The following is a 121,896-nucleotide window of genomic DNA, read 5'->3' as shown; positions in this document are numbered from 1 at the left end:
GGATGATTCATAACACCCTGCATTAACTTTGTCAGTTATAATCCATCACGAGGTAATAGTCTTAAATAAATCTCATAGTAATTGAGATGAATCCCTCATTTCAATGACAAGTCTGGTTTTTAAGACCCAATTATCACTTTGAGTTCCCTGGCCCAGCGGATGCGAGGGGTTCGGGCTCGGGGAGGAGGAGAGGGGGAAGCAAAGTTGGCTGTTTCAGCAGGGAGGAGAGGATGGAGAGATGGACTCGGTCCAAAACGGGATGGATATCTTCCTGGGCTGTACTGCATCAGAGGGCAGGTAGATTTATGACAACGCACACAATCTTAATTTGTGCTCAGCCCGATAATGCATCTCAAGGCCAGAATACTTCTGCTCAGTGTTTCTTAACTGGATGTTTCTTTAATTATATGTCAGAGGCCATAAAACTCAGGAGGAGATTTTCCCACAAAGCACTGTTTTATGTCTCGGTCATCACTGTAAATTACAAGCAACAAGAAAAGATACTTATGGAAGGAAAAATGCAAAAAGAAAAGTGGGTTTATTTCCATACACTCTTTTTTTTTTTTTCACCCTGTTGGTACACCGATCATTTCCCAGCCTTATCAACGTGACACCGCTGTTGCTCCCGAAGAGCAAACGTCAGGGCGCTGACCACGGAAGAGATTGTTCACGGTAGCGAGCACGTGTGAAAACATGAGGCCTCCATTCATGACACAAAGGAAAGAAAAACAAACCTGTACAAATACTGAATAAATGAATAATACAAGAGTAGTTGTAAACATATACATATTCACAAATCCATAATCGCATCATACGTTCCCCCCCCCCAAATTTAGTCCAGCAATATGAGCCATTTCCACACTTTAGATGGCATGTGCACACTTACGGTATGGTTATCGGTCATGACGGTTATTACTCTTTATAATAATCATAGGAGAAATCACAGAAAAACAGAGTTTCGATGACCTCTACATGAAAATACAGGATGGCTATACACAAAAGCTCCTCCAACTCTGCAGCCCTTGGCGCACCACAAGGTGGCTTTTAGAATCCCTCTATTGTTATATTGCCTTTTTTTTTTTTTTTTTTAATATGCCGGCACTTAATCTTTGGTGAAAAATAATTCATGTTCGATTACACAAGAGAGCAGCGGCTACTCTCGTTTTGTTTTTTTTGTTTCGGCGTATATTTCCTGCTAAATTCAACCGTATCGCTGTTCTTCTAGTGTTCCGACAAGTGATTAAACATTTAAATTACTTAAAAGCAAGGATTAAAAAAAAGGCTTCCTACCCCACACTTCATCCTTGCACCCCTTTATTCTTCAGTCTGCGGGTGAGCATTTCCTCACCCCCGGCTTGGCACGCACACATACACACACACACACAAACAAAGTAAATTAGGCAGGTCAGTGCATCATTTGCTTTCACTACTCTCTTTTTTTTTTCCGTCAAGTCTTTTTCTCTCAAGCCGTTTTTTTCTCTGTGGCGTCGAGTCCAGGGATACAGGGACAGAGAAGCCTTCGCCCTCCTCAACTCAGCTCGAACCCGGCGGAGGACTCGATGGCGTACAACAGCTTGTTCCTCATCAGGTGCTGGTCGCAGAACTCCGGGAGCTTCAGCAGGTTCATGCAGGTGCTTGCAGTGGGCAGGCGCTCCAGGTCGTTGCCGCCGTTGTGAATGCAGAAGGCCGGGTAAAGCTCCTGTGTGAAAAAAACGTACGCCGTTAATAAAGCACCTGACAAATTGGCTGGCGTCACGGAGAAATTGGAACATTTCGAAGTGTTTAAAGGCAGACAAATAATGAGACATGAATCAACTCGTGTCACTGATGATCGCAATGTCCAAAGCAATCCAGATTAGGCAATAAATGTCAAACTCCACAAGGGGATAAATGTTAAAAGAGAGACATTAAGCGTTAAGCTAATACAGTGGAAGTATAAATTTAGGAAATCAGGTTAGTGCTTGAAAGGTGCTGAATGGGAAACTGGCCCACAGTTTGACCCTTGGATGAGACAGTAAAGGAATGGTCATTTCATGTTGTCTATCTGGCATTTTTTTAAATCAAGCCTCCTCACCTCATCTGCAGACCGTGACACCGACCGTTTCCATCACGAGCCGAGCTGAGGAATAAGCTCCTCCACCCCGATTTCATCCCGCTATTTCAAGTTGGCGTATGCGGTTCAGCGGCCATACTCGCCCGATTAAATGGCTCTTCGGGGGCTTAGCCGTAATGACCCCATTTTTCTGACAATTACCGTATTAAACTATCGTTGCTTATTGAGAAAGCGTCATTACTACGGCTATCATTTTGGAAAAAAAGAGAGTTTCCATCATATTTTTTAAATGGCTTCTCCTGACAGAGCTATTTCTCCTCTAATGAATCCTGGGCCGTTTCACGACAGCTAATTAAGGCTTAGCTGGCTCAGGCTGAGGGCCGGGTCAGGGGCCGCTCCCCCCACGAATTACCGCCCTTTCCGGCTCGGAGAAGAGACGAGGATGGGTGGGGGAGACGTCCACGCACTGGCCAAAGTCAAATTGATTAAATGGGAAGGGAAAGGCGACTCTCAAACCCCGAAAGGAGGCGGTGCAAAGAATTTTAAGGGCAGTTTTGTTCCCTCACTCTCCCGCAGAACTGCAATTAGGTTTTCTTAACTAATGACAGTCATAAAGAGTACTAAAACCAATCATATGATGATTACAGCTTCTGGTTAGACGAAGTAAGACACATAAAAAACTCCTTAATGACCCCAACACTTTCTACTTTTCTCCCCCCTCCTAACCTAAAAGTGTCCCACAAATCATGTCAGTCAGTAAGTGAAACAGCTTCCAATTAGGAAATCATATCAGAAATAGAAGCCATAATGATTCAGCACCGCTAAAACAATGTATAGCAACACGAAGATATAGTTCCCCTGTATATTTAACAGGAAATAGGCCGCTTTCTGCCGTGTCACACAGAAGGCAAAAGTTCAAAAGTTCAACCGGCTACAGAGTTCTGAATGGTAATATTTGTCCAGCCAGGATCTCAGACCAAGCCCACACATAAGGGGCTGCAGAAGGAGTTCTTCAACAGAGGAAGGTCATGAACCATAAAACAACAGTGGACGTGGAGATAAGGCCTCACCACGCTGGCTCGCTCTTATCGCCGTCTAATTTGAAAATGATCATTTTGAGGGCTGTTATCAGCCTCTGTATTTTCATTACAAGCCCATTAAAAGGGAACACTCCCTTCTGGGGAGCTTGGAAATACTGGAGGATGCAGGTAGCATGCAGACTGTAGATTTAGTATCGGGAAAAGAAAAGTTCAAGTCTAGTAAACCCTCACCTTGAAGCCCAGCAGTGGAGGTCTGGAGCAGCTGGTGACAAACCGCAGCAGCTTGCGCTTTTCCTCGTCTGTGAAGCCCTCGACCACCTCCCAGAAGGTCTGGATGACTGGGTGAGTGGCCGAGTACCCGCCTGAAGGAGATGACAATGGAGAAAATTATATTTAATACACAACACACGTTCTATGCTGCGGTACTAAACTGCTGGAGTACCCTTATAAGCGTCCATAAGAAGTTGAAATACTATTTTTAACATCAGCTCCTACCTGAGTAGTTTGTAAAATTTTTCAGGTCATCGAGACAAATTGGCACATGAGCCCCAGATATCAGCACCTAAAAAGTTTAAAAGCGTACATTTTATGATTCTGCGTTATGGTTTTGTGACAGGTTGATGGACAGCTTTGTGCGGCATACCTGGATCTCCTGCTGGTCAAACATGCGCAGCCACTCCAGGTTGACCACATTGGCCAGGCCCTGTCTGAAGGCCAGGCAGTGAGGCCTGATCTGCTTGTTGAGTCTGTAGTCGGCCACCAAATGGATGTAGGCTATCCGGTTTGCTGTGGTCACAGGAATGTCTTTGCCTCCCAGCTTCAGCTCAACCACCTGGGTCAAAAAAGGCACAATGCATTCAAAGGTTCCTCACAGTTTCCTCCCAGTATTTCTCAGTGTTAATTCCTGTTAGGTAGCCAAAGAGAACACTCAAATATGCAATATGCAGATGATATCGATCAATATGCAGATCAATATGCATACCACCAGGTCTGCCTTTGGGTGACAGATGACCGACAAACAAAGAAGGTACTTAAAATGTGCCAGGTTTTGTTTAATGCAATCACAGAAAAGGTAATTAAAATGTTTTCCAACAGCACTCTGATTAAAGGTATAGCTCAATGTGAGCGTGTGGTTAAGTGCATTTCAGTGTTTCTAAATATAGCACATCCAATGAACATCTGGTCCAATACAATTTGGCCTCAAGTTCTCTTTTCATTAGCTATAGAGCAGTTAGCACTTGATAGGATGTGCTCATCTCTGTTCATAATGCCGGGTGCATGACGACATCATGGCAGCTACAGGAGGACACAATATTCTGTTCATTTTTTTTTATTCCAATGCAATTTTACTGCCCTATATGTGATCATGCGGTTTAAGAGCTTAATTACTTCTATAACTGTGAGTGAGGAAACATTTTTTTTCAAAGCAGCATGACTTTGAAAAGACTAAATTGTTGCCTGCTGTCAGACCAATGCCAGTTAATTCCCAAAGTGAATAATTTCTCTATTGATGGGTTTTATGTGCTTTTAAATATTGCTTATGCCTTACTCTGATATCATATTAAGATCAAAATGTTGCCTATTTCTGTCCATTAAAGCTCTGGGAATTCTGATCCAGTATGAGGAGAATCAAGACCACAACTATATACTTCTGTATATTTCTGCAGGGTCTGTCCCAGACACTAAACATGACGTTTGTTTAACAACAGTACAAGCTAGTCAAAGTTTACTATAGACATTAATCAGCACCTCACTGACGCAGTCTTAACAAAAACTCATTGATAAGCCTCACGAAGGTATTCAGTGCAGCGATATTGAATTAGATTGCGTTATAAAGTAAGCCTCTTATTTTGTCCATCCCCTGAATGCAGCTTACAGCATGTTGTCCACTGACAGGTAATCATTTTCTGCCTTTTTTTTCTTCTCCCCACACTGGATTCTGATTATGTGCTAATGTAAGAGAATTACTGCCCTTATCTTGCTTGCTTTGGCTATCTCACGAGGGCAAATGCAGGGCAGACTGCTCCCGGGTGTGTGCCTAATCTTTCACAAATTGTTTTCCCTATCGTGTTTGCGATGCCCTATTTGCGACCAGGAGGGCTACATTGTAACTCCACCATTTCAGGTGTTGTTTGAGAAGAGCTAATAAGACGTGTTAAGGCCCTGAGCAAACAGGGGCTCCGGGTAGAGTGCAGGTCTGGGCCCAGGTGACTCAGAGTGCTGATGGCGGCTCGTCCCTGCAGCCTTGGGCTCTCGGAGGGGACGTGCTTAAGAGCAGCTAGTTGCTTCTGTCAGGCGTGTTCTGAGATCGTTTCAAGGGGGAAAGGCAGGTGGAATGGTCAACAGAGCCGCTGTGTTCCCTGCACTGCAGCAGAGCTTAGAGCGACAGTGGCGACGTGCTTTATCTCTCTCAGAGCTGAAAAGTGGTACATCATGAGGGAAATGAATTATTAACGCAACAAAGAGGAACCAAACAGGAGGAAGGAAAGACGGTTGAATGAGAGGTATTGACCGGGGTAGAAATAGAGAAGGGGGGGGTGGAAGAACACGTGAATCATTTATCAGACTCCATCCCACCCTGTCCCCAACCCCAATCACCTGAGCCTCCCCCAGGTCGTTGTTGACCACGGTGAAATTGAGGCCCAGCTCCTCCACGTCACCCTCGTAGCTCTTGAGGAAGAGAAGATTGCGGTACATCTCTGGGTCCAACGACGCCAGGTGGTGGATGTCCACCTCTGCACTGGTTCCCAAAAGTTTGGACAGGAAGAAACTTGCAAAGGGCAGCTCCACCAGCATGTTCTCATACAGCGCCTGTAGAAAAAACAAAATGTGGATGTTAGCTGGAGGACAACTGCAGGACGGGTAAACACTTCATTCTTGTAAATTCCCCCACAAACATCAGTCAATCAGTACAAATGAGAAAATGTTCAGAGCATTAAATGGAGCGATTGTTTATGGCTTGGGTGTCACTGAATAAAACATGATGATTAGATAACCGAGATAACTAAATTAACTGCAGCCTTCGTCAAGTGGCAAGCATTACATTGCTAAGTACATATTCAAAAATCTGATTACAACATACATTAAACAAAATTAATTTGCCTACTACTTTTATATCAAAGAATCAGGTGATAAGATAAAGTAAATCTGGTCACATCAGAGTGACTGAGAGCAAAACACGGAACACAATCTGGCTAAAACACACAGGCTTCTGTTTCACCCGCCTCAAACTTTATAAATGCCAATTCTCACCTTGACCTCAAATGCCATTAAGAACCACAGCCGGGCAGGTGACTCATAAAACCCAAAGCTAATGTACTGGAATAGTCCGAAAAAGAGCCCGTTGGAGGCATTAAAATATACAGGTCTTTATAAATGATAGCGCTAAAAACCCTGACCGCATCAGCTAAATGGATTATAAATCTAGAGGATTTCCATAATGCATGCATCTTAAACACACACGCACGCATAAATCACCAGCTATTTTCTAAACACAGGTTAATTGCACAACTTCAAACATTGTCTATTTTTTATGCAAAATAATCCACTTAGTATTTCTCCCGTGGCCGGTGCTCGTTTCAGACCATATGTGCAGCGTGGCCCCTTGAAACCTATCAATAACACTTATGCCGGGAAGAGGCAGCAATAAGTATATGGAAAAAAACCTGTAGCCTTATTTTTTCAATGCCACTTACTTTATTTATGAGTGTTTATTGCCAGAAATTGTGCCAAAATGACTTGGGCTGGAAAGAATTAATTATTATGGCCCGGGCCTTTTAATATAAGTGAGTGCAGTGGCAACGCAATTAAAGCAGATCGCGGCACCATCAGGTGGAATAAATGCCAACAACATTGCAGGTGCATTCTGTTAGCTGCCAAATAAATTGCTTAATTTACAACATTAAGAATCAATAAAATTATAATGCCTTTGAAACGCATCTCTATTAATAAGGGGTGCCAACCTCACACACCTCTAGAGGAAACTATCATCCGATGGAGATCAGGGAGAGGAGACTGTGCACAAGTCTGGTGGGTAAGGCGGGGAGGAGGAGGAGGAGGAGGAGGATGAAACTTTCCTCACCCTCACAGTTTACCGAGTGGAGAGGCCACTGCTGATGAGGTTGGAGGTTTTGCACTAATGAGAGACGAATGAGGCACAAAGAGAACCTCGTGCGGGTCATATTACATAATGAGAAATGCCATTTTGACAAAGACCATGTCAGCAAACACTCCCCATCAAGATTAAATTAACTCTTCGGTCCAAAGTCCGGATGGATAGGACCACAAAAGCAAGGAAACCTGTTTTCACGTTTCACCATTTGTGGCTTAAATCTTTCAGCTTGTCAGCAGGGTGGACAAGTGAGGAAGAAGGATGACGACCGGCCTCTATTCTGATGTCCAATCCCATTTCACTGAGTACCCTAGACAAGCCACTCCTGCCTGTAATACATCACCTCCACAACAATGGCACGCCTCGGACATTAATTAACAATATTAATCTCCCGTGTCCTTTGAGCCGCAATGTGCACTGTGCACGCTGCAGCAGGGGGTGATGCAATACCAATCTATATAAACGGTTGCCTTTTATCCGGGCAATAACGGCACTAAACAAATATCAATACGCCGCTCAAATGGCCACTCAAACGTCCATTTTTATGGAGAAAGAGGAACTTAAGGTAGGGTTAATTGAAAGTCAAATTCAAATTAATTTCCCCTCACCTAATTGCCTGAACCATTAGCTATCGAGAGCACAATATGGAGGGAGTGGGGGCGGAGAGCCTCATGCGGCTGATTGACCGTTTCTCACTCAAGAATACACAGAAGAAGAATTCTTCTTAGAAGAGGAGCAGGGGGGAGAGGAGGAGGAGGAGGAGTTACAACGCTCTGATAAGTGGACCGGACCATTTCAGACCGAGCAAGAGAGAAGAGACCTGGATGTTCCTGACTGTAAAACAGATCAAAATGCTATTACCACATGCTTTGAACGCTTATTTATGTCCTGTCTGTGAGGGCTCGCTGATTTAGTGCCGGCCAAATGCAATCACTACACAAACAAGAGGTAGGAATCATCGGCTAATGGAAGCCCTAATTGAGAGGCGACCGCTTGTCATGAGGTAATTCTTCTCCGGGTTGAGATGATAGCCCCCCCCTCACAGGGAAGGCATCTTGATAAACAATCACTACCACATGCATTAAGGATGATTTAGAAACATTAGGCTCGAAAAAATAGTGCCATCAGAGGAAGGAAGTGACAGAAAAACAATAACGTCAACAGATTATGCACAGGGCTAATTAACAAAACCAAAGCTTGCATGAGTGCCAGGTTAAAGTTCCAACCCCAGGAAACAAATGAAGGCAATATCTCTAAACATTGTCAGTTTCTAGAACAAACACCAAAACAACCTCTAAATTTATACATGTAGCGAGTGCAAGCTTGACACTGGCTGCTATTGATCTTAACTGACGTATTGACCATCAAATCAAGGCAGTCTGTGACTAAATCTTCCAATATCCTTAATGCTTTTACCAACAGCTTCCTTGTTTTGGGGATTTTAAGGTTTTTAAAAAGGGGACATGGGAATATTTTGGAGGCTCACCTTTCCGAGTATCCTTCCGAGGAAGTAGTAATGCCTCGTAAATGATTCTCCAATCAGCATCTCTGCAGCGGGGTTGGAATACAGCAGGCTCTCGTTGGTCGTCTTAAAGAAGCCCTGGTTGGGATTGAAGCCCGATTTGAGGAGCTCATTGAGGAACTCCCGAAAGATGCCGCCGCCGTCGATGCCAGCCTCGTCCAGACCGTGAGCGTTCAGCAGATGGACTCGAATCCTTTTCTTCAGGTCCGGTTCTGACATACGACGGTACAAAACGAAACAAGAGAATAAATCATTCTCCAACGGAGTTAATGGTCACAATAAACCATGCAACACCTCAGTGATTTTCATTCTTTACATTCATAGTACAGCAATTCCCTGCAGGAGAATCGAGTCAAACAATTGAGCCTGACGGTGTCTTTAACTTCTAATAGTTGATGATTATCTTCCAAGTCTGTAATGGTTCATCTTCAAATCTTACAGGCAACAATTAACACAATAAATCAGATCCACTCAACGCCTTAAAGGTACCCACTAAAATGTGTTTCTGACATTGATATATTTCTGAGAAGGCATAAACAACATGTTTTCAAATGGAAAAAACATCCATTCTTGGCATTGTCAAAATGAAAAGTAATCAAAACACAAGAAATCGGCTCTATTTGCAATTTCACAGGTGTTTTAATGTAGCAACAGGAGTCTGTATTTTTTACTAAAGTACGTTTTAACAGCATTTTCTTTTTATTTAACCAAGACATCGGCTTGAGATTGAGAATCTATCTTGCAAATGAGACTTGGCTCAGACAGCAGCTCATAAACAGTTCAAAAAACCAACAATTAAAACATACAATAAAACAGAGTTAAATCACATGACGTATTCTGAACAGATAAAATGGAAAAAGCTTGTGTAAAGGTGAGAGAACCAGTGAGACTGCAGCTTGCAAGAAACAAAATGCAAAGTCATGCAAACAACTTTGCTACTACATCGTCTATAAAACCTTTAAACTCTTAGCCTTTTTCAGCCATTTTGACACTTTCTAGTAGGTATTTGTATAAAACAGGTCCAATAGAATGACTTCTAACTTTCATGTTGCATTTTCAAAATCAGTCAGTTGGTGAGTAATTTGGTGGAACATTTTCCCAGCTTGTGTACCAGATCTATATTATTTTAAATCATATGCAAATGTGTATTTTTTACTTTGATATCCGTGTATTTTTTTATATACACTGCTGTATGCTATCCAGCTGGCTGATATCATACAGTAAAACTAAAAAAAATAATAATTCTATATTACCAGCAAGAAAACTTTCCAAGTAGTTACCTGATTATTTCTGTAAATACACAAACTGGATCAGAAATGCCACTCCAATACCATTTGAAATCTAGTGGATCACGTTGTTTTTCACAACAAACATTTTGCAAGGAAGCACTTTCTTGACCTGCAGAATATTCAAATCACATTCCGTAAAAGAGGTCATCTTTCAGAATAATTGATGTACAGTGATAAATCAAAGGCAGCCATAACTTATAGACACATAAATGATATAGATCATGTCTTCAGCCCAGGTCTCCTACTACTCTTTTTAATCAGATTGCCCCCACCGAAGTGCCCTTTCAAATTCAAACACAAAAGGGGTGACTTAAAATAATTGATTCTGCTTTTATGTGGTCCATTATAATAATCGGAACCACAATTATGCTTTGCCGAAATTCAATACTCTACACAAGGAGAGATCTAACCTTCATCTTTAATGCCAACGGGAACCTTGATCTTCAATGTTAAGATTTTATAGAGCATAAGAAGAGTTTCAGTAACAATGTAAACATCCGCTACACCATGAGTCCTCTCCTCTGGTACTTGTCATCTTGAAAACAAATAATGCATGTGTAAATTCGCTGTGATGCAAGCCATACCGTTTTCTGGAGAGAGTTTATCGTAGGCATCTTCGTAGATGTAGTTGCGCCTGATGGTGACACTTATGCCATCAGGGAATGGCCCGTCCCCCTGCACATCCCGTTTATCAGCATAGATTAACCTCTGGAAGATCTACAAGACAGATGTTAGCCCGGTGACAGGGTCAGCAACAAATCCTCTCAGCTGTAAAAATGTTTAATTCTGAGTATGGATGCTGCTATTTATCATTCATACTTAGCCTTAATCAGTTTTATTTTGGCATTTTATGACATTTCGGGTGGTTTAGAGCGAAAAGAGACAAACTTATAGTCATTATGCACTTATACTGTACTTTGCTTCGCTATTTTATTGTATAATGAGTGATGAGGACAAGAATTGGACTGAAACGAAGGACGGCAACAAAATTTGCAATCACATCCAATAAGTGATAGATAGACTGTAGCCTATGCCAACATATAAAATAAAGGAGCCAGCTTTGATAAGACCTGAACTGTGTAGTTTCTATGCAATACCAAGATTTGTTCTACTCTAGCACCGTTCCAATTTCCAAAATAGGATCTTTTTCAGGATGTACAGAATGTCGATATCAACACAATTCTTCAGAGAGACCTGTAATACTCAGTCAAAATACATCAAACACAACAATTTTTTTGCATTACCTTGACTCGCTCCTCGAAGGGAACCACAAAAGGGAGCTCTGTGAGGATGGCCAGATGTCTCTCTTCAGACACAGACAGCTGCGGAGGCTCTAAACCAACTTCAGAAAGGCAGACATATTTGTGTTTACTACCTAAATATGATCATCCAAGATACAGCTTAAATATAGCAAAGATTAAATCTTGAAAATCTTTGTTTCCAACGTGTAGACATGATGGTTCTATCATTAAAAAAATGTTGTTTCAATAGGAAAACAACATGTTTCTTTCGGCTTTCGGAGGCTTTCTTCATAATTAAGTGCTATTGACACCGATTCTTTTGTCTTGACGTCCAAAGGGTTCAAAGGTCAAGGTCAACTACAAGTGGACAGGGATTAACAGCCTTGCTTTATCTGGAGGATATTTACCAACATCAGGTGTCCCCTGTGTGTTACACTCCTCTAACAGTATCATTACCTCCCTCGCTGCTAAGCTCTGTAAGTAAGACTGAGTCCACCGTTTACAGGCCGGCCATTAAAGACATTTCCATCCTACACCCTTTTAATTAACTCTGAGCTGCCCATCCACCTGCCGGGCTTCATCCATTAAGCTGATGTTTGTTTTGTATTAAACTCTGGGTTTAGCCCGTTAAACCCACAAAAGAAATCGCCACAATAGCTAAACCGCTCTTCACCCTCCTCACTTTGCGTCTACTGCAGCTCAATTATTCTGCTCAATTAGTCAATCTGATCTGCATTTTCCTATCAGGTTTCCATCTTTGAGGAGAAATATGGCCTCGGAGTGGTCAATACGTTGCTCATTCATCAGCCACGGCCCTGTCCATTTAAGGAAATGAGAAAAGGCAGGACAAACACGTGGACCAGATGTGGCTGAGTTCATCAGGTACTTTCACACTAATTGAATTTATCCCATACAGCCTCTGAGTGGGATTAGGCAGATCATACACACATTGTTATCAGCTTGTTTTCACACCATACTTCACAGAAACCGGGGATGAAGCCCTGCCTGCGTCAGTGTATTTTCCCCTGAGTGTCTAATTGAGTCAATGAGGAGAAAATGTGGCGATACATCTTTGTTGAAACGGGGAAGGCTAATTACTTTTCTGAGCTTTTTTTTCCGAAGTGCTGTGAAAGAAATCTTTACATGATGAGCTTTCAGCTAATAAAGTACATGATCAGTTGTTTAGGGAGACTCATTTTCTAGTCCTACAGCGAAGGCAGGCTCAATTTGAACCCTAACTGCTTCCTTTCATCTACTTTTGATAGAACCTAGGAAGACTCCCAGCTAATATGGGAAATAATATCAATGCACAGCTCCATAGAATAAGACAAATTAAACAGAGAAGGTGACCTTGGAAAGCAATTACAATGATTTCCTGGACTATGTATCAAGTTGACACATGCATTACTGTATATGATCCAAAGATTTCATCCATCGCCAATGGAGTAGCTCTATACTATAGATCCGTGTAGCATTTTGGATAACATATTATTTTATTTACTTTGCTTTGTTTTATTTTAATAGTAAAGTTTATTCAATTGTATTGTTATTTTATTAATAACTTATTTTATAGTATTTAATTTATTTTATTAATTTGATGCTGTTTTATAACTATTACTGTTATCATAGCTTTTAATCATATTTTGTTGAATTTTTATAATTTTATTGTGTCACATGCATTAGTCTCAAACTGACAAACACTTGTACTATACGCTAAAGTTTGATTGATTGATTGATAGATTGATTGATTGATTGAACAGTCAAGATGTTGCAGTTTGTTCACAAATACTCTAAGACATGGATAATAGCCCTTTACTTGTAGGGCAGTATAAACGTAAAAATGTTTTTTTAATGCTTTAATGACATATTTGTGTTAATTCTTTTGCATACTTTTTTCGTATGAAATACTTTTGGGTTACTCCAACATTTTCATAAGTAAAATATATTTTTTTCAGGCATCACTTTTAAGACCAATGTGGGTTTGAAACAACAAAAAAGGATGAAAAGATTAAACTACCATCAAGCGTTGACTGAAGTGGCCCGATGCGGCCCATCCTACGAGTTCTCCACACGTGTCTCGCAGAGGGGACGTACAGCTGGGTGACCTGGAGCAGAAAAGTCAGGTAATAAAAAAAGATTAAATTCCTGCCAAAGCTCTGAATCCATAAAAAAACAGCAGCTTTCTTTTAAATAAGCCCTAAAAACTTCTCTTGTCGGGTGGTGCTTAAGCCCCTTTGCTTACTTGTATTGTGATATTATTTATTCTTCTTGCTTATCTAGTTTGCTCTGCTCTGGATTTAATCTCTGTGAACTACTTTTAAAGGTGCTTCATACATTGTAAAGTATTATTACTTATTACTACTTCATTATTCATTAGTCACCACCTTGTCCTATGTTTTAAAATAATGATTAAACTGGAGAGCCAATCAACCACTCATACAAAGAGGTGTGTGGACGTCTGTCCTGTCTCGCAATAAGATTTTATCCTGACTTTGGATTTCATCTGATTGTTAAGGGGGGAAAAAACATAATTCTTTGACTATTCACTGACCTTAACCACTGCAATCAAATCATATCAGGAGGCTTTGTGAATGCAGCTCCAGATTATCAGGCGTTGTATTCACATTTCATTTCACAATAAGGCTAAAATCGGACATAATATCACATCCAAAGAAAATGAACACAAAATCTAATCCGCTAAAATGAATGCCAAGTACCTTGTCGGCACGGATGTTGACCTCCTCGGAGAGCCAGTGACCTCCTGGACAGAAAGGTCGTCTAATGTCGCGAGCTTTCACCATCTTCACCAAGTTAGTGATGACCTGCGTAGTAGATCAAACACAGACAGGCACACACACACACACATGCATGCATCACATTAACATCTCTAACGCGGGCAATTATATCCCCACAGACTTCACTTCATTGTAAGAGGAGAAGATTCCAAGTCCTTTTCAGAGTAGTGAAAACAGCACTGAGTTTTTGCTGTTCAACATGATGAGGTGCCTTCGCTTAGAGAAGAGGGGAAAAAAAGCAATTTGAGAATTCAGCCATTAGTGCACCATTTATAGGGAGTATAAAAGAAAAACGACCTGTGCCGTCCCTCAATGTCCAGCCCTGTTAATTACTGGCGAGGTCTGCTGCTGACATCAGCCATCGGACGGAGAATGCAAAAGACCAGGCAGCAACAGTTCACAGCACTGGAAGCATGGCTCTAGATAGCCTGAAGAAGGCTCAGGGTTGCAATATATGATATCTCACTTTGGAGTGATGGTGTGACTTTGTAACAGAGCCACTTCATGTGGGCTAAACCGATCATCTGTTGTCAGAAGTTTTATCTAATATTCACTTTAGTCCAGGATTGTAATCGAAGACCGTAAAGTAGCATTTTTACCAAATAAACGTTTAGGTTTAAGCTTCCGTTGACTAGACATCACAGGCTCTGCTGTTGCTATGGCTAGTCGCCGTCATCCGCTATATAACCTCATGCATGAAGATGCGATAAGGGAGCTGATATGTCTGCCATACAGTCAGTCACAGCCAGTTCATTTCCATATAATACCCAGGCTAGATTATTTCAATCGAAATGTTCTTTTCTAAAGCACGTCATTTTCATAGGGCGACAATCAATCCCGGGCCTATCGCTGCGAGGCAATGTCCGCAATAATGGCAAGTGCAAAACGCTGTAAAAGGCGCGTGGCGATGGGTTTGGAGCCGGCCTACCCCCTGACTCTAGGAATGAATAAGCATTCCTTAATTAGCCCATCGGGTTAAGTGCAAGCCTTAATGGGCCTTTCCCAAACTCCAGCGTGACATCGTTCTCCAAACATGGCCAAGAAGAAAGTTCCATTAGCAATATTAATACAAGCTTAGTTGATCATTTTCATTCAATTAACTTCTTTCAATTAAATAGATAGCTCGACAATGGAGGCGATAAAAGATGGGGAGGGACGGCTGATGACACGAACCAAACATTAGCGTGTTAGGGGTCAGCAGCGTTAAACCGACTGTAAATCCCACCGTTCAATTTGGAAAATGCATTCCCCCTGCTCCCCACTTCTTTAATGGGTCATTTTAACTGACAAGAGGCCTTCGAGCAGATCTTTTATGAAAATTCCCAACATGCTCTTCGTGTATTTGCCACCTTTCAGAGAATGCCAGTGTTCACTTCTAAATCCTTCTGTCAAAGACTTACAGCCAAGAACAAAGTCTCTTAATTACTGTTTCCCCTGATAGAGAGCGGTAGGAAGGAAAAGGGGTGAAATGAAAGGCAGCAGTGGAATGAGAAAAAGAGCCAAGGAGAATGAAGGTAATGCTGTTTTCTGCCTCATTACTTCTGTGTAAATAACAAATGGATGACCTCAATGGCAGCGCTTCATCTTGTCGTTGCCTGTTCATGCATACATGCTTGATTTCCACTAACACAGACAAGGCATTAGGTCACTATGCTTCAGTGCACAGAGAGGCTACATACTAATTATCCAAAATGTGTCACGAATCGTGATTTATGATTTTAGGTATCGACGGTAAAGAAGAGACAGCCGGATCACATTCAGTCTTCTTCAGAGCCTACTAGCAACAAATTAAGCGACTTATTCAGACAATCAGGGAAAATAAATAAATGTTATTAAAAAGTATTATATTGTAATTAATTCACAATCATAGTCAGACTAACTAACCCTAACCCTAACACAGCACCGGGTCGGATGGAGTTGTCTGGCATCTTTTAGCAACTGGTGCTGCTAGTGCTCGTCAAGTATAAGGAATCACTGCATTTTGATATGTTGGTTGTTCCAACATGCACCATTTCTGCTACTGGAGATAGAAACTGCAAATAACTTACATTGATAGTGCATAATGAGATATTAAAAAGTACCGGAATATTGACCCTGAATTTACACATTTCAATGTAAAAATGCTGAATTTGATGCACTTTGAGAGCAAAATTAAGGGGCTAGATCTATAAAGAATTTCCTGCTCTTGTAAACAATTTAAGGTCCGGTCGAGGAATGCTGTAACGCTCACAGTTGGAGCCACGAGTCACCTTCACCTTGAGCCTTTCCAAGCAGACCTAGAGCACTATCCTCTTCCTGTTGTACCCTAAATCGAAACCAAATTTTCGGCTTCCCAGTGGCAGGTAGAGCTGGGGTCATTTCAATATACATACCCGTACCTTTCTACAATCAACATTTACTTTATAAGTTAGTGCAAACAAACTTGTCTATTGGCACTTTAATGATTGGATTGGATTGGATTGAATAAAAAGAAATGGAGTGATTCCAGGTGTGATTACCAAACATAATAGCTTTATATATCTTGCCTTGAAGAGCTGGACCCAGCGTTTCTGCTCAGCCTGGATCCGCTGCTGAACTGCTGTGTTTGTCTTCACACCCACACTGCGGAAGGCAGCCATGTACTCCTCGCGGTGCTCTGTTTTGGTCTCGGGGTAGGCCAGTTTGATGATTCCCAAGCACGCGTCCCTCAGACAGCGAGACAGAGTCACCAGCTCTAACAGCGTGAAGGGCATCATGGAGGACTGTGTCTGACCTGTTCCGAGGGATAAACGTACTCAGTCTTTAACAGATATTGATTTTCACATTTACATGGTGGCAAGAACAACGTGTGACTGTTGCCAAAACCACCAAAAGAGGGAACTGGGAGATGATACGCGAGGGTGTATTGTATTTAGAAACTTTAAGATCCAGTTAAACGGATAAAAAAACGTTAACTACCTTCCAATTCATGACCGAAGAACTCGCTGTCATGCACGGAAATGAGGGAGTGGCTGAAGAGAGAGCTGAAGAGATAGAAGAGGGGAATGATGCGGTTGGAGTCCTCAAACGACATGGGAGACCCTCGCGAGATCAGCTGCAGCAGCGGCACCATGGAGCTGAGGAGGCAGACAGAAAAGTAGAGGCTAAGTATGACACACATGCTTTACATACACAAAATAATAATAAACAATAATGTGCTTTGAATCAGCTCACCCAGTGATCATTTTTGTTGTCATGGAAGTTATCAGGTGCCAGAGATGCCTCAGGAAACGTGCATTGAAAGCTAAACTGTACAGGAGTCTGTAGAGAACAAAGCAAAGAGACACATTACATGTAAAAAAAACATTTTATAAAAGTATGCAGCTATTTCAGATGACACAATCAGTGTGAAGACCATTAAAATGACTTTCCGTCAATCCGTCTGCTATGTTGAGATTGTTAAGTTTGCCCTATTAACCAAAGGACCCATAAGAGGAAAAAATAAATGACACCGTTAACCAACATTTCCCTCCTAGAATGTTCTTGGCCTTTCTCTCCCGTTTTATACCGTGTGAGGGCCCGAAAAGAGATTAAATGAGCCATTAAGCTTTATTTAGGCGAGGCACCTTCCATTAGTAAACTAGTTGCTGGCGAGGGTACCCAGCTCGGGTCATAAACAGCCCTCTCGCTTCCTGCTGGAGCCCCATTTAACTTAATGGCCAGGGGAACAAGACAATGGAGGATGGAGGAGGAGGGGAAGCCTGGCCCTCGCCGTGACCCCGCAGCGCCAGCATGCTTCCACACTCTCAGTGAATTACATGATAACACCGAGGAGGGCCCACATACCTCGCTATAGTCGCTCTGCTCTCAACGGACTGTGGCACCAAGGTGTGAAGCTGCTCTTTGTTCAAGTGTGTGTGTGTGTGTGTGTGTGTGTGTGTACTCCTAAATTGCATGGCTTTTCACACAGAGGGTAAGTACAGGTGACAATAATGTGGTAAGTAAGCTCGAAGGTAAAATAAAGTGCCCCTGCATATAATAGGCCCTTGTTTAAGAGTGACAGTGCCGACACCTATAAGGATGCTTGCATTTAACAGGCCAGCATCATGTATTCTCAGTGGAGGAGAGGAGCAAAGGTCAGTGGCAAAAAGGGCTAACACACAAAAAAAAAGAGAGAAAATGGGAATCCTATATTTGCTGAATATTCGCATCTCAATGTCAATGCTCAATTTCCCGTTCCACCATTCAATCTACCAAAACCCATTCAAAACTCCTAAATTGGAAATGAGCATTAGGAGCAGAGCGTCAGACGACGAGCCGCAACAGGGCTTGAAAAATGGTTTGTGCCGAGCACACACCATCTGTCACTACTACAAGGCTCAGGAGAGAAGCGAGGAGTAGTGCTGTGGGCTCATAACAAGTGATGCGGGTGTTTGATTGAAATGGGAAACAAAGCACTAAATGCCAGCTGACATGCTGATTTACGGCCTGAGAGAACCCAAACCCCCATTTCAATCATGGAATGAACCACTAATAAACAAAGTCAAGACATCAAACGGGGTTGTGTGTGCATGTGTGTGTGTGTGTGTGTGTGTGTGTGTGTGTGTGTGTGTGTGTGTGTGTGTGTGTGTGTGTGTGTGTGTGTGTGTGTGTGCGTGTGTGTGTGTGAAAAGCAGCTTGAATCACGCCCAGATCATTTCATTTTACAGTAATGAAAGAATCTCTGTTCAGCAGAAGAAGAAAAAAAGCTGTGGTTGAATCAGATTTCTAGACTAAACTAGTCATTTTCCACCTGAATGCAAATTTGTTTTGCCGACTCCTGCATCAAAATGATCAACGTCATTATCTCACGACAACACAAAAATCACAGCATCACGTTGGACCGGAGCTCATCTGCTCTCACTTTCATCAGAGCGAGCCCCGTTAGCGACACAGTGCTACATTGGGTTGAAACCCAAACTATCAAAGTGAAATTACACCAAATATCCAACACTAAACAATTAAAGGGAAATCACAGGACCCACTTGAACAAACCTGGGCAAGTACAATTAGCAAACCAATCAAAAATCCATTTTGGTCCTGAATCACCGTACAGCTTTTAAGTTGTCCTCTAAAAAAAATTAATTTCATGAGACATTTTACATATTTATTAAAAAGGCAGTGTGCCGGGCTGGCTGGACGACCGGCCAGCCTCTCTTTTTTTGCTGTAAGAGCAGTAAATCAAGGCAGGGATGCAATTTGCTCCCCTTAGCCTCTTGTAAAGCTATCCCGTCCACTCCCGCAGTGATTAATCTTTCTCAGTGAGCTAATTATTTTGTACAGATATCCAATAATGATGGAAGACGAAGGGCAGGATTTATGGTAAAAGCGAGGAGAAGGAGGAAGCCGTAAAAAACAAAATAAGGGGAATTGGGAATATACACTGAAATCCCTCTAAATTCTGTTCAACCATTTGTAAGCGATACTTCAAAATAACTAGTTGACCATTGGACTCCGATTGCATGTGTCCAGTTTTTTATTACCTAGGAAGCTAATTTATGTTTATCCTTTTACGCGTGATTTTGGATATGCTTGAGAATACGTTAGATTGCTTTGCTAGCATGATATCAACATGCATCTACATCCCCAGCAACACTTTTAAAACAACTGGCAGCAACTGGCTGCACTAATAATTAACTTGAGCAGGTTGACTATCCACGAAGCTCGGTCTGGATTACCTCTCATCAGTCAATGCTGCATCCACCCTCCCACCCTCCCACCCACCCACCACCACCACCACCTCTGACATCCTGGCCCTAATGTAATCAACCTGAGAAGGGGTAATTGCCCTCATCCAGAACTGACAGCTTCCGTGACATCCCCGCTTCCTTCGCCGGTTGTAAATGCCAGTGGGTGCGGACCGCTGATAACTGCCTGCCTCACTTCACCGTTATTTACATTACTGCTTACAGCGCGGAAACACATAAAGACACGGTTTTCCTCTCAATCAGGTGGGTGTGTAAACAAGCTCTGGTCTGGTCTCGACAAGACGTGTAAAATGTTATGATATGAAATAAAATTGAAAGAGGCTTTAAATTTGTTACCATGTAATCTTATTATTCAGAGACTCCTGCTTGGCTGTGAAGGTGCACCTTGGTTACAATTATGAAATTTAAAACACCAAATGTTTGTTATTGAAATTAGGGAAAGATGCCTACAAACTCAAATTATAATGTTGTAATTATAGTCTTGTTTGTGTATTAGTACCTGACTTTTGGCACCATGAGGCGATGCTGAACCATGAGTGTGTGACAGATGGATGCCATCATGGTGAAAACCTCCTCGCTGGCTGAATCCCTCCATACCAGGTTCAGCAGGGCGTTGGTCTGATGCTTCGTGTCCAGCTTGTGGACGCACTCCTCTGTGATCAGCTGCACGGAGATTCTGCTGTCATCCTGACGGAGAAGGAAAGAAGACTGGCTTGAAAATGTGACAATTTTCAATTGACCACCCAGAAATATTTTAAAACATTTAGAAACACACATAAAATTATTTTGGGGTACCTAATTTGTGCTTTAATGGTTATTATATTTACCCACATTGGTAATGGTAATCAAACCTATGTGCATAAGAATAGGAGAATTTTACTACCCATATAACAATACTAGCATAAACATGACATGCACCGGCACACCTGACAAACATTGTGGTATGTTATCCATTACGACTGCTAAACATAATTATTTTTTGTCAATATTGAGATCTCAATTATTTCACATGATTCTTGTTGACTTTGGAAATTTAACAATTGAAAGTTAATTGCATCTGGTGCACTTTGAGAGCAAAATGAAGAGGCTATGAAAGCTATGAAAGATCTATGAGGAAATTTCATAGATCTTTGTGCTCTTGTAAACTATTTTGTGTTCCAGTGAACAATTTAATCACAAACACATTTGTTGTATAGATGAAGTGTGATGAATGGTGATGCCCTGGCAAAAAAAAGTCACGCCCACTAAGGATGCTAAACGAGACGGGGTCAGTGTTTCAAGACGGGCCATGTTCCAAGTCGACGTACACCCAGTCGTCTAGCCCTATTATACATGCAGAGGATCTAACATACCTGCTTGGGTAGTGGATGCATGCCACCATCATCGTCGTCCTCTGAGTCGCTGGTAACCTCAGGTCTGCTGCTGCTCTCTGACACCGGCAACAGCGGCAGGAGCGTCTGCAGAGCCCGGAGGTATAGCAGGAGACCCTCCTCTGATAGCGAGCCTGCCGACACACACCCATCACCCATCACAATTACTGTTCATCACATCTTCATCTCTATAAATATGAACTGTGTGCACACATAAACTACCCACTTAAGCAATTCTCTCCTGCAGAGAGGACAAAGTAAAACAGCCATGGTGCCTGGCTCTGTGCTGCTGAGGAGGAGCCGATGGTGGCCTGGAGGGAGCTCAGGAAGGCCTCGAATGGGAACGAGAGACGAACGTCCGACAGAGCAGGAATAAAGAAGTGAAAGATCTGCTCGGTGAACGGTGCAGAAATGAACTCCTCGGTAAAGGCTGAAAATACAAACTGCCTGTAGGACGACAAACATGACATTGGACAGGTTAATTAAGTGGATGACAAGGGTGGTAAGATATGTAAAATAATGTTCATACATAAATTAGCTAAGAGGGTAGGTTGTTATGACATCACCCTGCTCTTTCTGCTGCGTGAGTGCTCTAATATTATGTCTCCAAACAGAGCTGCTTTGTGTGGCCCAGTCACACACATCTGGTGGGCCAAGGCAGATAATTAGCTGTTAGAGTCGGTGTGTACACAAGTTTCTCTCACTCCCGCCTTGCTTTTCTTCAAAGAAGAAAAGAAGTCGCCTGTCGTTTGTTATTAAGAATGTCTGAAACTGAGGGCAAACAGCCTGATATTCTGCACTCGGGCGAGCCTGCGTGCCTTTTATGGCTTGTTGTAAATTGGTCTCCGAAGCAATTACTGCTTCACCGCTGACTAGAGGTGACAAAAACTGCTGCGGTTTGTCTGATCAGTTTAATGGATGATTTTTAAAAGGAGGACAAAGACTTTCCTGCTATCATGTTGTTTCCTTTTCTCTGTACTAAAAAAAGCAGCAATAGGGGACAACAGGATTGAATGGAAGTGTATCAGGAAATTCGTATCATCCTATTATGTGATACTCTATTAATTGTCAACAGTGGAAATTAGATTTCTCTGCCTCATCCAGAAGACAGCAGTGCAGTACTGATTAACCAAAAGATTATTGCTCGTGGACACTTCAGCAGATGGTGTATCATCAGTCAGTCGGTGCTGCTAGTTCTGGTCTGTTTAATTCAACAACAGCAACACTAACATTTGATTTGGTGGAGAACTAAGTAATGGTGACCAATGAATGAATACATTACGTACTCTACATTTGACATTTCTTATATTTCTTTTAAAACAAGTAATTATTCTGGCTGTTAAAATGAAATTGGCATGTTTATTTTGGTGTTTGCACACATCTGTAAATATCCTGATCTAAGAGTTACTTCAGTGTAGTGCTGTACCTTGCGCCTGTTGTGCAGGAGGAGTAGGTAAAGTGCAGAGGTTTGAGGATGTGCTCCAACAGTGTGCTTGCCATAGGGATAGAAGGAGCGTCACTGTACTCCAGACTAGAAGGGAGCCTGTGATTCACAAGAATATAGAGCGACCTGTAGTATCCTGAAAAGAAGAAAGAGAGAAATTCATAAAGGATGTTAAGTCACCAGTTCTATTGTATTAAACATCTACTGTGAAAAACTTAAACATAACATGCAGTAAATGTTCCTGTTTGCAGTAATAAGTGTGGAATTGTTGTACAAATTAGAGGAAGTCCGCTATTTCAGCTTTTCTCTGCGTTAAACCAAATGTAACTTGCTCTTAAAAACAGCATTAGATCAAATCAAGGAGAAGCACGGATAATCTGCAACATTATTTACATTGTATCTGTAAAGTTAGGGCTAGCCAGTTTGTGTGGTTAATTAGGCTTCAAGACATCTGACTACAGTTGACATAGTGCCGAAAATTAAACAAGACGCTTTGTGCCTACAAGAATAATTTCAGTACTCTTGAAATGAGTCATTGACCTGTGCGTAGGACTGTATATACTCAGGTGCCAGTCAGAGCAGGAACTGGCCGTGTGCAGATAAAAGCAGTCAAACACACTTCAGACAGATTGATATTGACACATTCACCATCTCTATACAACACAGAGTGTTTGACAATTAGGCCTTAAAAGGTTTGTTTGTGTCTGGAATATGTTCCCTGCCTGCAATACTGAATGTTTTAATCCTCCACAAAACTGACAGCAGACACAAAATCAATAAACTGTGCATATATCCTAAATCACAGCCAGGACAATAATGACAATGCTGATATTGTTTGACTTACCTGTCTGTACCATATAGTGCAAAATCTGCTCGAGTAATGAAGCTACATAGTTAGCATCTGGAATAACAGGAAGATAGGTTTTCTCTGAAGAAAATATTTCTAGCATCCGCATGGGAACAGTCACATTTAAACTGTCATCCCTGCAGTTCTGTAGGAGTCTGTGGAGACAAAAAGAGGTAAAAGTGAGATCAACTGCAGCTTTCTTTGGTGTCACATGGCACAAAAAATATGAATTAATTATTTGTTATCAAGTATTGTACCTGCAGCAGAAGCCTAAGATCCTCTTGATCTGAAACATACATGTCTGTCTCTGTGGGCCCACCAACAGCTTCACAAACTGACTGTTGTGCTTCACCAGGTTCTGGCACAACCATATCTTTGTGAACAAACAGACACAACTTGTAAGACGTACATTAGATCTCTGACTATGATAGAACTTGTGAAACGATCAATATACTTGTAATTGAAGAGCATCGACTATAAATCTCACCAATCGATGTGCATCCACACTCTGTCTGTAGAAAAATATGAGTTGTCTTGATAAGAGGCAGAGACTCAGACCATCCAAGACGTGGCGATTTCCCCCTCCCTGCGTCTGGCTGACGCACTCATCAAACCTGGCCCTCTGGATGGCATACTGGGAGATAAAGTTCAAAAGGTCACATACGGCAAATGCTTTGATTGCACAGACTAGTCCCACATATTTGGCAAATCCTTACGGTCAAGCAAACTGCGTTCGTGGTCAGCAAAACATATCAACAACACAGTAATTGTTTATCCTCGGATCAGGATTGTTGAGCATCCCGTGGCTAAGTCACCAAAAATGCAGCATCAACAAGACCATGAGACATGCAGTACCATTCATAAGCCACTCACATGAAGGTCCTAACACATTTGGAAGTTATCAAGTGGGCACAATCTCACAATAGTTATGCATAATTAGGCTCACAATATTCAGTGTTTAACAGCCAACCCCTTGTGTTAGTTACTTACACTAGTCAGTATCTACAGATTGTGTTTTTCCTTGCTCCTACATTTACTTTCTTTCAATTAATTTGCCTCTACAACAGGCAAACAACACCTAAACTGAAAATCTATCTTGCAGATTTACCTGTCGTTTCAAGTCCTGGTAGCCACGTATGTAGGACTGGATGATAATAGCATTCTTCAGCCGTTTCCTTTCATCCTATAAAAGAACACAACATCTTATTGTACAAGCAGCATCAATGGATTGTTCTATTAACCTAAAACAGACACAAGTATTATTAACAACTTGTCAACAACGCATTGTGCAGTTGCTGTTTTGTTACCTCTCTTTTTCTTCTCTCTTCTTGAGTGCGATGCAGTAGAGAAGCTTTCTCCTCCTGAAAAACAACACAGGAGACCATGAATACTAGTTAAACAAGATAATTTTTGACCATCGCAAACAACAGATACAGAGAGTGAAGAGATGAAGGCAGATTTGATAAACACAGCAGACATGCTGATTCATTTCACTCCACCATCCCTGCTAAAAGTAAAATGACACTCACCTTTTTACTCGCTCCCCCAAGCGATACCTTGGGTCTTGTCTTGAAATCTCCCTCAAAGCTAAACATTGTCAGATCTTTCCCATTGACAGAGGTTTACCACGAATTTCTGTGTGAGTAAAATGAGATAAAAGTCATTATCTAACACCTCACGTTAATGGTAATAATGGAAAACACTGAAACGAGTGACGAAAATGACCTGACAAGTTATTTGCCTCCAGTTTAAAAGCAATTACATTCGGCTAATCGATTCTTCAACCAAGTGACTGCGTTTGCTGTGTGTAATTAATACACGCGAATACAACGGTCATTAAGGTAAACACGGGCATACTTTATAAAAAACGACTAACGGTTCACTTTGGCTAGTTATTCGGCTGACAGCTCCTGTTTGGTTGCAACAATAGTTAGCTAGCCGGTTAAGTTAGCTAGCCGGTTAAGTTAGCTAGCTAATGACTCAGCAGCTGTCAGGAGCTAAACGCAGTTGTTTCCCCTATCTGACTCCAAGCAGCAACGGAGGCACCACATAGCAGAGCATTTATTGGTGATATGTCGCAGCATATGATTCATACATTTGTGAGAAGCATGATTTTGTTGACGTTAGCGCTGCGGCTAGCTAGCAGAGCAGCTAAGCACTGAAGAGAGGCTAACTTTACGGGGGGTGTATTCCCATCCGCATGTCCTTTTCTGACATCGGTCATATTACAGGACACTCGTCTGAGAATTAGAATCGTTTACCTTTGACTTTTGGATTAAGAGGTGAAACAGGCACAATAATTCTGAGAAGGCAGTTTAGGTTAATCCAAACGCCAAGTCTTCTTTTCCTCCTCTTTCTAGAAATCAACACAACACAGGGAACGAACAGCCGACTGTTTCCGGTTCCGGCGATTGCGGGCAGCTGATTGGACAAAATTCATGCCAATAACATCCGAGCGGCTTGAACCCGCCTCTCACCTAGATGCACTAAAATGACCAGTAGCCTCATTTTAGAGATAGAAGAGATGCTACACATTCAATTATTGGTTTAATAGGTTATTTTTTACTGCATTTGCACTTTATACACAATCACACAGATGCTTTTTGTGTTTTATGTAAAAAGGATTACACTTTTGCTCCTCAAAGCTTGTCGACAGAGAGAGACTTATTATTAGTGAGGCTGAAAGAAAATCTATTCTGGGGTGCAATCCATCATCTTTGAGTGGAGGTGGCCATTTCATTACCCGAGTGACACAATCAGTGTTTAATGACACAAGAAAATTGTTTCACAGGATCGTGTTACACTGAAAACCCATGAAAAAAAGAAACCAGAATTAAAGGAGGATAACAAAACAATCTCACCACTCTAGATGGAGTTCCCCCTCTTTCCATTCTTCTGAGGACTTTTCGTCCATGTTGGTTGACTAACATTTAAATACAATAGCTAGCATGGACAAATAATATTTTTAGTGTTCAGAAAAAAACCTCAACATGCTTCCATTCCATTGATGTGTGGAGAAAGTTGAATCCAAATCCCTGAACAAGAGTTTTGATTTCCCACATTTCATTGTTCATCTCATCTTTTGCGTATGCGCAATATAAGTAATATGTATTCCTGTTGAGTTACCATGGGGATATTTCTTCATTATAAGGGCAGATTTACCTTTTGAAATGCAGAAAATGAAACCAGACATATACAGCCCAAACAACAATGGCTTCCTAGGCAAAAAAACTAAACCCACATGTTAATTGCTTAGCAATGCTGATGAGGGTGATTCCAACTCTGGTTTACAGATTTTATGGTATTCTTATGGTTATTTCTAATGTGTGATAATATGTTCTTCTTGTCACAGTCCTTATTTACATGTGGTGCACCACAAGGCTCATTCCTTGGACCAATTACAGTCTACTTCATATAAATAGAGGGCATGACATGTCCTGCCAATGTCACACTGATCAGAGTTTTCTTCACCTAAAAAACAGTGTACTCATAACAAATACAGCCTCCCTCTTTAACATTGAGAACAGCGAGGAATAATCTATAGTATAGTATGATTCCTACAGCAAGGCTTAACTATAAACCTACAGTTAAATAAAGGAGGTATCAGTTGCATCTTTTTCAATTTTGTTTATCTTTCTGACCTTTTGACCCCTCGTGTGTCTGCACACATCTGGAGGTTTTGGTACGGTGGGGACGTTGTGTTTGTGCATATGGAAATTAACATTTTTATGATATAACAGCATCACTGATATGATAGAAATTGAATTCTTTAGTTTTTTAGTGATTTGTGTTTTGCTGCCTTTTTTATTTGCTCTATGCTTTGGCAGCATATATTACAGCTGAAGATTATAATAAATATGTAACATGGTAGGTGTACTGATTATTATTAACAGTAGAAAAGGTATTTCTGATTTCATGCAAAAGCCTGTGTTCAAAGATTTGATTCCAGCTTGGGAAAACATTGCTTAATCGTTATTTATCGTTTTCTTTTCAGATATACAATCTGCTGAATTCACGTGCAATAAAATGGAATCTAATGCAATTGTAAAAGAAGAAAGTCGATAATATTTCCATTTTGAAAAGAACACTTTCCAATGCAACACCACCACTACGAATCATACCTCTCTGACAAAGTCAACATAATGTGAAATCTGAAAACAATAAGCTTCACTTCATCACACTCATGCCCCAAGTGAAACCCACGTTTAACTAGTGTTTAACAGTTTGAGCACGTTGGTGCATTCGATTCTGTAGAATCAAAAATAAGCTTTATCAATAAAAATGCCTGGTCATGGTGAGATTTCTGTTACAATGGTACAAGCTGCAGCCAAAGAGTCAGAGATCCAAAAAAAAAAAAAAAATGGATATAAAGGTGAAGTCAACCAGGAGCTTCCACACCTAAAAGGAAAGTGCAAATTGAATTAAGTTTTAATAAATTGCCCATATTACTGCTATTTATTTATTTTTATTTACTCAATGTGTTTGGAGTTTTCATGAAAAGTAATATACTTAAAATTTGATTTAATACTGAGTTAGATTTTGTGGCCAAGTATAAGTATTTATGGGATACATTAGCAGGGGTATTAATACATATATTACATTATTATAGTTGTTGTTGTTTTTGCCCTCTTTTTGTCAACAAACTGATGGCAAATCATCAATCTTTTCATTGGCTAAACGGGTAAAAGGCTTTAAAAGCATGAGCATGAGGCAAATGGTTTCATCAATAAGATCTGATTGGGCCTCGGCTATATATTATACTGCATAGGCTCACATGTTGAAGCAGGTACTCTCCATTCAAAGTGTATTGATAACACGTCTCAGACAAATTAAGCAGCAATATTGGATTTCATAGAGAGTTCGAGATCCTTTTTTTTCTTCTTTTAGAAAAAAAAGTATGTCTCTTTTCTGTAATTATCTCATATTGACATTGATCTTAAGTCAGAAATTATGCAGCCCGTGGGATGTCAAATTGGGGGGCGAAAAATGATTATGAGGCACAAATGTTTTTTAAGCAGTTCCACACATTTCATAGAAGAGGCCATTTGTGTCACTTTCCCCCTGACATTAAAAGAGACAGTGCAGGTCCCTGTAAATTGCCTTTTCATAATGAACACATTTAACGAACGTAATTAATATATAAACTATCCCAATTTGTCACTTTGATTTGTATTTTAGTTAATTGTGAAAGTAATTACAGAGCAAATTAACAGCTTTCAGGAAAGACCGGGGTTTTAGGGTCCGGTTCCATCTTGGGTGCCTTATTAATTTTCTCTCCCTTAGATGTGATGAAAGGGAGCGATAAATCCTGGTGATCGGTGAAGGCCAATACTAAATGGCTCCATATTTCACCGCGGCTTTAATAGAAATATTCATGCGGGCCCCTTAATGAAATTAAACCGGCGGTGCAAGGGGACGGGGCGCGAGCGCGGGGCGCGCGGCAATCAAGAAGTCCGGCTGTTATAATAATCACACGAGGCTGATAAAAAACGCGTTTAAGTGATGAGAGAAGTGCAAAGAAAAAGACTTCCGTTGTGGCGACACGTTTCGGCGTCGGCGTCCAAAGGTGAAGATGTTTATGTGGCCCTTTAAAATATCATAATACTTTTAATATGCTGCCACGCACCCTCAGCCTCTCTCATGGCTCTCGGTTTGTCCAAATTATTATTCGTTTTATCTTTATAATAGAGACAAATCAAATAGAAATGGACAGAAATAAATAAATAAATATATATATTTATTTATTTATTTATATATATATATATTTCCATGGGCCTACATAAATTTAGATTTTTTTTAAAGTGGTAAAAACACAGTGAATTGACCCTCATGTCTCCCTTCTTCTCTTTCTATTTTTTTCCCTCTCCCTCCACGTTTTCAGGCAGGCCCACATCCCACCCACATCAATCTCCCAGTTATCATTCTGTAATTGGTCATGATCATCAAGGTCCACAATTAAATGGCGATCCTTTACTTGAAAACTACCCGGTGACTTGTTGATTTCCCCCGAGCAAATAAACGTCCCAGGAGCGCGGTTAGCTGATGAATTGACAAAAAACTAATCAGCTTTATTGGTAGACAGGTTAAGGGCAACTGGGTGTCAATAATTCTCATTTTGACCTCCTCTTCCATTAACTTTAAGTGGCTTATTAGACCGAAGTCACCCGGAGCCACGGGCCTATTATCTACATCTCTCTCCTCGCCACAATTCAGGGCTTTCTATTCATATTTCTTTCTCGTTGCTCCCAGATTGTGCCTGAATTTGACCAGTTTTGATAGGAAGCACATCAAAGTTGCATTTTTATTTAGTAAAAACAAAAAAATACCAATAATATTTCCAATATTGTTGCAGGGGCGGAAACGTCAGGCTTTTTTTTAGAGTAAATCGAATTTTAATGTAAGGTAAAAAATCCCAAAACAAAACTTGGATTGCTGATACCTCACGTTAGAAGCAGTGATGGTTCAACCTAATCAATTTGGTCGTGCAGCTCCATTATAACAGGCCAGCGTCTGCCACCCTCAGCATTGGAGAGCGACAGAAGGAGGGCTTTTACTTAAATTTCCCTGTTGGCCTCACATGGTGCGTCGCCTCAACATGTTCACTTCTGCTCATGCTTTCATTTATTTCAAACAGACGTTTTATTTATTGTCATTTAAATTCAATAAGTGGAGACGAGCCTAATAACCTGACAGGTCACCTTACACGTTAGAACAAAAATGTATTATTTTTTATAATAAATAAAAGATAAATACTCATCCAGCATGTTTCGGCCTGTACTGTAATTTCTTGTTTTATATTGGTTATTAATAACATTTTATTTTTTATTTTCAGGTTTCAGCTGAACTAATATTGTTCAACCATCTCAGGTGAGCCACGACAGCTGCAACAGTATAAATAGTAATATAAGGGAACATGATATGGACACATTGCATATTTTCATATCGAGAAAAATAAGATTGTAAAATTCATATTTTTATTTTATTTCTTCATTATATAACAGACACTGTGGAGTGCCTGTGGCTGATGTTTAATCAAATGTTACTACACCTGTTTCCTGTGACCTTGGTCAGATTGGTGATGTATACAGTAAGCCAGTCCCCCAAAAAATGTACAGCACAAACCGAATAAATCCTATAATCACCATGGAAACTCTCGCTCCATAAACCCCACTGTTACTGAATTATATACAGGCAAAAAATGTTACATCCAGTTATAATGGATACAAAAACTTGAGCTTTATTTCAAACGTTTGCGTCATTTTTGTTCCTGTAATAGCAATACCTATAAAAGCAGTGACGCCGCCAACGCCGTGCTCTACTGTGATTAGAGCGGAGAGGCGTTGTCGGGTCCGTCGTGACGTTTGGGCCGGCCCCCCCCTGCAGACGGCTGCACCAATCCCCTCCGCCTGACAGGGACTAAGTGTCGCGCGGAGCTCCTCTCTCACACTCCGGACCCCATCATAACTTTTGAGAGGTGGGAAAAAAAAACCGGCATCGGACTTCTCCCTTCGTAGCAGAGCGACAAGGACGCGCACCCGGGACCCGATGGAGAAATCTAAAAACTTTCGCATTGACGCGCTTTTAGCAGTCGATACACCCAAGGTGCAGACCTCCCCGCTGGCGCTTGTGACTTCCCTGTCCTCCTCCATCCAGACGTCTGGGGGCGTGGGAGCCGCGGAGCTCACCGGCGCCGACTCTTTACGCACCGAGACGCCGTCTCCGCCGAGGATTTCCAACTGCGGCTTGATTCCGAAGCCGGGTTTCCTGAACAGTCCGCACAGCATGGTTGGATTACATCCGCAGAGTACCGCAGGGATCCCCGCGCAGGCTCTCTACGGCCACCCCATGTACACCTACTCCGCGGCCGCCCTAGGCCAACACCCTGCCCTGTCCTACTCCTACCCGCACGGCTCCCATCACCACCACAGCGATCCCATCAAACTGACAGCCAGCACCTTCCAGCTGGACCACTGGCTCCGGGTCTCCACGGCCGGGATGATGCTGCCCAAAATGTCTGACTTCAACTGTAAGTAGCTCCACATTTTTTACTCCAAATAAATCATATGATAATAAAAATTACATGTTTGGTCATCAGGCTGATCTAAAAATGTGTGATGGTCTCCAAAAGTCTGCTTTATGCGTTATAATCCTGCTAATAAATATCCCTAGAGAATAAAACTGGTCTACATGATGCTGATCAAGACAGGGTTTGTTGCTGTGCTGAAGACTAGAATATAGAAGGCATGACGTTCGGTTTTTGGCATTAAAATAAAGACGTTTTTTTATATGAATGCACTATTTCGCTCATATATTATGATCGTCTGACTGAGAGGATGTCATGCAGTGATGTTTCTTCTAGGAGGAACTAAAATGGACAGATAATGGACAGTGGGAAACTAGCAGAGGAGTGTGAAACCCACAGTCGACATGCTATTTGCTCACCAGATAATGCCTTCTTGTTTCTGCTCGTTTTAACAGATTTGTTCAAAATAGAGTGGCAAATAACTTCTCTATGGAGATATTCATAAGTGAACGACCTTTATGTTGTATGACACCATCACAACAGAGTGCTGTCAATGTGATGCAACCGAGTTCACCTAAAAACACTGGAGTCTTTGGTTATTTTATTATCAGGCATAAGCAGACCGTTGGTTTTGCACGATCTTATTTTAGTTCTATTTTGATGCCAATGTTTAACGATAGAATGTGCATTTTTAAAAAGATGAATGGTGTTGATGTTTTGTTTTTTCCTCTTGCAGCTCAAGCTCAGTCTAACTTGCTTGGCAAGTGCAGAAGACCAAGAACTGCATTCACAAGTCAGCAGCTGCTGGAGCTGGAGCATCAATTCAAGCTGAATAAGTACCTGTCACGACCGAAACGCTTTGAAGTGGCTACGTCCCTCATGCTGACAGAAACTCAGGTAATAATTCTCATAACAATGACTTGACTATTATTATTATTACACTATTATAAGCTCCTGTTTGTCGGGTTACATTTTTTAAATGCACAAAAAGAAAATTAGTTTAATTTTCTGCAAAAAATGTAAGAAATTATCAAGAAATCTCACTCGTCTTGATCCCGATCCATTCTCAATTGTTAGACTTTGTTGTACCAATTTGCTGGTAATGCTCATAAGGTGATGTTTTATTTGCATTTGATTAAAAGGGATTTATATATATATATATATATTCTGTGTGGGTTAAATGTGACACAGCAGCAGAGGTCAATGTCAGGTGGACTGGTGACCTTTACGCAGTCTTTACGCATATTACGCACAGGTAGCCTCCCGCTTTAGACGTTTAAAGCACGTCAATCAAATGCTTTCCCTTCCCTTAGGTTAAAATCTGGTTCCAGAACAGACGCATGAAATGGAAGAGGAGCAAGAAGGCCAAAGAGCAGGCCGCCCAGGAGGCCGAGAAGCAGAAGAGCAACAAGGGCGGCCAGGAGAAATCGGACGGACTCGAACAGTCGGACTATAAGAGCAAGACAGACTCAAAAAACGGCAGAATACGAGACTTCAAAGACAGCGACGACGACGAAGGCGATAACTTCCTGTACAACTCGTCAGACTGCTCCTCTGACGACGAGAGGAATCACACCAGCGACATCAGTCCGCAGCCTTGAAGCCGAAGAAAGGGCGAAGGTTGCGGTCTCCATTTGTAACGACTGCGGGGGGGATTTTTTGCTATAAAATGCAGTTGCATGTAATCCAACCTCTAATCACCTCCATGGAATTAATGACTTTTTTTTTATTTTAAAGAAAAGTAAACATTTAGGTCAATAATAGACGATCTTGGTGTCATAGACAGGCAATAAAAGCGGGATATTTAAGTTTATAATAGCATCATTCAGCACTCTATATGTAAACTGTGACATGTTGCATGGTTTATATGCAAACGCTGTAAACTGGCTCAGGACTTTGCGATGTTTCCCCCCCGCTGTGATGGTTCGTTCGTCAGCAATAACCGTTCAATAATATCCTCCACAGTAAAATAGCCCGCTGTCATTTCTCTAATTTTGAACCTTATTTTTGTTCTTCGTGGTGTTCCGTAGTGTGTCATGTCACGCTGGAAAAAAAAAATGTTATGTTTATTTTTCTATACTGTATTTATAAAATGGTCATCCCAGTGCATGATAAATTATTGTTTGGCGTCTCTGAACAATGTGAAATAAAAATGTTTTTATATAAAAGATTTTTTGGTGTTTTGGTGCAAATTTTGTTAAAAAAGAAAAAAAAGAGGCGGATTGATTTATGATTTGCTCGCAGTGCGGACGCAGGCTCGTGTTTTTCTCCTTGCTCTGACAGCTCGGGTCATGGGAATCACTGTTAATAGCGCTGTCGGATCTGTGCAAACGTGCAGTGAGAGCAAACAGCGAGTCGGCGGACAGACGGAGGAAACATTTCACACCACACTAGCAATGGCTCGCATTAATAAACCTTTTAAATGGCTCGTTGAGCGACAACCTGGCCGCCCAGCCGCAATTATCACGCCTGGAATCACTTTAAACTTTTATTTAACCTGAAGAAATAAAAAAATATTTTTTTTTTACTTGATAAAAGCAATTTAAATGCTATTCTAGGAACTCATTATATTCAGTTTTGCACTAACTTAATGTGAGAATTAAAAGATTCTTCTTGATTTTAATTGAAATAGAAAGAAAAACAAATAATGCAACAATGAGGAATTATAAACATAACACATACTGTATGTAAAATGTGTTAAAATGAGAGCGGACTTCCTCAAATGCAAACAAAACGTCCCATCAGCCTATTTTTCCTACCCACACAAACACATTATTTATTCAGGGTGTGTTATTAACTAATATGTTGATATCTGATATGCTCTTCTTTCAGCCTCCTCTTTTATTTTAATATATTTTGGTTAACAATGTGACTGAGCTATGGGGCCGATATCATTATGGTTTACACTGTGCATCAGGTATTTCACAGAAAATACAGTCGACACAATGTATGCTTGTTGCCATTATTCCTGCAGTCGTTAGCGTTAAACTATAGCAGGGGTTGGACTGATTGTGTGCCATTTGGAACAGGATTACTCTGCGATCTGTTGGTTATCTTCAGCTGTTTGGTTTAGTCAGCTAAAGCAAAGTTCAGCTGAGGGTCAAACCCAAAGAGAGTACACCAGGTAAAGCTGATGGCAACCGGCTGGCTCAGGGCTGCAGACAATGGCCAGTGTATGGAGTGCACAGTGAGCCTATTGATCCCACTATCTCCACCTCTAAGTGACAAATTCTCAGGTTTTTCCTCCCAGCAGTCACCATCATTTCTCAATAAATACATAAACATACAAATAAAACAATAACACCACTGCTACTTAAGCCCAAAGTGTTTTTTTTGTCATCAAAAACCAAACGACTCTCCCTTTAGCGCGAGGCGACGGCGTGCTTCGTGGACTATAAGTGAAGGACATTTCCTCTGGTTGACCTTGGTGGCCCATTCCTGACCTCGGGCCACGCTCCAGCCTCAGATTGATACGGGTTCGCACCAACGGAGCTAATTAATAGGCGCAAGTATCAAATGTAACAGAATGACTCTGCTATGCTAACCACGCGGGCGGTTTACTGGTGTCAGCGAGCAAACAGAATAGGCTAGACTCGAGGCCCCGGGGTCACTTCATCAGGGTGTGCAAACACAGGAGGAACGGCCGTCCCTCTCCGTTCCCACTGCTCTCGTCTTTGTCACACTCCAGGCAAGCCGAGTGGAAATATCAACAGAACATCACAACATGCAAATATCCACTAATCATTGCATTTAAGGCGGAGAAAGACTTTATTATAATGAGCTTTATTTTGTGCGAGAGTGTAAATAGACTCAGTAAAGCCAAGAAGAATGGCTCAAGGTGCACAACTCTGCAACTTTTTCTGCACACGGCCTCCACAAGAACGTTAAGGTGGAAGAAATGAGAGCGGTGGTAAGAGAAAACTGTTTCTCTACTCTAAACGAGTCAAGGCGTTAAGACAGGATGTTTGATTTATTGTGGCTTTTATGACTGACTGCAAATATACAAGCGCCATTATGGATCGGGGAAATGAAAAATAGAATATATCCAAGACATTGCTATCAAATTGTCAGGAAACAAAAATCCGTGGATATTTATTGCAGAATAACAAAGCTGAACCAACACGCACTCTATTAAAAGAATATACATTGAATGAAGACCTGTGAGTCCCTAAAGTCATCTTCCAGATTGAAAAATCTCATAATAAGAATTATGTACAAGGACTCCCAAAAGAAAAGCCATTCATTAAATATCAAAACGTGTGTATTCTTCTTTGAAGAAAACTGAAAGTTTGGGTTTTTGTCTGTTAAGGAGACATTTCCTTCTTGCAAGTCTTCTTCCACAGTTCTGTTGGGTTTCTGTGTGTGTGATTGTGAGCGCGTACGTGTTTTACAGTTTGAGCTTGGTCTCTTTGGCCTCCATGGCTTTGGTGGCGACCTGGGCACGCTCGGACAGCGTCGCCGCTTGCTCCGCTGCTCCCTGTGACTGGGCGTTCTTCAGCAGGAAGTGACTGATGAAAAGCTTCAAGCCCTCGCGCAGCATTCCTAGCTTTGGAATTCCTGAGATCCTGGCAGATGGGGAAACAATGACAGACATTGATGTCAGACGTTCACGTGGCGCAAAGCGGTACAGAGGAGTGTTTTTACAAGATGTGGGCTGACAGAGGTTAACATTGATGAGCAGGTGGTCTCCACAACATTTTAACCAAACTGAACTGGATGGATTGCCATTAAGATTTGGACACATATTCATGGTTTCTAGAGGATGATCCCACTGACTTTTGTCATACATACACAATACAGTCTGATAATTTGGATTATAACTAAATACCTGCAAAACAAATGACATTCCCATCAGTCTCAGCTTACATGTTAAATTGTGTTTATTGCTAATTACAAAATGTGAGCATGCAAAGACACTGAATTAAGAGGGTGAACTTGGTTATAGATTATACTTTTTTACACTCAGCTGTGCCTCAGTAAAGCCTCAAAGAGTTGCTAGCAGGGCTGCAGACTGTTTTGTTTTCCAGTACGTCGTATTTGCGTGTTGATTTAAATGTTTACATCTCCAAACCTGTATGAAGTAAGTGTCTGCACATGAAGCTCACCTTCCAAATATGCTGGCTAGGTCCTCAGGCTCCACGTCTTTTAGCAGTTTGGTGAGCACCTGACGCAAGAAGCGCACCGTGGGCTTGTCAAGTTCCCCAAACTCTATTACCTACACAGAGGAAAACACAGAGGGGACTCTGAGGATTAGGGTTTTTAGATGATCATTTATCTAATTAACAACATCAAATATATACATGTGATATAGTGAACACCTTCAGTCACGTACTTTGAGTATGGAGAGTGAGAGGCACTTCTTCTGAAGGAAATGGGTAACCAGCTGAACCAGGTTGTTAAAGGTGCTGCTGGAAAGGTTGGACAGCTCCCTGAATTTGTCCCATAGGCTGAACTGGAACGTCATCTTGGGGGAATAAAGGACATTAAATGTAACGATTGTACAACAGCAACGAATGACACACTGACGATTCCCTAAAACAGCAGTGGAAAGGATCAAGAACAGAAACTGGCTTCTCTACACAGTTAATCCTCTCATCCAGATGCAGTTTACATGTGAAAAGCAAACATTCCCAGCAGCTCTGGTTCAAGCTCTTTGAGGAGGACAATGGTCATCAGTCTCTGATATGGACCCGCAGCCTACCTGGCAGCAGAGTAGGAAGTGTGGTCTCACCCCCCATTGTTTGCAGTCACGGTTTAGGTCGAATAATATCGGAGGTGAGAGGTGTGAGAGGCTCCCACACTGCCGAGGTGAACGACAGGCCACGCGACGCAGGTCACACACAGTTTAAAAAGGGACCGGGCGGCCACACACACGCAGCAGGAAACTCAACCGTAAATGGATGCAATTCTTCACTTTTTCTCGTGATACAGTAAAATAGCCTCTCTAACTTTAAAACTACAATCCTTGTTTGGAGTGCAGTATCATTTTCATCTAATCCGGAGAGTCCACATGATCTATTTTCAAATAAGGACCATGTAAAGATGGCTTTTATAACTATAAATGGTCCTGTTCAACAGCGCAATATGCAACGTTCCTATAAGCAATGAGAGATTTACCTCAATCAAGCAAAAATCCTGTGTGATAGTAAGGGAAATATATTTTTCTTTGCTTTATCTGGACAAAACAAGCAATTTAATATCATCAAATCAGAAATTGTATCAGGCATTTTTCAATAATTTTACATCTTTTATTAAGCAATTGCTTAACCAAGAAACATGTTCTTAGAATAAAATGTATATTTGCGAAGGTAAAGCTTACATTTTGCTACTCAACCTGGAAATTAGTAAAGAAGAAAGAATGAAATGGTACTTTTTCCTCACATACAATTTTCTTTTTCCCATTTACTGCTCTTAAGATAACAATTTCACATGTTTATGTATCAAAAAAATGCCTTTAAGAAAGGCTGTTAATTGTACATACTAATGTAATAATCTAAGTGTATTTAGATTTAAAACAGGGTTTTATTATCTGCAAATTTCTGTCTATGTGATTAGTGTTATTTTCTATTCCGAGTCATTAACGTGTGTGGGTTTACCAGCTGGAGTACCTGAAAGCGGCGATCGTGGGAGCAGAATTTCTCTCCCAGTACGGCGTAATAGGCATTGAAGTTTTTCTCCTGCAGGCAGCAGTCCATCAGTACATGAACAATCTCCCTCTCCTGTTTGTCCTTCAGGCCAATCCTTCACACGGAGCAAAAACATGGTTAAAACATCACCCTCACACCTGGGCTACTTTGACATGAAACATGGCTAAAATAAGTCGTATTTCCTTCCATCTATCTTCGGTCAACCAACTTAACATAGAGAAACACTGTAGAGGTGATTGATGACAAACCTGAGCAGTTTCTCGAATGCATCCAAGTAATCCTCGCTGGTCATCATCACACAGAAGATGTTCCTCCTGACGTCAGTGTTCATCCTCTGTTTCCGAGCCAGCTCTAACACTTTGGCACTAAACTGAAACGCATTTTAAAAATCACAACAGAAAAATGACAGATGGCCACATGTCATCAATGTGCTGACATAATAGACATGGGTATCATTTTTAATTTATTGATGTTTGAGCTGACATATTGCTAGACCTTTTTTAAGATTATGTGGAAAATACAAAAAAGGTTTTCTACACACTTCTCAAATTTTGAATGTTGAATTTTTGACACAAAAGACGGAGATTTGATGCCCAGACGGACCGATTTGTATTGAACAATAATGGAAATACTCTCCGTCACCGAAAGCATTAATATACTGCATATTGTAACGGCACCGACAAATGAAATGAGTGGCAAATAATTCACTATTACATTTATTTAGATGTTAAATCAATGTGGGAAAAATCTTATTTGAAGATAAAATAAAGATAAATTAATCTGAATACATAATAAATACCTGTCCTTCAGCAGAAGCCTGTTTTGAGGTGGTGTTTTCTTGTTCGATCATAGGCGCTCCGCTCCACGACGAGCCGACGATCCACCAGCGGCCCACTTGCTCTGCTGCCAGGAGATTGTCCAGAGAGACCCTCAGTTTCATGTCACTGCCTCCTGCACGCCGCTGGATCTGAGGAGCACATTTTCCCAGAATTAGCCATAAGTGCACTTAGGGGGGCAAATACCAGTTATACAATATGAAAGAAGGGCATCAAATAAGCAAGTCCTGAAGTAGAGAACTGTTTAAACAGCCACACTGAGTGGTCGTGAAGAAGGCATCAGGAACACTCTAGACTTTGAGTCCGTAAAAGTGGTACTCTGGGGCCACCTGGTGGTATAAGTGGGAGCTACATGAAAATAACATCCTGAAAGAACACAATAACCATGTTCAATACAATGAATAAAAGCTAGTTCCTATAAGCTACATGTTAAATATCTAAAAGTCACCCACCAGAGTCCTCTGCAACTTCCTCAGTTTCTCCAGAGGCTCGGGATCGTAGCCTGGGATCTTCCGCATATCGTTGTTCTTCAAAGCCAGCATGGTTTCCAGCATGAAACGCACCTGAGAACACACGTGCAGACAACCTTATGTTAAATAAGCTTCGTCGATACATAATTGAGAGGTCAAATACGCAATGCTGTAGTCGTCATCAGATCATTTAATGTGATTAAGAATGCCTAGAAAATTAAAAGGTAGGTAAAAGTAAAAGGTAATTCTGTTTCCCTCACCCTGGTCTGATCCTGAAACTTCGACCCCACGTCGTTGGCCTTGCGTTGGCCTTCAGAAATGAGCTCCTTGAGAGCCAGGGCGTCGTCTTTCCTCAGTGTGAAGCCGACATTCCTCAGCATTAGCAAAACTAGTTCAATGTCCTTCTCTGCGAAGGCGCCAACGAAACGTTTCAGGATGTCGAAGATGAGGGCAGAATGCACCACCTGGAAGTTATAGAGGTGACAGACAATGGCGACCAGGTTGTCGCATTCTTTGCTTTCACTTGGGTTCTTGTTCAGCTCGTCAAACTTTCGTACGACCGTCTCCAGAAAATTTGCTCCCACCTGGAAAAGTATCAGAAAGGAAATAGGTCAAAGTTTTGGTTTTCGGTTTATGTACGTTAAAAACTGTGGAGAAAGTTCATTAAAAAAAGTGTTATCTTGCAGTGAAGAAGCAGCTAATCCCCTTTAAAAAAAAAAAAGCATCTAATGAATAATCCAAGAGTTGATGTCAGTTCACGGGGCTGTGGGCTGATAAAACCAAAAGCCACCCTACTCCTGTTGGGTCATATCAGTAGATGAAACAGTGAACCGAATGGAAATGCCTCCAGAAAGTAAAACCTTTTTACTTAAGGTCCACCCAAGCAAGAATTAAAGGTGGTGCGTTTACCTCCAACCCAACAGTGTGATGGAGGATGCTGACGAGCAGGATGTGCTCCATCAGTAGTCTGTCGGGCATCAGGGCCGGGGTGACGCAGGCTGCCAGCAGCAACTCTGTCAGGGTGTCATTCATGTCCTTCCGGCTGCAGCTCATGTACAGCTCTTCTAGCTGACCACTGATGGACGCCATGTTGGGCTCACTGAGCCTAAAGAAATTACAACATGAATTAATTACCACCCTGGTATAATTATAACAGTGCAAACTCAGATGAGAACAGAAAAATCTGTGAGAAAATTGACAAGTAAAGTTTTAGTTTTCTAAAACTACATTGTTTGAATTGTGAATTCTGACAAAACCAACGATTTGAAGACGTCACGTCTCCATACTTTACCCATTTCTAACTGTAAATCAACTGTAGATATTACAGAGCAGTACCCAGCTCTGCCTCTGGGGGCAATGGCAACTTTTTCACACTCTAGGCAACTAATGCCAGATAATCTTTATGGTGAAGCTAGAATCTTATATAAATCAGGAAAAGCTGTTAAAGCAAAGCTACATAACTTTGGCTGAACAAAATGGCAAATAAGGTGTAAGTGTAGCATAAGTAGAGACATTTCTAAGCAGGCAAACTAACTTTACACAGAAATGTTGGTCTATTATATGCTAACATTTACAACTTTTAATTTGAAAGGAGGAGTAATGTGCTATTTCCTATGCTGTAAGGAAGTTACCTGTTCACCAGGCCTTTCACATTCCTCTTGAGTTTTTCGAGCTCGGCTTTGCGTTTATCATCTCCAGCGCCTCGCAGGTGGGGTGGCACGTACTTGCCTGCTGCAGAGTTGACCTGGACATTGGAAGACGTAACAATTAGATGCATTATGAAGCACATAAAAAGTAAATGATAAGAGAATAAACAAACATTTCTGAACTTACAGTTTCTGACTTTAGGTCTGATGTCTTTGTGACTTCTTCTTCCTCCGTTTCCCCTTCAGTTTTATCGTCCGATTCAGCTGCATCACTCTCATCCAGCTCAGCCTCCACTTCCTCCTCCTCCACCATTTCATCATCATCATCATCCACCTCATTTTCATCTCCATCATCATCTTCTTCATCATCACCATCCACCTCATTTTCATCTTCTTCATCATCACCATCCACCTCATTTTCCTCATCACCCTCATCAATTGAAGCCATATCTTCATCACTTGCCATCGCATCTACAGGTTCTTCATCCTCATCGGACAGCGGCGAGTCGTCCTCATCAAGCTTTTCAAAGTTATCCTTGGCCATGTCCATGTCATCGTCATCGTCATACATCCCGGCCGCCGCTGAGCCAGAGTCCAGCATGCCAAGGATGTAATCGAGTCCATCGGCCACAAAGGATTGAGGGAGAGTTTTCTTGTTTTTTCTCTTGTTTAATCCCAGGCATCGCTCTAATTTCTTTATTTCTCTGTCCTCGGCTTCATTCGCCTCCAGAAGTGCCTTTTTCCTCGATTCTTGAAGCTTGTTGTTTTTCTTGCCTTTCTTAGAAGATGATGGTGTTTTGGAGCCATCTTTTTTCTCTGTAGGAGCGCTTGTAGACTCTGATTTTGTCATTTCTTTCTTTGCTTTCTCCATTTTCTTCTTCTTCTGTTGGGGCTTCTCACCAGAGTTTCCACCATCATCGACGGGTAAACTGAGGGTCTTTTTCCCCTCATAATAACTTTTCATTTGGGCTTTTTTCATCTTTCGCTTTTCTTTGCGTAGCTCCTTTCTGCTTTTCTTTTTTACAAATCTCAAGACACGGTCATTGTCCTCTTCTTCTGTGCCACCCTGTCTTTTAATAAACTCACCCATTGCCTCGATGCACTTATGTAACACAACACCGCCCTTCTTCTTTTTGCTGTTTTGCTTAAATTTCCCCTTCATTTCAGCAAATTCCAACCGCCTGTTACCCCTCTTTCAAAATGCAGCTACAGCCGCTTAGCTAAGTGTAGCTAACAGAGCTAACGTTATGAGCTAACGAGGGATTAAAACAACCTACCTAAAGGTGAAAACTCGAGCTTATTTTAAACAAAATATACCTTAAACTGGACGTGTACCACCATGAGGAGAGTTGTTTATACGACCCAGAGCATGTGACGGTTTCCTTCCAGGGCACGCCGGAGAGCTGGCGCTTTATGATGACGTACTTTATTTTGGGGCGTTTTTTTTTTTTTTTCAGCACGGAGCGGTTTTTCCTCCGATGTAAACTGTCTCCTAACCAGACGGGGCAATAATTACAGAGGGAAGAAGGCGCCGGAGTTGTTGCTGTCGGGGGCAGTTGTGCGACCCAGTATGCAGTGAATCTGTAGCGCTTTTTTTTTTTGCATTTGCAATATGAAGAATGGAAGAAGACGATGTTACTATCAGAGAGCAGAATTTCCACAGCCAAGTTCGAGAGTACATTGTAAGTAACGTACAGCGGCTAGTCGAGGCTAGCAGGCTAACAACGTCCTCTACTTCACAGCGACGTCAACGGCTGCTAACGTTAGCTTCACCTGTCAGTTTGACACGGAAGGATTGACCGGAGGTTTATATTTTCTGATGCACCCAAAACACGTCTTATGTTACGTCCACGTATCTGGTTTACATAAATACATGATTAAACGTTTGAACGCGCTAATTAAAGTTAGCTTAGGTTAGCTACCATTAACTAGCGTTAGTTGATTACATGTTATAACTTAGCTAATGTATGTATTAGTGTTGCGCCAGACTTGTTTTTAATATGACTGTGCTTCACTAGGAAGATATTTACCTGGGACAAGGACAACATGTCCTGGTCCTTACTCCATTTTTTATTTTTAATGCCTTATTGATGATCTATTTTACAAAATAATAATAGTAATATTCATGGTATAATAGTTTCATACGTGTAAGGAAAGATGATATGTTGATGTTTTGATACAATACCATCAGAACCTCATGCAGGTTCAAGGATAACCCTGAAGAGGTTACCTCTTGTTATGATGATTTAGCTTGATACTTTTTAGTCAAATGAGATGAGACAGTTTGTAGTTTCATATAAAATGCAAGATAATTATTCCTTTTTTTTCCTGAAAAATCTTTCCCCACTGAACTTTACTGTTGGCGTCTTCGAAGCCCCTGTGCACTGGCCACCTGCAAATGCATGCAACCATAGATAACTACTAAACTATTGTTGTGCCTTAAAAATGCTATTGCTGATGATCTTACTTTCCTGTGACCCACACTTTTTTTAAGAGTGTCTCGATGTCTAGCTTTAATTTCAGGGGGAAAAAGGAGAAACTTCGTCTGCAGTAGGTATTCTGATTATTGCAGACAGACACTTTCAAACTATAGAAACTACCAAACGTTTCACTGGCAGACAAGCCCAACATCTTAGCATTAGCTTGCACATTTTGTCCTTAGCATCTCTCTACATATCCCATTTCAACAACTCCAGATGCCTTTTGCTTAATGCTGTAATGGCTCTGTATCATTTAACAGAGTTTATGTCTATAGTGAGTCAGCTCATGGATTGATTTCTGCCGGCTCAAAATGATATTTATTGTCGTGCATGCTTATTTTGCAGCCAAGGTTACTCTGGGTTAAGTTTCAAGTTGGTAAACATGACGCCAGGCACAGGATGGTACGCTCATATTAGACTTGAAGTGTGGGAAACAGGATCCTGGGGAAATATTGAAGAATGCACAGAAAACGATGTTACTGTGAGAAATCCAGTAAACAGATGTTGACATGTGACTCCTAGAGAAAGATTGAAGAATGCACAGAAAACCATGTTACTGTGAGAACTTGAGTTAACGCGTGTGAAGTGTGACTCGTTGACTCGTGGATTTGTCCGTAACAACGTTTTCCACTACGATCCCTAACCCAGGATGTAACACATATAACACAGATGTATTGTGTTGTAAAGTTGTTACTGTCCTTGACCTCCCTGAACACCTACTTATCTATTATTACCATTAGGAGATACCATGAAGTGTACTTCCAACAGGCCATCCTACACCATGTTACTCCATGTCCACAGCCACTTCCATGCTAAAGCACACACCGTTCATAAAATCAGCTAATGACATGCATGTTGACACATCAGATTACTGCTGAATTAGTCTAATAATTACTTTTACTACAATGCATTAAAGCATACTGATCACTTCCACATCTTAAAATGTGTTATTACTATCTCACACCTCCAGCTTGAGTTCATGTATCATAAAGGTGTGAAATACTGATCCTAATTTGGTTGGGGAAGGTTACAAACTTCTGCAAGAAGTTACTGCATGCTTCATTTCCCTCGTTGACTCTGCATTTGTTTAGGGAAAACAGAACGACTACTTCGCCAGCGGCAGTGGTGTTAACCGGGCGGTCTGCTTGTTACTGTTGCTTGTCGTTATCTATTCTCAAACTGTTGTATTGAGTCTGTTCCAGTTTATCAGTTCTGTGCACCTGGTTATGTTTTATCCTGGGGTTTTTCCCTTATGGACATGGTTCTACTTGAGCCACTGTCACCACAACATGTATAGCTTGTGTGTGTATATTTTCTATTTCGAAGGGAACAAAAAGAAAAACAGTTTTTCCTACAGAAGTCATACAACAGCAAACACCTCCCAGATCGTCTGAGGATGTTTGGCATTTCTTTTTCTGTCCGTTTTGTCTGAAATGCGCACAGTCTGCCTGCTGTGTGTCTGGCTGAGTCATCTCATAACCCCGGCTCGGCGTGATGAGTTTTTCCAATGTTGACAGGGTGCAAAGTGCTGAAGTGGTAGCTTCTAACATTAGTTACGTCTCGGTCACTGTCACAGTAGAAGGGGGGAATGTGGAATGCGATCCTTCTGTAAGACCATCCGGCTTGTTTTGAGGCTGTTCTTACCTAATAAATTCCATGCATTTGTAATTTCTGGACCACTTTGCACGTAGTGTTGGCCAAATTATTATCGTGTATGTTGGAAAACAATGATACAATACTCACTGTTGTTCTTTATTATAAAGTAAATGTTGAGCTGTTTATTAGTAGTTTTTAATTTGTGTAATAATAAGGTGGGCATTATTTAATTTTACACCAAATGTATAGTATGTATTCTGAACCGTCGGTTGCTGCCCTACACGTTACACACACGTTAGTAGAAAATACATTACACGTCACAGACTTCCATTCATATCAGCCAGTCGTTCATGGGAAAATACTGGTGCATTGATATTCTCACATAATCCACGACTGTAATCAGATTATTATCACATCATGCCTGGTTTGTACATGTAGAGCTGTATTGTATAACTCACTGTGGGTGCTTCTGAAATCTTGCAACCTTTAGTATATAGTTTCATATCCTGTATTATATTATTAGGATTTTAAAAAAATGTTCAGTGAAGCATAACAACAGCATGTCTGTATTACATACACTAGCATTAAGTAGAGTTTGAAATCTGTCGGGTGTGCTGTCGATAACTGCTTGCTAATGATTGTGAGTGCTGATTCATCTACAGCCCCAGTAAATCCTTGACTAAGATTCTTATGTTGTCATTTCAGATTTGCTTCCTCCTGTTTGCGGTCCTCTACATCGTGTCCTACTTCATCATAACCAGATACAAGAGGAAGAGTGGTAAGTGTGTAAATTTTGAATTCTCACTCCGTAGGAACGGAAATCGAGTTGATAGTTTTCAAGGATCTGACTGTAGCGCTTGCATGACAGAAATGCGTCAATAGTCAACCGTCTCGTCATCTCGTATTTGCTCACAGACAGAGCCCTTCATTGTGTTTTGACTGAAAGGAAGTCCATGCCAAGAAGGCTTAAGGTGTATGCATGAGACACCACACCCATGCCCGTAGAGTAATCTACCAGTCAGCTCTATAACAGTGGGAACTGTATCCGCCCCACATTGCTTTAAGGGTTGTGGCAAAGCGAATACAAGTCGTAACAATTGGGACAGGACAGGTTAGTGACGTGTTTTGATATCCAAACAATGAAGATGGATCTTTAACAGAAGTGTATGCTTTGTTCTCCTGTAACACCTGACACGTTTGAGCTACAGCAGGCAGAAACGCCTGGAGAAAGGAGAAAACAGCGATGAAAACAAGAAGGCCCAGGCAGGCATTAGAACCTGTATCCTATTTTCCCAGGACAAATTTAGTATGTTCAGGTCACCTGGGCTTCCCTCATTTTGAAAATAGACCACTTTGCACCAGAAATCCCTTCTGGAGTTTGTACAGTAGAAATCTAGGCTGCTCCTCTCCTGACACCGGTGGTTCGGTAGCCTCGGCTTTTCACCTACAGTACAAAAGAACTGTGAAGTATAAAGTGACTTTGCTTGCACTACTTTACTATCTACTGGCTTTTCATATCTTCATGATAATGAGATCATGCTCATTATTTCTTACATACGTTTTTCCTGTGATGTTTGTTTTGAAATTATAATAAGAGATGGTCAGATGTCTACTCTTTATAGAGATAGTCAACATTAAAGGTCCCTTAAGAGATGCCCGTCTCAAACACTTTTTTGTACTAATAACACAATGTATGTTGGTATCAGCTGATATGGATGGGAAGATATTTAACTCTGCCTCTACAGATACGTCTGTGTGTCCCAAATAAAAAATATATGTAGCTAATGCTGTGTTCTTCCAGGTACTGTTTAAAGAAAGATGTGATGTATAATTTATACAGCTCAAAAGGTCACACTCTAATGACCTTGTGACTGGTTTGGCTTCCTTTATAGATGACCACGAGGATGAAGATGCTGTTGTCAATAGAATATCGTGAGTAAAGCTGAGTTCATTCTTCTTTTAAGAACAACGTATTTTAGGCAACTAGCTTTCGAGAATAACTAGATAGTTATTTAGCAAATAAGGAATTAGTAATCTAAGTCATTCAATTAAAATACATTGAAATATTTTGAATGTAGTGTTACTAATTGGAGCTGATTAATAGATCAACAGAAAATTAATCTGCAGCAGTTTTTTTATAAAAGATTAAGCATTTAAATCATGCTTTCTAGCAACAATTGTGATGATTTCCTGCTTTTCTGTGTTTTATATCGCAGTGAGGTGAATGTCTTTGGGGTTTGAGTGAACATCACTGGCTTTAGGAAGTTATGACGGCCAGTTTTCATTTTCACACATAGACCAAACAATGTGTTGATTAATCTAGAAATGATCAGCAATTAATCAATAATGAAAATAACCATTAGTTGCAGCCCTATTACTGACCAACACTAACTCTGAATGTCTACAGGATCATGTCATTAGCTGGAACTGTTGGTGGTATCACATATCGGTTTAGAGTTGCAACACACTCAGAGGTGTCCGTTGTAGCCGCACACATCCTGCATGTTTAGGTCCAGCTCACCAAAATGGTACCTAAGGGTCGAGCTAAATAATGGAAAGCATTTCAGTTAATGAGGTCTTTTAGTGATATGGTAAAGGGGGGACTTTGTGCTGCCCGACGGAGGACCCCTGAGCAGATGGTCATTCCCCTGGGTCCAATACAGAGACCTACAGCTTCTGAATCTCTAGAAATGGATTGATGCAGAAACATAGTCCACGTCTTTTGTCCTAGGACTAGGACAGTGCTGGATTAAACTGTGAAATGGGCTAGAAAGATGATTGAAAGTATAGATTGACAATGAGCCCACTGGTAGTTATATCCATTGCTACTTAGTGGCCACTGTCACTAAATAAGTTAATTAAATGTGCTTTTGCTCGTTGATTTTTGTCACATTATAAACCGAGTGACTCTTTTATCATATAACCTGTAAAATCGAATCTAGAAATCCGTTATTAACTTGTGGTGATTCTGCATGTGTTAGTTTTTTATCTGTCCTAACACGTGCGTGTTTCTGTCTGTCTGTTGGTGTGTTTGATTTCATTTGCAGATTATACTTGTGCACCTTCACCCTGGCAGTGTCGGGTGGTGCCGTCTTCCTACTCCCTTTCTCAATCATCAGTAACGAGATCCTCCTCTCCTTCCCCAAAAACTATTACATTCAGTGGCTCAATGGCTCCCTCATCCACGGTCAGTAGAGCTCACATCACGTGTCTTTGTGTTTCATTAAACTAACTAGTTCTCCTGCTCATTTGTCGTTAGATTAACAAAAATAATGATCTTCTAACATATTCAGAATAACGTAAATCATAATTAACTATTTACAGATATGAATCAATGGATGTGTTTATTAACATTTGCTGTGCAAATCGCAGTGTAGTCACATAAATGTTTGAGAGTCATCTAAATGAGACAGCTATGTTCAGTGATGATACAACATGGTGGTGTCCAAAACTCTTCAGTTCACCTTATTTATTTAAAAAACAACAACATATCATAATCAATCCATGTTTGATAAGGTTTCACAAAATGTGTCTTAAGTTGTCGTCATTCATTCAAAGGTATGTTCCTTATACAGTATATATACGTATATATATATTTATCTTTAGTTTCAGTTTGTGCTACAACACTAAAGACATATTAGAGTGGAGTTACCTGAGAAAAGAAGAATTGAGGCATTGTTGCAATTTCAAGCTTCATTTTGACTTAAAACAAAAACTGGATTAAAAGAATATATTGACTGTGGCTATTAATAGACTGTGATATGAATAGTATGCTGTTTTGATTTTAACACTAGACTGACTGCAAGCTCTGATTACGGTAAAAGGTGGACGTACCAAATAATGAGGAATTTTTGCTTTCTAAAAATGCCAATACAATTCCTGATTATTATTTATTATTTGAAGTTTGTGTTAATCTTAAATGTGTATAAATGGGTAACCACAAGCAGCAGCTGTTGATAGATGTAGTAAGCATCCACCTTGATTTAAGTCGTTTCTGTTTCATGTGCCACATCTGATCACATGTCAGTGTTAACCACTATTTCTGTCAGTGAGGCTGTTGGGAGCTGCAACAGCCACCAGGGGGCATTAGAGTCCACAACTTAGACGTGACACAAAGACACTTGCCAAATAAAAACCTGTGTTGGCACTTTGCCTCACAACTACTACATAATAATATTCAATTTGTGGAAACAAATAATCAGTCAAACATTTAAAATAGGATTGACTACTGATTTATAATATATCATACTTGCTAAACTCTATGTCATATGTTTGGTTTCTGAAGGTCTGTGGAACCTGGTGTCACTGTTCTCCAACCTTTGCCTCTTCGTCCTGATGCCCTTTGCCTATTTCTTTTTGGAATCTGAGGGATTTGCGGGATCTAAAAAGGTAAATTGCCTCAATTGTTTGTTTTTTAATTAATATGCATCTTTGTCTTTTGTGTGTCCCGCAAGGTTACCGACTATAATCAAAAAAAAAACATTAGAAATGGGAAATGAGTTTGACACTTTGCAGCTCTTTCAAAGTCTGGAACAAAAATCCTGTGAAATAAATCAGACGTTTTTGTGAGGTTTTGTGATTTTATATGCTTTGCTAGCCATGCAAGGGGCTCTCTCTTAAACAGTCAAAGCCACAGCAGCAGCAGCAGCAGGTGCCTTGTCCTTGTCCTCTCCCTGACTCACGCCACTGTAACAGCCGCCACAGAAAGTTCATTAACCATGAAAGTCTGAATCTGGACTTCACCCAGCGCCACATCCTGACAAACCCTTCCAATAAGGCCATAGGCTGCAAACGCTTCAACACTGCTGCATCGGCCCCGGTGATTTAAAGCCTGATTCCTTGTCACCCCCTCCCCAGCCCCCTAAAATAAAACTTCAAAAGGACAGGCTAATAATCGAGTTGTAAGGCTCAGCGAACTTCCTCATTTAATTGATTACCCCCCCAAAAAAAAGAGGCTGGGGGCTCGTGTTCCAAAAGTCCATAAAGTCGCAGCAACATGACAGCACAATAGAGCCTCGCAAAATGGAGGGGGAAAGATTTACTTTTAATACACCTCTATCCTGTGTCACAGTTTGAAACCCCTCTGGTTTATGTCCCTCCTGGCAAAAGCACATAAAAATTAGTCTGTACTGTAGTGTATAGCCAGTTCTTTTCTCCCTCCACCCACTAATTTGTTTTTTCGGTTGGATTTCTTCAGTAGAGGGCAGGCCCCGATGTGTAGGAAGCAGGATGAGGGCCTCTTTCACGTTTTTGTTCTTTTTTCATTTCACCAAGACTGTTTCTTGCTACTGATGTTCCATAAATTTGCTTAGAGGAAGCACTGTTCAATGTTGAGCTGCACTTCCAGGTATATATTGTGTGTGAGTGTGTGTGCTGTGGAAGGAGGTGACACTCCTGTTTTACCGTAAAAGCTGCCTGCAGAGTCAATCATGCAGCCGACAGGAAAAAGGGAATGTAAAACACAGATCCGAGTTTTTATAATGTGATATTATCCCTTTCCCCAATAACAGCATTAGACCACATTGTCATAAGGTTTTATGTGCCGTTTTAACCTCCTGGGCTAATGTTATGGCACTGCGAGGTTCTTTTGACTGCGGAAATGAAGTGAATGATGAATTTCACTACTAACGTTGTAAGTCAGCCTTTTCATGTGGCTGTGTTTATTTTTGACGATGTACTAAAAGACGCCACCAGAATAAAGATGGAAATGTGGATGGTTTTTTTTTTGTTAACTGTTCAGCTCTTTAGAGGCTCTGTCACCTGAGAGATTAATAGTTTAACAAATTGTCCAAATTGTGGATGAATCAGAGCAACTTAGGGTTTTGATGTCAGATGTTATGATCCTGCTGTAAAATGTCTCCCGCTTTACTGCCGTGTTCTCAAATCTTTGCCGAAGAGCTGCATCACCGAGGCCACTAAAGGTTCAGGGGTTCCTTTGGTTCCGATGATGATTTTAGAAAGGTTAATAGCATGGTTTATTTGTGCAATTGCATGTTGCATATAAAGGAGTATTCCAAGTGGAGTGCTCTGTATTGTTTGGGAGCGATTTTGAGGCTTTAAAGCATTTCTGTCACTAATAGTTGTTGCTGCACCGCCAGTAGATGGCATTATAATGATGAGAGCCATCACTGTCGTCCTTATTGAGACAACCAGCTTGTTCTGACAAAGACTGGGAAGACATCAGCACCAGCCTTTGTTCAGACTTCTATTTATATCAAGGAACGTAAGTTGGCTTAATAACTATACATGGCGAGTACGATATCTTGAAGCTATATTTACTCAAAAACAATTAGATCAAGGTATAAAAAACAGATGACAATGACAACTTCCTGGTCTATTTGTAGTGTAGTGTTATTTTTTAGCACTAATGCTCAGATAATAATAAAAACATGTATTCAACTAACATTTTTTGTAACAAATATGCACAATTACCAGTTGGATTTAATATTTTAGGCTTTTTTTTTGCATCTAAATTGTGGAAAGTATGCTCTGCAGTGCATAGTCTTTTGGTCTTACCCACAGTATTGAAATGTGTTTGATCCTGAAACGAGTTGGAACGAGTCTGACCTCCTGACTGACCCAGCAAAGGGCCAACAGGTTTCATCTGGTAGTTAAAGAAACTCCTCATCAATCTCATCCTAAGCCCTAACCCGCCAATGATGAGAAGTGTGTTTATTGTGGAGGGGAGGGGAGGGGAGGGGGAGAGAAAACGTCTCGCCGAGCAAACCCGCGTGGTGTTACTAAGATACTCCTCTTTGTTGGAGCTCCACAATGGGGGCCTGGATATTTATTTCAAATCTCCTGCACATGCAGACATTTTTCCCAGGCCTTCTTTCGGGGCAGGGCCGGTCCGAGAATATAAAGTGGTGTTTACATACCTTCCTTTAAGGTCACAATGTCTCCCTAAAGCTGGCTGTTACAATGTTCGTTTCCATGGCAACATATTAGTTCGAGCTGGGAATTTCAAAAAGAACAAGCGAGTTGCTCAGGATTTTTTTCCCCCCCCTTTCCTCTCGTGACTCAGTTTTTCTAACCTAAGTGATCAGTTCTGAAACCCAACTGATTTTTGTTCCAGACTTTTAGCGGCTGATTTTAAAGCAAGATCATCCAAGTAGACTGAATTACTACAACTTATTCACATACATTTAAGAAGGGCAGAGTATTATGGTGTTATGGTGCATTTGGTCCTAAACTTTTGCTTCCAGAAAAAGGATACAGTCATTTATTCTTTGAAGACTTATCAGTCTGACACCTTTCGGTAATCAGAACAAGCTGTCGTCACTGTAGGATGTCAAATAAAACTTGGCCAACATCAGAAAGTACTGAGGCTGCTTCCTTCATTTAAATCCGCCTGTTTTCTGACTCATTGGTGAATCGGCCATGAAACCAGCGGGGAAATGGTTCACATCTAAAAAAAAGAAGAAGAAAAAAAAACACATTACTGAACTTTGACAACAATGTTGTTTTTCTGTTTCTGTTTTTTTGATTTGTTTGTTTTTTCCAAATCCCACTGCTCAGTTCGGACAATACGACGTGATGCCGATCACTTTCCATGCTCTCGTGTCGTCATTAAGAAGTCTTATTAAGCGTCTTTAGAAGTTCATTGTGCAGCTTTACAGGGGAGTGTCCCTCTCCTCTGCTTTCTGTCTTTGACACGGTCATTGCGCTGTGGCCGACTGGTTGAAGGATACACTAATAAGGTCCCTGGGCATCTGGCATGTCTTTAGCAAAGAGGGCAGTCGTTTTGCTGGGGGGCAAAAAAAAAAAAAAAAAGACCCTGCCCCCTCCCTCACTTATTATACTCTTGGCCCTTGTTCCACACGCCCCCTCATAGTGAGCAGAAGGATGGTCTGCGGGATGATCTCTGCCACCGCCTGCTGACCTGCTAAGGATTGATGGCGGCAACTCGGAAGCTCCTGCACCACCTAACCCTCGTCCTTTGTCTGTTCCCCCCCTCCTCCACCCCCAACACAACCCTGCACCTTCCCAAGTATCATCTCTCACTCTCTCTTCCACTTGTCCACCATTCCACTGTGACATTCAGCTTCCAGAGGTGAACTCTCTGCTAGATTCGTCGGTCGAAGCACTACATCAAAAGGCAGATTGTGCTTTCGTTTTTTTCGTTTCGGCGGCACAAGCTCGGCGAAACAGCTCATGAAGTGTTTCCAGGCCCTCTGCGGCTTTGTCTAATTGGGTAGATTTGGAGGTTAATTTACTTGGCTGGTCATGTGCGTCTGCCCGTTATGTGCACACGTGAATCCGTGCATGTTTTGTTTGGTGCTGCATATGAGGCGGTTACTTTTTTCTCTCCGGCCGCTACACGCATTTCTTGGAAGTCTCTCCAGTCTTGTTTGAGCATAGCTGCAGTTAAGCAGCCCCTCACTCGATGTCGGTGTGAGGATCAGGGGATGCTGAATATTTCAGAGCTGCTATATTTAGAGGTAGTTACACATTTAGAATGGCAAGAATAGAAACTTTCAGCGGGCGCTCTGGATGCCAAGGCACAGGTCTTTTTTCTTTTTTTCCTCCCTCCTTTCCCTCACCAATTGACAGTTTTATCTTTGATTAATGATGATAGCATAGTTGCATTTTCCTATTTTTATACCATAGTTTTTCAGAGCACACATTTGCCCTTGCTTTGCCATTTGATGAGGAACAAAAGGACTTAATCTTCCCCTCTCAAGAATAGGATAGACGTAACTTTCAGTGTGCAGCGTCATGCATGTGCACGGATCAATGAAACCAATCCGGGCTCACAGTTCAGTGTCCTCTTTCCTCTACGTAGTCAAATCACGTCCGTCACAGTGGATTGTTCTACCAGCGAGGCAGGAGCCAGGGATGATAGTAAGGGAGGTGACAAGCATTGCCTTTGCCCTAAATGATCTGAATGGGTAATGATTTGAGTCTTATAAATGATTGAGAGACCTATCTAAAGGGAATACACCTCCAGCATGGCATGGGCAGCTTGTTAAGGTGGACTGGTGCGCTTGAGCGGACGCGCGTCCTGCCTACGGCATCTGCTCGTCCTGATGCATCCTTAAGAGAGCGCGTGTGGGACGTGGCTGAAGTCCCTGAAAGCATTCCTCTCTCACCTCTCTTACCTCCGGGGAATGAGATGCGCTCAGACGTCGACTCCTCTCCTCCACCAGTCTCCCTCTGTTGTTCTCCCCCTATATCTCTCTCCATGTCTGTCTTTCTTTCTCCCTCTTGTGTTTTCCTCTCTGCCCAGTTGAGCCGAGCTGTGAGATGCTCGATAGCAGCATCCATCTAGTGAACTCAAGGGTGTGCTTATGTGTGCAAAAGAGCAGGAGAATTTAACTTCTATGTCCGATTTGTGGCTATAATTCTTAATGTATTGATCTGTGTTGAGTGGTGAATTTATTGTTGGTGTATAGCATAACAAAACATGCATATATAGGTCCCTTAAGATGTTATTATGGAGATGTATCTATTAATGATATACATTTCTTCATAATACGTTGCGACTGTTTTCTTTTTGGTGCTGACTAAAGATTCTATAAGACCACGTACCCCCTCTAACATTACCTGTCGAGTGGCTGCAGTGTCCACCTCGGCCACACTGGGGCACTCCAGACCCTGCCCACTTCCCTCCCTGTTGTGCTAGAAAATTCTATACTCACTCACAGGCTTTTTCCAGAATACCACGTAAGAGGAGGCGCAAGGCGAGTGATTGCTCGGTAATAGCTAAAGGATGCTATGGGGGGGGGATTTTCACCAATGACAGTGAATGGAGACCGAGAATAAACTTAACTCCCTACATCACTCCCACGTCTCAAGCATGAAGTGAATGGGTCAGTGATGATGAGTAGACATTTAATTTGCCAGATATGTCTGGGACACATGAATGCCCTTTGTGAGGAACGTGGTGGTAAAAGATAAGAGCTCAAGAGAGAGTTAGAAGGGACGATAATTTAGGTTGAAAAAGGAGAGAAACGGCGATTAAACAGTGACCTGAATTGTAATTGAATGCTAAAAGACAGGTGGTTTTTGGATAACAATTGTGACCTATGTTGGGGAAATTAAAAAAAAACGATGCTGTCTGATTTAATCTGCGGAATTGAAACCATTTCCATTCTATAAAGCGACTTGATTAACAGGGGGGACTTTCAAAGAGAGACCCCCTTCATGTACCTGTTGGCAAATGCTGAACAGCAGCAGCACGGCCATTATGTTAGCTGGTAACAAATTGCTCATATGTGGCCAATTTAAGCAGCGCTCCGAAAAAGCAGAGAGCCCTTGTTATCCCGGGCCTGGTAGCCTACCCCGACATGTGTATGAGAACGCCCATCTATCTCACAGTGCTAGACAGCTCGGCTCTCCAGCAGGGGGGGAAATGGAAACTGTGTGAACAGGTAGAGGAGGACTTTATTAACCACTCAGCAGTTTGTGACCCGGAAAACCCAAATTACCCCAAAACCCTCACGTCTGCGCGGCCCGGGACACGACCGCGGTGCTAAGGGAGCTCCTAATCGGCCCCAGATGGGAGGCCTGCTCTTGATCGCAGACAGTAGCTGACCCAGCCAGGCTTCATACTCCTCACGGCACCTCCCACCCCCTTACTCTTTTTTAATTTCACCTCCGCCACCACCAGCCCCCGTTAGACCCACTTTATAGACCGCAATATGTGTGTATAAAAGAGCCGTTTTACACAGGAATCTGTGGGAGCGTTTATTTCATGTTTGCGCGCGGTGAATGGAAGTGACGGTGTTTAATATGAGCGAGGCAGGATGGAGGGAGGAGGGAGATGTCTCGTAAAATGAATCTTGTTTTCTTATTATATGTGTTGTAGGCAATACCACCTCCCAGCTCAGTGCAATAAACATCAGTTTGATGAATGTGTTTTTTGATGTATGTTGATATCGGATCCTTGTTTATTGTGATTACAGATAAAATCGTATTAGCCATATCTAATTGGATTCTTTTTTTTCTTCCTCCCGTGCACTTTTTCTGTCAGGGCATTAGGGCGCGTATTCTAGAGACCTTTGTGATGCTCTTCCTGCTGGCTTTGCTCATCTTGGGCATCGTGTGGGTGGCGTCAGCGCTCATTGACAATGATGCAGCCAGTATGGAGTCGCTCTACGGTACGTCATTTGTAAGAAATAGCTCAACAATTTAGGCTTTTTTTCTCTTCTGGCAGAGTGAGAATTAATACCTCATGTCTTTGCATTAACTATGAAACTCAAGCCACAAGTTTATTATCTTAGCTTAGCATCAAGAGTGGAATTGGCAAATTATGTTTAATCCCTCCACACATCATAATGACTAAAAATGAATAAATTGCGGTCTTGTGTGCTGGGACTATTTCTTGTGTATTTCCCAAAATGTTCGTCCAGTCTTTCATTCTATATTCTGATTAAATTAATGTATTTTTCCATAGATCTTTGGGAATTTTACCTTCCATACCTTTACTCCTGTATATCTCTGATGGGAGGACTACTTTTACTAAGTAAGCAGTTTAATTTCTTCTTATCCACTCTAAATAAAATGCAATTGTTGGTTAAACAATCACACTGATCCTACTATTTTCTCATGTGTAGTGTGCACTCCTGTGGGATTGTCCACCATGTTCACCATCATGGGCCAGTTACTAGTGAAGCCAACAGTAAGTAATCAATATGTGTGGTTGTATTTGATCAATACAAATATAATACCGGCAGTTTTCTGTGAAAGACTTAAAGTGTTGAACTTGACGCTCCAACTTGAAGCTACTGTCCGTCTCCGTGGACCACTTACATGTGCGACAGAGGACTACAAATACATCACCAACTCATCCTCCCATCTGCCATCTCTCCAGTCCCACTTTGGGCCTAATTATAACCCATTTCATCTCTTCCTCCTCTGCTCCCTCCCTTCAGATCCTGGAGGACCTGGATGAGCAGATTTACTGCATCCATTTGCAGGAGGAAGCCCTTCAGAGGAGATTAAACGGTATGTCTGTGGGAGACGTGTTGGCACATTATAGGGGAGGGGAGGGGTTGACTGCCCTATTGGGTGTGATGGAGCGCGCCACACTGGAATCAATTAGCATTGAAAATTCAGCCACACACACACACAGAGGCAGACGTTCACAGACACTGACAAAAAAATCAACACACACATTGCAGCGGCCTTTCCCCGCCGCTGTCTTACGCTCATAACTTTCTGCTGAAGGGTAAAGCAGCCACATGGCAAGGACTATGTTTTATGTTCAGGAAGTTTTTAGGGATTAATTTAAGACTCTGCTGAAATGATCACCTCGTTTAGGCCGAGAATGGATGCCTTTGCAATAGCATGTCAATTACATATGTTGCAAGAATTTCCTGTGGACGTTACAGGAACGTTTTTGGTGAGACTCTGGTACAAAGGGAAAGTTTAAAGAGTTTAAGGATGGTGAAGATTATTTTTTTTAGCCTGCATTTCCTTTTCATGTCCAGCCCCCCTTGTGTTCCCAAATTCCTTGTTTGACGTTGAGTAATCTCAAAAAGCAGGAAGCATTTGGGCCAAGTTCCAAAACCTACTTTAATATTAACTCAAGCACGCAACCAAGTGTACAGATGCGAGTAAAATGAAGAGGATGAGCGTCCTTTCAAACCAGGGAGGTAAGGGAGATCGCTCCCCGATAGCGCATGTTTACGAACGCCACACCGGCCACCTCCATAGACTGCCACCAATGCGTATGGTTCCCTCGGGTTCGTTCCGCGCCGCCCCGCTTTGAACTAACTGATAGAATATTTGTAATGTGTTCCTTATCATCCCCAGCACTGTTTGATCTTTTACAAGTCTCTGTGGGGCAAAAAAAAAAAAACTGTGGTCAACATCTTTATGCGTGCACCGAGGCCAAGCCGCAAATACCGTCTGTATAAAAAAGGTGGGAATTCGAGGCGAAGAGGAATGTTGACGTGGACGTTTCCGTGCACATGCAGTACCGTTCACGCACACGCCCAAAGTTCGTGCTCACACATAGGGTGGAACTGACGGCTAAAGTGGTGTCCCTTTGATCTGCCGCGAGCGCCGAGTAGTCGGCAGTTCAGGAACAGTTCACGGGACACACTCCAGAGGCGAGCAATGTTGTCTTCTTGCTTCACCTGTGTCTGCTCTGCATCCAGCTCTTCCAACAGATTATCCCCTGACCCAGTTTGTGTTTGCAGATGTGGACTGTTGCTCCACGTCAGTTGATGAAGCGCTGTTTATTTGCGCGTCTAGGCCTTTGTTTTCCTACACACGCAATTGCCCATTTCTAATGATATTGTTGATATTGAAGTCCTGCAGATCAGAAGAAAGAAAGAATGTGTGTCTGTTTTTCTTGTCAAGGGCATGATGAACCTAATATGCATAATGCTAAGAGGCATGCTCCTAGAACGATCTGATAAACTGCTAGCAGTTTACTTACGAGAAATTATTTTCTATTTTTTTCCATTTTACTTAATGTTGCAATCTTTCTTTATTGCTTTGAAATGTATTGATAATGAAGTCGTGACTGAAAAGGAAATGCAAAGGGGCAGTTTATGTTTGAATCAATTTGTGTTAAAGTATTCAGGTTGGATATGCTAAAGTGCTTCTAATGCCTGCAAATTGTATCCCATCAAATACACATTGCGTTTGTGATTTTGCTTGTGTATTCACTTAGAAGGTATTTTAAAAGTGCAGTCTAGTAAGCGGAGTACATGGATATACTGCAGTACAGGCACTGTGACATGCACACTTGTATGCACTGCCCTCGCAAGACCCCGATCTGCTGATAGCAGAGCAACCGAGCGCCTGTCCAGATGCTATGCGGCACAATGACCTTGCTAGTGCCTCTGTTGTCTCAGCATGGTGTTTAGCATATGTGTGGATGACGTAATTTTTTGACTGTGGTGAAGGTTGGAGAGGATATGTTGAATTACTCCGGGCCTTCCTGGCTGCCAGAAGCCTCACTCAGCATCTCTGCCTCGCTGTAACTCAGTCTCATGCTTGATGCTGCCAGCAGAAGGTGAAGGATATATTTAACTCCAGTTTAGAGTGATGTCATTGGAGATACTGCAGTTAAAATTCTCACCCTTTTCCTCCGTAGCCCTGAAGTGTTGATATTGTTCTTTGTCTGAAGTTATATAGCTGTTTTGAGGGCTAATGAGAGCCTATTATTAATTTGATCAGTGATGTATCTGTTATGCATGACGTGTACGGCCATGTTTGGATATGCTCTGCACAAAGTTGATAGATTAGTTCCCTTACGACTGAGCAGATTTGGCTTCCCCAAGGCAGTGTTCGGTGCGTTTCTGGAGAAAAAGGCGCTGCTGAACTGTCCGTGACATTTCCTGTTGTGTTGTGACTGCATTCGCTCGGAGGGTTCAAACTTTCCCCTGCTTAGATCCCGGGGACAGGTATCTGCGAGGGCACAGACAAGACTGTTAACCCTCTCTCCCCGTCTATCTAAAAGTCTTTTGCCTACTCAAACCCATCCAGACAGGGCGTGTCATAATAACTGAAGGGGAAAAAAAAAAGGTTTGATCAAAGTGATTGGTCCTTCACTCCTGTAACAAAGATGAAAGTTGGTATTTTTATTGCACGCTAGTAACGGTGTAACAGTGAACTAATTGGTCTTGATCTGCCAATCACCCCAGGGGATGCAAATGGATACTCTTCCACTTTGGCTCCCAGGGGCCTCTGTTCTATTGCGTCAAGCTGGAAGGAAAACAGAGTAAAATAGATAAATTAGCCTTAAATGAGCCGGCCTTGTGGTTTTCCTGGAGAATCCCTTGCTGTCTTCTCCAGCCCACTCAACCAGTCGCGGCATGTGCTAGACAGCTCCTGACACAAGAGATTATTTTTACTTGTTTGAGATCGCATTGTTTTGTTCCGAGCACGGTTACTTGGTTTTGATAGGATTTCTTAATAAAGATAAGTCAAACGCCGAATACATTGAGAAGTTAATATCCTCTTAATCAGAACATTGTTTTCATTTTTTCTGACTTGTATTCGTTGTGTGAGAAATGCCTCAAAATATGGTTTTCCAACTGAATCAATAGTTTTTTTAATGGTCTGACATTATACTTAACATGCATCTGTTAAAACTTTAACAGTTGATTGACAAAAAATAATTGATCTTGATTCATTCTGTATTTGACAGGATCATCCTCTCACATTTACACCCGAGGAAGCTTTACTCACCAGCTCAACAAAGAACTGGACAATATTAGAAATCAGAGGAAGAAATTGGGTAAGTATTTGTACTGCGTGACAGCGGGACTGATATATTTTCTCTTAAGTCCTTGAATTGCCATGGAAATGTATGCCAAGAAGTTAGCTTTTTACATATTGCTGACAGGCAACCGCTTTCTCCCGTCTGCCTTAATTTCTTAATTTGGACTTGGACCAGAACTGCCTGATAATTTTCCATCCATTTTAGGATATTATAAATGAGGCCTGAGCCTTTTGGGGAGCAGGGTGGGGGGGGGGGGGGGGAGGAGAGCACAAAGGCACTTAGGATATTGGACAAGATGCAAACTTTATATTGTAGCAAGCCTTTTAGTGATGTCATTAATTTAGAAGGATGGTGCATATAAAGTGCACTTGGCAAACTTCTCGGGCAGGCAGGGTGGGTGCACTTTGAGAATAAGGAGGACTAACAAGGTTGGAAATAGAGAAAGAAAGTCAATATGGCAAGGACTAGAGGGCAGTCAGATACACATTGTAGGGTCCTGTGGATGTCCATAATAGAAGATGTAGTGCATGTGGTCTACAAGCTGTCAGCAGTGTCAGTGCAAACATAACTGATGAGCTGTTGAAATAAGAGGAAGATGGAAGATATGAACTTGCAATATTTCATCTGGCTTTGAAGAATGAGGCGCAGTGGTTGCCCACACACACACACACACACATTGTGACCAAAGTATAAATCACAGAATTAATTTTGTTGCATTTCTTTTTATCCGGGGTTTATTATTGTTTACACTAATTAAGGCAATGAATGTGGCTAATTAAAGAGGCAGAGCATGCTTTTTGAAGGTTATGAAGCATATATTACCTGCAGGCTGCGATGAGAAGTGAGTCACTGACGGTATGTTTTACCGAACTAGTGTACATACCCTGTAAATAACACCAGAAGGCTTGTGGTTATTCTTTAATGAACATTAATTAACCAGTGGTGAAAAGTGGTTTGTATCTCTGAATTTTGCAATTAAATGTTAAATTAGTTGGTTGTTCATATATTTCTTCGGACTAATAACCTCACATTTCTTTGGGCCCACACTCTCATCTCCCATCAGAGAGAAGAAAGAAAGCATCAGGTTGGGAGAAGAACTTGTTGTATCCCATAGTGATGCTGATCCTGCTCGCAGGAACGGTGAGTGCCGGGGCTGACCTATCATTAAGCCCAAACTGTTTACTCATGGCGTATACAGCTTGGCTGGTAGCCTCGAACCCCATCCTCTTAACACCACCACCGAGTCTGGGTGTGGAAACTCCTTTTATTTAATGGCTGTTTTAAGACGACGCTGAATAGTCACTTGCAACAACTGTGATTTCCAATAGATTACAGTGTGGGAATACTATTTATGCCGTCTGATGTTGTTAGATGGAGCAGAACGAGCGCGTGAGAGGCACGGCACGTGCATCAAACAACTCCTGCATTGTTCCGGTTTTGAGAAGCTTAATGTCGGAGCGTTTTACAATCACAAGATGGTTATTATGCATTACCATGCTTACGGATCAGCGTGGCCAACACTATTCAATTACATCATGACGCCGGATACTGTGTGGATTTGACCGATGTTTTCATAATTCTACTATGTGTAAACAAATCTTTATCCTCCTCTCTGTCCGCAGACAATCTCAGTTCTTATGGTGGCATTTAATATCCTCTACCTTCTCGTGGATGAGACTGCCATGCCCAAGGGATCCACGGTAAGCCTACTGTAACCTAACCTAAGTACATTTTTACTCCCCACACACACACACACACACACCCAGAATGTAAACTGCAGAAGAGCTTGCCTATCAGACCTGCCATGTTCCTGGCGGAGACATAAATCAAATTCCGGATATGCTCAGATGCTTGCTGGAAGAAAAGGCACGACCAGATGTTAATCAGGCTTGAACCTTGAGCTTCTGGTTTTTGTTTTGGGAGCTCATTGAAAGTCATTTCACAGCAGTGTGCAGATTCAATGAGCTGGCTACGTGTCTCAAGCCCACAGTGAATAAGCTGCTTTTCTTCCCTCCAGCAAAGGCAGACAGGGCCAGGTGAAGGGCTATTACTGTGAGGCAGACTAACCGAGTGTGGAATGGCTCTCAGAGATTCTCATCTCCGCCTAACATGCAATGTGTTTTAAGCTCTCCTTATCTCATCTCATCTGCAGTGACAGAGAGGCGTGTGCTCGTGTGTGTGTGTGTGTGTGTGTGTGTGCGTTTGCGGTTGCATTCTTGTCTGAGAGGAGGCAACATAATGTATCCTATTTCTCCCTCATTTCATTTTCGCGTCTCGCGGGCAACTTACAGAGCTGCCCTCGACATTCCAATTATTTTATTGAGCAGAGATGTTTTCTTTGGCATGACACGTCACAGAAAATCCCCCAAATTACACTTGTCATGAAGCTCGAAGCTGTCCTGCCTGACAGCGTGGCCCCCACTAAATGTTTTATGCATTTGTTGAGCTGGATGGATGCCACACCTCTGATGATCTCACAGCACTACAAGGGGTGGGAGGAAGTCTCGCCCTCCACAACAATCGATACTGATATGATATCCAGCCATCCGCCCCGTTAACCCTACCCTCCGGCTCTCAAACTCTCTGCCCCCGAGCACAGACATTCCCTTGCAAGTTACCCGCACACCGTCTGGTGGGAGATAAGGACAGGGGAGAGAAAGTGATGTAAAGAAGTAGAGAGAGCGTCTGATTTGAGGTCTGAAAGAGGTGCAAAGAGACTGTGGGAAAGTCAAATGAGGCCCCGATGCGTTGATTGTTGTGTGGGGGGGGGAGCACAATGGAAGTGCCCTGTCAATGTTTGTCTTCCCTTCCTACTAAGCATCCTGCCATAGTCCTTAGCATACTGAGCAGAGCCCAAATTGCCTTTACGGCGTAGAGGATAGAGGTGGAGGATGATGAGGAATTGGGAGAGAGGACGAGAACGAGCAGGGAGGAGAAGCAGGTGGATGATGATGAGGAGCAGAGATGCAGTAGAAGCGAGGAGGAGGAGGAGGAAGAGCTGTCAAAAGACACTGTGTTTTACTGCTTGATGAACAAGCACTAAGGGGGACCAATAAACTTGTTATTGCGGGCCCTCCTCTTTGGTTGCCACAACACTTGACACTATATTTTGTAAAATGGACAATTAGCTGCAACTGGATGGCAATTTTCTCCTAAGTAAAGTTGCCCTTCTCTAAACAGACATGTACATAATAGGACATCAGACTTCCTGTGAGAAGCAAAGACCTTTCAACTTTAGTGAATAAAAGTGGACATAATCTGAGAAATATCCGTTCTGGCCACCATAAACAATTTGAATTAATTAAAAAATCTATATATCTATAGCCATGATGCAGTTAGGTTAGCACCCAGCAGAACTACAGGGAAAGGTTAAGTTCCGTTTAAGTTGATATCTCAACATAATGACTTAATTATTTAAAACAAGTTCTAGGCTGGAACAAGAAACAGTTTGACAAGATGGTCTTCCAGTGAGAGTGAAAGTACCTCTGGGGCTACTGTTAAACCACTGTTTGGCAATTGAAGTCCATAAATCCACAGATAAAAAAATGGGATGAATGATGTTGACATTTTATGGCAAGATGAAGCGTAATTAAAATTTGCAAAAACTACTCTGGCCAGAGATGAAGAGATAGTACAACTTAGCCTCAATTACTGTGATGATTAAAGATAGAGCCACAATATGGGTGGAGTTGGCGCGGACACTATATCCAAATGTGCCTTTTCGGAGTCAGCCATCCAGGAGTAAGTGTATAAATGACTAAATCAATGTGCAGATAACAATATTACCAGCCTCAACATGTAGAGCAACAGGATTTTGACTATTATTGAACAGGGATTCAAGATTGAAAGTGATGGATAGACACACACACACACACAAAACAGCAGCAGACCATCATTTCCTCTCAAACACAGACGCACACAACCAAAGGCACTATCAACATGCCAGAGAGGTAGGCAGATGTGTTACCACCATAAAGTATCTAGAGCTATGTCTGACAAACATTAAAGGTATAGACCACCCATTTATTTCATTTGAAATGTATTTAAAAGAAAATTCATAAACTCTGAAAGTAAAAAAAGGAAAGTGTAATCTAGCTACATAGCTACTCACATTAATTAATGTCTTGATTAGTGTGTGACGCACACAAGCACAGACTTTAATGAGGATGCAAGGCACTGCAGTGATGGGAGTGAGGCAGGCAGACCAGACGTTCAATGTCAAGTTTCAGAAATGGTATTACTAGTTTCCTCCAGGCATGAATGTAGGAAATATATTGTCATAATTAATTACAGTTACAGGTAAGAAGGATATATACTGTTGTTTTGACCTTTTTTAGGGGGGTCAGACTGCCCAAATCCACCCATTATTCAAACCATGTGTGTTCAACGTAGCAGGTTATTCTTTATAAGAGAAAGCTTTCAATAAACTGTACTCACAAGTGGTGGGGTCAAATAATGGCAGTCTCTTGGTCAAAGCTGAAGCCCCGAGCTGAAAAACACAATGGAAAGTAAGGGTTAAAAGTGTCGATCACATGACCTAACAGATGCATTTGCTGTTGGCTGGTTCCTTCTTGTACATCCGGGCCATTTCAGAAGTCTGTACCTGAAGCTAAAGGCACGTCCATATATTATATTTACTTTTTATGGCCGCTTCTATCGCCCACTCATTAGATGATAGCCGGGGGAATTATCTGGTGTGCGAGTGGATAAGTGTTAGGAGGGGCATGGAGTGAGAAAGAGTTATGTCTGTATTAAAAGGGTAGAAAACGTAGGCAACCAAGATGTTTGATCAAACTTATCTTGTCTTATGTTTAATATTTTTAAATGGTAACATTACTTCAGGGACCCACCCGAGGTCAAATGGTCAGGACGTGAGACACTGACAACCTCAGGTATTGCGAGGTGTTGATCTCACGAGCAACAAATGCAACGCGTCTGCTGAAAGAGCGAAGAACGAATCTACCGGTCCCTCCGCCGAGCCCTCGCTCTCTTCGACACACACAAACACACTATCACCCTTCCTGCTACTGGAATGAAAAGAAGTGAGAGTTGAAAGGAAGGCGCGCCGTGAAAGCTAGCTGTCCTAAGAACGCGCATACGGGCATATTGCGAGAGCACACACACACAATCTTAATGCATGCCCACCCTCGCTCCATTAATAAATTACATCAGATGCTGTCTGCTAATTCCTTGTGTGTGTGTGTGAGAGAGAGAGGGAGAGGGAGAGAGAGAGAGCACTGCACCATGGCTCTGCAGTAAGCTCAGGGATGACAGTTGCATAAAAAGGCATGAAACAACCTGCCAGGCTTTCCTTTTTTCTCCAGGCTCTTTTTACAAAACAAATCAAGATAAGGACACTCAAGGTGGGTAAAAAAGAATCAAACTACAAACAGAATCAAGGACCAGGATCTACAATGCAACTGTAGTGCATTCTGTATATGAGCACCGTACAGTGATGTCATGCATTGGTATAGCATGGTGCTGTGTTTGAATGCATACGACACAGAGACAGCATAAAGGATCCACTAGTAGTATTGTAGGCTATTTAGTGATGGGGAATAAACTGAACACGTGATTAAATATATACTTATAATATCTCCATATGATTATCTATAAGATCTGATGCATCATTCAGTTTTAGGCCTTTATTTTTTGTTAATTTGTTTGTTGAATGTGAGCAATCTATGGTCAAGTCTGTGAAGATAATGTTTAATATTGTAGGTGCCCCAAAACACACTCATCCTTTGGAGAATCATCCGTGTTGCCAAGTTTGACAAAGAGCAAATATTTATCACCCGACTACACAGATGCTTGGTATGTGCAGCATATGTAGATGTGTGTCTTTTTCCTGCTCCGGATTCAAAAGGCCTTTAGGTGTTGAGGAAGGGGGGGTGGGGGGGAGCGGGAGGGGTGTGTTTGCCGAAGTATTTGTTTTGTTGTTTTTATGTTTTTGGCGTGCTTTCAGCCTGCGCGCTCTCCTTACCGTAAGCAATGTGCCGTTTTTGTTTGAACACCTGTTCACATATTGTATGATCGACAGTGATTTGAAAGGAGCCTCTTTCATCTCGTTCCATTCATCACTTAGCCAATTTGATTCTGTCTTCCTCAAGTGGGGAAATTCTTCATGCAGCGCATACTTTGCAGGATTTCTGTAATTGCATGTGTGCGCACAACTGCCTACGGTGCTGTCGTTTCCCATTTTTTTTTCTTCTGTTTTTGTTTGTGATGCGATTACACGAGACTTGTGTGTGAGGACATTAAATAACACCGTTTTTTTTCTTCCATCTTCCAGGACCGAGGCATCGGGAACACCCCTCTGTCCACATTCGGCCTGGCTCAGGCGGTGCTGGAGATCGTCCTCATGTTGTATCCTTTCAGCGAGCCTTTTGTCCGTGGCCAGAGTAGCATGCTCCATGGCCAAGAGCAACATTGTCCAGCCAGCTTTGTTTACCCAGGACATAGTTCAGCCGGACACCTTCCGGAAGACGTGCCGTTTCGTCACCTTTTATCGCAGCAGAAATAAACGAGTCGCAGACTGCTTTTGCCGCCGGCGGAGAAGTGTTTTTTGGTCCTTGATTGAATTGCTCGACAGCTACTTGATGGTGTCCTCCGTCGTTGGCTTCTACAGCCTGCGGGTCTTTGAGGGACTCACTCCCAGGAACGATGACACAACCATGACAACGGTAAAGATGGGATGGAAGGTGGGGTGAAGTGGGGGCAAGGGTGCTGAGATTGCCCTGAAAGGTGCCGATGTGTTTGGGGACCCCCCCCTGTGTTTCATCTATTTCCTCTCACTCTGGACTCCTACTGCTCACTAATGTTTTCATCGGGGCCCCCTCAATGGCTTCAGTTGATCTGTCCAATATTTGTTTGTGAGTTGGGAAAACACTGGCAAAGTGCAAGCCTCTTTCTTGCACATCAGAGGGAGAGTGGGGTTTTTTTGGGTGGGGGTGGAGGATGTTTGGCCCATAGTGGCACCTATTCACTTGGTAATGAGTGGTGGAGTGGTGAGGCTTGTTAACTAGCCATGACGCTAGCTGAAAGGGCTTGAAAGGACAACAGAGGGAACCTGGTAATGAGCAGCTTCAGAGGTGCTAATTGTACAATATGTGGAACCAATTTAACATCAATTGATGCGTTCCTATGTGTGTGGTACGTCTTCGCTGGAACTCTCTGCGCCACTGTTGGTTTCCTCACATAACTGTACATTATATGCCAGAGAGATCTGAAGTTTGATCATGTGATTTTTGTAGATCATCGGTTGCTGTGTCTCCATCTTGGTCCTGAGTTCAGCCCTGCCAGTGATGTCCAGGACTCTAGGTGAGTAGAAGTGTGTGTGGGCATGCTCATTTCACAATTCACGTAAAGCCTGGGTGTACGGGTTACATGTTTAAGGGAACACTTTGCTACCTTCGGTTGGTGCAAGGCTATCGTTTTTTCTCTGTTTAAGTTGTTTACTAATCTAACCAGCTGCTGCCTTTATATATATTATATTATATAGAAAGACAAAAGAGTGGTATCGACCTTCTCATCTAATTATTTGCCGGCATGAGAATAAGCATATCAGTATTTCGCCAGATATCAGACTACCTCTTTCACAACTCAATTGTCAGCGATGTCATAATAACCTAAATTCCCATCCTCCCACCACAGTTTCCGATGCCGCCACCAAGACCATTAGGGTTAGCGAGTTGAATTCTCCTATAGTTTCCCATAGTGACATTAGAAAGGAGTGCATGGTGAAGGGCTAAAAATGACAGGAGTAGCACCATCACAATGGCACTAATAAACATGCAGAGTGCAGAGCACAGCTGTTCAAATAGCACTACTCTGTGTGTGTGTGTGTGTGTGTCTGTGTGTGTGTGTGTGTGTGTGTGTGTGTGTGTGTGTGTGTGTGTGTGTGTGTGTGTGTGTGTGTGTGTGTGTGTCTGTGTGTGAGTGTGTGAGAGACCAACAGAGTGGGAAAGCATACAGTGACTCATTGGGAGCTTTACAAAAAATATCAACAGGTTCTGCTTTGTGACGCTGAATAGATTAAAAGGAATAAATGCACGAGACAGAGGTGAAGAGAAAAGGCCTCCCAACTAGAGAGTTGAGTGTGACAAAGTGAGATGTTAAGAGACCAGAAAAAAAGGGTTTTGTGTCTTGATGTAAGGTCTTTTTTTTGTGCAGGTCAGTGTGGGAAATGTGCATTGTAAAGTAGGCCAAAGTCTGAATCAGCAGGCTCCGTGTTGCGGTTTGAATAATCATCTAACTAACGTCACCACAGACTGAAGCAAATGTGTCTTTTGTGAAGAATCAGAAAAAAATTAGGGGAGATTTGGTTGGGTTAGAGATGCCTTTTATGTTGTGATTTCTAGATCTGTTAATAACCAGAAACCTGCGTGACACAAAAGCCAGCAGCATATTAAGCGTTGCTCACATACGAAGAAAACCCATCTCGCTCTGCCATACAAGCCTGATTAATCTGTCGTATGCTTCCTGGATTCATAACCAGCTGCATGCTAATGTCTCTAACTCTGCTAGTTTATCCCTGACATTTCAAATGCCACGCATCCTTTTTACTCCCAATTAGATTTTCTCAAATTGCCGGACCATGATCAAAACCTTTGGCATTAGGAATGGATGTAGCCTGACCACAGTGGCAAGCTGCATCGACTGGGGTCTCCATCATCTCTCTCCCTGTGTCTTCACGGGCAATTTTCTTAAAGGTCCTTGATGCTTGCAAACTGCTTACTGCGGCTGTAAATACATCTCTCCAGACACTGAATCAATTGCCCAATTTAATTGACGACGGAGGCTGTGAAGATGTTACGGGCGGGAAGTAGAACGTATAAAAGACTCATGCCTTTCGGCTGTGCTACATCTGAATCTAATTTCTGGATACAGAAAGGAAAAAAAAATACTGGCATAGATGTTGTGGTGCATGAAATTAATATATATGTACACATTAGGATATTGAAAGCTTAATTATACCCCTACGTTACTTCATCATCGGATGGCACAGCTGGCCAGTCCTCGGGGTAGAGTGCAGGGACACCGGGGACGGCGGGCCAAATGGATACGCAGGGAAACGACGGGGTGTTGATGCCTTTCCAGGCAGCATGCGATCAGCTGAGACAGATGGTTTGAAATTGGTCTGGCAGTGTGCGGCTACAGTAAGACGAGACCGCAGGAGGAACCGCTCCTTCATCTCCGTCTAAAAGGCCCTGGGAGAGAGATGAGGTCCACCTGTGTGCCACCTCCGCTGCTATACTTAGTCAGCCATCCTTTCGTAGTCCACAGAGAACAGTCTATACAGTCCTGCAAGCCGACACGCCGTCAGGTGATGAATAATAAGCGTAGTTTACGGTGCAGTGGATTTATTCGTCCGTCAAATAAGATGCATAACATTTGTCATGTTTTGATGGGAGCGTTGCCATGCATATACATCTATTAAGGCTAGAAATTACAACATATATCAGGTGAAAATCTATATTCTCAGGTAACAATCTTGTCAAATTGTGCTGGTTTTGTTTAGTTTCTGGAAATCTTTTTGGTTCTTAGTTATCACACCTTTATAGTCAAACCGAAGTAGTAATTGGTTTGTTTAAAATAGCCCCAAACGACACGTTAATGTTGTTTTCCCAGCGAATGTCATCTTGCTTTAATCTGGTTTCTCTGTCCTCTACAGGCATCACTAGGTTCGATCTCTTGGGAGACTTTGGGAGATTTAATTGGCTGGGAAACTTTTACATCGTGCTGTCATACAACTTGCTGTTTGCCGTCGTGACAACACTCTGTCTTGTGAGAAAATTCACCTCGGCAATACGGGAAGAGCTTCTAAAGGCATTAGGTAAATCTATCTATTTATATTTGATGTACTAGAATATAAAACAATCTGTACTTTGACTACTCAATTTAACTTGTTTCCACAAAAGTTTGGGGTGAAACACCGACAGCACCCACCTTCTCTGTGGCTTTGGAGGGAGATAGTGTTTATTTCTCTCAGACAGCACAACCTTGAGTGACAAAATGGAAGAAATTGCAGCGAGATCCAATGTGCTGCGGGACTGACATGTGACAAAGGATGGGGCTACTCTCAAAGGCTTGTGGTGACAGGCCCTGGATGTTTGATACACGGGGTGGGATAGGGTTAGAAAATGTCAGACAGAGGCACTGAGGGGAGGGGAAAAAAGCACATCAATACCTCTGTCTAAGTGAAAGTCTGAGGCTTTTTAATGAGATTTCTGTCCCTTATCTCCCCCTGTCCAGGTCTGGATAAATTGCAACTGTCAAACAGCCCCACGGACCCAGAATCTGGGAAGCTCTCGGCCAACGGGCATCAGAAAACTCTGTGAAAGGGATGATACATCAACACACATACACACACCTTAGCACAGCCAAAGGGAGATTTCGATAGTACTGCCTGACTACCGAGAGGTGAAAGGGATTGGAAGGAACTTAATAAACCCGGGCAGTGTCTGACGGATGCTGCAAATGGAGGCTGAGAGCAATTTAGCTTCGTGACATTCCATCCTCTACGTCTCGGATGGAAGCTGGGACAGAGCCAGGGATGAGACTGAGGAGTGAAATAGACTGGCATCACTGCAGTGACCTTGGTGTTGACCTCAACCACGACTGTGACTTTAAACCACCCATCTCTTGCTTCAGGGGCACCCCCCCCCCCCCCCCTCCCACACTATGTTTTCCTTCTACAAACTCCTTGCCACTGCACTAGACAAAAGTAAGAGGGCAAAGCAGGTGAAACAATGTCTTTTTCTTTTCCATAGTCTTACATCTAACTAAAAGTTTCCAGACTTAGTATAGTAAATAGACACATTTCAATCCGTCGTTCTTTTAATGTCAGTGTGTAAATGGTAATCGGTGTCGGTGATACGTGGAGCATTTGCAGTGTATGGTCTTTGATATGTGAAATGATGCAGGCATGATAAGGTGTCAATTTGTCTCTTTATTTTTTATTTGTTTCAGCTCAAAATGTGAAAAGAAAATGTGCTTTGTGAAGCATGAAAGAAGTTATTCACTCATCACACCCAGTACATAAAACCGCACGGCATCGACACAATCCACGTTATATGCATCGGCGCCGTCATTACTGACGGGCCTCGTCCGTCTCTTTACTCGGCTTTACTTAAGTGCGCTTTAACTTTATTGATGATGTCATTAGTTTGTATGAAGTAGGCTAAGAACTTTTTTTAGGTGCTCTAGATTAGGCTCGAGCTACTCTACAAATGGGAAAACTATATGGGAGTTGTATCCACTTCAGTTCCAAAGAGCAGAATGCTTCAGTGCGTTTAGGAGCCGAGCCTATGGTTGTACTTCCTAAGATTATATCACGCACATGGTAAGAAAATGTCATCACACTTTTGCTCATCCCCCCCAAAAAAACAACATAAAAAACATTTAAATTCACAGGGCACAGAAGTTTGTTTTCCTCTCCAAATATTTGTAAATGTTGTATTTACATGTACATATTATCTTGTTTTTCATACCTCTTTTGCATTATTTGGATGTAAATATTAGGCTCTTGTTGAGCCCCCTGAGGGTCTGACTCACTAAGCAATCTGTATTTTTGTTGTACATATTTTTTTATAACACCTAAATCTAATGCAAATCTGTAAAAAAAAAGTCTTCACATACAGAATGCATGAATGAAAAATGTGCAACTTTGCAGCTGGTAGAAAGACTTGGTGACTCAGGCCCCATTTACATGTAATTGTACTGCTGCATAATGTTCTGAACTGATGTTTCTTTTGTCTCCAGAACCACCTTAAATGCCTTATACAACAAGCATCTCACAGGCTTAATGTTAAGGTTGTTTCTTGTTCTGTGTCGTTCGTTCATGTATGTGTACATATATGTGTGTACATGTACATCGTTTGTCTCTAGACAGTTCCACTGTGATGCCCTGACCACCACAAAGATTCTTTTTGCCATGAATGTCGTCGCCGTAGCTCTTATCTAGTGAGAAGCTCCATTTTGAGACTAATTCATGACCCATAAGACACTTGCTAGGATACGGTGGAGTTGTCTAATGGTGTTATCTCTATTGTGTTATAGATGTCATGTGTTTTCACGGTGACTAAAGTGACATGATGACAAAAGAAAAAGGAAGGAAATTTAAATTGATATATGCATTTGAAACGTTCGTTTCATAGGACAGGGAATGATTTACATCAACGCTGTCTGCCATTGGTTGTTGCTTTATTACAAAGACTGGATTTTTTTTGTTTTGTTTAAATGTGGGAACTCTCAATCACGACACTCATGTTGAAGCCATCTTCTCAAATAAGCAAATTCAACCTGAGATTGTTTTGTAAAGGCTGATACGGCTTTTACCATCCCAAACCCAAAGTCATTTTCAATATAAAATGACATAAAACTGGAAAAAATATCATTTCAAGAGGGCAGTTTCACCAAAATAAGTGGCAGAAACATTTGGTAGACTTTCTGGTACAATGTATGCCATTTCATTGGATACTGTGAAAAATCAACATGGCTCAAATGATATGGCAAAGAAAAGGGATGATACTGTAAATTGGCGAAATTGTATTTAACTGCAATGTAAAAATGAGATGTATGATTTAATCTGGATGAACTAAGATCACTTGATATAACCACTCTGCTGCAGATCGTGGTAACGCTGGGCTCTGCAGGGAAATGTCAATCCACTACTCAAACATCACAATCATAAGAACCGAGAGGGACATTTTCTATTCCAGCAAGGTTTTTCTGGTTGTCTTTACAGAACATCTCTGGGTTTTTGTGGGGTTTCAAAAGTTGAGAGTTGGCGAAGCAGCTTTTTTTTCCTGTACTTTCTGTACGTCAGTTGATCTCTGCATGTAATTTTTGGAACATGTTTCGTGAATGTATTTTTTTACGATTTTTCCCAGTTTGCTAAATTTACGTTTAGTTATTTTTTGATGTTTGTGTGTTTGCAAATAAACATAGAAAATGGCTTTGTGATCTTTCCATTCATCACCGTTACAACCCTGGGCATCAATACTGAGGTGACATGGATGAGTTTGGCATTTTGGGAAAATCATTTAATATATTTTCTTTGCCAAGAGTGAAGAGCAGTGGATTGATATCACTCTCGTGTCTGTACACTAAGTATGGAGCGAGGGCCAAGACGTGCTCGGGTTAGCTTAGCATAAAGACTGGAAGCAGAGGGAAACAACTAGCCTAGCTCTGTCCAAAGCTGAACAATCCTCTCACAGGTGCCTTGCCTGTTTAACAGAACACAAACCATGATGTAGAAAGAGAACTGACAAGAATGCAGAAGTTACTGCTATTGGCTGATGTTTGCAAAGATATAGTTACAGCACGTAAATCCCTATAAATCACTTATTTTCGTGTATGAATTAAACAAATTAGATACAGCTTCCCATCCTTGTCCTAAGCTAAGTTAATTACCTCCCACTCTCGCATCATATTACAACAACAACCTGAATAAGTAGAATTCCTTTGTCATTCACTATTAGATGCCATCATTTTTCTTATAATAAAAGCAGTAGAGGTTGTAAATATGATCTAAAATGCCATCTTAATTTAAATATGTACCTGTTTAGATGAGCTTTTTGTGGTAGACAGATCTGCACAAAGGACAGGACGGTCTGCTCTCGATAGAAAAGGCCTCAAAGGCCTCCAGACAGATCTGATGGAACAGGTGGGAGCAGGACAGAAGCACGGTGCGTCTGCGTTGCTGATGGCTGGATGTGTCTGCTTCCGCTGGGAGGCTTGGGCCGCACAGTTCAGTCAGGCAGATGAGGCAGTCCCCGACCCCTCTCTGGATAACCTGTTGGATTTGGAAACAAATGGTCTATTTCGGAAGATACTGCATAGTCAGAGGTGAATTTTGCATGTCTTTTTGATGCCACTGCCATGTCGTCATGAAGAACTACCCGACTGGTTTGATCCGACACGAGGCGATAACATGTTTATCAGTGATCCTTATAAAAACAAAGTCACACACGCACAGCCCCGCCAATGATTAACCCGACACAGCTTCCTGTATTTAGGGGCCAACGTGCCCGGCCGTTAAATGTTTCATAACGAGCTGCGCTCCGCTTTATAGAGTGTGCACCCGTGAAAAAAAGGTGCAAGGTATGTGTTGAAAGCACATTCGCTGTTTGATACTCCATGTCAAGGCTGAGCCACTCCTGCCTTCTGCTCAACCTTTTCACACCAGATAAAGAAGGGGAAAAAAAAAACATCTTTGCACACACCCCGCTCCCTCTATGGAAAATGGTACTGGCTACAATGAAAGCCAACAATGGAGCCTTATAGAACAGCAAATCTTAATGTCTTTTCAATTCCTCCACAGCAGTCAAGGCGATGAAAAGCCTGCCGTGCATTATCGGAGTGGCTCATGTTTTTTTGTAAACACAGAGGAGTATTAGCCTACCATTCTGCCATCCTTTTGATAAAGTGAATGATCACTGGAGAGGTTCTACACACTGTGATGCCGTCGCCCCCCCATGCAAGCATTAACATGCAACCGGGAAAGGCAAGGCTGGGAGAAGACTGGATATTTGACTTGTTTGATAAAGGAAGTGGTTCCTGGTCGTCTCATTCCTGACCTGGCTCTGTATTCGGTCCCAGACGTGCTCCTGAGGTTCGGAGACGAGCTTTCTCTCCAGCTGCTGGAACACGCGTCTGCTTGAAGACAGGGAGCGGTTGATATCACTCAGAAAAGCCTCCGTGTCGGTGTGACAGTATCGGACAAAGCTGTCATTCAACTCCTGAAACTAATTAGAAAAACCATTTTAGTGACACAAAGGAGGCATGTTTCATTCAAACACACAATAGAGTCCTGTTTTCGGCGGAGGCTAATTGTTTGTGTGTATTGTAATGGCTGAGGCAGGCTGACAGGGTACAGTTGTAAAACAGCCAGATCAATACAGTCACGTCTCCCACTAACATGGAGAATTAATGGAAACCAGTAAAAAAAAAAAGAAGGGAGACAGTGCTGGAAATGAGGTTACACACAAATCTGACACCTTTACTGTCGTCATCACATGAACATGTTCCCTTCCGTCTTGTACACAGTGTTGGATATAAATCAATTAATTAATTACTACATTACAGAATTATGGATTTTTCTTCCAAAAAAAACCCCCTCCTAATCTTTCTAATTAATTTGAACAACTTTACATCAAATACATCAACAATTCTGGACCAGTTCAATGTCCAGAGGAGGGGGGATAGTATTGGGGGACTTGGTTCAGTCTTTGTACAGACTAGTTTCTGAGATTGTGTTTTAAATGAAGTATCTCAATTGATCGAAGCGCTCTAGCATTCTCATATTGTCCATTTTTAAGACTTCTTTCCACTGTCTGTCATCCCAGAACTCATCTGTCTTCTCCCATTCACAGCAGCCGTTGCTAGGCAACAATTAATGACTATGCATGATTATATTACATTAATGTCGGGCTGCAACTAATGACTTAATATGCTGAGTTTCAATTCATTCATTGATTTTTATTATATAAAAATATATAAACTGTGATAAAAATAGTGACGAATATCCATCACATGTCCTAAAGATCAAGCTCACGTCTTCTAATTGCTTGTTTTATGTAAATAGATGATCAGTTTACTATCACACACAAAAATACTTAAAACCAGGCATGTTTTTTAAATGAAGAATTACTCAAAATAAATGATTAACAAAATCAATGCCAATAGTTTTCTGTCAAAGGAATAGATGCAGCTCAACATTAATGCGTACTACATCATGTAATTACTGCACCAAGTTAATTAAGAACAGCATCAGCCTTAACACCTGCTTGCATTTGTTTTCCGTCTGTGACACGTACACAAATACACGCTATCCCTTAGCCTGTCATCGTGACATCAGAGCTGCTTTACAGCTAGGCTTTTATCGCTAATTAAGCCACAGTTGACCATTCGGATGGAGGTTTTTATGAGTCTGGATGTCGACAGTGAAAGGCAAACAGTACGGCCTCTGGTGAACTTTGCCTTGCTCTGCAGGAGATGCAGATGGAGGAGGGAAGAGAGATGGAAGAAGAGGTGGAGTGCAGAGCTGTTATCTAACAGCAATTCATCTAAGATGTCGGTAGTGTCCCCGTTAATGTGTTGACTCAGGGTCGAACCTCCGAAGTGAGTAAAAACTGAAAGCTGGGCATCAGGATCAGCTGATAAGATTTCTGATATGTGGAGGGGGGGGAAGTTTTCCCCAGGAACACCTGTGGCTTCGTGGTACAAAGATGCGTTATGGGCCTCCTGCTATTACAAGGAAAAACCGAAAGAATCGGTTTCTCCATCCCACACAGGTTCCAACCCAGCACTAACACGTCTGTTTGCATTACAGTCAGCTAAGCAAATAAGTCTTCCCCCTGAAAATCAAGTCGAATCAGACCTGTCAGCGCTGTTGCGCAGCTCGCAGCTCTTGAAGATCATCCCTCGGCGTGACAAAAGGTATGAGACAATCTCATGACCACCCACAGCCACTGAATCACACAACATGAATGTAGAGTGGCTGACAGCGCCTATGACTCCATCCCAAGCATGTGGACCCCGGACATGGCCTAATGTGTTAGAACAGAGTTAATTGGCTCAGTAAATGCCGTGTCTTTGTTTACTTGACATGTGAATGCATGGTTTATTGGCGAGATGATAGAGACCGACAGGGGGGATGGTTAGGACACTCCGACCCTTGCAACACATTATGAGCGTGGCCCTCACACATTTGTCACTTATGCTTCATCAGCCTCTTGGAAGAGAGGGCCACTCTGCATGATTACAACACTCCAAATGGAATTAAACAGGGCTTCTTCTTAAAGGCACTGGACACGCAGTGCATGTGTTGCAGCTATGGCTATTTTAAAGCAAGGCTTTTAGAATAATTTGAGAATTTGCTCTGCATCCCTGAAGAATTTTTAGCTAAAACAAAAATACAGAGATCAGTCTCATCTTTGGCCATCCAAGGCCTCAGTTGGGGTTCACTAGGTGGCAATGTTTTCTTTTACTCAGAGGCACCGTGAAGGCAACACAGCCTCAGAGTCAAACAACCCCATCCACTGGCTGCTCTTGAAGCCCATTTTCAAACGATCCTTCCATCAAGTCTAGTCGCTCCATGATTTATAGCTTTTGAAATAGGACTAGAACACAAAGCCCTAAATGACACCCTGCGTCAGGTATCCAAACATCCTGGTCAACCTCACCTCTTCAACCTTTCCCATCCAACCCTGTAACACAGCTACACACACACACACAACATACATAGATGAAGGAATACCAGAACCCAAACATGCACAGGACACATCAGGCCTTTGTGTTGACCCAGGAATGTCCAGACTGTTTGACTAAAACACAAAACTCTCTCCACATTAATGGACAAACGGTGTATGATTCACAAAGCATCAAAGGGGCTCAAGAGGTTGAGGGCAAGTGAAGGTGTGTTTGTGTCTGTGCATGTAGGTTAGCCGTGGGGTCAGTGAGTCCCTGAAACCCTCAAGATGTGACGTTCGTCACAGGATAAACAGTCTAAAAATGTCAGAGGGAAATGTAGGAATAAAAGCTGAAAAGACTCATTATAATCTATAAATTTGCTGCAGATTTCAAGTCCAAACTCACCTTTTTTTCAAAGAATTTCCGTCGTAGCTGTTTGTCTTTTGGGCAGATGGATTTTCTCAATTTTCTGTACTTTTTACGAGCAAGGTAGCCTCGCCAGCATGCTTGGATTCTACACACACACACACACACACACACACACACACACACACACACACACACACACACACACAAAATACAGTCAAAAAGTCACTCAAAACGGGTTGAAATGTACGAGACAAATGTTAGAAACATTTGGTAAAAATCAAGCTGTACAGAAATTTGAAGAGACCTGTATTATTATATGATAATGATGGTATGATTACGTGACGCCATTAGCTTAGCTAATTAGCTAAAATGAAATTACTAGGATTTCTAATATTGTTACAAGCTAGAATAGCAAGTGTTTCCAAACATAAACAGCACATACAACGCAAATTGTGTCGAAAAATATTTGGGATATTATAAATGAAAAAATGCATAGATAGATGCATATGCATCAGATTGACTTTGTTCATAAATAAAATGATTTTACAATAGCTGAACTATTTTCAGTATTGATTATTTCATGTATAAAACATATTTTCGTATTTGAGGATGTTTTTTCCTTCAGCATGCAATGGAAGATGTTGTTTTGTGGAGATTGTGTGATGAACTCATATAAAGTTCACATACCTTGTGGCACATTGGTGTCTGAAGAGGCGAGCTGCATCGTGGATCACCCGCGTCTCATATTGCTCCATTCGGCACATCGGGCAGCACTTCCTCTCCGAAAACCTCTCGAAGGCCTGCAAGCACGCTCGATGGAAAACATGGGAACAAGACAGCAACACCTAAAAAGAAACAGCGACACAAATGACTTAGAATATGTGAAAGAAAACTGTATCATGCATGTATAGGTTGACTGGCTATATGGGTTGAAGTGTCTCCAGAGGATGCTGCTGAATGTGTATTGCTTTTCCAGGTTTTCTTACAAAAAACTCTCATACTATATACAGTCTGTGCACATGCTGTGTGTGCACGTGAGCCTTAAGCCATGCTAAATGTGTGTATTCATGCACGTATGTGACTTTTAAGTGTTATTTGCTGAGAGGATATAGAGGGAGTCAGCAGGACCCCCAGTGGGCCGGCTGGGACCTGGACTATAGCCTCCTCTACCTGAGAGAGGGACTCTTTTATGGTCTGAAAGGAGACATCCACAGCTATGGGTCTTGGCACACAAACCAGTTTACTCAGATCTCTAGAGGGCAGGGGGAGGCATATTGATTTCCCCATTGTTTGTAGCCTGACCAACACACTCCATCACCAGTGAAAGGGCCCCCTGCAGTGTAAAATTTCCAGGAGCTTGACAAGCTATTAGACCACCGAGACATTTCACATCTCACAATGCTTTAAGGCTACAAGCTAAAGTTTATGGACATATTATAGAAAAACGTAATAGAAAGTAACATTTTCTTTTTAACGCCTGTCCTATTACAGAACATTTCTGATTGGTATTCAAATATGAGCTGGATAGAGAAGCAAATATTCCAGTCACACAACAGACTGAGAACATATGCTGCTGTAACCGTTTTTAGTTGTCATATTAAAGCTTGAAGGCAACGCAAGATGCATTGTTACAATATGAAGGCTTGTAGTAAAATGCCACATCAACAAAGAATCTCTCCTGTCACTTTCCCTTGTTAGCTGGCTCTAATTAACTTTTTTTTTTCTCCCCCTAAACTAATATTTACATGTGCATCTATGGCAACTGTGCTTTGTGAAGCCACCTATTCTAGTCCCGCATTCTTGAGGAGATTGGCATCTTAAAAGGGGATCGGAAAAGGTGTAAACGACTGAATGACCCTCACAGTAACACACTGATTGCTACATCATCGCGTCACAGTTGAGTTCCAAGGCAGTATGGGTAAATTTGTACAGTTGTCTACACAGATTAGAACATACAGGAAACTGCAGGGGGGGAGAGGTGGTGGCTTTGTGTGTGTGTTTACGGAAACACAGGTTTCCCTGAGGACAGACAGAACACTGGAAAATAGTAAAAAGTTTAACAGTAGCTACTGTGTTGGGGGAATACCTGAGGCTGAAGGCAAAAGTCCTCCTTGCATATTGTACATGGTTGAGCCGAGTCCCCCTGCTGAACAGACCTGGCCTTAACCTGAGTCCATCCATCCTCTGTCATTCTCTCTGCAGGGGAGGCGACTAAACCCAACTTCTGAGCTGGAAGAAATAAGAAAAACACTGATTTTATTTATATATATATTCACAATTAAGTCTCTCCAAATTTGCCAGTGTGTTATTTTACCTAGTGTTAAAGGAGGCGGAGCAGACTCAAGCACATATTCTCTCTCTGCTTGCTGGTCTTGTGTCTGCGGACCCCTCTCCTCCACTCTTTTTCTGGGTCTTTTGCATCTCAGAAAAGGGTCAGGCAGTGAGAGACTTGGATGCAGCAGGGTGCGTGCAATGTGGTCTTGAAAGGCAACTGAGGTGATCACCAAGTTGTTCCTAGCTTTATGTGTCAAACCCTGTAAAAAAATTAATAAATAATAATAATAATACAGAAATGTCCATCAGTGCATTTACTTAAAGTGCTGCAAAGTAGTAAATGTAGACTTAGTGTTTATCTGGGGGCAGGATAAGGAATAAATAACGTTAGAAATTCATTCTGAACCACACTGTCTAGACACAGTAATAGCGAATAGCGGGGATAAATCACTGCATGGCCAAATGGGAAATGCTAAAATTGCCTAAAGATATGCAGCAACGAGTGCGTGAAATAAATTACTTTTTAAAAAAAAGCTCGTCTACCAGTCCATCTTCTGGCTTGACAAAATGAAATATGGTAACCATGACCTCATTTTATTCCTGAGTTAGACAGTACGTTGGCTGTTTTTAAGGTAAACGGAACCGTGTGGCGCTCCGTTCACACAGGTGTTTGATATCTCATCAAGCTAGCAGGCGCTAAACAAAGACACGGGAAACTTCACTTCCGCCTTTCTAACAACACGAGCTTCACGTCTAAAGTCTCACAACATGTCTAAAGACTGTTTGTACGTATCGGAACAAACTCTGACTTCATACCCGCCATAGTTTTTTAGATTTTAAAGCAAGATAGAATCCAAACCTTCCGCATTGCCATCCTATCAACGCAGTGTTAGCCTGGTTACCTGGTAACCGCTCCGGCCCGCCTCCTGTCCACGCATGGCTGCCTGTGATTGGCTGAGCCGAGACATCTGGTTTAGCTGATTGGTTATTGCTTTTACACGTTTAAAAACACAGTAAATGCCATTGTGTGACGTTCTTTATGTATTTGTGTAAGTCATATATAACTGATTAATACATAAATTGTTGAGTGTTGTTGTTTAGTAATATTAATTAATACAATGTCCAAATTATGTGCTGTAGTTTATTTTTTTTATTATTAAAAAATAATAAATAAGTGATTTCCTATAGGGTACAATTATGATGTATTTGTACTTAACATGAGTGTTTCCATCTTATGTTACTTTATACTGATATCCCACAACAATTCAAAAATGTATTTATACTCTGGTAGCAAGTTACATTGTAGATTATTAACCTAGATTGTAGATTAATTTATGTATTATAATGGATGATTATAAATAGAACAGTAAAAAAACATTTTTAATAATTATATCCCTCTTGACTATAGCTACAACATCAAAATTCCTCTTTATTATTTATAATAATCAAAAAAATGACCTTTTTTCTGAAAATATGTCATTTGAAAGTACGATGCAATATTAATCGACTACTAATAACACGGTACTGCTATGTTTAATGGAATAAAGGCTCTGAACGCTTCCACCGCCACTGCTGCTAGTTTTACATTTACACAGTTTTCTATGTCTATCCCCTTCTATCACCATGCAAAGGCAATTTTGCTCCTTGAAAAACTAGGTACTGTGTCTCAATCTCACTAATGATTATTTTATTGTCAGGGAGTTGTCAGTGAATAGTTGGAACCTGACCAAAGGAGGTTAGTCTATGTGTCTAGGTGACTCACCAAGCTGTCGTCAGAGCAGGCACTGAACAAAGCTAAGCTGCTCATACCTGTGCTGTGAGCTAAGGGATCCCTCCCAGGTCACCCTTACATGGAAAACCATACACACAAACACACACGCAGTCCCAACCGTCTCTTTTTGTGAGCCTGATGAAAAGTTTGCTTTATTTCTCACACACAGCGTGGGAGGGGGGGGGGGGGGGAAGGGGTGTGACTTTTAAAATGCTTTGCAAGCCTTGATTGACTTTGATGTGTTCAGTCGGAATCGGTGAAAACAGATGGCCGAGGAGAAGGCTAACGGTGAGGCCTGTCAATCCAGGGAGTCCTCTAAGAAAACAAAGTGAAGACCTGGCTCTGGGAGAGGAGGAAACCCCTGAGCTTCTCAAGAGGCTGCTGCATTCTTGAGATTAGGGCAAGAAAAACGCAGACCACTGCTGTTAATGCCCCAGACAAAGGCGTGGAACAATTTATTAGTTAAGAATTCAAGCTCAGGGCTCAATCAAAGGCCTGTCGTCCACAATGCCAGACTTTGGGCTTTGGTTTGTTGTTTTAAGTAAATAATCACGCTTAAAAGATACGGCAAAGATGGGGCTCAAGTCCCCCATAAAGCCTGCATTCTTCCAACTGTCATCAGAATGGATTTCTGTGCGCGCTTTTATTTTCAACGAGTACATTGTTTGCCTTTTTCTTTATGAATACCATTTTAAAGAGCTTTTTATTTAACTTTCTTCCCCCCCTAGACCTCTTTACCTGATCTGTGGTATTTTTGAAAAGACAACTCACCTTGACGTGCAAAGAGCTGATGACTTAAGCAAAAGGTTTTAAAAAAAAAGGAGCTGTGTGCAGGAACTGCGTTGCAACTTTTGCACCGACATGAGGTTGAAAAGCAACAGTGGATTCTTCAAAACGTGTGCATGTGCTGCGGTCGCTAACGCAGATAGAGCTGCCAAGACTTTAAAGGAAATTGTGATTCATCTTAGGCACCAGATCATGTGAGACAAACATGACGGTAATCAATACTTGAGTAAATAAAGCATCCAGACGTGAGTGAGTGCACAACACTTTGATGATAGTGAGCCGGTTCATACCCATAAAACAGCTCCGTGTCCATACACCATGCGCTGTGATATATCGCATTGTTGTCAAATGAGTAATTGCCGTGAGATATAGATGAGAAAGGGCAGCCCATAATGGTTAATTAACAATTATGTCAGCCAGTGAGATGACCAGGAGACCAATCACTTTGATAGGAGACAGTGGAGGGGGGACAGAAATCAAATTATTTTATGACTTGACCCGTAATGCTTCCTTAACATGACTTTAATCACTCCATGGTGGATAGGAGTCCCCCATGGCTATCTGGGAGCGAACCAGTCGGGAGTGGAGGACGGCGAGGTTTTACTATTTGCTGTTATCTCCTGCGTCATTGCTGAGTAAGTAAGCTATAAAAGAACACAGCCATCATTACAGCCGTTTGGTTGCTTTTTAGAGAGATGGAGCTCCTAATGATTAGACATGTCCTTTGTAAATGAAATACAAATCACGCCAAGCTTTTGGTTTTACTTCATTTACTAAGTGCTACATTACCTCATACTTTGGACCTAACAATGATTTCCTATAAATCTCCGGGTAGTTGAAATGATGAAGGGGCTCACATATCACGAAATGTGCTTATTAGCACTTGAGAAGTTATTGATCGGGCATTTTGATTAATATCCACTGGGGGGCTACGGTGGCATTCAGAGGCCCGTGGAGGCCCGCTGTGAAGCTGGCTGGGACTTCTCCCTCTCACTTACCTCCAGTTTTTGTGCTGACTGCCAGCCTGCGCTCTGGCGAGACGACAGCCACTGCAGCGTCCTGGTGCCAGGATTGAGAGGAACTCACCCTCTATATTCCTAATTTCTTACCGCTATTCATACTCATGCCATTATTGAGACATAATGAAAGCAGGAGAATCGCTATGGAGGTTGCACTTAATGGATAAAGTGATGTCCTAGTTTATGGGTCAGCACCAGCGGTAGGAAAATTGTTAGATAATGGGTAATATATGCATAAAGCTTATGTTCCCAAAATCTCTCCAAAAGATCCTGGACTTTGCATGCAATTTCAGTTAAGACAATATTTTGTACAAAAGCATGACAATCAATGAGACATGCAGAGCTGTTTCCTAAGCCACGCCTTCCCTAGTGATACACCAACATAACAGTTTTCATAAAATGTGATTTCTAATGATAACAAGGGCACATTATCACTTGTAATTCCTGTTAAATTTTGACACATTAGCTGGCTTTTCAAACTGCCAACCATTGATTTTGTTGAAGTGGCAGCCATCGCTTTTTTCTGCAGTAGCTTACCTCGCTAATTAAGCTAATGTTAGTGCCGTGAGTTGATTGAAAACACTGAAGGAAATCTAAAATATGCACTTCATTGTATTGCACTGCAGAGCGAGGTAATGTTAGCAGCTTATTCCAGTTATGATGAGAAAAAAAATGACATTTCTAAGCTCTATATAATATATTTTGATACAGTGTGTTATAGTTACTATTAAGGATTCAAAGGCAAAAGAGAACCGACAGAATTTCAGTTTGGGTTACTTTTGGCTGAGCTGAACATGCAGCGATGATTTCAATGTAATGTCACTGCAGCGGGAACTGATAACTTCTGGCATGGCGGCGCGGCCATCTTTCTCCATAATGGACAATAATTGAGCAGAATCCATCACTATAGCTGGAAATAGACCACCATAATGGCAATAAATTGTGCCCTGTGAAGGCTCGAGCACTGAAAACCCAGCCGCCCCCGCTGAGTCTGAGAGGCACTGCAACTTCCACGCGTTCCCTTTCATCCTTTACATTTTGACTCCATGCTGATTACATACAATGCACACCCAGTCAAGTCAAATCATACCTTTTAAGAGCAGAGTGCACTGCCGTGTCGATTGGCCTTTGAGGGGTGTTGCAGGCACAATGCATGGCAGTAATTCTGCAAAAAATAAATGATGCTTGATTGACAACTTGACACCATATTAGACATCATTTTCAGATCCATCAGAGCAAACACTTTGATAGTATTTTTAAGATCAACACATTCAAAAAAAATCCTTGTACTGGAAACATTATTATTCACCGATTTCATTTTTTTTAAAGGAGCAGATAATGAAATAAGCAGGGCTGCTGGAGACTTCCTAAATCAGCACCTACTGATGATTGAACAAGTGCAAAGGGCATAAAGTTTGCCTGTGCCGTGGGGAATGTGTTTGTGGTAAGTCTCATGAATGCCAAGTTCTTTGGGCAATAAGAATAAATATCACAACCACTCTCTAGAATTACCACATAATTGGGGACTTTCCGCGTCTGCACAGGACCCCGCTGTCTCCTCCTAACCTGCATGTACTACAACGGATGAGTCCATATTTAGGCGATGAGGGGTGGGAACATGGAGGGGAGAACCATATTTAGCCTGTCAGGGCTCACAATTTAAGACTGCTTCATGACAACAACAAATCATGAATAACTTGCATTTTGTTCATATTTACAGTTTGACTTTTTGATTTTCACATGTTGTATTTTATCTCCCAGGATCACGTTAAAGAGGTTTGTCCTAAATTATGTCACAAACTACATAATAAACATACAGTAACTGATTTTTTATAAAATAATATAGTACATTGATTTATTTCTGTAAAAAGATATATAGTCTTTCTGCACACCTACATGTCTCCAATGAAAAACCCACTAAGAGTGGGTGATATCCTACTTACTGTATATAGAGGGTAAGTAGTATGAACTCCCATGCATCACGATGCTGGACAATGATTGGTTGAAGCGAGGCAGAGGGTGGGAGATGTTAGAATAAATGGTGTCATTCAGGAGAAAAGCCAGAAAAGGGATGAAATTGATGGGAATACAATATTCCTTTCAATGAAATTGCCAAATCTCATCATTTAAACATCTCAACTTTTACTTAATGTCAAACCAAAGATCAGTAAGGAAGCATTCGATCATCCTGATGAGTCAAGGTTTGAGTACTCATGGATCGGGTCCAGCCTTTAAATTAATGTCATCCCTTTTTCTCCCTCGGTGTCCCTGTTTTACAAACAATTTACAACAACAACAAAAAAAGCATAGAAAGGAAAGCATTACCTCATCATGTGCAATACATCGCTACACATGTCAAACTCCCGCCTCAGCATTCAGCATGAAGCTGTCAAACATCTGCTCCGGTGACACAACCCCTAAACAATTTGATTGTCAAAAGCGAAGCCGATCATTAAAAACAACACAAAGTCTCTGCCGTCTAAAAGACACATGTTGCTTCACCATTCAGGGGGCAAGTCATTCACCATCGCTCGCACACTTCAAAGCGCGTTGAGGTTCTGCCAAACAAGCGCAGTCTCTCGGTTTCTTGTTGTAATTTTAGTGCGCGATGAAAGGTAAAGTAGCAACACTTATTTACTTGTTACTCAATGTGCCAAAGGTGCAGCCACAGATGTTTTTGTTTCCATTATCTGTCTCATCGAATCTGCTCCTCCGATTCGCCCGCTGGATGTTTATTTACGGATCCCGGCTTTAATGGAGAGCATCGAATAACTCCGTGCTAATGACGCAAACCCCCCCCAGTACCGAATCTATTTACATGTTTAATCCAGATTTGCCTCCAGTAATGAGGAGTTACAGTAAATGTGAGGTGTTTTTTTTTTTTTTTTTATCCTGCGGCACGGAATGAATTTGTAACTTGTAAAGTTTGATTGTCACGGCTTAATTGTGTTTGACATGCGTTCAGGGAGTACTGACGACTTTGAGGGACAGCTTGTAAACTGGCGGGGGATGGGAAAGTTACATATCGGAACATTTTTTACAAACAAGTATAGATAAGGGGGGAAATGTATGTATCTAGAAAAAGTCAATTCGACTGTCCCACCCTTGACATAAAGTCACGAATTAGGAGTTATGTCAGAGAAATACCGCCTTTAATTTACGTAAAGCTCCTCCGGGCGGGACTGATCCTGAAACGTTCCCCTGACCCGTGCTCGTCATGTTAAGTGCAATGCCGGGTAACATTTCTGCATGAGTTGCATCGATTCACTCACATGTGAGAGGGGCGGGGGGGGGGGGACACAACCGGAGGATCCAGTGGGAGAAGTGACAGGCTACTGGCTGTTTGCCTGCTCGGTCCTCCGCTGCCAAAGTAAACAGGTGAGCTTCTCATCTTTTCACACCTCCGCCTGCTGCTGACAGACAATCACATGGAACAGAATCAAGAAGAAGCACATCGGTAGGCATGGGCAACAGTTTGGCCTACTTACAGCTAGCAAAAAGGGCTATTTTGATAGCCTACGTTGCGTAATCGAGCTGGATATTTCAGCCACAACTATAGTTTTGCTTGGAATAGATTTTTTTTTTCTTTAAAAAGGTAAATGTGAGGATCTTTCTCACAAGTTGAAATCGAAGATCAAGGCGAGTGAAGCGCCCCGGCGCTGCCTTGTTTACATTCCTACATGTAGTCCCACTCAACGTGTCTCGTTTGACACCGCAAATCAATTTAAGGAGAGATGAAGTGGGGAAGAACTCGTGAAATTCAAACATTTCTCTGATGTATATTCCAATTCGCTTGACCTTTTGGATGGGGTCAACAGCGCTATACGTCAGTGACGAGGGGGCGAGACGGCTTTGTGTTTACCTCCCCTACCTACACACACAACATTTGTCGAATACTTGCGCTGAAAAACATGGCCCGCCTGCAGCTGCTGCTCTGGTGGGAACCCAAGATGTCATGCGAGCAGCACAATACCCGGCCATCAGAATCTGACAACCTTTGAACTGTCACTCCTCAAAAAAACAGCGAATCCGCCGAGGCTAAACAAGACGTGTCAGGCTAAACACGCTGGCGTGTAAGCAGACGCTTTCAAGGTCATGCAAACGCGGGAAACCACAGACCAAAAAAAATCTCTATGATGAGCTTTCTGACCATGCAGACGTTTACACGCACACCTACTGTACACACACACACACACACACACACGTGCTCACACCTTACCCACGCAGCAGCGACTTCAAAAGGAACAAGGAGATAAAACAAAATGAATTGCAGACACATCAAGCCTCCCGTGCCCTTTAAAGCTTAATTATACCTGTTGGGGTGATGAGAGACACATCACAGAACCTAGTGATTAATAAACAAACGCCGCATCCCATAAAGCAGTCTGACAAGTCCCTGCTCATCGCCCCCTCACACTCACAGTCTGGGCTCAGGTGGAGTGCACATATCAAAGTGTATCAAACAGCCCAACCTTGGCCACGGCTTAACCCCCCCCTGCATGTCCTCCCCGTCCTCATCACTTGGCCTTCTTTGCACTTCTTTTCCCCTTCCACCTGTCCGTCTGAAGCGTCCGATGAGAGCATCACGCAGACACGTGCTCCAGAGCAACCAGCCCGCCGGTCTTTCATCTTTCGTTGGCCGGGGCCCCGGATCACTCGACTGGGGCTTTGTACCTGCCGACGTGGTAAGTGTCGCGTTTGCCGGGGCCGTTTTGTAAACAGACACACCTTTTGTGAGAAGACGACGTGAACGAGATGAAGTTACTAACTGCTGGGGAGCTTGCGCGGCTGTCGCTGAAGGAAGGGGCTGACCCGAGGCTGAGGGGCATATTAGATTGCCCCCGTCTTGAAAGAGGGACTACGTGTCGAGTGAGAGCCGGTACAAGAAGTTGTCAAAAACTCCCATCGGTGGCAGCGGAGGAGTAAAGGTGCAGGGGATGTAACATCAAGGCACAACCGAGTGATAATTACCTCTATGATTGAGTCAGTTATCATCTGGGCCCTCCGGCTTCATTATAGGGAAACGTCATACTAATGGAATATCTCATTCAAGTTCAATTAAAAACACACTGAAATGAATAAAAGTCGATCTGTCATTAGATCTGCACTGATGAACAGGTGTATACCATTCCTACAAATGACCAGAACAAAAGTGAGTTAAATATAAAGGAAACACAGGCTGAATGAGGCCATTAGACCTCACTGTTTGTTGTTTTGTCAGACTTTAGGTATTTCCTAAGCTCCTCACCAGTCAGCGTTATTACGCCGTTGGCGATGCATGCTTCTCGCTTTAAGCTGCTTTAGCCAAACAAATGTGATTTAGCCTAATCATTTCACTCAGACAGAAGTTGGTATTGTTTGGGGTGTTTTTCCACTCGGTTTCCACGTTGCTGCTACGCTTCAGGTACGTGAGCCGGCGTCGAATAGGAAAAACAGCACACTGGATGTCCACCTGGCAAGTAATGATGCTGAGGATGTCGTATCAAACAGGGCAGTAATTAATTAATGCAGAATAACATTTGATGGGAAACATTTTTAAGGCCACACTGATCCATATTTTAATATTAACAATAGATCAAATTACTTCCTGTAATGCAACAGACAGAACGTTTTTGCATTTTTCAGGTAGCTCAGCACAACAACAACTGACCAAGTTAACGATATGTGTCAGATACGTAAGGAGAATGTAATGAGTAAAATAACAATTACTTTTATGGTTGAGTAGTAAATTAATGCTCATAATGGAAGCATATAGGACCCACACTCCATTTCCCCCCCAGGTAAACACTGTTAGTGCTGTTAGCACCGTTAGCTGCAAGCTGCCGGCTCAGCCGTCACTATGTTGAAGGCCATGTGTAGGCAATAGATATGCTTTAACCCCATTTAAAGTAAAAGTGAATTCATTAAAATGAGCAAATAAACCTAACTATTCTCCCGCTGAAGGCAATGTCCATGATAGTCACAAATAAAGGGATATGTTGCATTTACTGTTACATTGCATAACACTAACACAAGTTGAACACTAGTTAGCTAAAGCATGATTGTGTGATGCTCTAAAATGTGTTCAGATGGCTCTGAAATTTAAGCAAATTATACATTTTCAAACGCCTCAAAGACATGGAGCTAACTGATAAATCCACACAGTCACTGCTGGTTCTCAATTGAGCTTATTTGGGCTTCAGCTAAATGAAATATTTGACTCAAAATGCTGAGATATATAACGCACACGGTCCTAGTAAAGGCTATTAGGTGTCACATGACAGCTACTGTCATAACTACTGGCTATTAGGAGAGCCTGTGTGTTGTAGTGCTGGGGACTGGTGATAGACTTGGACCAAATGAAAGGGCTGACAGAGACACTAGAAGTGCGGTACAGTAAAAATGATCATGCCTTACCATTGATTTAACTAATGATGAGTGCTCCGAGTGCAACAATAGTAATTTTGTCATAAAGCTGTCAGCAGTTAATCAATCTGTTAAAGGTTTCCTCCTTCAATGTAAGATTTATTAAATGTTAGCGCGGGCGTGTCCGGACACGCTCCCGCTCTGCCTACACAAAGCAAGTCTGGGAGAACTTTCATGTTCCTATTTGTCACATTATTATTTCACGCTACCTTTTTTACTCAATGGTATAAAATGAAGGTGACATAATCGAGCTTGACAAGACAATTGATGATTCTTCTCTCACCCTTTTGATGACTTTTTTTTTTCGCACTGTTTGTCTGAGCTCCTCAGGCTGTGTCTCGTACAGCCAAGACTTGCACAGTAGATGCCTAAAGGTCTGCCAACAATAGGAATTTCCCCAGTTCACACAAAGTGAGGTTACCTCTCAAGATTTAGCCCCATTGTTTTTTTTCTTTTTCAGAGGGTTTTATGACACCGGAGTGACTGACGTTAGCGTTTTGATCTCCTGTGATTAATGTAATGGGGCTGTTTTGTAATGTTGCCTTCTTGTTTTCTCTGACACATTTTTAAAATAGTTCACTTTACATTGTGGTCTCCATTTAATTGTAATCACTGCACTATTCACCTCTTTCAATCCAGTCTTGATGACACCTTGCAGGAGTACAAGAGTCCAATCAAGGGGTTGTATGTTTTTTTTTATCATTTCCTTAATTAAGAAACTGGAAATATTTGTATTTAAATGAATACTTGCCTGACAGATGCAGATTCACTTGAGCTTTATCAGGACTTTTTTCCCTCACAGTTATCATCCAAACCTCTCATTATGCCAGGTAAACATCGTAAAAAAAAAAAGCAGATTTGAATTTTTAACTAATATTTATAATGATGTTTGAAATTATTGTTTTTGCTGTCGGTGCTCCCTCCTGGTGCTCTCCCTCTGCCACTTTGAAGTCAAATATTAAAGTGCCGTTTAATGTGGTCATGGGTTGTTCATATATTGCCTTTTCCGACTGTAGTCAGCTCCTCTTAAATACATAGCCAGGGCTGTAATTTTTTACAAGTCAAGGCAAAATGCACTCTAAATACAGTATCGTAGTTTCAAATAGCTGGGCTAACCGTCTCATTTCGCATATATCACCATTTGATATTCAGTCAGCCATCCTTTCTCTCCAGCGGCACGGTGTTATTAAAATGCATAATCATAGATTTTGTGAATGAAACGACTCAGTGTCGAGTCAAAATGCTAGGTATGGTGCACTTAACCTGGAGTATTTTAGACACGGCGAAGCTGCAGGTGTGAATGTTAGGTTTGAAAAGCATTGGGATGTGAACGCGGGTTGACTTTGATATGTGTGGGAGGAAGAAAACAGCAACAAACTGATAAACAAGCTGATATGAAGCTAATGGGAAGTCTCTAATTCCAACAACCAGTATATTATACAGTGTGACTCTTATTTTGAAGGGGCGATTTGTGGGGGGAGAAAAACAGACAACAAACTGATAAACAAGCTGATATGAAGCTAATGGGAAGTCTCTAATTCCAACAACCAGTATATCATACAGTGTGACTCTTATTTTGAAGGGGATATTTGTACGTATGCTTCTGGAGAGGGAACACAGCACACTTCCTTGGCGTTGGCGTTTACTGTGTGTTTGTTTTATCGTTATTTTTATCTCTGTCATGCGTTTCTATAGACGCGTCAAATCTGTTTCTTGAAGTGGTCTATAAATACCCCCGTTTTGACATGATTTGGCTCAAAATAACCTCACGCAGAGAACAAATGTGAGGCTTTTATGTACTTCCAGTGTGTCGAAATCTGCAGCATCAAAGGGCGAAAAGCTGCCGAATCTCTAACGTGAAAGGCCCTCGCGAGTCCAAGCCTCTTCTGTCGCTTATAAGGTTTTTGTCCGGGGGTCTCTTGTGGATGATGATTAGTCGGGGAGGAGGGGAACACTGCTGGTGGCTGGGTGCAGACCCACCACAAGCTTCCCCTTCTGTGTCTCCTCGAACCAATATGAAGCAGCGTCGCGGTGTTATGAGAACAGGATAGCTCTTGAGACGCCTCGCCTTTCACTCCTGAGATGGTGCGTAAATAGAGCAGGAGCCGACAGATGGGCCTCAGCAAACTGGTCCCGTTGACCTCTCAACCCCACTGTCCATCACTCCCCTCGTCTCTATAAGAAAATGCAGTGGAATTCCAAGGAGATTATCATCCTTTATGTCCCCCCCGGGTTTGCCAGCCATCGCGGGCGGTGAATATACAGAGTACACCAGGAGACGGCAAGGACATTCCCAGGAGCCAAGAAGAACACCGTGTCCCGCTAATGTACTCAGTGACATCGCAGTTAAAAACAATAAATCGTGGGATATAATGCACGGTTAAGTGCTTTTGCATGATGATCGTAATGTGAAATCTACATTTTGGTTGCTCACCCTACAATAGCTTGTCCACACAGATAATGTGACTTCACCCACCTCTTTTATGATATTATGATTATCACGTAGCTTTGGCTCCCATCTGCTCCGCTACTGTTTACCTGCTCGTGTGTGGAGAGAGTGGTAATGAGAGAGTCGTCTGTCTGAGTGAGGGATTTGAACTTGTACGGTGAGACAGAAGAAAGAGGAGCCTAGCAATTTGGAAAATTATCACTTGAGATTGCCCCGAAGCAATACTTTTGTGTATTCTTGTTTCTTATTTCCAACCCGTTTCCTGGTATAAGCAGGACCTGCCCAACAGTAAGCAGTGAGAAGCTGCTGTCTGGATTTCATTCATAATTCCCTCAGTGTAACGTTTAATTGCTTCGTTTTATCATAACACACACATACAGTATGTTTCAATTACCTATATATATAGGTCACTCTTAAAAACATCATATCAAACAAACTCCATGTTTCAGTTGCTACTTGCACAGTTTTGCTTGGGATTTGTTACGAAAGGAACGTTAAAGTACATTACTGTTGTTTTTAATGTTTAACGTTTCATCTGGTCAGAGGTTAACTCATATTTTGCCATATTCAACCCATCTCAACATGTTTTATAAAGTGTCACAGAAAACCAGATTGGGATTTCAAAGGAATAAAGATGCAAAAAAAACTTCCATAAAGGTTCACTGATGTTGAAGCCGTAAAAGGCCTTCGATGGCATCCTGATACAGAACTCTTGAATTTGTTTGGCTGGAGGTTTAGTTGCATGTCATTCCAAGTCTCTCTTATATCCTCCAATGTCTTTCTGTCTCAAAAATGACAATAAATAAGTTGTCTTTTTGTGTTCTGGCCTTGGATTCAAGCAGTTTAACAGTATGTGGTTTGTGCACTTGTGATCAGGAAGCTGTTTTATTTTGGAAATACAACCCTCTTTTAAAATGAACACTGTCAGTAAAACAGCACGTTTGCATCCGACTCAATACGACCTACTTCCGTAGCTGCTTGGTTAAAATCAACGGTGCTTTTTTCCTGAAGTGCATCCGTTGATTAGTCGACCCGAAGTAAACATTCGTGTCGCAATGTTTAGACTGTCGCTGATCCTTCGCATTCCTCGTTCAATTTTAATCTGCGAAACAATTCGGCATAAGCTGGTCAGGTCAGCATTGTGGGTTGTTTTCCATGCCAACTGCAAAGGAATTAAACCGCAGTGAGAAGTGGCCGATTGCTGCAGTCGCACTCAGAACGTTCTCTTTTAGGAACCAGACAGATGTTACAACTGTGACTCTCCTTGAGTTTACTTTCCCAACATTGTGCTCGTACAATATTTGCAGTGCTCATACCCAACTATCAATATTTTCCATGCGCCCCCCTTTGGGAGGGGAGAGGGGGGGTGCATTCAATCACATAGTTTTGAAGGAAAGCACACTTACTTATATAACAATGCTGATTAACAGAACATTTCCCTTTTGTAGACGGCCACAAAGAGCGACTCTTAGCGTCTCTGTGGCTGAGTCACCACACAGCTTGGGCCCCATTCATGTTTTTCCCATGTTGCAATTTACTCACTGAATTAGGCTCGGACCAAAAAAAAGTGTTTCGGTCCCAATTATCATCTGGCAAGGAGAAGAGGCGGTCTGGGATGGGTTTGGGTGGGGGGGTGAGATACTTAAGCCTTTTCACTAGTGCTGCCTTGTTTCCCCTGTTCCTCTCCTTGAGAGAGTAATGTGTTTCCTCGCACAAAAGGAGGATCTTCAGAGATATGCCAAGAGTCTGGAGAGTGTGTTTGCTGGACCTGTGAAGAGACCTCTTTAGGAGGCTTTGGGGACAATGGAGCATGGGCACCGGCCGTGGTTTACTTTGTCCACGCCAAGCATTTCACACGCACCCGGGGCAACAGCCGGTCTGAGCAAAGGCACAACATTAGTCTGAGTTATTGAAAAGACCTTTTTCATCTTTGTCACCCAATCAGTGCAATGATCGCTCTGGGGGAGTTATGTTTGACCAACCTTTTTTTTTTTTTTCTCTTTCTTGAGACTCTCCACATTCTTCAACTACAAGCTACTTTTTTTTTGGTTTACTTCCCTCTTTTTAGAAAGTTAAATCCAATACGTGTAAAATGCAGAAGTTTTGTATTAAGAGTAACCAAACTACAAACAGCAGGATGTCTCTAATGTCACTGTGCAGCTAATGCTGCTTCCTGTGTGTTTTGGTCGATCGTACACATTGAAACAGTAATTTAAGCAGATAATTTAATGCAGCAGTGTCTTAATAATAAACAAAGAGAATAGAAATCCTGCAACACCTTTGGTTTTCTGCAGCAGCATCGTTATAAGCAGGTTATACCACAATGCAATTCATTAAAGTATCTAATCCAACCCGTTTGCATATTATTAGACACAGTAAGTCGCTATGTTACTACATTTGCATCAGCTAAATAATAGTTATTATTTCGTTAAATAAGAGTCTGGTTTGATGAGGTGACCATCTATTAAATTCCCTCTGAATAAGCAAAAATACGTTGTGAATGATCTACAGGGGAACTAGAGGAGACACCCAGTACATCTTCATTGTGGCTGAAGTTTCCCATCTTCCCACCGTTTGCCCTGTCTCATTGTTCATACCTCAGGCTGTTGTTGCTATAGCGATAGGTGGAGCTGACAAGGGCCCAGGTTGATCGTGTCTTAAACAGCCTCTGCAACATTCATATCAGGGAGATGGAAGACATAATGGACAGTATTAGTGTATGAGGGTATATCAGGGAGACAAATGTGTTCAAGTCATATAAAAGGACACAGAAAACCATTGATAAAGTATTGATAGAGTATAACTGATAAACTGCACGTTCAATATGATGTATCATTAGTTGATGTATAAACACCCGTGCCCTTAAAAGTCAGCGTATATTCTTGGACGACAACAACACGCCCACCTGAGCATCAATCACTTGAGACAGCCCATAAATACTTTGTTATGAACAATAACCTGATAACGGTGGCAGCAGGGCTCTTAAGAAAACACAGCCATACAAACCACAGACGCTCTTCTGCATTTCAACCCGATGTTGTGTTAAATATTAATCTCACACACTTTGGGAGCAGCATTCCTGTGAGATCACAGTCGAGGCAGCTTGTGGAATGCAACGTTAAGTCCCGAAACTGTACTTCCTGGCTGTGAGCAGAGGCATGCTGGGAAGGCCCTGTAGACACCTTTTTACCCCTCCGTCTCTCAACAGGTGGCTCTCCCTTCCTGATCCCTAAATTGCGTCTCTTCTGCGAGACCCTCCATAAGGGACGGGTTCGACAAATATTCTCTCTTTGAATCGAGTCAACAAAAAGCACTGTGACAGCCTGCGCTGACATTTGGACTTTGGCTTCTGAAGACCATTAAGTTCACGAGGTGAAGGTGTGACTGTATCCCGTACCCAAACAAATAATAGCCCAGCCGATCACATGGTACAGGTCTTGAGCAAGCATGTGCAGGCAGATCCGTGGTAGTCCTTGTGAAATATCTTGATATAAGCCCCACTTGCCAGACCACATAATTAGCTTTTGACCTACATTTCTGCCCAAGCTTTTTTGTGCATAAGCTACAGGTCGGCTTCACTGGGATTGTGACTCGACACATCGACGAAATCTTTAGTCTCTGACCAGGGCTTTAAAAGAAGTCATTGACAAATGTCTGGCAGTGTTTGCCAAACAAAAAGCGTAACCTTCTTTTCACAAGTAAAGGCAGTTTATGGTGAATCGAGAGGGCGTTTGTTCATGACTCACTCACAATTGTAAATGCTAAAAGAGAACTTTGTAGCATTGAAAATCCTCCTTTGATGATGTGATGGTGTGGGTGGACAGGCCCGTGAATGGTGTTCCACTGTATGAAGTCTGGCTGCTGCTGACTAAATAGATACGTTCCTTCTGACACTGTGCGGAACAAATCACAGAATTAAAGTGTAAAAGTAACATAACATAACATGACACAACATAACATCACGTAAAACATGACACAACATCATATAATGCATCTGCTATAATGTGCCATAACATGAAATAATGTCACATATTCAAAATGCATCACATAACAAGACATTCCATCACATGTCATAATGCGACATACAATGACATGAAATTCCATGGAATGACATGTGACATCACATTCCATCTTATGGGACATAACATTTAATGACATGACATGATGACATGATGTCACCTGACATAACAGGACATCCCATGATATATTCCATGGACGTGAAAGTCCATGATAAAATATAACATGCCATTTTCAGGGTTGGATATAGTATAGAAGAGCCTTCTGTGGCATATGATATGACAAAATGACATGACATCCCATGGCATCACATTCCATAGAATGACAAAATGTATCACGTGACATTCTATGACATAATGTTACATCACATTCCATAGAATGACAAAATGTATCACATGACATCCCATGACATCATAAAACATCACATTCCATGGAATGACAAAATGTATCACATGACATTCTATGACATAATGTTACATCACATTCCATAGAATGACAAAATGTATCACATGACATCCCATGACATCGTAAAACATCACATTCCATAGAATGACAAAATGTATCACATGGCATTCTATGACATAATGTAACATCACATTCCATGGAATGAGAAAATGTATCACGTGACATTCTATGACATAATGTAACATCACATTCCATGGAATGACAAAATGCATCACATGACATTCTATGACATAATGTAACATCACATTCCATAACATGACATCTTATGGCATGGCATAATATAACATGGAATAACATGACATGCCAAGGTGTGACATAACATTTCATGGCACTCCATGACATAATACGACGACAACATTTCATGACATTACAAGACACAAAATAACATAATGCACCATGAAGTGCGACGACACAGAATATAACATAACATAAATGTTATATAACATAACACAAATTTTTGGTAGTCAAAGGGAAATGCAACATTAAAAAAGGCAAAATGTAATTTAAAAAATAGATATTATTCCTGTGAGATTTACAGCAGTCTGTCCCAACAACATGATTATTTACTTTATATACAGTAACAGTTACCTATAGATTGTCTCACGCAAGAACAATCTTGTGTCTATTTTATGACTTTGACAGTATCGGAAAATATTTTTTGCTTTAAGGATAAAATAAGATAAGATAAAATAATCCTTTGTTAGTCTGACAATGGGAAAATTAGTCCAGGAAATGCAGGAATCGATGTAAATGTTTTTTATATTGTTAGTATGGAAGAAAATATTCTTCTTGGATAAAAAAAATGGCCGTCCCACAAAACTATGATCCCATGCAATTAGGAAAATTAGACTAAATAGTAACTCTACTAAATAACTGAGCATAAACTGTAGACTGGATCAATGCGTTTTCTACGTTAATTAAGAAATGCACGATGACACTTGACACCTTCGCCACGGCACGGCCTACTTTTCTACCTAGTTCTTGCAATAATCTATTTATGCGAGAGAATGCTGATCGCCTGTGTAATCCCAGTGGATATTCTTGCGGTGAAAGAGGATGCAGGCCTTACAGCAGATTAATGCCATGACGATGTGTTCCGCTGCAGATGAGAGCGGCCTAAGCAGGTTCTTTATGGACGGTGGAAATGTTTGGGTTCCCCGCGCAGAAGGACGGGGGGCCACCGGGTGACATGCGTTGCAGAATTCATACTGTTCTTAATGTTCTCACCGTAGAGAATAAAGGATTCGGGGGGGGAAAAAGAAAAGACAAAGTAATTCAGGCCTCTTTTGTATGAAATCCTCCCAAGAGCTACTCAGCCCATGATTTCATTATCAGTCCGACTTACACTAATCCTCTCAGAGTGGAGTTGGCCCTTGTTAGAAGTCTATACTTGGGTATCAAAAAAACCCTGGGTGTCAATGGGTAAAGAGGGATGGGAGTGTCCAATATGCTTAAAGTTTACGTGTGTGTCTGTGCGACTGTGTAATTGTGCATGTTTGCAAATGAGCGCCGATATGTGTGTGTGTGTGTGTGTGTGTGTGTGCGTGTGGGGGAATGCTGGATGTTTGAGATCATCCCCAGACGCTCAAGACTGTTTTGATTTCCCACTTCATGGAGAACGTGAGAGTAATCCCCTCAGGATTCCCCCTCTAGAGGTCTTTAGCTGCCATAAGCCACCATTCAACAGGCAAAACCCAACATGGGCTTTATACAGCCTGCTGGTATTACTGGATGATTGGGGAGGGGAGAAGGCTTAATCTGCCCTGGTGGCTAACCTGTTACTGAAAAGAAACCTGCGGGGAAGCCAACCACGAGACGGCCGGGCTGACAAAGTATACTGTTCATCCTCCGGCCGCATTGAAGGAAACCTGGGAAGGATTTGTAAACTGGGGGGACGGAATTGTTAAAATACTCAATTAGTTTTCCTATCAGACACGTTAATAGTTATTGAGCTTTTTATCAAAGCATCTCATGGATGAAATTTGACAGCGAGAGAGCGGTTATAATGTCATTATCATGAGTTAATTTAGTAGAATGCGTGTGGCGTCTTGCTCTTTTCACTGTGGATGCTGAACGTCTATGAAGCTGAAAGACTAAATTGTTATATTTCTTTTCCTTTTCCTCCTTTTGCAAATTTCTGTTCATGCTTTTCAAAAAGCCATATATTGCTCTCTATGTTATAAAATGTCAGAAATCAATTTTGATATTTCAAAGCAATGAGGCATAAGAAATGTATTGATCAGAAGTGTATAGTATATGGACATTTTAGAAATATTGCATAAATCAACTGCAAATCCCATTGAGAATCAACACTTGGCAGCATTTCTTTATTAATCTCACTGTGCTCCCAGTTACAGCTTTAATAATCAGACATTTCCTGTCTACTAAACGTAGTCACCATTACAAACATCATGCAAAAATAACATAATATTTGTATATTCATGTACAAACAATGGGGGGATTTAATCTTTAGGTATATGATGCAATCAACAGCAAATTTAAAAGAAATATTCTTTGCCGAAAAAAATATTTTCTTAGTTACGTCTGGCATCGCACGCTGGACTGTTTTCTAAATTCTCCTGCCATTCAAGTAAATCCAGATGATACGCTAACTCCCTTTTAAGTGCTTGATCTGAAAGCAAGTATTGTTAGGAATAATAATGTGGATGTTTGATGGATAACACTGACAAGGAATTAGGTGACCTGAATGTGATGCAGTAGCACGCCCCGCTTTCCAGCCAAAAGATTCATGTCACATTGCACATATTGGTGGATTACTGGCTAGTTTAAAGGGCTTAAGATGAGTTCCTCTGGTGTGCGATCAAGTCTGAGCAGTGTGCCTGATAATGCACGGCTCGGAAGAAAGGGCCCTGTCACACCGGCTTCTCCTTTCCGTCTTGTTCTCAAGGTCTCTCGTCATTTGACTGTCTGAATGGCTTTGTGTGACAACCGTAGCTACGCCGCAGTGATTGCAGCCAAGCCACATGGTGTTACCATGGAAATGGCACTCAGGTTACTCCTTTTGTGCGACGCTTTGTGGCAATCTATAGCAGCCATACCTGCAATAAGTGTATTCATGGCTGCGGTTAATGTGCAGTTAAATATTTCAAGTTGGAGAATAGTGAATGCGGCACATGCTAACTGATATACTGGCATTTTTTTAAATATTTAAAGGGTCAGTTCACCTAAATTACAAAAAACATTTTATCACTTAGCTCTGCCTGCCTGATGATTAGTATTGACAAAGCAAGTGTCCCATCTACTCTGAATACTCCCCAAAATACTCGCAACAGTATTCAAGAATTATTTCTTCAGCAGCAAGTAGTTCCTTTTCACTGAATTTTCACAAAAATGTATTCTTTTTAAACATCAAATAGTCTAAAAATGACATATTGCCAAATATGCTTCATTATTATCATATATACAAGTTATACAGAGATGGTCCTGCAAGCGGTTAGATTTAAGCACTTTGTTTAAGTTTTTAGAATTATGTTTTTCTGACAAACCTATTTGCTATTGCAAATTAATAATATATGAATGGGTTTGCACAGAGGTACTTTCATTCTTTGTTTTGCTCCTATGATCCCACCCAAAAATACTGAACAATAGCAGGACATACACTCTGTTATTCAAGATATAATTAGAAAAAGGTTGCATTTGTAGAATTGTATTGATTGTTCTTTTGCTACATTTAGTCTGTAAACCATCTTTTTTAAGAAATGTGGTTTATTATAAGGGTCTATTTCATGCATCCTTTCTGTTGAAATGTAAATTCCAGTTGGAAAAGTTGATTTGAACTACAATATGAATCATGTTCAATTTGAAATACAAAAAGGGTGTAACAGTGAATGTGTTGGTTCGGGTGAATCAAGCATTTAATCTGCTCCAATGCACATTGATCACATTCAAAAGCCAGATACCATATTAATCATTTGCATTCCAGACGGCGTGAACATCCACTTCAGGTCTGAGCGATGCGTCACCAGAACCGTCCACCACAAAACCTCCACATGTCATCATCGAGTGCCTTAGAAGTCATCGACTGCAATACTCGACATGATCTTGAATTGGCAAAGCCCTGTTTGAAGTTGTGTGTGGGAGACGGAGAGAGAGAGAGAGGAGGCTGAGGGACAATTATCTTGTATGTCCTCAAGAGGTCTGGTATTGTGGAGGAAAGGCTGAGTAAAAGAGATCAGAGAAGGAGGGTACACACAGAAGTACATCTGAGGGCTTCGCAGATCCCAGGTATTACCAACTGTCTGAATTAACAGGATACACATACTTCACTAAACAGTCAACATGTCACGTCTTAACAGTGTTTGGCTTCACCTATGAGCCAAAATTCTTACATGAAGCCCCATGAGCCCCTTTGCTGTTTCGCAAGCTTAGATGAGGTCTTAAGCCTCAGCAGAAGATGAATGCCGAGTGCTAAATTAATTTGAGGCATTTTCTTTTGTGCGCTGACAAAAGCGACCAGGTTGGTGCTGGTTTCCATAGCTGATGACAGATCATCGGGGCTGTAGTGTTTGCCCAGGTGTCAGGCCTCCCGCTGCAGACAGCAAAGGGTTTGTCCAGGTCTCCCAACTCCACATCGCTGAAGCTTCTGTGCTTTAATTTGTATGGATCGCTTCATTCAATATCGCCATGAAAGAACGGCTAAGAAATAATCGGGGAAAAAATAGAAGTGGCCTTTGTTGAAACGTTGGAACTTGCCCTGTGTTCAAGGCTGCGAGAGAAATAGGAAGCAAAATACAAAGCGGTGTTTTTAAACGCGGCCTTAAGAAAACATCCGCTTTTAAAACTCTCACGAACCAACATTTGTATCCACTTTTGTATCGTGTGCTTTCCAAACGACATTAATCAAGAACACGTTCTGATTTCCCCTGCATTGTGTACGGCCGCCATGAGGCGTTTTAACCGCTCCAGGCCCGGAGGCGTTTTGGCGCGCATCGCTCCGGCGCTTGACGTGGTCAGGCGTTCTGTCACGACGTATAAATACATCAGCCATTTATACGGTTTGATCTGCGTGTCATTGAAGTTCGCAGTGTTTGGTTAAGGTTAAGCTTTTCGGAGGCCAGTCCAAGAAAGTTTGTATCCCATCACTCAGGAAGCTTGTTATGTCTGCATTTGGAGGATTGGGGCGGAGTGATCGCTGCACAGCTGGCAGGTACAATGCGTCTGGATCTATAAATTCCCTTTGGCTGCCGTGCATGACATCCCTCACCTTTAGCCAACCCCTCTGATCGAGCTGCTGCTGCAAACCTCACCGAATCACAGGGAAATGCTCCTGCTGATCCGTCGCCTGTCGTGATTTAAATACCGACATATGTCGAACAGCGTTTTTTTTTGGTTTTAATCGGCCTATTGCAGCGAATGAGCGATCATTGACAGGCTTTTGAAAGCGTATTGTGCTCTTAGTGTAGTGGAATCACAGGTGCTCTAAATCACTCTCTTTGCCCGGTTTGAGGGAGTGTCATTTGCACTTCTTCTATGATGTCTGCAGCCTTTTGAAAAACACTCACCCCGGACCCGATCGTGTGCTCACACGCTGCTCCTGCAAGTTTATATTTGTCCTTCTTTTCACTTTTACGAGTTGATATAAGAGAGCGGGGGGGGAGAAAAAAAAACCTGCAGAATTTCACGACAAACTTGAAAAAGAGCACAAGTTTTATCGACGTCGCTACAGATTATTGGACAAAAGGGTGAGGGGGGGATTCGTTTTTTTCCACAGGGCGAGAAGCAGGAAGAATTAGACGTTTCTGCTGCTTAATTTGGCGGCTGAGTTTTGTTTTTTTAAGCCTCCAACATAACAGAGTGTGCCTTGCCATCAGCACCTTAAGCAAGTAAAAGCGCTTCCTTTATGAACTAAACCCGCCAGATATTTGCTTTGCGAAGCCCAGCGAGAAGAAAAGAGGAGGGCTCGCAGTGAATAACTTTTAAAACACTGTGTGCGTACGAAGAAGAAGAAGAAGAAGAGAAAAAAAAAGGCGGCAGAAGACATGAAAGAGCAGGAGAAATGAATTGAATGTTGTTTTTTTTCCCTCCGACTCTATGAAAAAGAGGGCGATGGGATCTGAAGGCTTCTTTTCCAAAAGCCTTAGCCAGGTGATTCATCACAGCGCTCTGTCAAAAGAGCTTTCCACAACATGAGACGAACAATGACACTGTGATTGCAAGGAGAGGAGAGCTCTTGATTGAAAGATATCAGCTATATGTTCAGCTTCCCTGAGAGAGGGAGGCCAAATGCAAGAGAGGGTGGAGGAGGGAGGCAAGGGAAGGAGGGAGGGGCACCAGCCGCTGATGAAAATCAAAAATCTTAACCCTTCGACATGGGTGTCAAGAGAGGGAGCTCTGCGTGACGAGAGCCTCCAGATATAAATTCACCCAAAATAATTTAACAGCTGCTTAACCGCAAACAGAGGAGCTGCCAGGCAGATTGATTGGAGATGTAGCAAAAAAAAAAAAGGAGAGCGACCTTCACTTCGGGTTCTGCTTCCCTGTGACGGGGAGTCCTCAGCTGTGGAGTGATGCTGAACAGATCGTGGACCGCTGCCAGATCTCAAGATCACATGAGCGGCGTTCAGAAGGAAAACGCGCCACGCTAACAAGGCGGGGTCGTAGAATCTGCACTTTGTAGCTTGTTTTGTTGTCTCGGTGTCGCGTGACTGGATTGGATTTTCTCTTGAAAATTTGGAAAGCAACCACTTTGCATTATATATATATATATACACACACACACACACACACACACACACACACACACACACACACACACACACACACACACACACACACACACACACACACACACACACACACACACACACACACACACACCAATACTGACAAATTGCCATCTGCAGTCCCTTACCTGGATGCTAAAATGGAGCTAACTGCATGACGAGTGCAAGAAAACGAGCCAGAGTTTGACACCGACCATTTTTATCAGATGATAAGATCATTCAATTTTAGTAAACATTTATGGAAGTGCTTTAGAAACAAATACTTAATCATTATAATCTTAATAAATAATCAAACATTGAACAATAGCTCAGATAGAGCAGAGCTAGAAAGCCATACATTTTATACTGATAGAAATGTAGACGTATTCATAACCTTTATGTAAGTATAAGTAGCAAAACCACCATGTCAAAGTACTCCATTACAAGTAGAAATGCAGAAGTATTACCAGGAATATGTACTTAAAGTATTACAAGTGTTCATACAGTAAAAATGCCCCCGCGGGTGTTTAATAATATACATTACATCAATGGATTAGTATCACTGATGCATTATTGTGTATGCATATTAGGTCACATTATGGTCGGAGTGGAGTGTTAAACCACTTTATATGCACCATAATCTCCATATTAAAATGCATTTTGTTTTATAAGGCCATCATAGGTTATGTGTAAAAACTGAATTATCAAATTAACTCTCGCTGCCAGATTCATTTATTGGCTTTTTACGTTGTGGAGATGAAGTATAAAGAAGCAAAATTCTGTCTGTTTTTCAGCCAACTTTGTGTCTTTTTTTTTTCTTCCCCCAAACTGAATTGAATTTCAATGGAAACCAAAAACCATCAAACTTCTAAGTGCTTCTCCACCTTCTTTCCAACCACGTGATAAAAAGAGTAATCACCTTAGATACTATTTACACTCGGGGCCGAGGACTACCATTACCCTTCCATCAATATCAGCACTTAATGTTCATAAAAGTGCGAGGCAGACCTCCAGCCTGTAATTTCCGTAGTCCCTAATTCACGGTGAGAAGAAATAATATTACAGGGCGTTCTGCTAAACAGTGATGACACTCGCGCGTAATTGCGAGAGGCAACAAGAACTCCGACTGCTTAGAAAAGCTGCAACGCATTGACGCCTATGCAACGCGAGTTTATGCGTCACAACGATATAGTTATGATTTTAATTACGTGGGAAATGGTAACAGGCGGGATTTATCCACACTGTGGTCACTTCATTAGGTACATCTTCCTGTTTACACAGACGGCTTGATCCTGCAGACGGTGAGTCAGCAGTTTTACTAAATGTGAAAACGGGCAAGACGTGTGATTTAGGCAACTTTTAACACCGTAATATTGCTGATGCCAGATTAGAATTTTGCCACTTTTTGCTTGCATCGACATCCAACTGGTGGCTTAAACTGGCTGATGAGAACTCTGAAGACAATAGTAGACTTTGCCTCTAGTTTATGACGACGCCACGAAGCAAACGTCGTGTCGAGATGAATCTCGAACAAAGCGGTGACTTTGCAGGATGGATTCAGGAGTCCAAAGTTCGTCTGCATATATTCTAGTCTTCGCACACTAAATCACGCATCGTAATTCCCCCATTCTGCACATTTCAGAGCAGGAGACCTACGTTAACGTTTAGTTATGGGTACCACAAAGAAGTAGGAAACACAATATGTTTATTATGACAATATAATGGGGAGAGACTTGCTCGTGTCAGGCGTTGCTCCAAAAAGTTACAAAAGACAAAGATTCATGTCTTAACCCCCCTTGAATTGTCTAGTATGTTAGTTTGTAATGGAAATAAACATTTTATCTACTGTTTCACACATACAGCACATTCTGCATCACCTTACATAACTGCTAACTGATGGCAACGATGATAAAGGTAAAATTATTTAACCTTTGACCTAAAAATGCACATCACATGCATGCTTTTATACAGATTTTACAAAGATAAGACTATCTTTGGAAACTCCTGACTCTCCAGTAGAATCTACATTTAAAATATGTGGGTTTGAGCAGCACTGTGAGGTTTGTAATTGTTGTTCTGATGCTCTCTTTACGCCGTAGAGAAAGACCTCTCAAGGTGAGAAGACAGATGTTTCCTCCTCTCCTCTCCAGCATCCGATGGACAGATTCCCGGATGGAAATCTCATATGTTGCAGGCTCCGACAAATCTCGCAGGAATGTCTCATTGATCCCAAATCCTGCTGTGCTAATTAATAATATCTCACGTTACACACTGTAGGCATTTTAATGCAACGCACTGTGATTTATGTGGGCCTACGGTATTTTAACTGCGACACAAACCGGAGCAGAGAGGAAGCGTCTTGGCCGGGTGCGCGTGTCACCTGAGGTGATTGGAACGGCGTGAGGAAACGCTGTCTGCTTACTCACGGATCCCAGTCCAAATGGATCCCAAATCTCATTTCAATGACTAGAAAGTGATGCTGATGTTCAGCCCTGCAGGATTCGCTGTTTTATGGTCCCCTTGTGGATAGCTAATAAAATTTCTACATTAGCACAGATTAGTTTGGTCAGGTATAATAACTTTAGGAGAATAATGACAGAATAAAACGCGGATAATATATGCCAATATATTTCAGATGCAGACAATTATTGATTTTTTAAAAAATCTATTGCTGCTTATTTTAATCTTCTTGGGGGCATACTTTAAACTTAATGATACTCTGAGGTTTTGTCACAATATATTGTAAGAGGCAATTCCCCTGACATTACAGAGTGTAATTGTACTTTTGCAGACTTGTTAGCAATGAAAGGTAAATATTTGCTGACCTGGACTCCGGTATCTGGAAACTCATCCTTATCTTGTGTAATTAAAGTACATATGGCCGAGCTGAGGAGCGTCGTTTCCTTCCCCAGCTCTGCACCAGACAAGATAAGCATGAAGGAAACTGAGAAAAACATGTGCTGAACAACAACATGATTACTAAACTTCATTTTTTTATTGACAAAATGCCCAAAAATGTTAGCAAAATAATATGAACAAAGCTGTTCGCGGTCGCAGCACAGAGAAGCCTTCAGTAAAGGAAGTAAATATCCTTTATATCCTATGCACATATTAAATATCTCAATGTGGATGTTCCTTGTGAAATCATATCCTCCAGTTATTGATCTTGCTCCGTTTGATGTCAGGTTTAGAAAATAACTTTAACGTATCTGATCATAAATACACTTAGACATTTGAGTGCTGAAAGCTTATAAAATGATTTACACGTGTCATAAGTAGCGTTTATCTTTGTCAGCGCCTCGTTTTAAACATGTGAGAACGTGTCACGCACATTTAATACCCTTAAGCGTGTTATGAAAATAGAGGCAGATACTTTCCTTCAGACCAGTGTGGAAACAATGGGCCCAACTACAACGTTTCCATCCACCATATTCGGCGATTTTTCAAAGCATAACATTAATTATTGAGATGTGTTTTAGAGGAACTAATGGCACTCTTTTCCCCAGACAGATGTCGATATGGAGGACAGAGAAAATAGATCTTGCACTATAAAACTGTCAAACAACTCTTCAGGGGATATAATTGCTTCTTCCTGCACCCTGGTCTTGTCATTCCCACCCCGAGTGTAGACACATTGAAAGCTTCCTCACCCCCCCCCACCCCACCCCACCCCAAAAAATCCACCAATTTACCAAACTCCTCCAGACTACCCTGAGATATTCATCCCCCCCCCCACAGTATTACACGTGATTGAAAAGCATCTGCTAAATGATAAAAAGGCACCGTCGTTGCCAAATTAGCACCACATTCAAAAGTTCTGAAAGGCTGCTGAATGTCAACAATGGAGGCTGAGCAGCAAAAGCTTAATTATCCTGTGTGCTAGTCTGTGTGTGTGTGTGTGTGTGTGTGTGTGTGTGTGCGCGCTCTCTCTTCCTAGGTTTAGTACCGATGATGTAATATCATATATCTGTATTTGTCTCTGGATGAGCATTACATCATCGATGCCCCCGGCTGCCAGCGAGGGAGAGATGCTCGAAGCGGCGACGGAGCTGAAACAGCCAAGGCAGCCAGAGAATCCGTTCCAAAATTACACAGCAACCCTGTCGCCTACAAATCACCCTTGTGCATCATTAGGAGACGTCATTAATTAACATATCTAATGCCAAGTCAGTAAAACGTTGACTCACGATATATTTTGTTTCTGTACAATATCCGCTTGCGTAATTAAAACGTGTTTATAGATATGTTTAGGCATTCATAGCACCTTGGTAACATTAGGGAATTAATGCATTCTTGGTTGAATCCACTATTTAACAACAAAAAATGTATCATTTTCTAAATTACAACCGAATCCTGGCAGTGATTACCTTTCTGATCGCAATCTCATTAGGGAAACAAATTATAGACAGTGGTTCCAAAAGTGAGGTCCAGGCATTGTCCGGGACCATTTCTCTGGTCTGTTAATTTGCCCCAAACAGCCAAAGTACCACCTGTCCAGGCGTTAGCAGGCGTTATTTAATTATTAACAGTAAATACTGCAGCACCATCGTTAGCATCTCCACAGTGCTGCGTCAGCACTAAAGCAAGGTGTGGCTACACCCATTGTCATCCTGGTATAGGTGAAAATGCTCTGGCTTGTTTGTATTTCTTACTAAATCAGTCACAAGTGTTGGGCGGCGCTAAGCACAGGATGCAACGCCGTAGCCCTTGCCAAACAGACAACGCAGATAGCGGACTGGGAGACTCATGGTTGAGACTCATGGCCAATGGCAGTCTGCATCTGTTGAGTTCAGGCAGCAACATCCGGCTCTGAAAAGTGAAGCGGATGTGCCTTATACGTGCATTCTCGTTACTGGCCATCAGGGGGCGACTCCTCTGGTTGCAAAAAGTCACATTGCATGAAATGACCCTACTTCTCACGTGATTTATTATCTCATTGAAGATTGTAAACATTAGTTTATCATCTCAGTCGCTATTTTCCCGTCTTCTTCAATACATCCTGATGTACATTTAGTAAATGATGGTCATATTTAGAGTCAAATAGAAGATAAAGCAGGGTATGCTCTAGGGCTACTGCAGCCTCGCTACCGTAGCTACAATGCTACCAATGCTATTAGCTACCATTGCATTAACCTAGCTTGTAAAGTTTACCTCACATTATGAAGCTAACTTTGTGCCAGAAGCCAGATGGATCCAGATCCAGGAAGGTTGCAGCTCTGGGTGCCGCTTTACCACTTGTGTTCGTCAGATCCACCCGTCGCTCCTCTGCAGTCCAAATATGGTCACTTCTGTGTCACACTAGCAAGCCGGCAAAACAAGCAGCTAACCAGCCACTCACCAATTCAGCTCACACAATCAGAGGCACAACTCCGTCGACGGCGGCGATGACGTTGTCCGATTCCCCTCGCTGACAAACGCGTTACTTTTAAAGTGAAGCGCTTCGTCTTTCGCCTTTAATAAACACGGGTGGATTTGAAAATGAGAGGACGTCATGTGGCACATCTCCAGTTCTCCTAGTTAAAGCACGGAAAATAAAACACTGAATCATATCAGTGGCTAAAGTCCCCTGATCGGCTTAATTGGCTAATAAAGTAACAGCCAATCATGTTTGGAGATAGTTATTGGCTGTTCGGGGGCTGTTTCGGTGTTCTGTTAGAGCATGGGTTAGGTTAAGGTTCCTCTTTTATGTGTGCTTGCAGCTATGGGAAGTCCCCTTCTGCTCCAGTTAAAGTGAAGTATTGTGTTTATTGTTTGAAGGAGGTTTTAGCTAATAGTGTGTCTATAAGGAGCAGATACGCAAAAACGTACTGATTTAGAACTGTTGCCCTCTTGAGGAGTATTTGCAGAGTTTATTTAACCACTGCAATGCATCTTTTTGAGTATTTATTAGCAGTGAAATGTTATTATATTATCATTTCTTAGCAATCTAGGGCTTTAGATGTAATTTAGGTGAAACTATCCTCTTCTTTTGATGCAGAATTCTGCATTATCTATCTTTTACAAGCTCAAAACGTTCTCCTGTATCGAGAAACATCTTTAACAAAATGGCACAACTTGTCCATCAGAGGTTTATGGGAGGAAGACGAGAGGAGAAAAAGCAGCACCCACAATGCCCGGCCTCCACTTCCTGTCCGTCACCTGCTTTCATCCACCTTCAGCATCTCACAGGAGATGAAAAAGGTGATGGATGTGCTCAAATCTCCTTTTATTGCCACGAGGCAGACAAGACATTAAAACGACAACAATAAGAGGATTCTCAGGACAAAATCCGACACCTAAAACAAACACACACACACACACAACCACACACACACACACACACACACACAGTCGCACACTCAGACTTACTCCATTGCAAAAAGTGCTCCGTCATTTATTTTTCTTGCAATTTATAATCCTTAATATACTTTCCTCTTTGGCAGAGCAATGGGTCCAACCGAGGCATTTCTGAATTATGAGCCAAGCAAAAAAAAAAAAAGAAAAAACGTTTTTAGAACTTGGCACAAATTAAGTTTGCTTCGATGACCTCATTACAAAATTTAAGTAATCACTGCAACTGAGTCACGAGCGTTTTAGAATAATGCAACTGGGGAGGCAAAGTATTGATCCTTTCATTTTATTTATTTTGGGAAACTTTCCGGATGAAAATGGCTGTGCCCCGAGTTAATTACTCGACTTGGAAACACATCCTGTGTTCAAAGGTTGGAGGACATAAAAAAAAATCAGGCATGATCATCTATGTTAAACTTCAGAGTGGCCCTTCATCTTCGACAGCAGCCAGCTCTACTTAGTAAGCCACAAGAAAGTGTGGCTGACGGTGTGCAGGAGCCCTCCTGTAATTCCTACTGATACCTGTGCATTAAGCTACCCCCCCCCCCCTGTGGAAGAACACATCAAAAGGAGATTAAAATTAAAACTTAAAAACAAGGTGATCCAATGTATGGTTAGGCCTGCAGATGATAAGCTCTACCCTGAAAGTCAACACACACAAAAAACTTTTAAATTACCATCGTGGAAATGTAGAAAACTGCGGTGAGCTGCAGGGTTTTTCTTCTTTTCTTCCCCAGCAGGTGCCATAAATGATGCAACCACGAAATATCAAGTGACCCTTTTTTTTTATCACAATGTAGATTCAGAGGATACACAGGAAGATACCGAGATGATGTCTGTCTGGTGCAAGTAAATTGATCACCGTGTGGATGTCACATAGCTTGCGTTATCCCCCTTCTGCAGCCACAGAGAGGGTCATTGTTGTATCATGAATACATGAATACAGATGTGTGCATCAGGGGTTTCTCAAGACCCCCGAATGCATCAGCGCAGACCGTAAACGTGCCCGGTCCTGCGTCTCAGCTCAAACATACAGGGAATTATGAAGGGCGAAGTTTAAAAATGCGCTGCCACGCCGATACCCCCAGACACCATTCAACCACACAGCCATAATTAATACTTTATTCCCCCAGCAGTTGCCTTCGCGAGGAGCAGATGCAGGGAAAGATGACCCGAGATCGGGAAACCACATGTGAGGAGGCAGCATGGAAGAGAGGTATCGAGTTCACTTTTATAAATATGGCAATCCCCCCCAATCACCCCTCCTCACGCCCGTTCTCCACCTAGCAATTAAATCCAGGTAGAGATTACTCTCAGCTGCATCCCGGGTCTTCACAGGAGCCTCAGCCTCCAGCCTGGACTGATAATAACTATGGTCTGCAGTGATTCAGCCATTCATTTGATAAAGTGCCTTTTCACCTCGCCGCTTTCATTATCCGCACACCGGGAAAGTGTGTGCATGGCCCACGTGGAAGTTTATTTGCTTGCCTCGGAGTGAGTTGATTAAACGGGTGTCATGTCATTATTCTGTAATCAATTTTTCAATTATGATGCAGGCGGCGCGATGCTGTAATGGTAGGTGAACTCGGATCTATACTGGAGCAGCGGGGTGATTAGACGTCGCTGGAAGCTTTCCAGAGAAGGAAAAAAAATACTCTTTTTTTTTTTTTTTTTCTCTCCCCGAGTTAGATCGATCCTGTTGACTGAAATGGCCTTGGTTCATAACAGAGCATGTCTGCTAGCAACAGCTTAGCTGGTCCACTGAGGCGTCTGTCCACACATCTTTTGGGGGGGTTTCTTTAAAGACGGTGAGTAAAGAAGTCTCTCTGAGAAAGATGGAGAAAAAAAGATGTTTATTGTGATGACCCCGCTTGACACTTTGAGGCTGCTTCCTTGGTGCGAAAACATGCTACTCCGGGGCTAGACTTTCAGACAAGCTGCAAGCAGCGACTTCTGAAACTATATTGACACGACGTGGAGCGGATCGCCTGATTTTTCCATTCATGACGTCGTTATGGAAACTCATAAAAGAGGGTCGTTACATGAATTTCCTTTGTCACCTTGCTTTTCAAGTAGGATTTGCCTTGAATCAAAAATGTGTCTCTCTTGAAGTTTTTATCTGCAACATTTGAGTTTATTCATCAACAAATACTTGAAGGACTGATAAATGTAGGATGATTCTGGCTTAATACAACTCATTATTTCTGTCAGTTAGAACATGGACAGGTTTATTTTTAATAAACAAGAAATACTCTTTAAAGGGCCTGGAAATTTATTTTGTTAATCAATGTTTTACAGCTGATGGGCTCCTGCAGTACAGGTGTTTTTTGTCAAATTTTGTACTATTTTGATTATTTCACAACAGCTTTTTATATATATTTTTTCATCCTAGCTTTTCTCATCGGTTCAAAGTGGGTGGAGCTTATTTGGGGTAATGTGTATTTACATGCACCAATCAGTTTAGCGACATTCAAATCAAAATGGGATCAAATTTTCAGGGTTGTTTTTCTTGTTAAATTGTTAACATGGATTTGTTTCTCTGAACTTTGACTTTGATTTGTGCCTATTTTATTATTAATAATAAAAATATACATATATTTAAATAATATATATAAATAGAAAAATGTGAACATCATTGGTCTGCATACTCAAATCAAGACTCAAGACATTTTTTAAAGATGTTTACCTTTTTTCTTCAGCTCATAACCTACAATTTAAATATGAACATTCGTATCCTGTTGCCTTGCTGAGAGCGAAACATTAAAACAAAGGAACAGAGCGGCTGATTTGCTCTTTAAGAGGAAATCCGTTGTTACGTTCCCACGAAAAAGACTATGTGAGAAACAAGAGAACGGCTAAATAACTCATTTCACCTTAACTGTCATCATTTATGACCAGGACAGACCAGGAAGTACAAAGGTGTGACCAGATGTCAGCAAAGTCAAATAACCATCAGCACTATCATTTAAAACACTATTATCCTCCCCCACAGACACACACATATTCACCTCACACATAATGTGTTCCTCCCGAGAAATATTGCTCACTATACTGGCATGAGTTAGCAAATAATTGCTAGTCAGGGGAGGAGGTAGCTTATAATATGCATTGGGAATTTTAATCTTGACTTTTAATAAGCTTTTGACCTTCTTGCGTCTGCAGCCTATAATTAGAAATTCTGGCTGGGCCAGATTGACAGAATGCTGTGTCTTAGGGGAGGTAAAACCTTGTGCGACTGCGGTCAGCAGACCTTCTAAATCATGCGGCTGCATGAGAAATGTTTAATCTAACAAATTGGTTTCTGTTTCCTCTCCTTCTTTTCATTCTTTCATGCAGTAGGTATTCTGAATATGGAGGTGATGTCATCGTCTCATCCTTTTAAGAGTTACTGTGGACCATATATTCTGAGGGGGAGGCAGAGAATCAGGACCTAATGGTCTTTTCTCTTTCAGCCAAATCTAATTGTGCCCTTATCTTCTCCAAGTTTAACTGCCCCATTGAAGAGAATTGAGCTGTCTGGACTTTAACCGTTAACTTGCCTTTGTGTGTTTTTGAATATGTGACGCTATACATCACTGCAGACGCCGCATTTCTCCATATTCTCTGCTATCGACTGAAATGCAGGTTTGAACATCCTCACAGTGGATGTTGCAGTCAAAACCGACTCTCTCTCTTCTTCTTCTTCTTTTTTTCTGTTTGTCAGGCAGCACTAAATTTAGCAGCTGGCATTTATTTACTTTATGTCCTTGCTGGTGTGTCCTTGCTAAATGAAGGCGAACAGGACTGTCACCATCCAGAGGACAGCGCTGCCCAGCCCCTCGGGAGTTGATGGATAACGATGGGGATGTACACGCCTGCGTGTGTGTGCATGAGCAGAACAAGAATATACATGTGTGCAAATAATCTACGCACACACACACAAAAAGACCTCCTTTTGCACAGTTACTGTTTGTAATCCACTCAGATCATACAGTACAGGAAGCTGGGTGCGCGAGCAGCCATCACAACAGGCCCTGCAGTGCCTCCAGTTATACAGGTATTTGAGTTTGAAGGCTGTGAAGGTATTCAGGCTTCCATGTGGCATAGTGGTATTTGCACCTTTTGCTGTTTCAGTGTGTCAGTGTTGAGCGCTACACAGTCCTATGGATCAGTGCCTCTGTATGGATCCCCTGGAGCAGCCTCTTGTTCCTTTAACATTCCAGGTACATCCACGCCAGCTCCTTCCTGTCGCTCCCCTTGTGTGGCGCTGATTGACAAGCGTCCGCTTCTCTCAGGCGCGTAATCAATCTGCTAATTGGTGTCGGAGGGTCGGCTGCTGTTGAAGCGTCCCCTTCTCTTTCTTTGGCTAATTTATCTTTGTCACTGCCAGATTCGCGAAGGTACATTAGTTGGGAAAGTTCAGTCTCTGCACAGCCTCGTCTCCCTCTTTCTCTCTCTCTATATATCTCACACACACACACACACACACACACACACACACACACACACACACACACACACACACACACACACAGTATGCTACTGTGCTTTGTTCATTTTTTTTCTTCTTACTGCAATACATCACACAAAGGAGTGAGGGTAAATGTTAGCCTTTCACTGTTTCCATTGGTAACCACAGCTCATGAGGTAGAGAAGAAGAGCAGGTCAGTCTCCCTGTGCAGGATAATTAGCGACAACAATGTGTTTTATCATAATTCAGTACGGCTAATGCATCACAGTAGGGTTATAATTAGCGGGAAGGTTGTTGAATGCAGCCCTGATAACGATTTTCGTCTAGAAAAATGAACAGTATTGAACACGCGCGATTCCTGATGGAAGCAAAACAGCAGCATCTCTTGTTTGCAGGGAGCCGACCGAGCCCTTGAAACAGCACTTCAACATCTGATTGATTCACAGGCCTAGTTTCTACCCAGGGTGCCAATCAAGCCCTGATTAGACGGTTCAGACGGCAGCAGCCGTGTCCGCGGTCGCGCCGAAGATTGATTGCGCGAGGCCGCCTTGCCCCAGATTAATCTCGTCAAATGACACGAGAGTCGTGGAAGTTTCTCTCGGGTTACCAGTTCAAAATAGGTTCAGTGTAATAGTGAGGAAGAAAAGGCATGCTTGGTGTTACATGAACTACTGCTTGCTCCAAAAAACTTGTGGATTAGGCCCCCAGTGCCCCCTATTGGCCCCCAAATCATCTGTTGATCCTCTCACACACTGATCCTCCACATTCATGAGGAAAATAACAAGACTTCTCTCTGAGAAAACTGTGCGAATGAACTGTGAAAGATTATTATTTAACAAGAAAATATAATGCTGTTCTTATTGTCCTCTGTCCTGCATTCATCTTCTCCTTTGTAATGGCTTTTTTGTGCTCGTCTTCCCTTCCACTCAGTGATATATAGGTGCAGACGTGAGGTAAGGTGCTCTTAAGGGAGGAAATTATGGCAAGCAGCAGGGGAGAAGTATATATTCTAGCCTTGCCAGGCTCCTTGATCGCTACAAGACAAGAACAGCAACTGCACACTGATCATACCCTCATTAAAGTTGTTCACTTTCTCCTTTTTCACTCCTATTTCTTTTCCTTTTTCCCCCCCCATTGACGCACTCGCTGCTCTTTAAGTGCTTTAAGCACTGCGGCAGCCGCCTCACTAAAAGTCTGTCTCCGAGCTGTTAACAACCACCTTTTCAACAATGCCAGGACGATCAGAAGATGATTTTATGCAAAGTTCTTACGGAGATCGATCCACCTCCATTACTTCCACTTTTATTCGCTCGCTACTTAGTGCCTTAAATGTATAGTCAATGCAAAATAAGGCTCTTAACATAGCTTAGGGATCAGAACAGCGCTGACCTTCGTATTATGATTATTCACTGCTGGCGTGTGAAAGCAGCACAACTCCAGTGTTGTTGATTTGCACGTTTTGATTAGTGCTTTTTAAAAATTAACCAGATGAGTTTGAATAATTCAAACAAAACAATGGTTTGATGCATTCTATCTGCAAAGCATGTCTATTTGTCTGGGATTGATTATTCCTGTTAAATTATTGACACACAAAAAATAATCTGATGGAAGAAGATATTTAGGCTTTATGGTTAAGCTTAAGGTACAAAGTACAAGAAGATAAGAACCCAAAGTAGCTGTGTTTATAAGAATCTACCGCCCGATTAAACCTTGGTTATTTTAACGAGAATAGATTTCAGGAGGACATAAAGTACCAAAGACCTCCAACAGGTCATGACCAACGCAACAAGCCCAGAATCCGATCAGTCTATCCGCAGTATTTCTTCCTATATCGGCCCGCTATGAGTCACGCTGCATGTTGTTTCAACCCTGACCCAGACATCCAGACACACACACTGACAGGAGAATACAAATCACTATGTCTGATTTACATAAACTAGATTATGAAGACAAAACTTTCACAGTCATTTCAACAAAAATAAAAAAAACCCTCCCTCGAGTCTCGGCCTCGTTGCCCTTCTCTCTGTGTCTGACTTTCGGTATTTGAAGAAAAAGCATTCAGGGCAATAAATTCAACACATTTTTGCGCGCCGAGTCTCCAGTCTTTTCGGCAGCGTACTCGACAATGTGGCGAGTGGGTGAGTTTTTACACACTGCCCTGTCAGTTTTCAGGGAGCTACGCAAGCAGAGGATGTGGCGAAGTCTCATACCGGGCCCCGACCTTCCCAAAACTCCCAAGCCGGCCTCTGATAGTTTGGTGAGATTATAGAGGAACAGAGGAGGGTCTAAACTGAACAAAAACACTTGAAAAGAGGCAAAAACGGCAATGAATCCATAAAGCTACTGAAAAATATCCTATAATATGATCATAATGTCGAATATTCTTGTCAGAAATGGGGCGACATGAGGTTACCCAGGAAACAAAAGGGGATCTGAGGTGGGAAAACACCTTTGTGCCAGAACAAAGCGTAAACATCAATTTGAGCGGCGCTAAACAATAATCAATCTGTGCTACTATAAAATAATGAGAGCCTTGAGCGAGATAATCTCTGTGAGATTGGCCGCGCCGCGAGGTGCAGCCATCGTCCGCGCTCTGAACCGGTCCGTTTCCTGTTCTTTTGATCCGCGGCTAGTCACACGTCTCCACAAAGCTGAAAGATAATGTTGGATATGATACTATGTTCGTATGTACAAGGTACTAAAAACAGCCTTCAGTTCACTCCTCAAACACCTGCACGGTCTCCTCTGTGATCCCCTCACCTGTGATCTAAGACTTTTATAAACCAGGTTGGAGAGGGGAAAAAAAAAAACTTTCAACCCCTTGAAACTCCTCCCCCTTCTGCTCCTGACGGGGCAGCCGTTCTCTGAGGCAGTAAAGATAAAGGATGAGGAGTTTCCCACCTGCAGACAGGAAGTGGGGAGAAGTTCACTCACTAGACACCGGCCTGATTGTACTTTCACCTCTTAGACCCAAGATCCCAATTTAGAATATGAACCAACATCCAGGACAACTGTTGGACTCGCCATAAAATCTGACCTTCTCTGATAACTCTAAGTAATATGGTGTTTGGACGTGTTCTGACATGCCCTCGCAGCCCCCTTCTCCTCCTTATATCCCACCTAAAGCTATGTTTCAGTTTCCTGTTTTGCAGTGTTGAAACGTACTTAGTTCTCGGGGTTTTATTTGCAGCGGCAGGGCGGGATTATTCCCCCGGCTTACCGAGCTGCACACAGACGCATCGAGAAGGAGAAGCAGTCGGCTCTTTGGACTGCGTGAACCCTGGTGGAGCGGTGAAAGAATGTAACCGGCTTCAAGTTGAAGGGATCAATACGGAGAGGAAGGTGATGATTATGTAATACCATCTAGATATCATGATATTAAACATCAATACTTGTTGTTTTATATTAAAAATGAACCAAATGATGGAATGTGAAAGGGATTACTCAGCTGTTTGGAGGTTTTTAGTGTCTTTCAGCTCATTGTTTTGGTTTTATCGCAAATTTTATGTTTTCGTTCGCTTACATCTGCCTCATTTGATGCCACAAAAGTGCTGAAAGCATGCGCTACCTGATCCTGAGTCAGTTAGCAACTAGCTGGTGAACATAGTGCAGCTAAAGAGCTAGCTATTTCCCACAGATGTCGGAGGAGACCAAAATCAGAGCCAAAAGAAGAGTAAATATTGAACAAATGTCTAAACTACCACGGTAAAATGTGCAACATAAGAATATGTTGACATATTGCCCAACACAAGAAGAGATAGACAGACCTTTTATGAGGTTATTATAAGCCGCGTGGTCAGACGTGTGAGTGGGTAGACACGCCTAAGGCTTCATATGTTTATTTACATCTATTTATATATGTATCTATATTTCCATCCTTCCACCTATCTTGGTTTTAGTGTCCATTTAAACTGTTACTGATCAGACATCAAAGGAGTTTTAATGCAGGTCAATAACCCACATTTTCTCTCAGGTGACTCAAACAGAAGCATCTGCCACGTAAGACGATAAACTCGCACAACCACGCTGGCTAAACAAATCATAAAAAATAGGTTGGAGAGCCCGGCAGCTGATTGTTTGGCAGCTTTTTTATGAAGCCGTCATAAAGGGATTTTGAAGTATTTGAAGTTCCTCGGGGAGTTTCTGCTTGTTAAAAAAAAAAAAAAAAAATGTATGAAGATGTCTCGAGGTGGGTTTTTGTTATTCTGGGTGTCGGCGGAGGAAGGGGTGTGAGAGGCGAGGGGTCATTGCCGAGGTGCAGGCGAGAGGTGAGGTGCAGTCTGGGTGCTAATCAGACCCGTCCTTCGCAGATTTTGACATTTCCCATCAACGCCGGCTCCCGGCTTTGCTCTCTCTCCTCACCTGGGCTCGCTCAGACGCTTAGCTCCCAAAACCAGACTGTCTTCCATACTCTGTTGACACAGGCAGGCCGTTCCGTCAGTCACTCGCCTCATTAACTCCTGTTGGACTGTTATTCCCACTGCGATCGTCGTACATGCCCTCTCATATATGCACGCTCGCATACATCGAGTCAAAGTTTCCCCCACTCGGGAGGCAGTCGAGGGTTTGTCAGTTTGCACATTTTTGACATGTTTTGACGTTTTGCCGCTTCTGTGAATTACTACAGCTGCAGGTTCCTGTCTGTTAGCCCTCTGATCAGATGAATTGATTTTGGAGTGTTCTGACAGGATAAGTGTGTACTTCTTTTTCCTCCCGTGTCTGTTTGTATCAAAGCTCAATAGATACGTCACTTTCACTTTCTCACAGATAAGAAATATTAGCGGGAGGGCAATTCAGAGGGAGGAAAGTTATCTTTTTTTCATTTTTAGGGAGGGTCATCTAGATTTTTTGGGAGACACCTTAATCATTTGTGTACAGTCCCTAACTGAACCAGGGGAGGTTGATATTAATCAGCCAAATCAGGTGCATTTACAATAAACAAATTGATTTTCTGGATCCGAATAATCCGAACATGTCGAATAAATCAGACGATACAATAAAAATGTGTACCTCTTCATGTCTATTTTTATTTATCACCGACAGAGACCATTGATCATTACGAAGACCGCCGGGTTTTGACACGAAACAAATTGCCACCCTCACTTTGAAGCCCCATCAAATATCCAGCTGACAAAGATCCGTGTCCATCCAAAGCCACAACTCATAATTAGGCGTGAGGCAGTGTCGCTTTTGTTTAGCCTCCTTGTTCCCTTTCCAGGCAATAACCTTGATCGGTGGTAGCAATTTACTGGATTTGTAAAGTTCGAATCAATCGCTCCCGGTATTGATTTAACGCAAACTGTGACATCACGGAAGCGTGCCAGCACTTCCTCTTTTTTTGATAAATGTAATGCCAGAGCCCAATAAATTACGTTTAGGGATGCAAAACAGAGGTATCCTTACTGCGGAAACGTGAAGTATGCGAGCAATCTGTACTTAACAAGCGATACCCGACAAATAAACAGCTGTGTGTGTCAGTTTGATGACAGACACGGTGTTTTGACGATACCGTGGAGGCAGATGAGGAAGAGCTGATTGAGAAGAGGAATGCCAGAGCGGCGTGTTAGCATATCATAATTGACTATCAGACACTCGGGTGGTTAGTGTGGTTTGCATGGGTAGTGTGGTAGCCTGCTAACGGGGTGTGATTAAGCTTTGCTGCTGTTTGTTGTGTTCCTACACCTCCTACACCATTTTAGTCAGAGGGGAATTATATCCTCTATTTTCATGGCCGGGGGGTGAAATGGCACAAACTCAAAGCACTCAGGGCTCATTAGAGAGATACAATCAGTGTCCTTACTTTAATGAAAGCAAAGCGCTGTGAAGAGATCGTGTTGAAGCAGACTGCTCATCAATTAGAAGTATATGTGCGTAGCTGATTAAATTGGTACATCCGCCAGTTGTAGACTGTTTCACAACTTTATGTCTTTGAGTCACTGGTGGTGTTATGATCCAAACTGTTTCCTGTAAACTTGCTGATCAACACATTTATTGGTTCCAAGCAGTACTTTAATTCTGCCAGTAAATTTTCTAGAAATGATAGAAACAATACGGTGAGTGATGCTTACTGATCTGTAGTTTATTCTCTTTAGTAAAGAAAGTTCTGAAATTCACATTTTTTTTAGGAAACGTCAGGTGCTTATTGATGAAAACTGGAGCCAGGGGTGTGATTAGCATAGCTTAGCACAAAGAGTGAAAACAGGGGGGAACCGCTAGCATAACCAGCACCTCTATAGCACACTTATTATAACACTTAAGATCTTGTTTGTCTAATCTGCAGCAACACTGAGGTGTAAAAATACCAGGTGTGGTTTTTAAGGTCGGGGATTATGAGACTATTTCTTGGCCTGAAGCGGTGACTTCCTGGAGTCTCCCCTGGTTGCCTGGCAACCTCCGATGACAAGACTTTAGACCGTTTCACCCCGTCTCCAGCCTTTTGTGCTAAGCTAAGCTACAAGCCTTCAGGCTGTCGATGTAAATTGAAGACATTCTTGTTTATATGTAATTGGTTGCCGGTGAAACTACGGTTACGTCTGAAAGAAAACGGCTACATGTACATGTCAATGAGCCCTTCCCTTCTCCTTCACCGTTGCCTAAGATCACGACGGTGGCCAGCGCTGACTCACCTGAGTTTCACACACACATGCACACACACACACACACACACACACACACACACACACACACACACACACACCAGCCCCCCGCTCTCCACTCACTCACCTCCTTCCCCTCCCACTGAGTTCACCCTGCACTGCAGTTCAAAGTGGTTTTGCCTGTCTAGCCTTGGCGTTTAATGTTTAAGTATTGGGAGCGGCTGGAGAGTGCAAATAAAATGCCTTTACAGACTCCGGGGCACGCTGAGGGCTGTGATTCCAGATACTGTATTGTGAAATTTCCATTGTGCCTGACAGAGTGTAGCCTCGGGCTACCTGAATCTGTTCAGCTGAATTTCGCCTCTTTTTTTTTTTTTTACTTCTTCACAATACTTGATGCGTGCGGCTTAGATAAACCGTTTCGAGGATTGTTCGAACTTTATTATGCTGACAAAAGAGTTCTCACGGGACACGCGGGTATCTGCGCTATAAAACTGCTTGTCAAAGGTTCAGAACGGGATAAAGGTCTGAATGTGGACCCCACCTGCGAGAGAAAGGAGTTGTGGTAGGGCCCTGAAGAAAGGAAACCCTACTTGCAGCGGAGGAAAACAACACGGAGAGCCTGACACTACTTATATGTTTGTGCGTGATTATTCTGTAGTTCTAATCCGTCTTACAATGTTACAAAACATTCAGACAGGAGGAGGCTTTAAAGCGGTAATTGGGCGGACTTATACCGGCAAAACTC

The 121,896-nt window shown here is 42.0% G+C and overlaps 5 protein-coding genes across 6 annotated transcripts; 2 read left to right on the top strand and 3 right to left on the bottom strand.

The window, feature by feature from the left end:
* Positions 1 to 519: 519 nt before the first annotated feature.
* ube3c (ubiquitin protein ligase E3C) lies at positions 520 to 25,806 on the bottom strand. Its single transcript, XM_084034274.1, has 24 exons — positions 25,679 to 25,806; positions 24,947 to 25,052; positions 24,725 to 24,778; positions 24,526 to 24,600; positions 23,905 to 24,051; positions 23,675 to 23,790; positions 23,415 to 23,572; positions 22,553 to 22,706; positions 21,353 to 21,573; positions 21,109 to 21,260; positions 20,256 to 20,443; positions 17,244 to 17,330; positions 16,989 to 17,146; positions 16,577 to 16,803; positions 13,974 to 14,078; positions 13,274 to 13,361; positions 11,260 to 11,357; positions 10,600 to 10,732; positions 8,691 to 8,938; positions 5,692 to 5,904; positions 3,737 to 3,925; positions 3,589 to 3,655; positions 3,325 to 3,455; positions 520 to 1,699 (listed from the first exon to the last, which is right to left on the bottom strand). The coding sequence occupies exons 2-24, from the start codon at positions 25,010 to 25,012 to the stop codon at positions 1,529 to 1,531; spliced, it is 3,246 nt and encodes a 1,081-aa protein (XP_083890400.1). The 5' UTR covers positions 25,013 to 25,052; positions 25,679 to 25,806; the 3' UTR covers positions 520 to 1,528.
* Positions 25,807 to 30,750: 4,944 nt separating this feature from the next.
* On the top strand, positions 30,751 to 33,560 carry mnx1 (motor neuron and pancreas homeobox 1). Its single transcript, XM_084034031.1, has 3 exons — positions 30,751 to 31,443; positions 32,177 to 32,337; positions 32,754 to 33,560. Exons 1-3 carry the CDS (start codon positions 30,963 to 30,965, stop codon positions 33,039 to 33,041), a joined length of 930 nt encoding a protein of 309 aa, XP_083890157.1. The 5' UTR covers positions 30,751 to 30,962; the 3' UTR covers positions 33,042 to 33,560.
* Positions 33,561 to 35,391: 1,831 nt separating this feature from the next.
* Positions 35,392 to 42,397, bottom strand: nom1 (nucleolar protein with MIF4G domain 1). Of its 2 annotated transcripts, XM_084034254.1 has the most exons (12): positions 41,452 to 42,397; positions 41,227 to 41,418; positions 41,025 to 41,137; positions 40,303 to 40,498; positions 39,654 to 39,977; positions 39,376 to 39,486; positions 38,887 to 39,054; positions 38,336 to 38,457; positions 38,049 to 38,181; positions 36,773 to 36,904; positions 36,546 to 36,655; positions 35,392 to 36,005 (listed from the first exon to the last, which is right to left on the bottom strand). In XM_084034254.1, exons 1-12 carry the CDS (start codon positions 42,199 to 42,201, stop codon positions 35,828 to 35,830), a joined length of 2,529 nt encoding a protein of 842 aa, XP_083890380.1. In that variant the 5' UTR covers positions 42,202 to 42,397; the 3' UTR covers positions 35,392 to 35,827. The 2 variants fall into 2 exon arrangements, with proteins under 2 accessions (XP_083890380.1, XP_083890379.1); XM_084034253.1 differs by having other exon boundaries at positions 41,227 to 42,397.
* Positions 42,398 to 42,523: 126 nt separating this feature from the next.
* lmbr1 (limb development membrane protein 1) lies at positions 42,524 to 73,258 on the top strand. The gene is made up of 17 exons (XM_084034255.1): positions 42,524 to 42,721; positions 45,821 to 45,893; positions 47,008 to 47,047; positions 48,163 to 48,302; positions 49,401 to 49,504; positions 56,091 to 56,217; positions 56,514 to 56,582; positions 56,674 to 56,738; positions 56,992 to 57,064; positions 60,225 to 60,314; positions 61,363 to 61,439; positions 61,922 to 61,999; positions 66,592 to 66,665; positions 66,892 to 66,982; positions 67,553 to 67,619; positions 69,973 to 70,134; positions 70,554 to 73,258. Exons 1-17 carry the CDS (start codon positions 42,659 to 42,661, stop codon positions 70,637 to 70,639), a joined length of 1,479 nt encoding a protein of 492 aa, XP_083890381.1. The 5' UTR covers positions 42,524 to 42,658; the 3' UTR covers positions 70,640 to 73,258.
* rnf32 (ring finger protein 32) lies at positions 63,891 to 80,257 on the bottom strand. Its single transcript, XM_084034256.1, has 7 exons — positions 80,179 to 80,257; positions 79,951 to 80,093; positions 78,552 to 78,709; positions 77,901 to 78,009; positions 74,882 to 75,049; positions 73,863 to 74,097; positions 63,891 to 64,788 (listed from the first exon to the last, which is right to left on the bottom strand). The coding sequence occupies exons 2-6, from the start codon at positions 80,053 to 80,055 to the stop codon at positions 73,867 to 73,869; spliced, it is 771 nt and encodes a 256-aa protein (XP_083890382.1). The 5' UTR covers positions 80,056 to 80,093; positions 80,179 to 80,257; the 3' UTR covers positions 63,891 to 64,788; positions 73,863 to 73,866.
* Positions 80,258 to 121,896: the final 41,639 nt, after the last annotated feature.

This window comes from Eutrigla gurnardus (assembly GCF_963514095.1).
Source record: "Eutrigla gurnardus genome assembly, chromosome: 18".
In the NCBI taxonomy this organism is placed as follows: domain Eukaryota; kingdom Metazoa; phylum Chordata; class Actinopteri; order Perciformes; family Triglidae; genus Eutrigla; species Eutrigla gurnardus.
The sequence above is the reverse complement of the archived record's forward strand: the minus strand, read 5'-3'. Positions and strand labels throughout refer to the sequence as shown.

What these genes read in the sequence shown, in the direction of transcription:
- ube3c (XM_084034274.1), bottom strand. Translation starts at nt 25,012, where the DNA reads ATGTTTAGCTTTGAGGGAGATTTCAAGACAAGACCCAAGGTATCGCTT. An exon ending in CTTCGGTCATGAATTGGAAG is followed by an intron (nt 16,804 to 16,988) that starts GTAGTTAACGTT and finishes CCCTCGGAACAG; the next exon opens with GTCAGACACAGTCCTCCATG. An exon ending in AAATTTTACAAACTACTCAG is followed by an intron (nt 3,456 to 3,588) that starts GTAGGAGCTGAT and finishes CATCTCCTTCAG; the next exon opens with GCGGGTACTCGGCCACTCAC.
- mnx1 (XM_084034031.1), top strand. Translation starts at nt 30,963, where the DNA reads ATGGAGAAATCTAAAAACTTTCGCATTGACGCGCTTTTAGCAGTCGAT. An exon ending in CAAAATGTCTGACTTCAACT is followed by an intron (nt 31,444 to 32,176) that starts GTAAGTAGCTCC and finishes TTCCTCTTGCAG; the next exon opens with CTCAAGCTCAGTCTAACTTG. An exon ending in TCATGCTGACAGAAACTCAG is followed by an intron (nt 32,338 to 32,753) that starts GTAATAATTCTC and finishes CCCTTCCCTTAG; the next exon opens with GTTAAAATCTGGTTCCAGAA.
- nom1 (XM_084034253.1), bottom strand. Translation starts at nt 42,201, where the DNA reads ATGAAGGGGAAATTTAAGCAAAACAGCAAAAAGAAGAAGGGCGGTGTT. An exon ending in ATCACACTGTTGGGTTGGAG is followed by an intron (nt 39,978 to 40,302) that starts GTAAACGCACCA and finishes ATACTTTTCCAG; the next exon opens with GTGGGAGCAAATTTTCTGGA. An exon ending in AGGCTTCTGCTGAAGGACAG is followed by an intron (nt 38,458 to 38,886) that starts GTATTTATTATG and finishes AATGCGTTTCAG; the next exon opens with TTTAGTGCCAAAGTGTTAGA.
- lmbr1 (XM_084034255.1), top strand. Translation starts at nt 42,659, where the DNA reads ATGGAAGAAGACGATGTTACTATCAGAGAGCAGAATTTCCACAGCCAA. An exon ending in CTGGAGATCGTCCTCATGTT is followed by an intron (nt 66,666 to 66,891) that starts GTATCCTTTCAG and finishes ATTGCTCGACAG; the next exon opens with CTACTTGATGGTGTCCTCCG. An exon ending in AGTGATGTCCAGGACTCTAG is followed by an intron (nt 67,620 to 69,972) that starts GTGAGTAGAAGT and finishes TGTCCTCTACAG; the next exon opens with GCATCACTAGGTTCGATCTC.
- rnf32 (XM_084034256.1), bottom strand. Translation starts at nt 80,055, where the DNA reads ATGACAGAGGATGGATGGACTCAGGTTAAGGCCAGGTCTGTTCAGCAG. An exon ending in GGAAATTCTTTGAAAAAAAG is followed by an intron (nt 75,050 to 77,900) that starts GTGAGTTTGGAC and finishes TTTTCTAATTAG; the next exon opens with TTTCAGGAGTTGAATGACAG. An exon ending in GGGACCGAATACAGAGCCAG is followed by an intron (nt 74,098 to 74,881) that starts GTCAGGAATGAG and finishes CAAATCCAACAG; the next exon opens with GTTATCCAGAGAGGGGTCGG.